Source organism: Columba livia, chromosome 6, assembly GCF_036013475.1.
Source record: "Columba livia isolate bColLiv1 breed racing homer chromosome 6, bColLiv1.pat.W.v2, whole genome shotgun sequence".
Taxonomy (NCBI): domain Eukaryota; kingdom Metazoa; phylum Chordata; class Aves; order Columbiformes; family Columbidae; genus Columba; species Columba livia.
Window position 1 is genome coordinate 21,610,099 of NC_088607.1, and position 141,770 is coordinate 21,751,868.

The window sequence follows — 141,770 nt, forward strand, 5'->3', positions numbered from 1 at the left end:
ACTGAAGAGGAACTAGCCCCAGCTGCAGCCTACCTAGAGTCTTTCATAGCAGCAGGTAAAGTGGCCCTGCTGGGGGGAAACACGCTCAGCTGGAGGGAACAGGGCGGTTATAGGTATCAGGAGCTGTGCAGCTTCACCTGCAATGTGGAAGTGTCAGAGGAAGGCATTGCCCGTGATCTCAGGGGCATGGGCCACCCTGTCCCGTTGAGGGCAGTGGCTGGGGCTGAGCCATGCGCAGGTTCCTGCATCAGCCAAAGAGAAGGGGTTCCTGGCACAGAAGTGCTCTTTGCTTACTGTCATTTAATGGTGGGGTGAGTGAAAATCGTCTTCGTGGAGCCCGTTCTCCTTCAGGCTTTCCTCTCACAGCCGGAGCCCATTTCACAATCGCCTGCAGAGGGAGACAGCTCCCCTTTATTAGCCAAATCCTATTGACACAGTTTGGTACTATCACCTTGCCATGCTGATGTGGCCCTGTTTCAGCCTACGAAGGGTGTCTCTGGTAGGGATGCTGCCAGGGGGACACGTGAGGACCCTCCCACATACAAAAGCGCTGCAGATGAAGCAGCAGTAGCTTATTAGCTGTTTGCGAAGTCCTGCAGGAGAGCAGCATTTGAGGCTGTGCCAGGCCCTCCTGTGTGCTCCAGCAGTGGTTCAGCAACAGATGCTTGGCTAAGAGAGGGGTCGCAACAGGAGCAGCATGTGTGGCTTCACCCCTTCCCTGTCCCCAGCCAGGTCCAGCTCCCAGCAGAGGTGCTGCTTCCAGCCCGGGGTTTGGGCAGAGCTGCATGGCTATCACCTGGAAAATTTACTCATGTGCAAACCCAGGGTGTCTCAAACACCAGGCTGGCTCCTGCTCACAGGGCTGTTGTGCCTCACGTGTAGAGCAGGTTTGCGAGGAGCTGCTGAGGCTGGGTGAACCTGAAAAGCTGGCTCATGTGCACTTCAAATGCCTCCCTGCCTGCAGAGTCTTGCGGGGCCCTCACAGGGAGTTCTGCACACAGTGACAAGGCTGCTGGTGTTTCGGCATCCCACTCAGGCTACCCCTTGCCTTGCCAACAGCAAGACAGAGGGGAGAAGGCAGTTTTGCACTGCACAGGGCTCACCTGGGGTTGCATCTCCTGGGTGAGGCTTCTTCAGCCCTCGGGAAAGTACTGACTCATGTCCTGCTTTTCCTTGGGTGGTGGTGGTGGGGGAAAGGCTTGTTCCCTGCTTGTTGCCTCATAAACGATGGTTTTAATTTCTTAAGTTACACCACAGCCCCGCCTGCCCACCTCGTTGCCTGTGACAGGGGAGGGCACACGGTAACTGAGAGGCACCTTGCCCAGGGATCAGGTACCAAGCTGAAGGCAGAGCTGCCTGAAGGATAAGGTTCTCCTACAGGCGTTCTCCCACCACAGCTTTTAATGTGTGTGACAGGCTACTCGTTATCCATAATTGAACTTAATAACTGGCTTCAGGCTTTGTTATACTTTCCTTCTGTATTCAATACTGAAAGAAAAATGAAGACAAAAGTAAAGAGAGACAGGAATGTGTTTAGTAGGAAGAGAGTAGAGAGGATGGGAATAATGCCGAAAAAGTTAGAGGGGCCCTCATCTTTAAGGAGTATATCCAAATACTTCCAGAAACTGCAACCCCCACCCCCCAACTCAAATAATGGCTCCTGACAGTTTCTAAGCCTATACACACACCTTTTCTTGGGGAAGATCCTTTTCACTTCAGGGATGCTTTTTGAACATCCGCTTCTTACAGGATCCTTGGGCAGGTTTGTGCTTTAGTCCATTAAAAGTAGTTCTCATCAAGTTGTTGGATCATTTTTTAATACACTATGTATAATTTGACTCCCTGGATAAACATGCCTCCTAACTCTGCTCTGTATTTGGAAATGAAGGTAGTTATGAAAAGCTTGAGGAATTGAGGGCATATCTAATAGGAGACAATATGCTAATGCTGCACATGGCTTGAACTTCTTTCTGAAATTGTGAACAGTAAGAAGGCAGCATCCTCAGTAAGTCAGAAAACAGACTTACTTTTTTGTAAGCCCACATAGACTCCTTGGGTCTCATACATTTCTCTTTGCCTTTTTACTTGGAAGAAAAAGAAGCCGCAGGTCTCTGGCCCCATCAGGCCATAGTGCCCCTATTTCCTCTGCGGTGCCAGCACTAGTGATCTGCATCTGGCCTGGAGGATTTTGCTGGGTGAGGCTGATGCTGGCACCCTCTCCTGCAGCTCCTCTGAGGCCAGAGACAGCTGCTGCAGGGAACAAACTGAAGGAGCCCCTCACCTCCAGCATGTTTTGCCACATGGCCGGGCTGTGGGGAAAGAAGACACGCCATGCAGCTGGAGCACCAGTTTGCAGACATGGTGCATTTGTCCTCTTGCTCCTTTTTTGTCTAAGTTCAAAGCAAACTAACTCTGTCAACAAGCCACAAGCTTCCTGACTCTTGCTATTCAACCTAATCTAAGTAACCAACCTCTCACATAGGCAGCAGAGATGATCTCCCTCTTTCACCCCAGCAATGACAAAGAACTGAGCAAAATGCCCCACCTCCACCCCCATACTCACCTTCCAGGAGATGACAATAAAGCTACCATAGGGCAGCTGGCAATAGGCAGACACGCTATAAAACTTGTACTAATACCTTTTCCCAAAAAAACCCCTCAAATTACATCAACCTTTAAATTTTGACTCACGGGCAGTAAAAAGTACCAGGTACCCAGTTTCTACTACTAATCTAAAATCCCTACTTTTCCCTTACTGCTTATTTCTTAGCAGCTCACCTTGCTCTGATCTCTTCCAGCTCCCCATTGGAGACAATTAGACTCCACAACCTCAGCTCAGACGGCACAGAGCCACACGGGACTGCTACAGAGCAAGACTGATAGGTTGCAATGCCCACTGCTGACCACAGCCAGGCTTGGGCATCCCAGGAGAGAAAGCAAGAAACTCCAGGAAAAATAACCTCTGCTGTGGGATCATTACAGGTCCCAGCTTAGGTCTATGGGTTCTTCTCAGCCATCCCATATAGCAAACGGGATTCTCAAACAGCGTCATCTTCACTGCAACCCCTCTGCAAGCCATGAGGGTTGGTGAGGGAAGGAAGCACTGCTGGGACTCAAAAGAGCCACTGAGTCAGAGCTGGATGCTGTCCCAACCCAGAGCATCCCAGGAGCCCAACCAAACTGCAGTTCACTAGGCTGCGCATGGCAATATGCCTTTCATCTGGAAAGACAACCACGTGCAACAGCAAGAAAGAGCAGGGCCTGGAAACACCAGTGAGGGCAGCTGTGGCAATGAGGCCACTCTCCAGCTGGTTCCAGCACTGTGATGGCCCCATCTGAAAGGACAGAGTGGAGCGCCCTTGACCCTCAGTGTGGGGCATTGCCAGTTGGACCATAAGTCAATGCTTCAGGTGGGTTGTGCAATCACACCCAAGCATGAATTTGCCTTAGAACCCAGGGTGAGTAGAAGCATATGGGCATCACTCCACATCATGTCCCCAAAGGGGGCAACAGTATGCCTTTTCACATTGAAATGAGAAGGTGTTTCTGTTTTCTTCAGAAAGAGCCAAGCTTGTTGGTTATATAAATGTGCTGTATGGCCCACTGCCTATAGCCAGCTCTCCAAGCTACTGGCTGCTCTTCCTGTGGTCCTGGCACTTGTACCTGTTACAAATCCTTATTTTATCAGAGGTTTGGACACTCCATGGGCATGGGTGTGTGTCACATGCTGGCAGAGGAGGGAAGGCACAGCTGAAACCCTGTGGGAAGACCAAAATGAGTTGCTGTACATGGAAACCACAAAAGCAGTGACAAGAAAAAGCCCTTTAATCTTGCTTGAAAAACATCATGAGAGAACTGCCACACAGGGGAAAGAATATAACTTTATTTAAAAAAAAAAAAAATAATTTAGCGCAAACACAAACAGGATTGCAGAGGGTTGATGGAAGCACAAAGAACAATGTTTACCCATGGAATTTAAAGACCAATTTCATTCTCTTGTAGATGACAGTTTCAGTGCCTTTCCCTGTCCACAGCTCTATATCAGGTCCTCACCTGCACATAAAGGAATCCTGACTCCCAGGGCTCTTGGTAACAAGGCAGAGGAGAAACCATGTCTGCCACACATGAAAAGCTATTCCTGCCTCCAGAGCCTTCCCAGAGATCCAAAAAGCCAGAAGAACATCAGCATCTAAACCAATGTGCAACAGAAAGGGAACAACTTGCACTCCTCCCTGGAAGTCTACCTACCCATGCCCCATTCCCAGCATCCTGGCCAAATGATTCCACCCATGCCTGAATTCGCATCCCCGCCCACAGGTGCTGTACACAGAGGTGTGCACGCAGGACTTGGCAATACTCCTCCCTCCCCCCTCTTCTCATCCAGACCTGCTGATCTTTCACTTCTCTGCATGCCTGCGTGCTGTACATTTCTTGGCACAGCAGCAGTTCATTTCACAGTGATGGACAGGATGTGCCCTGCAACATGCTGAGCTGCTACTGCAATTTCTTCTCTTCTGTGAAGTGGCCTTTCACGCAATTGCCATTCTGATATACGGGGCTGGCTCCCTTTCTTCTGCACCACACCACAGATTTGTAAAGGACAAATCCAATACCGGTCAGGCACAACACGAGAAGAGCCAAGATGTCCAGGCAGAAGTACTCATACAAGGAGAGGTCATAGACAGCAGGGCGAAGATATGGTGCCCCATCATGACGAAGGATGTACTCCAGCCAATACACTGTCCGGTTGAGCGCATGCATTGGTCTGTCCAGGTGCAGAGCTGAGATAAGCTTGGCCGCTTTTCTGTAGCTGCAAAGGAAGAAGACAAGAAGTTACCCTTTGGACAGGAGCTTCATAGCTGGAAAGTGGTCTGAGGGGTTTAGGAGTGCTTTCAAGTCCCAAATGATACCTTGGGAGAGTGGCAAATTTCTTCCTTAATTCCCCTTCATCTATGCCTCTGAAAGCCACTCTGATGGCAATCTTTGGTCACAGCAGCACAAGGCAGAGCACATTTTACTTTGTGTTTTGTTAACAAGACTAGCAGTTCAGCTCTTGAGTGACTGTTCAGTGGGTTCATGCGGATTTTTGCTTTTTGAGGGGAGGTTGCTCCCAAAGACCTCACCCAGCATCAAGCAGCACATGCACACTTGATGACTGGCCAACTCCTTCAAGGTACTAAGTTGCAACACCTTAACAACTTACATCAAGGTCAGTAGTTGAGAGCTCCTACTAGGAAACAAAAATGTTCAGACAGCATTTCAAACACTAGCAGTTGCACATGTCCTGGTAGAAAGTGGGAGCTTTGTGTCTCTGTGCTGCAGCAAATCTAGGGCAGAGTATCTGGTTGTCAAAAGGAACAGATGGAGCATTACCTGCAGTGCACTCTCTGTGCTATTACTAAAGAAAACTGTTTGGACAAGACCAGGGAGCTCCCAAGGTGAGGTTGTGATTCCACTTTCCCCAATGACAGGGTGGCATTACAAGGAAAAGAGGTTTGTTCTCAGAAAGCTTTCTAAGAAAACTGCAGTCAAACAGATCACACTCCCTAACAGCAAGTGCTAGAGTATCTTCTCCCAGACAGCACCTCAAGATTTCAAGGCACTAACACATCCGGGCAGCTGAGCAATGCTTGCAAGTCTGCTTGGTCCAAAAGCCACCACAGGCCATGTAGGGTCAACACGAAGACACACTGGTCCCTTCATACAGTCTGCACCAAGGAAGAGTTCAATGCTTTCAGGTGCCTCACCTGGGGTCAGAAATAACTGTGACGACAGCCTGGTAAAGATCCTCTTCTTTTACTCTACTCCAGTCCATGAGGATACCCATCCCCTTTGCCTGCACTCTGGTCATGATGTCAAACTGGTCCCCATAGAAAGGAAATCCCACCACTGGCACACCATGATAAATTGCCTCAAATACACCGTTCATCCCACAGTGGCTGACGAAGGCTTTCACGTTGGGATGGCCTGCAGACAAAGAAATGGCAGTGGGTCAGTGCCTTCTACAGTGAAACATGGTTACTGGTGGCTTCCTCAACAGATGGCATAATGTATGTTTAGGGAAAAACAGGCATGCTGAGCAGAGGATGTAACAGGCATGCTGAGCAGAGGATGTTACCCTTTGGGAATGCACCTGGCTTTTGACAGCCCAAAACCTGTCGAGTAGCACCTGGAAGAGGAGGGAGATGGGGGCAAAGATGCAGCTTCAAGCAGGTGTTAGGTGAGGATCGTGTTTTGTACAGATCAAACTCTTAACAAGCAACAGACTTAGACCACACAGGTGCTGTTGTCCTTGAATGCCTTTGCTGTGGTTTGGGCCGAACTCCAGGGATGTTGTTAGCGGCACAAACACACACGCAGAGCCCAGCCTTACCTAGCAGGTCGTTCTGGGGCAGCCACCCCATCATCAGCGTATTCTCACCCAGGTTTTTTGGCTTCTGTCCAAAGTATCTGTGGGAGGAGATAAAGGAGGGAGGAAAAAGGGAAAAGAAACACACAGAAAACAATTATAAATTTGATCAGATCAAGAGATGGAAAACAGATTCTATGTTTTGAGATTAATCACCCCTCAACATTAATTTTCATCTGATTCGAGTCAAAAGGAACCCCATTCCCTTCTCACCTCCACACCACCCTCTGTGGGAGGCGAGCGAATGCACCAGCCATCTTCTCCACCAAGTCACTGGGAAGAGCTCGGATCCCGATGCCAAAGGAGACAACAACAACACCCGCATCTGCTGCTTCGACCCAGAGACGCAGACCCTGTGGGCAAAACACACACAGCTGCCTTGAATTCTTGTTGGAGAAAGGCCCTTCCCACTCTTACCTCTGCCAGTAAAAGGTTGTCTACAGAGAGGATGAATCCAAATCTATCTCCAACACACAGGGGACAAACTCCAACACCACTGTGATTCCTGCACCCAGTCAGGCAGAAATTACTTGAGCACCTGCTGGGCTTGAGAGGTTTCAGGGAGGTGATCAAAACTTGCGTTTCATAGCATCACCTCCTGCTTTGGAGGTAAGATTACTCTTCGGCAAGGAGGGCTCTGAAAACATAGACAGGGGCCACACAGGAGCAGCCAGAGCGGAGAAGGAAATTGGAGTAAAAAGAGAAAGGTTGTTTTCCAGTATTACTGAGGCAGGAGGCCTGCCAGGGTCTCCACCTGATACAACAGACTGATACAACAGACAAAATATTGTGCAGAGCTGGGAACAACATCTTTCTGGAGTTTCCCCAAAAACTCTCCAATGTCAAAGGCTCCTGGAAGTTGCAGAAGGTTTTGCCATCTTGACAGGAGATTTCTACCCATCTGTGATAGCTACTTGCAGGCAGCTGATTTAGGATTTGGTCACCAGGCAGAGAGGTAGCTACAGTTCCAGCAAAAAACACAGATGTTTGTCCTCCGGTTAGAGGCTACCTGTAATGCTGCATAAACAGGTGTGTATCTAGAATAGATTCAGTGCTTTTTTCAACCGGGGCCAGAAGGCTGCTGGGAGAAGAAATCAGCCACCACATGTGCTGTGGAGCAAACACAGACTATTTCCTTTTATGCCAGGCTAGGTTGATCCTATTTCTCATTATGGATTCTGTCCTGCTCCAGTTAGGAGCATTTTAGGGAAGTTTCATAAAATCTGTCTTTGAATATGAATACTTAATTGAAATAAACACTGTAGAGGAATATGAAGGGAAAAAATTGTTCTTCCTATTATTAAAGGAGAAAAATAGGATGATTAATTCAGAATATCTTATTAATAGTAGTCTACAAGTTGGGGGACCATAGTACAGAAGAGTTACAAAGTACATTTTGGTGTTACTCTCAGGGGACATATGTCCTTCGCTGTACGCTTTGGAGACTCAAACTTTTAAAGCAGAAATGCTTAAAAAGCTCTAAAACAACCCAACAACAAAAAAATGCAGTTTTTAACTATGGGATTTTGATTTTGCCATTCTTTCGAGTTTCACATCCTTTGAGAAATACAACCACTAGAACTGATGAAGAGAAAGTGTTAGTTTTACTTTTCTAAATAAAAGTACGATTCATAAAACAGATTATTATCTTCCATTATAATAATGCCTTGACACCTGACTTTAAGAAACAGCATTAAAGTTGCTAGGGAAGCATGGTTGACCACTGAAAGTTCTCACCATCTCTCAAATATGTATCTATATTTCACTGAGTCCTAATTAGAGGAACTCACAATCATAGTGTTTCAAACATGAGGAAATAAAACACCTTAATTACGTAACTCTGCTCCAGTTCAGATGGGAGATTCCTTAAGCTACACGTAAACCTACAGAGGCCCCCTCTTCTGCTGGCATCACATAAGCTGGGCACACACACCTGCAAGCATGATGGTCACCGCCTACTGCAGGGCTCCGCACTTATCTCCATCACTCTTCCCTCAGGCGCCCTGGGATCAGTTCTGGAAGCCGTGAAGCACATGAATAATGCCGCAGAAAACAACTCCCTTCTTTATAAGGCAGGTGTGTACGTGGCCAGATTGGACCAAGCCAGTGTTTTGCAAGACCTGTGAGGCAGCGACTCTCTGACACAGCTTTCGGAGCACCTACGTGCGTTGCATTACCTGCATGCCACGCCACATGGGAAGGGGTGATGTGCAGCCACAGACATCTGGAGAACTTATTTTCTAAAGCACCTCACCTCTCTTTTTCTTTTTACCTGGAAAAAATTGGCACCCCGAAATTTGTCTTTATTAAAGCTGCCATCAGAGATCTTGACAGGCCTCTAATAATTTGAAACTTGAATCTTCTCTCCATTTCAATCCCATAGTTGAGACACCAGGACAACCTGACTGCCTGAGTATCATTATCCAGGTCTATTTCCCTTCAGTGTTTGTAAAAACAATAAGGCAATGGGAGGAATGACAGACAGATCCTGCTCTGTTCCAGTATTGTCTTCAGTTGGAGGCTTTAAGAGCTTGTTCCTCTGAATTTACTAGTGGGGATAGTGAGGTACAGGCCAAAGAAAGCCTCTGGGATGATGGGGGAGTTTTCTCTCTGAGCTGGACCTTGAGAAAAAGATGATGATACACTTCGGTTTTGTACACTTTGGGATTCCACATTTGATGAGGGAACAAGCACGACTGTTCTCTGTGAGTTCTTAAGACTACAAGCTCAAGGCCAGAAACACCCTACAAGAAACAGGATTGAGAAGGAAATTCTGAATTGACATAAATCACTGATGAAGCAAAGATTAATTTTTCTTCCCATTTCCGTTTCAAGTATAGGAACAAACAAAATATTCATGATAAGTCCCAGTGACAATACTGATAATTTAGGACTTACACACACCATTTTACACAGATGGTGAAGTCAAATCCTGCTTCAGGGTGGACAACTTAATTCTATATCCTCCCTGCAACCTTACAGTCCTCAGTGCTCCATACTGCACCCAGGCACCAAAACATAGCAGCTGTCCAGACTCCTGGAATGTCAGAGCATTTACAAGGCTCTTCAGAAGCAGTTCCACACTGAATAATTCCCCAGGTAAATGTGCAATCACAGCTCAAAGCTTCACTGCACTTACCACTGGGAGGGGCTTTGCAGGCTCAGCGAGGATCCCCCCTGTGAAAATGACATGGGGGAGCGTTGGCCGGGGAAAGTCCAGCACCACATCATTACAGAGGAAGAAGAGGCTAGTTCCATGGACAAGGTCCAGCATGGATATCTTTGGCTCTACCCTGTGCTTCTCCATGAGACGTTCAAACTTGGGCAAGATGAACAGCTTTGTGGCCACACGAGTGATCATGTAGACTATGAGATTCCAAGTCCTACCAAAGAAGCCCATCCTGTCTGTCATCAGGGAGTTGAACTCGGGGACATAAGCAATAGGGGAAGTTGCACCAATCTCTGCTGGGAACCAGAACCCAGTAGAGATCACAGCATATTTGACATGGAGAATGTGGGCCAGGATAAAACCGCACATCTCATTGGGGTCCACCAACAGCAGGTCAAAGTGCTCACGCTGGAGTTCCTGCAGAAGGGTAGAGTTTCCCAGCACTAGGTCGCAGTTTTCCAGGTACTTCTCCAAAAAGGAAAACATCTCCAGAGAGGTCATCTTCCCTTGGAAGACACGCTTTATCTTCTCCTGCACCCAGGCATCTGCGCTCTCTGTGCTAAAGATACCCCAGTACCTCTGCACACGGAAGCTGGGCAGGTAGGTTTCCACATCCCGACCTTCATGAAGAAGTAACACAGGGTCATGTCCCCGGTCAGTCAGTGCCTCTGCCACTCGCATGAAGACTCGCAAGTGGCTGTCAAAGACTATGGTGGGCACGACTAGCACCTTGGCACAGTGAGATGGCTCCAGACTGAAAGCAGCCACTAGGAAGAGAAGAGCAGTGGGACATGGTAGCACCTTCATCATCTTCATCGCTGCAAGGAGAGAAACATGTTAATATATTATGAAATGCTTGGTCATGTACTTGGGCAACTAACAACTGGGATTGTAGCTGCAAGCCAGAAGCTCATGACCAGGGAGAGAAGAGCAGTCTGGAGTCCACCACTGGGAAGAAAAAAAAAAACAAACATAAAAACAAAATGGGCACGAACACAAAAACAACCCCCCCTCATAACCCCATAAAAAAAGGCAAAAAACCACACACAACACCTGCCAAAAATGCCACACAAAGTCAGATACCAGGATTTATCAGGAGAGTTTTCCAGAAATTCAGAACCTCTTCTCTGTGCTGATCTGCTCCCAAGGGTCAAAAATTAACAGACTAACTTGCAGAGAGTTAGAGGGGAGAGCAGCTGGAGGAGCTGTGCTGGATCACAGCACCAAGCAGAGACACTCACTGCTCAATCCCCAGTTACCACTACAGAACCAGCACAGCTGGATTTTCTATTTCTGCTCAGCCAGAATGGCTGGTTCCCTCTGAGCCCTTGATGTCTGCGCAAACTCACAGGGAGGCTGCAGAGCCCGGTGGGAATGCCAAGAGGCATAGCCTGGCTTCAGCCCTCACACGGCTGGCAGGTCACCTTGCTCAGTGCCGATGGGGCAGGAGCGAGCCCAGATCACAGCAGGACCCTCCAGGAGGGACCACGATCACAGAGAGCCCAGCAAGAGTCTGAAAGGAGAGTTGCTCTGCTGCAGGTCAGCCGTGGGAGGATGGGGAGGCTCCAGGGAAAGGGCTGGGAGGGGAAAGCAGGCACCAGGATACTGATGCACTGGAAGAAGGCAAACCCAGAAAGCAACCCCAGAGATAATGTGCAATACCCATGGTACAGTGACGCCCCTTAGTCACACTCCTACGGCCCTTGTTCCATTCCCAGTTTGGTGAAACACCCTGCATTTCTGTTGTGTAAGGGGTGTTGCTACATCACTGGAAGCGAACGCGTCTCACCCACACCTTACATTATTTTGGGAGAAGAATTATGTGATAATTATTTGGAAACAGTCAGAAGCAGAGCTGTGTCCTGAGGACCCAGTTCAGACATGCTAGGAAGGATGTGGTGGCAAAAGTTACAAAGGGAACAATTATAAGTGGATTTTGGATGGCCTCACATGCTAAGCCCCAGGAGAGCTGTAGGGATGTGGTAGAGCAGAATTTGATCCAAGATTTTCTGCCAGCCTCTCCACTATTGCTTGATCAATTAAGATGCAGGAAAGGAAGTCCTGTGTTGGTGGTTTAACCTCAGCTAGCAACTTAGAACCATGATAGCTGCTTGCTCATTCTCTTCTCATCCTCCCCCCAAGTAGGGAGAGAACTGAAAGGTAAAGGAGAAACTTGTGGGAGAGATAAAAGCAGTGTAATAACACAAAATAATATTAATATACTACTACTACTAATATAAATAAAATAAAATAAATTTGGTGCGTTTTCTCATGAAACCCCAGCCGCGCTGAAGTGCCAGCCCCAGAGAGGAGAGCACCCTGATCCCAAAGAGCCGATCCCAGTGCAAGAACAGAAAGGCAAAAAGGCCCAAAGGCCACTGCAAAATGGCAAAACAGCAAAAGACCAAACTAAGCAAACTTCCAAACAGAACCAAACTGAAACTGAACTAAAACAGATATAATGAGTCAGAAAAACCACTCCCACTATATATAAAGCATGACAATAGTGGCATGGAATACGTTCATTGATTAGCCTGGATGTCAGTCAAGGTCTGTCCTATCCATGCCCCTTTCATATTTGCCTTGCACCTGCAGACAGAAAGCCCAGAAAGACCTTGGTCTCCCTGACAACGGTTGAAATAACAGTAAGTTCTTACATTCTCTTCATACCAAATCCCACACAACAGAGAACTATTAGAAGAAAACCATCAACTCTATCCCAGAGAAAAGCAATGTTGTCTCATTATTCTTATACCAAATACAAAGACCATACTAGCTAAGAAGAAGAAAAGTTTTTAACTGCATGGAAAAATTTACTCAATTTCAGTCAAACCAGCACACCTGGGTAAGATCCTGCTAAATACAGTCTTCAGACTCCCCTCAGGAGCTGGACATCTCTGGCCAGAGAGCGAGTGGGGATGCAGAAAGGGGAAAACAAAGTGCCATGCTCCCCCGATTGCTTTCCTGTCCTGCACATGTGGGCAGGGACATGGGAAAGAGCAGCCACTGGCCAAGACACCTGCCTGTTTCAAAGACAACTACTACTAGTGCTTGTACTCCCACCCAGGGCCAACTGGGTGGCTGTGCCTGCAGGAGTGAGGAGAGACACAAGAAATGCTAGCAGATATCAAAGGGGTGGTTGGACCCACAGAGGAAGAACTCCAGGAAGATGGAGACAAAGGTGATGGGCTGGAGAGCAGAAGTAAGGATCTGAGAGCAGAGAGAGTAAGGATCTGCCCAACATCCCACCCCCCTGCCAGCAGGAACAGGCTGGCTTGTGCCGGCAGCACTGGCCACCAGGAGCTACAGCCCATGAAGCTGGTCCAGTTCTCAGCTTACTTGACAGACCCAAAGGAGATCTGTCCTGCTCAACACCAGAGAAGACAAAGTATTTGGCTGTGATATTATGCATACAGCTTCCAGGGAAAGAGGGAGGGATAGCAGCCCCTTGCTGCTGCCCTTCTCCAGGACAGCAGGGAGCTCGGGACAGGCTCCATTACAAGGTCAGGTATAGGCTTGTCCTGGGACATCCAGTGGGTCATACACACATGTAGGTGTGTTAAGAGTAGAAAAAATGGTTTTATACATGGAGTGGGGTGTTTTCTCATTGGGCAACAAGTAAAAAGTGAAGAAACAGTGCAGGTGAAAGCAATCGTTATTTAAAGAAAAAAAAACAACGTTGCTCATCTTCAGCAAGGACCATCTGCTGTCATGGACCTATGTGCCAGACATTGCTGAGACCCTCAGCTCTGCCAGGACTCTCTGGGAGCTACCAAAATTCAACTGCAAGAAAGGTGTCAATTTCAGGCCTCAGGTCAGAGACAGATGCTGACACAGGAGACTTGCAGATTGCTCTCAGCTGCTTCATCCCTTCCAACATCAGGAGCAATTCCTAAAGGTGCTGGCTCAGGACCCCCTTCTCCCAGCCCAGGCAACAAGGGAGGCTGTACATCTTCCTAAATGGTGGGAGGATGCCAGGCTGAAGGAAGGGACTTTTTGTCCTGCCCTAGCTCAGTACCACCAGAGCAAATCTCTGCTCTGTCCATGCCAGTAGAGCCCCTGATAAGTGCTGGATGCATCAGGCAGATTTTCAACCAGGCACACCCCTGCTTTTTAGTGCTCCTGGGATATAATGAAGGCATAACTAACAGGTCAAAGGGCAGCACTCTACTGGCTCCATCCCCTGTTCAGCAATTAGTCACTGGTTAGGATCTCAGGTTGACTGCAAAGGGGAAAGGAGAGAAGACCTAAATCTTAAACACACAAGGGCTAGATGAGGAAAGGCTCAAAATCCATCCACCCACCTCCCTGCTTAACCTCTTGCCAACACCAAACACATAGCTACAGCCACTCCATGAGCTTTGCAGCAGGATCTTCCAGCAAGGGCAGGTGCTGTAGCCAGTGCAGCTCGGTCTACGTGGGGCACTCACTGCCCCCCAGCCTCCTGGCTATGGAAGCTCAGCTGCCTGCACCCACTATTGGGCTGCAGAAGGCTGGTCTTCAACAGAAACTTTCAAACTGCTGGCCACAGAAACAGAATTCTGCTGGGAGGTGAATTCACAGCCTGCACCATGGCAGAGATACGAAATCTAAGTAAACTGCAGATCCCACAGCAGATCCAAGAGCAGAGCAGACAGAACCACCTTCTCATTTGTGGTCTGAAGTCCTGGGCTAGGGGCTAAATCAGATAAATATTGCAAGAAATAGCACTACCACTGAAAGGAGAAAGCTTGTAGAGGAAGAACATAGCCTTCCCTTTTGTCATGACAAGCACTCAGCAAAGCCATTGAAACTGGCTGATTTACACAGAGCAATCCCCCTAACACCACAATTAACCCTAACAGTCAGAAGTGAGGGTTCAAGGAAACTCATTTTCAGTGCTGCAGCATGCAGGGCAAAGCAGGCATGTTGGTAAGAGCCAGGCCCAGAGCCTGCTGCAGGACAGGAGGGCAGGGACAAGCTCTTGCACAACTGCCGCTGCAGGCAGCAGCATCCCTGCCTGCCCTGCACACCTGGACACCATCAGCTGCTGGGAGTTTGCTTTCAGAGCCACAGCAAAGCATTGAAATTAAAATGGAAGGCAGCAGACTGGGAGCAGAGAGAAAGCATCCCTCAAACTGCCCTGGGAAACCTCTTACTGGGCTGAAATTTGCCCCTTGATTTTCCTATATTTAACATGCTTGACAGGGTATGATTTTGATACCAATGGAAGATTACATCAATTTAACTTAAGTGGAGTAACTGAATAGCTACATTTCTAAAGATGTTTCTTTAATTCAGGTGTCTTTTATTACATTGAAGTACTAAAACATCTGTCAGCCAGCAGTCTAAGCAGAGTAGCACACAAAGAAAGGGCAGCAATCAGACCCCATTGCAAGGACCCTGCCCCTTTCCAACTCTCCATCTACTCCAGTGCTCTGTACTGCCTAGTTCCTGTCAAGGACAAGGAAACGCACATCCATGGGGATGAATTATTTCCCATTCTGCACCCTGGTCTCTATCCAGCTCTTGCCCACAGTAAGAAGTGGCTTTGTTGTAAACTTCTCAAGAGTTAACAAAGCAGCACAATTCATTTGAAACCAAAAGGAAAAGGTGTCTTCACTTGGATGCTCAAAACTCTTCCTGGATTAAGAAACCAAAGTTTGTCTCATCTATTGGGTATAATCCAGAAAAAGTAGGATGACCTGCTACCATCAAGCCGATGACAGCCAACCCAATTGTGGCTAATTTAGGGAAGGCAAAACTTCATGCAACCAGGAAGGTATGCAGCTCTGGGAGCAATTCTGCCACTGGAGGAAGATGTTGCACTACAAGAAGGAGCTGCCCAGGGGAATCTCTAGTAAAAACCTAGAAGATACAATGCTGTATAAACTTAATAAAGGATATGTTGAAACAGGGAAGTCTAACCATCAATCACATCCAACCTATTGCTTAGTGGGGTTCAGTGTTCTGGTTTTGGATTATCACAGACTCCCGCTCCACCGCAGCCATCTGGGTAAACAACACTAATACTAAAACACTAATATTGGTATTATGGTATACTAATACTGGTATTTTAGTATAGAAAACAATGAGTGAGAAAAAACCCCACAAACAAAAAACAACACGAAACTCCCCTCCAAATATAAGCCTTCCCAGGCAGCCTACAGCTCTGAGTTTTTTTAAACATTGATTGTGCACAGAGCGAATAGCGCACATGTGGTCTGCTCAGAACAGTGTACCTTTCTAGCATTTTTCATTCAACATCTTCATGGAGGCCCACCAGAAACAGAGAACGAACAAAGCCAGATCTCCAAAAGACTAAAGGGAACAACCAAAGCAGTGATCAGGTCAGCATTAGAATAACTCATATTTTCTACCACACATGGTGCTATTGCTTCCCATACAACAGCCTCAGAAGTGCTCTGCTCATCCTCATCCATTTTGGACAAAGATGGATACAGTCCCCAATCAGTTCCAAACTTCTGGGACCTTGAGCCATCTTCAACATCCTTCCTGGACCATCAGAGTTGTACGAAGGAACCTCTACTGGCAAGGTGGGAAATCTGTGGGCCAGCAACAGGTTGGCAGTCCATAGGTCACAACCAGGAACCATGGTACTAAAAAAAATACTGGTCCACAACAACTGGGAAAAAGAAATAAGATCTGTATCTCAGGTTGTCAAGGCATTTGACACTACACACACATTCAAGAACTTGAGCTGGCGGATGGGGCCAAATACAACACAACTGCTTCCCCACCTTGCCTCTCACCATATATTAAATTTGTCTAGGTGGTAAGATTTCCCCTCACTCCATATCCACAGTCTTCCTGGTTGTCTTCTAGAAGGGACAAAGATGGCTTGTGCACTAGGAGCTCTGCAACAGCAAGTTCCTCCGTGTGGCCTTTTCCCCTCACTTGCAACACGGTTGCAAGACAGAGAAGCAGCTGATGTGAGACTGTGCTCCTTGGGAGCGGTCTCAGGTCTGCAGCATGGAAGCACACAAGAACATTATTTATAATTCCTGGATGCAGGAGACAGAAAGGCTTGGGGCCATTTCCAAATACTCACATGAGCTGTAGACCTTCAGGTGAGAGCACACGACAGTTCAGTGCATTCTTTGTTCTTAAGAAGGAGTTGTGTCTGTGTGACAGTCAAGTTGAACAAGTTATCGGGACTACAGAGAATACTGAAGAGCTACAAGTGTACCAAACTTTAAATAAGTGGCTAAGATGGCTGGGGAAGAAAAGTCTTCCATTTACTGCCTGTCATTTCAGCTTCTTTCTGCAGAGAAGCACCACATTGAAAAAAAAGAAGCCATTAAACATCCCAGAAGGTTGTGAAATCTTGTGTAGGAAGCACTGGGGATTGATAAAGTCCTGACAGGCAAGTCTGATCATATTTGACAGAATTACAGCAGTGGAGAAGCTAGAGATGAGCCTTATCCTCAATAAAACCATTGATGCCCTCACACTACAAAAACAAAACAAAACAAAAAACACCACCAAACAAAAACAAAAAAGCAAACCAGCAAACAAAACAAAACCCCAAAGAGCTCTTTGGCTCTAAGTGCACTGGAGGAGTCAGACCTGGCAGAGCTGCCATAAACAAGGGTTGAGGAGGGATGCATAGGAAGAGGAGGCAGAACAGCAGAGGGAAGACACTCCTTAGATCTAATCTAGAGGAAGATGAAGCCAGTTACACAAAAGCACTTTGAGCATTTGTTCAGGTGCCAAGGCTCTGATCTTGCACAGTTAAGCAGATGCTTAACTCGTGCCCTTCAGTAGCCCTGCTGAAGTTACCCAGGCTGTTCACACACACATCCAGGCAGAACCAGGGCCAGGCTGACAGCTGGGAGCGCAAACCACTTCCCTCTCTCCGGCAGCGGAGGAGCAGTCGGGTGCCTCTGCCATTAGCACAAAAAGTTCGGTCCAGCCCTTCAGTGGTCACCCGGAGCGCGACTGGCAGCCGTGCAGCACCCGGGGCTGCGGCCACCGCACGGACCCGCGGTTCACACCGAACTAGCCCGTCCGTGCAGCCCACCGGCCCCGCCGCTGCCGCGACCGCCCAGGGGCAGGCGGAGCCCCTCGCCCGGCAGGACGGCCAGCGGCGGGGCAGACGCCCCAGCCCTTGGCCGCGCTCGCACCGGCGGCGGGGCTCTCCCCGGGGCTGACCGCGGGCGTCCGGACAGGGAGGCAGCGCCGCACCTACGGAGCCGAGAGCCGCCCCAGCGGGACGGGGGATGAGAGGCACCGGCTGCAGCTGCCCCCATGCCGGCTCCCCTCGGACGGACCGCCCGCCCCGGCCCGCTCCGCCACTCCCGCTCCACCGGCAGCGGAGCGGACACCCACCTGCAGCGAGTCTCACTGGGAGCGCGGCCCAAGTCGCGGCGCAGAAACAAAACGAGGCACGGCAGTGGGAGGGGAGGGAAGCAGCCGCCGCCCGCCCGCCTTCCCCTTCAGGCCAGGCGGCGGCGAGCACGGGCGGGGCAGCCCCAGCCCACGGGTCGCACCCACGGGCCGCCCCGCCCGCCCGCCCGAGCCAGGCGCTCGCCCGCAGTGGGGCAGATCGAGAGGGTCGGAAGGGAGAGCCGCCCCCACCGCTCCGGCAGCCCGAGCAGGCAGGCAGGCAGGCAGCGCCTGGCAGCTCCCGCTTGCGTCCCTTGCCAGGCCAGCGTATCAAAGCGTCTCTCCAGTAACCGGGGCTGGACCCTACTCAGACACTCGCAGGGCCAGGACCCCCTCTGCGGGCTCAGGGAAAGGAGGGGAACAGGGGACTGCACACGTATTAGTCAGGACAGCAAAATGGAAAGGATGGCAAACAGAGGAATCAGGAGGCTAAGGATGGTGTGCTGGGGCACCCATACAGGTACAGCACACACCAGAGGGGGAGATCCTGTTAGTCCAGTTCCAGCATTAACCACAGCTGAAAGTGCAGCAGTGAGGCATGGGGAAACTAGGCCTAAGTGTTCCATGGGGTGTTTCCTTTACGCCAGGACAGTAGCAGAGAGCAGAACTGTGCGTTAAGCCTTGCCTAGCTGCAAAAGCTTGTGGAAGAAGCAGTTTTTCCCCTAGGAGTGTCAAGCACATGGAAGAGCATGTAGTTTTGAGTCTCATGAAGCATTTCCTCTCTGCTACTTGCTGCATTTGTTCAGTCAGGTGCTGAAACCTCAGATAGCGTTACACCTTTTCCTACAACATCACATTCAAGGTGGAAGGTTCTGACAGACAGTGTTGGTTACAGAGCAACAGCCAGCGCAGTCTGCCCGGCCACTCTGTTCATCACCACCTTTCCCCAGAGGCATAGCACAGAGGGTAAAAATAAGCACTATGGCACATAAGACGTCCACCAGGCCCTGCCTAATTAGCATGTTTCTTTTTACTGCACACATGGTCACAGAGGAGGAAGAGATCCAAGGGGACACAGAAATTACTTCTTTTAACCAGGTATATACACAGAATTTTTCAGTTATGCTCCTTGTTTCTTATTATCAGAGGCTGGTGCTACTTGAGTTATATTGCCAGCTGCCACACAGCTAATGTGGCAGCAATATTTGAGAAGAGCTAACCACATATTCTGGTGGGAATGGATGCAAGCAACCTCAAGTTGCCTTGGTATAATCAAATATTCTTAGAGTTTTATCCAAATTGCTTGCAGCGTCACTTGACAGCCAGCTGCACAGGCCATCTTTCACTTCTGAAGGCCTGTAACTCGCACACACAACTAAGGAGACATTAAGTGGTTGTTGACAGATGGAAAGAGACAGTGCTACATTACCCCCAGCACCAATCCCTTTTCCCACCTGCTATTCCACACCTTTGACTACAGTATCCACTCAGGTTACAAAGGCAGCAGTCTTTATTTTCTGACACATTAAAACTTTCACTTAAAATACCCCCAAAAGTTTTTAAAAAGTTTTAAAGTTGCAAATGCAAGTTCCTGATAAACAGCAGAAAAAGGACAAGTCACAAGCAAGATGATGTTCAAATCCCCAGGCCAAGAAATACTCTCTTCCTACCTTCCTTTGGCCTCTAACCTTTAATTCCTTGTAATAACCGTGGTCTCCTGGCCCCCCCTGCACTGTAGGCTAGAATCCAGGCACCAGTGTGATTGTGCAAGCCAGAGGGGAAGGCCTGAAAAATGCTCAATGGAACATGTTGCAGCTCATGTATATGGGGGTGGTTCATCAAGTCTCATCCAGCCCTCAATTAGGTGACGCTGCTTTACACAGAAACGTGGCTTCCTTAACAAGGCTCTTCTCATTGTCACCCTTTGGTGAGGGAATGGGCACATGGAAATAAGGGCCTGTATAACCTCTCCTGGTGACTGGCAATTTCACGAGATGGGATGAGCAGTTCTCACAGCCCACTATCCCATCTCCCAAACATGCACTATTGCTGTTGCATTCATACGGGCTATGGGCTCAGCAGACTGCTCCACAAACTAAAATTAACCCAGCTAATGGGAAAAAAAGTAGTTGGGGGAAGCATTTTCTACAAGATGTGAGCTATACCAGAAATAAGGAGGCAGTCATGCAACTGGTGGGAAAGCAAGCCCTCCTTCTCAAAAGTAGTGGGCCATTATTTCAGTTACTCATGAAATCTCAGTTGAGGCTGCAAGCTACTGAACTTCTTTGAGGCTCCCCATACTGAACATGTACTTGTAGCCAACACTTGAAATCTTCCAGCACCAGGGGCAAACTGGCATTTTACTTCTTGAGAGGGATTTAGCAGATGAAAACCAGCTCAAAGAGCAAGAGATCCAACCAAAAAAGAAATTTAAGGCATTAACAATACATTCATCTCAACTCCCAACAACCTGCATGGCACATTGCTGGGAGTAAGCATAAGCTGGTATGCTGTGAGGAATAATGCCACACTGCAGTCAGAGCCTCTGAAACAAAAACACAGCAAAAAGCAGAGCTGGGTAGAAAAGAGAGCTTTATCTCCTCTGCCTCCTTACCCATTCCCACTGAGTCAACTGTCACAACCTCCATGCAGTCAGGTGTATCTGCACATCTGTGCTCCCCAGCTACATTCCCAATGAAGTGTTATCAGGAGTGCTGCAGCACTACTATAGACCTTGGTCTTTCTGACAAGAGGTCCCAACCTGCAAGTGCAAGCAACACAGTTACTCAGCTACTAAGGTGTCTTTAGACTCTGCTTCTCTAAGGTTAGTGGCCTCAACAGGAGTGAAGAGGAAGGTAGGAATTTATTGCAAGGTGAAACCATGAAAGGAGGAAACAGAAAAGAGGAACCCTGTCACACTGCAACTGTGAACTTGAAATGTCAAGTGGGGGTGGGGATTAGAGCCAGAGGGTTCAAATCAATTGCTGCTCTTACAGAACAAGCCAAAGGCAAGTCACAGTCCTTGCCATTTCACAGGTATCCAAGTTAAACTGGCTGAAAAAGAAGAGGGAGGCTAAGATACAGGGGAATGATTTCTTTCTGCTACTAGATGGGCAGGAAACCAAAATGAAAAATCACTGCCAGCCTTTTAAAATGAGACTGTTGAAAATGTAATTATTGGAGGTCACGCTAGTGGTGCCAATAACACCAGCTCAAGGACGGTTCCAGAATAGGGGTCTAAACCAGAATTAGAAATAAAAGAAGGAAACATCCAACCATTCTCACACATTCCTACTCTGGAGCTGCCTGTCTCACAGTGGGCTAGGGAAGGCAGCATTCCAGGCAGGTTTGACATCCAGTGTCCACATGCCCATCCAAGGCATTCTGGTGAGCAGATGGTTTATGAATTCCCAATAAAACATTCTCAGTCACTTTCAAATTTGACAGAATTGATTTGGGTTGATATAGTGCCCCCACGGTAGCTGCCTCGTTTTTTCTTTGTCTTCTCATGACGGAAAGATTTGCCTTTAGTGAATTTCAGGACATCGTTGGCCTTCTCCCCCCAGTCACCAGCTGCTCCTTTCTGTGAGGGATGGAGAGAGAGAGGAAAAGGAAATTCAGGTCAGTACTCAAGAGAGTAAAGGCAATGCTTTGCACTTCATTCTGCCCAGCAAACACCAGTACAGTAATGCTGGAGCCGACACCACTCTCCCATGCACCCCCTACAAGTGCTCACATGCTTCCTAACAGCACCTCCTGGTGGAAAAAGTTCCCACCCACAGACACACCAAGGCTGCTCTGCCGACCTGTGCTGGCAGAGGCCACGTGTTCCCACTCTGGGTGTTACTGAGCCCTACCTTTGCTTCAAATGAGTTATCAGCAACACGGGCATCCACCTCAATCTCTTCTTCCCTTACTCGGCGGAATGGGGAAGCTGGCTGTTTATGAGAAAGAAAACAAGACACAATAAGCACATACATATGCATGTTATTTTCTTAGTGACAACGTCCTTCCCTTCTTGTCCTGCAAATACGGAGTCTGTTCACATTGCCTCAATCTTTTAAGTGTTTCTCAGATTTATAATCCTTTCCCTTCTTCAGATCAGGCAGCACAGGGATGCTCCTGTGCAAGCATATTCAATCAGCCTTTGCCAGAACATTACACACACATGTGCACTGGGTTCAAGTGTAAAAATACAATTTATCCTGTGGGCCCAACCTCCCCCCCCAAAAAACGAAACAAGCCTACTTGTTCAGAAGGCAGAGATGCCTCTGCCACCAGTCACCAACAGTCCACCCTCACTCACCCGTTTCACCTTGGGAACTGTGTGTGGTGTTTTGGCTTTGATCTTTGCCTTTTTACTGTGTGGTGTCTCTGGCTCCTGAGCATCTTCTCTCTTCTGTTTCTTCCTGATCGTGCCTGTTAGATGTACAGCAGTAAAACTTCAAAGAGGGTAACTGCAGTGTTGTGGAAAGTAATGGCACCTCTCCCCCAGAATGCAAACCCAGTGTTGACACAGGTGTGAGAATCAGTCCCTGCATTACCTCACCCAGACTGCTATGACAGACACTAACAGCCATTCTGGGTCAGCAAAGATTTTGCCATCCTATCTCAACAGATACTGATAATTTTGGGAAATTGAGTATCTCTGTATTAATGATTTAATGCACTTAAAAAAGTTCTGTTCATTTAAATTTTCCAGTTCTTTGAATCACACAGCAGGCACTTGCACACACCACTAGCACATTCAAAGTTGTTTCCCTCCTGGAGGGATAAAGGTTCAGGTTGTGCACTGAGGCATCACTTATGGTGTTCAGCTAAACACAGACAAGGTCATCCAGCAGCCTGCCTTGCTGTCACTAAAAATCTTGGGCATACAAACATGGCAACTGGTAACAACTGTACAGAAATGTGCTTTATGTTACCACAAATTCCAATACCAGCAGATACGCAACACAGAGAAAAATGATCACACCAAATTAAAAACTAGCAGTACTGCACCACATGGCATAATCTAATAGCACATACAGATTAGACCGAATATTATTTAGAAAAGGCTCCCACTCATGCTTAGCTCAGTAACACTGCCTGACAGGCCCACTTGCCAGACTGTAGGTAATACCTCCATTGACTTTTCCAGTCTCTTCTTCAGAACTGCTTTCACTGCTGCCACCAGCTGGCTGAGACTTCAGGTTGTTTGCTGCTGGTGTGGATGTTCTTGATTTCTCTGTGGAGGCAGTGATCTTGGAACCGTTCTGTGCCCCTTTCCCTGCCTTTTTGGGCTTCTCATCCTCTTCACTGGAACTATCAGATGAGCTGCTACTACTACTAGAAGCAGCTGCCTTCTTCCCCCCATTTGCTTTTGCTGCCCCTGTAGATTTGCTGGCTGGTTTCACTGCTGGCTTCTTTTCTTCTTCTTCACTGCTAGAGCTATCAGAGTCAGAAGTGCTTGCTTTGGGAGCTGGGGTAGAAGGTTTGGACACTGGCTTACTCGCTTTGCCAGCTAATTTAGCTGGAGTGCCTTTCTTCTTCTTCTTTTCATCCTCAGAGCTGCTGGAGCTGCTATCTGAATCAGAGCTACTTTGTGCTTTCTTTGGGGCAGCTTGTGACTTCTTTGCTGCAGGCGTTGCTGTTTTAGTTGTGGGCTTCACAGGGGCCTTCTTGTCAGAGCTATCAGAATCTAGAATGTAAAGGAAAAGAATAATTAAGGCTAAGCCCTGTTCCTTCAGCATGAAGCTAACAGGCAGATTTAACTGCACCCTCACACCCTGCCTAGAAACACAGAGGTCTGGGCAAGTGCAACATGCATGTGGGAAATACTAATTTTCTCCTATCCCAATACCTGAGCTGTCAGAGGAGGAACTGGAGTCTTTCTTTGCTTGTCCAGGCTTGACAGTTACTTTTGCTGGTTTGGAAGTGTTTTTTATCACAGGTTGTCTGGCTGGGAGCTTACTCCCTGTCTTCTTGTTGTCATCTTCAGAGCTAGAATCTAAACAAAATAAAACAGGATGTTTTAAGTTAATAAGCTTCTGGTGCAAGTTACTTTAGTAATAACATGTATACAAGCCACAGGGAAGTGAAAAGCAAAATAGGTTGTGGCCCAAGAAGAGCCACTACATAACTGGCAATAAACAGCATTTGACAAACACTTGAAGCATCAGGGAACAGCATTAATCTTTCCACATGTCTTCTTTGTTGGAAGGAAGTGGAAACAAGCAATTCAAGTTCTTCACTAATGTATGCACAAGGAAGCAGATATTTGGAGAATAATGTAGCAGAAGAGGTACAGACTGGAGAAACTACAGGTATCACCAAGAACAAACTCAGAGAGAAGAAACATTGAGAAAAGAAGCTATGTGGTAAAGACCAAAGAACAGGTAGGAAATTAGGAGATAAAACTGATAAAACAGCTAAAGTGAGGCATCAACAGAACAATATCTCATTTTAGCTTTCTATTTCCTGTACCAAATGTGTTTAGCAGCAGTTTGAGGATGGATCAGAGACTCCTGCATACAAATATGCCTTTATATTGTATGTCACAGCAAGCTGGAATACTAAGCCTCATCTATTCCAACATTTCTGAGCACTTTAATAACAATAATCGAAGTCTTGTCTGTTTATGAGAAACTAGGCAACAAAACCAAAACACAGAACTCCTGCCACTTCATTAAGTGTCACACAGCCTAGTCCTAGCTGTTTGCAGACAGACAGGCAGCTGCCACCCACAGACCCTGCCATGGCACCAGAAATGTGGAGATACACAACAGAAGCAACCTCAAATTTGGGGAGGAAATGTAGCACATAGGGAACTTACCTGGGAAATACAGCATTGCAAACCTTAAAGCTGATCAATATAAGACACAAGGCACACTGAACCCTATTTCTAGGGTCACATTAGGAGAAGGCATCTTTTGAGGCTCTTTTGAACTTGGTATGGTGATAACATTTTTTATTTTATAAACTTCTTCCAAACACAATGGGATAGCAGAAACAAAAAATCTTAAGACACAGATCCTCAAAAAGTGTAATGATTAACCTTCCTGAAGAAACCTGATATACAAGGCCCCACCCTTTCCACCTAGCAACATACAGACCTTTTTGCACTTGCCAATGGTCTCACTGGTGTCTCATCCTCAAGACTTCACTCTGTGTGGCGAGCGGCTGTTCTTCAATTTCACACCTTGTTAGCTACGAGACTGTGAAGCTTTCAAGCTCACACGCTAAGGATCTTATCAGATACAGCACTATACAGCAACCTGGCCAATAAAAACATTAATGCAAAAAAATAAAAACTTTATTTCTTGAATTACCTGAGTCACTGTCAGAACTGGAATCAGCCTTCTTGGTAGTCACAGCTTTGGTTTTGGGTCCGGGCGTTGTTTTAGCTACTGCTGCTTTGCCTGCAAAAGCAATTCTAAAATTAACAGGTTACATCCACAACAAACCTTTGTCTCAAGATCCACACCTTTCCAGACGTGAAAAAGCTCCTTTCTCAGTGCACCAGCCATTCAGCCAGCACATGGGAGGCCAAGCAAGGACCTGGCCAGCTGCAGTAATGGACCTGCCTTACTCCACATAACCACATCCTGGTGACTTTTCAAACCAACATGTGCAAAGCAATCCAACCTGCACACAGTCTGGATCCACAGGTTGTACACGGTGTTTGGGATTCCTTCAAATCCTTCAAAAAATTCCTTCAAAAGCTTCCAGAGAAGCAAACAGCACCACACACCAAAGTCAAACAGCTTTTTTTCAGGAAACCAAGACACTGCCAAAACATTGACCACACCATGTGGTACTTCCTCTATAGATTCTTCTCCCACAACATACCTGCTCCTCCCTTTGGGGGCACCTGCTCTGCCTCATCACTACTGTCTGAAGAGTCACTGCTCTCAGCCTTTTTTGCAGGAGCCTTGGTAAGGACTTTCTTTGTCTGTGTAGCTTGAGGAGGTGGCACAGCACTGTACTGACCTACAAAGAGACACACAGCATTCATATGCCTGCATGACAACGCAGGCAGCACATGAGATGTTTCTTGTAGTTAGAATACAGCACTTCTGCTATTTGGTTCCATTTACTCCCCTCCTGTAGCTACAATCAAAACTACTAGCTTATAATTTTAAAGGTTACACCCACCCCACTGCTACCTCCTGTTTCTACTGTGAGTTTAACTCTCCTCCTGGGGTTCAGTTGACACAACCATCTCTGCAGAAGTTTTCTCTGCACTTCTAGAAGAATGGGAACTCGTGTCACCGAGCATTTTCAGAAAAACAGACACACAAACCCCAAAACCCAAACTAACAAACAAAAACCAACAACAAAAAAAGAGAGTTAAAAAAAAAGAAAAAAAAACCACAAAACAAATGATGTAAATTGTTGATTGTTTTCATTTACTCTCAAATCTTCTGATCAGAGAATCAGACCGAGTTTCGATGCATGATCCTCCACTCAGATCAGGTCTCTACTGGAATCCTAAAAGCATTAAACTATACTGAACAGAGGCCCATTTAGTCCATCAGCTGGATTGCAACTAAAAAGGCCTGGATACTTCACAAAAAAACTAAAAAGCTGAAACTAGTGCAGTTACAGAATAACCCAACCACTAGCAAATTACTTCCCAAATCCTAGCAGACAACAAACCTGCCAGAAGAATGTATTTAAAGGCTACCTGAACAGAACACATGCAGCAAACTAAGCAGAGTCTGCCGCAGTCTCTCTCACTCCCCAGCCCTTGCTGAGTGAGAAGCTGAGTTTAAGTTTAGCCCCACCAGCACACATGAAAAGGACTGCTCTATTTCTGGTTCATGTTACAACTACCAGCACCACCTCGAACCTTGTGTGCAGCGAGACTTTCCCGTGCCCTGCACACACTTCTCCCAGGACATCAGGAATAGCACAAAGCATCTGCCCACATCGCAGCCATGGCACTTAACACTTACCAGACTTTGGCTTTTGTTTTGCAGGTGGCTTTTCGTCTTCTGAGCTGTCAGATGAGTCCTCACTACTTGAACTTTCCTTGGCACGTTTGGTTTTCCCTGGACATGCTTGAGTGGCTGCAGGTTTCGGCAGAGGTGACTTCTTGGGAACAGCCTTATCACAAGAAGGAAACAAATACACATTAAAAAAGATGTTACAGAAATCTTGTGGGGACAGCTGGATGTGGATCTTGTTTAACTCTACACCTCACTTAACAGAGCAAATACTGAAGACAAAGAGAGAAAGATTAACGAAGATTCTCAAACGCAAATTTTAGGAAACACATGAGCATCAGGCTCTTTGTGGCCACTCTGCTGTTGTTTTCTGCTAAAATCCCTAATGAGGAGCTCCTCTGACTAGGAGGCACAGAACTGATCAAAATTATAGCAACTGCCACTTCATTAATCAGAACTACGATTATTTTCGTGTTGCATAAACTTGTTTAAACACTCTCTAGTGGAAAATTCAAATTTACAAATAACTAAGCACAGAAGAGTCATGCAAAAGTGAACATAAAATGGAGACGACAATATGGTTATGACACAATGAGATGCCTTCCTGTAAAAGGAAGGAGCAGAGGAAGCAGTAAGGAGGTAGCAGGGAAGCAAGCCAGCACATGAAGAGATGCCAGAACATGTCATCCCACTGTATAAAGGAGAAGGAGGTATAAGAGCCATAAATACTGTGCTCAGAATCTGCGCAGTCTGTGACTTTGTCTGTACATTTCAGTCCCTGCGAAACAGATACACTCCATCTTGCTGGACTTCTACAGTGTTCATTAAGTTTTTCATGGTCTAATTTACCTTCTTCGGCGCAGTCTTTTCCTCATCAGAATCTTCACTACTGCTGCTACTGCTTGCTGCTTTTCCATTGACTGCCTTGGGGGCTGCCTGGGAAGGTTTACTTCCTTTTGAGATAAGTAAAAAGGGACATTAGAAGATATGCTGTGATAGCTGAGGGGTAATTACATTCAGCATAAAGTATCAGAGAAAAAAGAACCACAGGAAGCCAGAGAAGACTAAGGCAGTACTGCAAAACTGCTGTTTTATCCTACTGCAAGCTTAGATAAAGTTTTCAGAAAACTGTCTGTTCTAGCTCATTGGAAGTTCCAGGACTAAAGGCTAAGTAAAGATCTTCCCTGGTCTTTGAGTGGAAGACACTGGGAAAAGCACTATTTAAGCAGTTAAGGTTGCCAATTGCAGTTAGTTAGGCAAATGCAGCAGCGTTTGGTACCAGATGTTTTATTTGCCATCAGTTCTACACCTCTTCCCTGTCAGAAGCAGACTGGACTGGAATGCAACTGCTATGTTAATACATATGCCTTTGCTTGTAGGCACAGCCCCCATCTCTCCTCCCTGGCTTCCCCCACAACACCCCACTTTGACTCATGATATAAAATAAGATGTACCTGATTTAGGTGTTACTGGTTTTGGTGGCTGTTTCTTTGGTGCTTCTTCATCAGAGCTGCTCGAGTCAGAGCTGGAACTCTCTGCTTTCTTCTGAGGCTGGATTTTAGTTCCAGCTGGCTTCACCACAGGTTTTGCACCTTTCTAAACAACAGGAGGGAAAACTGATTAGCCCTCGTAGCCATGAAAAGAGACTAACAAGCGGGACACATGCACAGAGAGCATAAACAGCTGTCCTTCACAGAGTGAACCATTTTGACTTGGGAACACCACTCTGCCTAACGGTTACAGCCTGACAATCCCAGGTAAAAATTTTGCGCTGGGGAAACTCCCGGGAGGCCATGGGAGACTTGCTTCATGCCTCAGTCTCCAGTTCTGCCTCCTCAACATGGGGCAGCTCTGAGGCTGACACTGTTGTCTTCCTTCTCCAGACCACACTAGTTTTAAGGCTGAAAATACTGACAGAACAACTCTGTTAAGTCTCCTCTAGTGTATACTGACACAATTCTTCCTCCTCCGCTATTTCTCAAGACCATGACTGTAGGAAGAAAAAGGAAAGAGAAGAATCTCTTTTTATATATACACACATATATATACCAAAAAAGGTCAAATTTATTTTAGTGATAGTAAAATAAATCTTTCTTTGCAAAAAAAGTAAGCCCTGGCAGTCTTTGGAGCAGACCTGGAGAGGAAACAAAGTGGGTGCTGGACATGAAATTAATTTCTCACATGACCAGTCCAAATCACACACTGTCCACTACAAAAATGTCTTCTTACACAGCACCTGCTATGTTAGTCTAGGGACTTTATACATCAGGAAAAGTGAGTCAAATTTCAGAGAGAATTTTGCTATCACCATCAGTTTGCCATCACTGCAAAACTTGCATTAAAGAGGCTGGAAAGAAAAGCTGACCTTTGGTGGTGGCTTCTCCTCCTCTGAGTCGGAATCATCGCTGGAGTCATCGCTGCTGCTCTCTGCCTTCTTGGCTGGAGCAACTGTTTTGGCCTTGGGCACAGTGGCTGCTTTAGCTGTCAATAAGGTACAGCACACATCAATTTTAAGTTAATTCACAACTCTCATGTACCTATATCCTGCACTAGTGTGTATTAGGGCGAAAGGATATACTAAGGTCATTAAACCATGACTAAAGTTCGTAACACCAAATCTGTCTCTTGAGCAGGTGATACAGAAGACTCCAAAATGGGTAGGCAAGAGGATAAAACCAATTCTAGATTTTTATCTTCATTACACACAAAGTACAGATTTCTAACACCGAAAAAGGACACCCCACAGGAAAGTGTCCCCACAAACTGAGATAATGTTAACTGGACCTGCACACTTTCCAGCTTAAAAAAACCCCACTGAATGTGCATAGACTTCCAAAGAGAACCACTGCAACATTGTGTTAAGGTTCCAAAGACTTTGCTAAACAGGCTTTAACCAAATATACTCCTTCCTGGTTACTGATTGCTTTTTAATAACGTGGAGAAAAATAAATAATTTTCCCTCAAATTATATTTGCAACTGTCCCTATCAAATAAATATGAGATCTAAGTTCCAATTCAGGTTTAGGATGTCTTAAGTTGAAGACCAGGTTCCTTCTGTTTCTCTCCCTCTCCATGTCTACTACTTCTCTCGCAGAAGTCTAGTCCTAGATACACACAAACATGCATACGCTGTGATTAAGGCAAGGCAGAAGAACAATTCCAGAATAAAAGGGAAAAACACAAACCACTACATACCGAAGTGCAGTGGAGGGATGCATTTTTTGACAGTACTAGGATACAATTTTGAGAGAAAGGAGAGCAGTAACCTCGCACAAGCAACAGGTGAGTAAGGATGTCTGGTGTTTGGCTGGAACTCAGGGATACCGTGTACAACTGCCCTGCATCAAACAGGTCATGGTGTCCACCAATACAGAGATACCTGATAAATCCTAGCCATGCAGGATTTTAACAAATGTGAAAGCACTTATAAAATCTGAATCAGTTTTCCTACAATAGCAAGATGAGAAATCACTCTTCAAAGCTCTCAATGAAACTATCCCTGTAAAATAGCATGTAACAAAAAATCATCTTGTTTGGAAGAGACCCTCAAGGTCACTGAGTCCATAGGCAGCTGCCTCCCATTAAGAGAATACCAGCCCAATCCACATGCACTCAAAACTCAATTTCACTCAATATTTAAATCAACACATAATTTGAATGTGCTGAAGCAAGTAGTGGTAACCCTGCTGAGATACCCTATCAGTGAGTGTTTGGAAAGCAGAATCTCAATATAAACAAGGTAACGAGGGCAGTAGCTCAACAGCACCTTCAAAACGCAGTGCAGCCCAATACCTTAACCAGTCTCAGCAAAAAGAGACAATCTAAACGGCTAAAGCCTTCTAGCAGACACAAAACCTGCTATGCTCAAACTATAACTGGATAACGAGATCACCCTTAGCTGGGGTGAGCACATCTCACATGCCACAGCCAAAGACGTTCCAGAAGCAAGATCAGGGAGCACACCCCAGTCCTTGATAGCTGCTGATGGAGCCCAAAGGAGCCGCTGAAGCTGCGTTCCACACCCAAGCGAGGAGCCAACGCCGAACACAGTCCGGGCTGGCCCCGGGGCTGCTCACAACCCTACCTGGCTTCTTCGCGGGGGGCGTCTCGTCCTCCTCGCTGGAGCTGTCCCCGCTGCTGGAGGATGGCTTCCTCTTCGCCTGCGGGCCGTTGGGAACCAGCTTTCTCTTCTTGGCCGCCGGAGACCTACGGCGAGAGAGGCTGAGCGGGGAGCAGGTGGCGGCCGGAGAGAGCCCAGCGGCCCCGCAGTGACACCCCCGCCCCGGGCCGCCGCGGAGGCACTTACTTCAGCCAGTAGCTGTAGATGTCCAGGAGCGAGGCAGCGTTGGGGTCCTGCTCCTTCTAAACGGGGAGAGAGGCCGCGTCAGTCGGTCGGTCGGTCGGTCGGTCGGTCCCACAGCCCCGCCCCGCCCCGCCCCCACTCACCGCCGCCGCCTCCCTGGCGAAGGCGCGCGCGGCGCCATCGAAGCGGTTCTCGCGCAGGAACGCGAGCACGAAGGGGAACAGGTCACTGGGCACCGCTCGCCACTCCGCCATGCTGCCCTCCGACACGTGCCGCCTGCGCGCACGCGCACCGCGCCACGTACCCACGTACGTACGTGCGTGCGCGCGCACGCGCACGGCCTCAGCTCCGCCCTCCCCGCTGTGTGGGGCGGGCCCGGTGCTTGGCAGCGGCCGCCCGGAGGGACCCGGCGGGCACAGCCGTCCTACCGGCGTGACGGGGCTGGGAAAGGCTCTGCTCAGTGTGGCGCCCGCGGCTGGGTGAAGGCAACAAGCAGGGCAGCAGGGCCGCTTGTGGTGCAAAGGGAGGGAGAAGGTGGGAACCCGGGTCAGCCTCCGCAAGGAGATTCGGGAGCGCGCATGTGACGTTGGAACACTTTAGTCCACTTGAGCGCCTTCTGTCCCATCAGTCAACTCCTAGCTATAATCTGTTTTAAATATGATCACTGAAAGGAGAATGGTGGGGAGCACAAGGAGCAGCATTGCTCCATGGAGGAAAACAAACTGGGATCTATGGGCACCATCAGTGCTGGTAGCATCCTTGCCGACAGTGTGCAGCCCCACTTAGCTTCAACATGGCAGCCAGACATGGATGCTGACAACAGGAAGATTCATCAGTAGTCCCAGGAAAATGAGCTATGAAATAGGTCCAATATCCACATTAGGAATGTATTCAGGAGCAATAGTAGAAGTAGCAGAAGAACTAGAGTAAAAGTAACACTGTAGGCCTAAAGGGACTGTTTATAACATGGAGCTGGAGAGGGAATTGAGGATAAAGTTACAAGACAGAATTGAAAGGCATGGAGGAGGATAAGGTTAGAGGCAGGACATGAAAAAGATACCACTACAAAGTAGAACAGACAAATGATAAAGACCCAGGCCTGAGCTTGAATGGAGCTTCTGGGCCTATGGGCAAAGGGTGGGTGTGGAAGCCCCACGTGAGGCTGATCAGGACAAGTGTGGTGTGTTAGTGTATTCAGGATCCTGATCAGGAGATTCCATTCAGCTGTTGGATATTGCTGTGGCTTTAAATTAGTCATTTATCCACTGAAGTTTTTTTACTTCTGTGCAACTGAGGGTTTGCTCTGATGAATGCAGTGTTTTATTTTCTCTATGGTGTGCCTTTTGTTCATTCTTTTCAATAAGATGTACTATATAGCATGCTGAGAGTGAAGGAAGGAATGAGTCCTGTGCTGAAGTTTTGAGTTAGGGCTGCTAGGATCAAAGAAGCAGTAGTAGGTAGGTAGTGTTGCACTCTTTATGTTTTATATTTCCTTTATCTAGTCCTCTGCTCTTAAGCGCTGTTGTGCCCTCTTGTGTGCAGTTAGGTAGTGTCAGCTGAACACACGTTTGGGCAGGTTCTGTGCCCAACAGCACACTTGGTTCTGGTGTCTCTGGAATGTGCTGTGTCTGCACTGCTGGGGAATTCAAAGCAGCTCATGCAGTGGCAGATTACACTGTAAGATTTTGTAGTTTTGTACAGGTGCTGTTGTCTGTAGTGTAGAAAAGGGATAGTCAGCTGTGGGCTTGTTAAATATGTGTACTTAGTTTTCAGTTGCCTGTGATCTGGCCCACCCCTGTTATGTATGGAATAATACAGGGCTGTGTTACAGAAAGGAAACTGTTTTCAGGAGCCAATGTTTCTCCCAGTTCTTGTAGCTTCCATCCACAGTAAGGCAGAGCTTCAGGCTTCATCTGCAAAGCTCAGCACAAGGTCGGTGCTTTTGCCAACATCAGAAAGGATGTAGCCATTGCTGGTAAACTTACTTTAAATCCTCCTGTCTGAAGCCACTGCTGGGAGGATCCAGGGAAATGACCAGCTGTATTTGCTTCTTGCCTGGTGAGCAAGCATCACCCTCTCTTGCCAGGCCTTTGCCAGTTAGGTCTATTCCCAGGAGCTATGTGACTGCTGCTTTTCAGAGGTGTGTGCGCGCCTGTCTGGGTGAGTTATGCTGTGTGGCACCTGCAGCTCTCCAGGTGACTCAGCAGGGCAGTAACCGTGGAAGGAAAGCAATTTTGTTCTTCTATTCCCTAAGTCAGTAGTGGGGAAACCTGGGATCTAAAAGGTAAGCAAATTAAACTGATTTATGCTATTGCTTTTGAATTCATTTGCTCCCCTCACCTGCTCCTAACAGGTGTTTTCAGTCCTTCCCCTTGGCTGGTGTATCTCGTCTTTTAAGGCTGCAGGGAGAGCTACTTGCCCCAGAATAGAGTGTTCCTGGGAGAGATCTCTGCTCTTGCCATGGTCTTATTGTGGGAGCAAACACTCTGTTTTTGGAAGACAGGCTGTGGCACACAATTTGTAAGTTTGAAATAGGTTTTGGGTAAAGAAAGGTTTGGAGGTAACAGGAAATTTTGATCAGCTTCTAAGAGTTGCTTAGTAGGAGATAGTCGGTTCTTTACTGTTCCAACATTAATGTTGGTGGCATTAAGTAAGCTGCAAGGAGGATGTCCAGTGACTGTCTTGATATGGAAACAAGATTGTAAAGAACCTGCTTTTGCTTTGCTGAAGCACATCAATGAAAGACTTTGCTGGTTCTCAGCAACAAAATGTTTATGAATGCAAATCAGTGCATGTGGCTTTTCCAAGTTTGTGAATGGGTAGTCTGAAATAATTATTTAGGCAGAATCTGTTGCTTTGTTTTCAGTGACAAAATTAAACTGAATCCTAATCTCTAAACTTCCAACAGCGTCCTTCTGGGAGTTATTTTCTCTGTACTCAAGCATGAGCATAGTCACATGGAATCTCGTAAATCTAAAGGAAAAGACTGCATCATTTAGAGGAAAATACAGAACATCAAGCTGCTTTGTTCTGTATGGAACAACCTGGTTTTCCCCTGGGGAAGGAGCAGAACTCCTTGCTCATAGGAGAGAGAAGTCAAAGCCTGTGTTGGGGGTGTGCATAAAGCAGGTCTCACTTCTCTTCCACAGCCATTACTCAGAGTTTCTTGTGACTCGGGATACGGAATTTCAATACGATGTAACACATAACTTTTCCTTCAATGTAGCGCTGTTTCCTCAGACACCTATGGAATATACGATTTGAGCCAACTGGAAAAGGGAGTTTCCCTCCCACAGCAGGGGAATCCCGCCGTGTACCTGCTGGGCCAGGCGGGGCCGCAGCCGCCCCCTGCCCGGCTCTGCAGGGGGCGCCGCGGGCCGCCCTCCGCTGCCGGGCACCCTCCGGCCGGGCAGCGGGCGGGAGGCGGGGCCGGGCGGCGGGACCGAGCGCCTGGCCGGGGGCGAGGAAGTGGCCACGGGAGGGACGCGCCGCGCGATGTGAGGGACGGGGAGCGGCCCTTTCCCGCCAGCCCCGGACCATGGCGGCCCCTGGTAGGTGCGGCGGCCGCTCGCCCCGGGGGTCGGGGCAGCAGCGGGGTTTCTCCGCCCGGCCGTGCTGCGCGGCGGGGCCGGGCGGGTGCTGACCCCGCTCATCCCCGGTGAGGCGAGGGGTAGCGCAGCCCGGGAACGTCCTGACCCGCGGTTCGGCGCCGGTGAGCGGGGAGGTAGCGGAGCGAGCGATCCCGCCTGCGGGGCGGTGCCGCTGTGCGACTCCGCTCGCTCCGGGCGCTCCTCCGCCGCCGGGAAAAGGGGAGGGGAGGGTCTTTTCCCCGAGTTCAGGGGAGTTTTCCGGGGCAGCGGTGGCTCCTTTCTTCGCAGCCGGGTTGCTGCGCTTTTTCCTTTGCCTTCCTTCACTTGGCTTTGCTCAGGGCAAGTGCTGGCAGAGCTCTCCTTTGACGTGAGTGCGTTTCGGGTTGGCGGCTCAGCTAGCTCTGAGGGAGAGTATTCTGTAGAGAAATCTGTCCCTGATCCACCTTTGCCACCTAGATGTTTTTCTGTTTTGTAGAGAGGTCAGTTCTTCCTTAATCCTATTTTATCCCCCTATATTTGCATACTTCCTTTTTGGGATATGACTTGGTGGCCCATGCCACAGTGGTACAGGACCACAAACTCGGCTAAGTTGTCATCGATGAAAATGTTTTAGTTACCATGTGTGCAGGTAAAACTGGTTAGAACAGAGCTGCGAACTCCAGGGGGAGAGGGGGTTAGACCCCATATTGTGTAAGTCTTGCTAGTGCCCAATTTGCAAGTTCCCCTCCCTGCAGGGAAGTGTAAGTGTTTTATCTAAAAAAGGAAAAACGTGCCATTCTCGGAGTGTGAAGTAAGTTTCAGTGAAGTTAGTGTTTCACTGATGCATATCTCCTTGTGATGTAAAAATAAGCTAAATGGAGCCTCAGGGGACTTGTGGGCAAAACTACTTTTCTCCTTATAAACAGAAGGTGATTTCACAAAGACTCTTAAAAGCGGAACAACTGTAGGTTCGCATATCGTAATGCAAATCTCATGTCCATGTCTCTGAAGTTTGGCTAGCAAAACTTTTATCTAGTTTGATTCTGCTGATTCTTCTTGCTTGTTTGCAGCACTTTATTTAAAGTAGAAGGTTTTCTACTCTGGTCAAAGTGAGAGGTCTTTTTAGGATGTTAATAATTATTTCATGTGATCGCTATTACTTTGTTATGCATTCCAGCTAGGCAAAGAATGCATTGATTTCCTCATACATCACTTAAATACACACACTTCAGACACTGAAATATGAAAGGTGCTGTGGACTTCTGTTACTGCTGTTTCTGCCCACCAGCTTCTAACAGCTCTTGGAAGTGCTCTCTCTCTCAAGAATTTTATTATTAAGACACCTTGAGTTGGGTTTCATTTATATCATAGGAAGTGGATCCCCCTCTATCAAGAATTTATATTTTCTATTGCCTTATTCACGTATCCTCCATACACAAGATTCTCCACGCAGACTGGTAACAGGCTATGTAGCACTTTTTCATACAGTCAGAATTTGAGGTGGATTTGATCTAGCACATGATCATGTGAGTTGGAGTAAAGATTTTGTCTGTCAGTTTTTTACCTTGTCTGTGAACAATGAGAAGTCACAGTCTACTTAGGAGAGGGAAGCGAAAGGTGACACAGGAAAGCTGTATAGTATTAGAGGCCCTGAATTTGCTTTGTGGGACCCACAAGCACAATGGAAAGCTGTTTATGATCTGTAAATTGAAAAAGGTCAAACCTTTTGGCTTGTAGAGTGAACTAATAGGTAATAACAGTTGATGACACCTGATTAAAGTTTGGGAAGCATTAAAAGGGCAAGATGTAGTCTTACCCTGTGTTGATATGCTAGCTTCCTGCAGTATTCTTTAGCTACTTCTGTGGTAATCAGAACCTTATAATATGGCCAAAACCCGCTGTCCCGTGTTTGCTCTAAACTCAAAGATTGCCACCTCACGACTCGCAAACATGGTCCAAAGATAAACCTGGTTTGTTTGCTTCTCAGAGGAGTACTGTGAAGGCATGATATGGTCTATCATTATAGGATACTTTTATTCTCTTGCCATGGGCCTTCTGTGATTTTGACTGAATTGCTTCATCCCCTTCCATTCTGTGAGCAGTTTATAAGCTAGGGAAGACTTTGTATTGTGTTCTGTGTCTGTGATATTTAGTCTGGGCACCTTCCACTTCAATTAGAGGTCTTAGGCTTTTCTGCAGTACTGGTTTGTAATCTCATTGGTCTTTTATCATTGCTGTATAACGAAGTGTGCAACTAGGCACTGAAGAGGCAGTTACAGCAGGAGAGGAGTCCAAAGGTTATGTTTTTATCATTACAAACTTACACAGAACAGCACCTGGATTATTTTCTATGAAATAAATAGTTACACATGCCCTGCAGTAGTATTAATAGTGCTGGCATTTTGTAACCAGAAGCAAAAGTCACTTTTATACCATAAGTTTAGGAATGGAGAAACAAGGTGATGTTAAAATTTAAACTAGATTACACGTGAGAGAATCTGACCATTTTGAAATGGTTGGCTGGCACAAATCTTTCTTCATCTTGCTATTGCATATATTGTTCATATCTTTCTTACTTGAATCAAAGGCTTCCTTGTGTTTGTTTTTCCAAAACCAGACTGTCCCACGCATTGTGAAAGCATCTATCTAAGGTCAAGGTTTAAAGAAATAAAATGCTTGCTGTTCACCTAGGGATTTCTGTGTATGTGTATGATAGGCAGAGTTTACATTGTGCTTTGAAGTGTGCTCTGTGAGCTTTTCTGTAACTGATGTGTGAATAGTTGTGGGAAAAACTCCCCAAAATATTCTGTATCCTCCATTTATTACACTTTTCCCTGAGGAGTGAACAGTAGTTGGTGCTGCAAAGAGAGGTATTTGGTTAAACAAATAATAACATGGTTTAGGAAAGTGAGTCTGTGTCATCCTTTAAAAAAAAAAAATGTGTTGCAATTGAAACTATTTCTAGATTTTTGTTTTCTTTGCAACAGTTCTGTTGCTGACTTAAGCTTATTTAGCCCTTCAAGACCCACTTCCAGTGTTTTTGGTTATGAACATAAAGAGCTTCCTTGGCTCTCAAAATGGAATCAGTAATTTTATATCTCAGTTCTCCTTTTAAAAGCGTTGTTCTTCAGTTTATCCTAAAAGTGTAAGAGGCTATAGCAATTAAGAGGGCCTGGGGAGGGCTGGCACAGCTCTGTTAAGGGGAATTATGTACTGATAGAGCAAGTGCTGTCTAGGGAATCAATACCTTTCCTAAAACACTGCGTGAAGTGTCTTCCTACTGACTGCAGAGACTACACTGCTCTGGGTGATGTTGTCTCTGGGGATATAAATGCTGGTAGGGAACTTGCAGAGCATCTGTCAAGTTTGCATCTTTTGCCTATGTATCTGAGAAGGGAGGCTTCTTGGGTACTTAGTGCCCCCATAGTGCAGTGCATGTTTAAAATCAGTGGCTCCCTCACCCTGTGTCCTCTCCAAGCACAGCTGCTTATTTCACAGAAGGACTGGACAAGAGGTTGTTTTCTAACAGGTTTAGTTGTGGAAGCTGTGCTCTTTCTAAAAATACATGGTTGGTTTAGGTGTTCCATTTTATAGAACTTTAAAATGCCGTGGAAGTCACTGCTGCTTTCCCCAGCAGGCTGGACCTCTCCCAGAGAGCACCATGGTGGGACTTCAGGAGCCCTGGGCAGATCTCAAAGTCACTGCATCATCTCCTGTCTGACAAGGTCTGGCTCAGGGGCCATGCTGCAGTGTGTGGGCTCTGTTCTCCGCAGATAGTTGTGCTGCAAGTAAATCAACACATGGCTCTGGAAGCAGAAGTCTCTGGCACTCCTCCCTTTCTAGAATAAAACAACTGACCTCTTGAGTTCTGCTTGGTTTTCCTGTTTCTGCTCATGTGATTCTGTCATCTTTTTCAGGTGGTGTTCAGCCAGAAGTAGTATTTTGGGGTTAGTCGTGTTCTCACTGGTGTGAAAGCCACACATTTTCACAGCAGTTTTGCACTCACAGTGTAAAGTCCCACGGCTTTTGGTCTGTTTGTCTGCTGTATGAGTTTGCTGGATCCCCTCCACTGAGAATGCAGTCTCCTACAAGGCTCCATATGGGGTTTAGAAGCTCTATTCACACAGAAACACGGAGCCACCCTAGTGAATACTGCTGAATTGCAGTGTCTGTGTTCTCCATGGCTAGGACATCATCCTTTCAATGCTAGAGACTTTCCATTTATGCAGGTAAACATAACACTGTTGGTTGAGAACGGAGCACATCTCCATGCTTTACTTCTCAACTGTACCACTTCTGCTCAACTACAGGTTGAAGTTGGTAATTGTATGGTTTAGAGCTAGGGTGCCATATGTAGCCTAGACATCAGTTCAGCCTTCATTTCTTAATGCAGGTTCTGGGGAAGGTGGCAGAACACAGTCTTTGGAGGCTGTCCATTTTTGGTTGAATTTTAATAAGGTGGCTGCAAAACTGTCATCTTCAATTCTGGCAAATTCACTCTCTGCAGATGTTCTTTTTGGCATGCTGAATTTTAGACATTGCCTTCTACTTTAATTAGAAAAATCTGCCATTGTTTACTTGATTCTGGTTGGAGATGGGTTGGAAATGTTAACACTTTTTAAAAGCCAAAATAGGATTAGAAGACAATTTACTAATAAAATTTGAATGCTCAGCACTGAAATGTACCATGGGACCAGAGCTGTAATCCTAAAATTTGGGTGAACTTCTTTTGCAGGTGAATGGTAAAATTAAATTTAGACTTTAAAGTTTTCTTGAGATTGGTGGGAGACCACTGCATCATGTCATGTTGGTTCAATCTACATGTGGTCTTCTTAGCAAGCTGGAAATAGCTTTAAAAGTACTTTCATTCCAGAGCACAGAAATGCAGGAGTGTGTATGTAGGAGCTGTCTCTAGAGAATTATAGAACAAGTCAGCTTTGAGTTTATTTTGTCCTGTGTTATGGCCACCACTATTGTATTAGTTCTTTCACTCTGAAGAGAGGGTTTGTCATGTCAAAATAGTTGGGAAAGGGGGGAAGGACTCTAACACAAGCTGGCAAAGTGTCTGGTGACTGAGTGATGGAATTACTGTGCCGTGAGCACCGGGACTGGTTCATACCCTTCAGTTGCACATATACTTTGCAGGCAGTTTGCATTCTGCTGCAATGACAGCAAATGTCTAACACTATGGAAGCCATAGTGGCTTCCTGTGAGCGTTATGGGACCTCATTTCAATAAAGACCTTTCTTATTTTAGGTGTACTATGTTTAGTATATACTTTGCTTGAACGTGCAATGGTCTGCAATTGTGTTGCAGAGACCCTCTAGTTGTCTAAAATGATTTCACTTCACACCCAAGGGTGAACTCCCCTTTTCAACCTAGTTTGTTTTGGAGATAGGGTTTTTGTGGGTTTTTTCCTATCAACATGCTTTAAATCTGTAGATCTCCACATGTGGTTTGTTTCACTTGAAACTACATAGGAAATCCCCTTCTTCATAGGAAGCTTTTTGAGAATGAAAAATATACTTAAATTTTAGTGGGGTAAATGCAATTATGAGTTCAACAACCCTTAGACTTGCTCTGTGGCTGTCAACACCTCACTTTGGATATACCCACTGTTCTTTTGAAGTGCTTTGGAGCTTCTGACATTAATTATAGGGACAGCCCTGTAGGTTTTTGTTTTTCTGCAAAGCTGTGGGTCAGTCCGTTCTTGCTTTGAATTTAATCCTTCTCCCTGAGATAATCTTGCTCTCGTACAGGAGCCTCTGGAGGATATGATGTGCTGATTGTGTATGCAAGTGACGCCACTGAATGGTGTCAATACCTCCAAAATCTCTTCCTCTTTACTCGGCACGTTCGAAAGCATCGAATTCTGACCTACCAGCTGGAAGGCAGGTCTGCCATCTGCCACCAGGATCTGGACCTGTTCAACAAAAGTCGGAGCATCATCCTTTTGCTGTCGTCTGAGCTGGTGCAGAGTTTTTATCTCCCCCCTGTCCTGAAGAGCCTTCAGGAAGCTTTATGGCCCCCGTACAAAGTAGTCAAGCTGTTCTGCGGTGTTACAGACTGTGATGACTATTTGACCTTTTTCAAGGACTGGTCTCAGTGGCAAGAACTCACAAATGAAGATGAGCCTGATGCTTACCTTGCAGCTGTCAAGAAGGCTATTTCAGAAGGTAAGGTGGCACCTGTGGGGTTGTGCATCCTGGTCATGGGGTGGAGGAGGGAGATATGTGATATTGTTTATCCTTATTTTAATGCTGATAATGTGTTTTACTGAAATAGAAAGCTAAAGCAAATTGCACAACTTTTGTAAACTAGGAAGTTTTGCAAGCCAGTTTTTCTATGCCTGGTCAGTTGGTCCCTAATTCAGAAGAGATTACCAGTGACTCACAGAGAACTTGTGAATTTGGAGGTTATTTTAGGTGTCTGGTTTTGAATGCAAATTGAAAATAAAAATCTAGTCTCTTTAAAGTTCTACTTGTAGATATTGTACTCTGCAGTTTATTGACCCCAATTAATGGAAAAATCTTCTTTTCCTTCAGACTTACATTTCTGTCATACCAGAACAAAAATAAGCTTGTCTAATATGTATTCTCTAGTGCTGGGCCTGAAGTCAGAGATGTAACCATACTGGCAACATACCAGCTTGCTACATGTGATGGAATGGCAGAGATGAATTGGAGAATTGTGCTGATAGCCTTAAAAATAACCCAGCCTGTCTGAAAGTGATCACCTTGTAACAAGCACAGGGACTTACTAGGGCAGAAGTATTAACAGCTGGAGACTATAGAAGCCCAATGCACTGAGTTTTAATTGAGTCTGAACTTTCCTAAACTCCAGAGGAGTGTGTGGTACTCCTTTCTCATAGTTTTTGTTGAAATGAAGGTGAAGAGCTGTGGGGAGTCTTGCTGGTCAGGATGTTTTTATGATACTGCCATACTTAGGGTTATAGTGTTCTTTGTCAGCCTTAGCAGGATTGGAGTCCTGTGATCACGTCTTGAATTAATATTTAGCTGTATTTAGTGGCATAAATGAGGCAGTGCAGTCTTACTGTGTCTGGTGTTGTGTGCATAAAGGTGCTTTGTGCAAGGATAACAACAACAATAATCATGACAAATTTATCACAGTAAAAATAAATTTTGAAAGGCATGATCTTGGCCAAAACAGTCCTCTTGAAAAAAAGGTGACTGAGGGATTGTGCTGAAGATGGCATTCTCATGTAAGAAGGTCACAACAGATGTTTTAGTACCTTTCAAAAACCTGCATAAATTAAAGTTTGCATCTCTCTTACAAACACCCCTAAAATGTCTTGATCCCAGCAGATAACCTAGGGCTAAAGTAGTCTGGCTCCTTTGCTTCCAGCAAGGAAGAGGACAGAAAACAGTGGCTGAGCTTTTGTACTCTGAAAAATAATACTTACCAGAGATTAAATTAGCTTTTCTGATGCTTTCTGGCAAAAGTAAAAGCTTAGATACTGTTTTCCTCCAAATGTGGGTTTAGAGCACGGCACCAGTATTTTATTCGTTTTAAATACGCTATTCAAAGTTAGGGAGGTTTAAACATCATCTCTCTAGATTACTGGTAAAATTAACGGTTTTACTTAACATGTCTGAGGACCATCAGAGTTTTTAGGCCAGAGTAGGAATAAGTTCTAGTGTAGCTGAAGGGCGTGTGAGAGTAAAAAGGGATGTTGGTCCTGAAATCTCTTCCTGGAGCCAGCTCTCGCCACTCTGTTCTGGCTTGCTGCGCTCTGACTGCACAAAGCACAATGCTGGGCAGAAGAAAGACTCTTGCGTCCTGGGCTGCGAGTGGAGTGGGAAGCACAAGTGTCTCCATCCTTCATTAGATGGACTGGCTGTAGTGGGGGGTTTCACGTAGCCAGGTGGTTCCCTACTAGCGAGAGGTTTTCACTCATTTTGCTTGTTTTGAGCACAATAAAAATCAAAGAGAATTTGAGTGAAGGGCACGGGTGTCAGAATGGACCAGCTAGAAACCGCTCTGGATCATAGTTGTCAAAGGGAAGCACCCAAAATCTGACTTATGTGCTGGGAAAGCATATCTGTTGGCAGTGCTGTACTGAATGCAGGGCCTTATCAGCTAAAGAGCAGCCTCTGCTCTCTTTGATGTCAGATGCAGTCAATGAATTGTACTGAGCTGACCTGACTGATCTGTGAGATCTACTCTAGGTGAACCTGCTTTAGCAGGTGGGTTGGACTAGATGATCTCCAGAGGTCCCTTCCAACCCCAACCATTCTGTGATTCTGTGACCTGGCTCTCTTCTTCCACTTCAACAAGGGGTTCTCCAAAAGTGAGCTAGTTCTCCCTGTGTACAGCTGCTGCCCCTTGGCACACTGGGGACTGTGCCTGTGGGACCTGGGTGCTGGATCTTCCCAGCACTCCTCAGAGATAAAACCAAAATAATTTGCAGAGGGGTCTGCTGTGGCATTTTCCAAACAGCTTGGTACACAAAGATTCAGAATTTCTGAACTGCTGTTGGGAGGCCCACCTGATGTGAGCTGTCAGCTGCACACAAGAGTTGGGTAACGTCAGGCTCGCTCTTTGTGCATATCAGAGAGTTTGCCAAGGCAAACCATCCACTGTCACTCTGACTCTTGTGGAAGGAAGAACCTCTGTAAGCTAGGCTGGTTTCATAGCAAATGTATTTGGATGAATGTATGAGATCTTGCCTCTCTGTGGGGAAAAGTGACTAGGTGACCTCTTCCATCGTGTGATTCTACAGACAAGATTTTGTGAATGGCCTCAAATGAAAATGTTTTGATGCTTCCTCTGAAGAGAGGACAACCCCAGGTGTACATAGTTCCCTTTTTGGGTGAAACTGTGAAAACTTTCTTCTTGGTTGGTAATAAAAAAATAGCATCTGTGTTACAGTTTGGTTGCAGCCAACCCCAGCATGAGTGATTTAAAGTAAGAGTGTTTGTGACAACAGACCTCTCCTGTAGAGGAGCACAGCCTGTACTCTGCTTGCAGGACTTCACTGTTAGGATTTTAGATGAAGGCTTTGAAGTCAGGAGCTCTTAGAAGGTGTCAGCGAAGTCCATTCTCTGCAGTGGACTGTGAACTACTCCTGAGCAAGGCAGCCCTCAATTCCCACACCACTTAGCAGAGGAAGTTTATGGCCGTGTTTGAAAAGGTTTGTCTGGGTGTCTTCTTCTGGGTAGTGCTTCTCTTCACATGCATTCACTGGTACTTCTAATAACAGTGTCAGCACAATTAAAAAACAAAATCTGATGCAAAATAACCAAATTTCAGCTTCCTATTAGCTGAATTCCAAGTGAGTGGAGCATATGACACAGGACACTGCGAGGGCAAATTCTGCTCCAGAGCCTGCACACTGGCCCAGCTCAGGCTATGCTCTGGCCTCTAGCACAGCTGTTAGGCTGTGGTTTGTTTAGTGCATCATGGGGACGTGACACCCCCAGACATCACATGCTGAAAGTTATTTTAATTTTTATTAGTTTGGTACAAATTCAGAAAAGAGGAAGTATTTATCTAGCCTTATTGAGAACTAACTGTGCTGACACTGACTCTTGCTCTCCTGTAGATGTGCCATTTTTACTTTAACAATTTTTCAGTCCTGGCAAACTACAGAGACCATGAATGTTTCTGTTTGCAGGTGCTCCTGTTACTGATGGGGAAGTTTTTCCAGCTGTGTAATAACTGTACTAAGGACATGGAAATGCTCAGGATGGCACTGTACAAGCCTGCTGCTTAAGCTCTCTTGTCTGGCTTGTGATACCACACCATGCTGTGCTCTGTGTGTTGGTCAGCTGGGAGTCACTGACCTTTCTCTTCCTCCTGTGTTCTCAAAGCTCAGTTGACATCTGCTTTGTATTATGAACATTTCAACTTCTCCAATTTATTTCATCCCCTACCTGTGTTGTCTTGAAAAATTTCAAATTTCCTGCTTTAAAGGTTGGTGTTTCCAAAGCATTTACTAATTAATCAGTGGCTTTGAACTTCCTGTTCCCAAGCAAACTCTTTCAGGGAAAAAACTCAGGGAAGCTGATATTGCTAAGGTGATAACTGGATGTAATGGCAGCTGTGAATCGTGCCGCTGAACACAGAGTGTGGACTTGGCTGAGCTGAGTTCTCATGCGATGAAATGGACAAGAAAGAAAGAAAGATTGGTACCAGCAAACTTCTTGCAAAATAGGAAGGTAAGGAATGGATGTAAGGAAGCATGTGAATATGGAGGAGAGCAGGCAGTTAGACAGAGGACGAGAATTTTGCTGGAGCCCTGTAGGTGAGGAAGAGCTGGAATGTTACTCCACTTAGTGAGGGGCTCATTGAGAAATGCCAAAGACCAAGGCAGCGAGCCTTTGGGAGGAAAATGGTATAACAGAAACAGCAGAAGCTGTTATTGTTCTCCCTCCTGTACATGTTAAGGAATTGAATTAACTTTTTGGCTTTCTTCGGTTGCGCTGGTGAAACCATGAGTGAAACCTGAGAGCGCATCACAGAATTGTTCAGGTTGTAAGGGACCTCTTGACATAATCTAGTCCAACCTCCTTACTGAGACGTGGTCAGATAAATCAGATTGCCGAAGACCATATCCAGTCAGGTTTTGAATGTCTCTGCAGGTGGAGACTTTGCAATCTACCTGAACAACCTGACAAAGTGTTTTCTTCTGTTCAGATGGGATTTTATGTGTTTCACTTTGTGTCTATTGCCTCCTGTCTTGTCAGTGGGCACTATAGAGGAACATCTGGCTCCCTCCTTTTCATTCCCTCCCATCAGGTAAAAATTGAAGGTTCCCCTCAGTCTTCTCCAGGCTGAAGAGTTCTGTATGAAATATGCTGTGGTCCCTTAATTGTATTTGTGGTCCTGTGCTGGACTTAAGCTGTGAAGATAAAGTAACCTTGGAATAGGCTACTTGGAGTTTGAGGTCAGGTTGGACAGATGTGTAAGATATTATCAAGTGTGTCTCAACCCAGGGGGATGAAGTGGTAAAATGCAAGAGATTCAGTTCAGCCTGACACTTCTGTAATTATTTGATTGCTAACTTTTGCTTGTAACTGCCATTTAGGGGTAGAGCTCTAAATTCACAATGAATTTGTAAGTTGGGCAGGAGCTGCTCTCCCATTACTTTGGAGTTAATGATAAATGATCTGTTCATTGATGATAAATGAATTCCTATTATGTATCTCAAGATTTCTACCAAAAGGCAGGTTTTTTTTCCTGGTGTAGCTCATTGGCCAGTAATGTTTCTGTGGAAGGGTATCAGAGTTTGTTCATTTGATTGCTCAAACAAGCTCCATGTTAGGCCTTGATGAACTTACGACCTTCTGATTTACTGTGTAACTATTTCGGGACATGAGCACAGTGAAATCCAGTGTTATCTGGTATGTGAGATGTCCTGAGAAATGACAAAGCAAGTGCCATAACTTAGAATAATAGTCTGTGGCTTTTGTGGATAAATTTGAACACTCTTTCCTTTCTTTTCTCCCATTAAAAATAAGCTAACTCACATTGCATACTTTTAATGGCAACTTTTCAGTAGAAACCACAAAAGCCACCAGACAGTGACAGATCTGCACACTTTAGTATAGGACAGTGGTGATATTATCTCAGGTGGCTACTACAACAATTCATTGAGGTGCGGGTGCTTTGTACTGGGCATTGGTAACTATTGCCCTGACAATAGCAGCTACTGTATCTGTTGTGCTGTGTCTGTTTCTGGTAGGTAGCACTTCAGTCAGGACTGCTGTGTCAGACTAATACTGAGACTTGCAGATGGGGCAGTAGTGAAGGGGGTGCTGTGAACTGCAGCCTCCTTCCCCACAGGTCCATTCTGCCCTGCACAGGAACATGTTCCTGTGAGAGGGAGTGTTTTAGTATGATTTCCAGTGCCTGTGGAGTTTGCTCTTGCATGTGGAGGCAGAACAAGCTCTGAATGGTGTAGCAGCTCTTTCCTGTGCTGCTTGTTAAGTTTCATAAAGCATGGCCACTGAGAAATATTGGATGCAGAAAGAAATCTTGTTAGAAAGAGGCATGACATGGCCAAGTACTTTATGGGAATGTTAAGCCACTCCCTTAAAAGATATATCCTGGAAATAATGCAGCAAAAAAGACTTCTGAGAGTTAATTTGACATCCCTGGTCATCTTTTTAGAAAAGGATCATGAAGCTATGTCAGATCAATACCTTTATGAAACCACCTCCTTAATCTTTTGCCTTACAGAAGATGGTTCTTTGGGACCTGTTCTGTTGCTAGAGAGATAATGCTGTATCTCTGAGGCTCCAGCTTGTGAGCAGGCCCAGGTTCATGCAGCTCTCACTATAGTGTTACTCTAGCCCTGCTGGAGTCTCTTGTCTGTATGAGATCCTAGTATTGCATTTGCCTCGCCAGTTGATCTCTTCAAGCTCTCATGTGGTGGTCCCACATCCTCACAATGTTCCCAAAGAGTTTCCAGTCCCGTGCATACAATTGCCATTTTCTGCAAGAACCATTTTGGCCCTTAGGTTCTAGAAACCGAAGACTGGATGTGGATGCCTGTGCCAAGTTTGTGATCCCTGCTTGCATCTTCAGAGTCTGTTTGGATATCAGAAGCGTAGTAAAGGAAGCAAGTTAGAGGTAGGAAGGAACGGGAATTGATGTACAGAGAAATGTGAAGCTAGGGACCGTTTGGTGTTTACTTCTGGCTCTTGGTGCTCTGTGAAGGAATATGTTCTGAGTACCCCTGTCTCTGAGAATTATGTCTAGCATTTATTTCTATCAGTTTATTGGAGTGGCTTTGAACAAATGAGGTAGCATGATTATCTGCTGTACTGCAGTCTTCCCTCCCTCCCTTGCTCTTTTTTTTTTCCCCTTTTTTGGAGGGGCAAGGTTAAGTGAATTCTTAAAACTGTATTTTTCTCTGTTATATTGTGTTGAAACAGAAGATATGCTTCTTTAACCCTGCTCTTTGAAGAGGAACGGGTGAGGTATTAGTCAGCCCTCTGGGTGCAACGGGAGTCCGCTTTGTTACATGGGAGCTCTGCAGCCGGGCTGTTCTCACTGCCTGTCAAAGAGAGGAAATTGTGACGCTCTTGGACCAGGAATTAAGGTCTGGTAGCATGTCCTTCCTTACAGATACTAGTATTGTTATAAAAATGACTGGCGTTGGAAGCACAGAGACTTCAGAGAGCTAGTTAAAGCAATCAGAGAAACTTTAACTAAGCCCCTGAGTGACACTGAGAGAAATGCATGAACGTCCTTATCCATCTGTAGCAAAAGGGATCGAACAGTTGAAATAGTCTTCCCAGCTGCAGTATGGGTGTGTTGTTTGTCATCTAGGTGCTTCTTAAAGTCCTGGTTTATGCACATTGAAAGCAATACTTCATGGCAGTATGAGATTCAAGCAGTGCTAACGTAGGTGCATACTAGCTTTCTAGACAGACACAAAGAAATGATAGCCCAGAACTAGTAAAGTACAGGACCTGATGTGGTTAGGAAGGGTCAGGCTATAACAGACTTCACGCATGTCACAAACACTGATAATATTTCTCTGTAGCTTTTAGTTCTAATAATTTTCCCAAGTGATTAAGCCAAATTCTAAATATCTGCCAATGTGAATGGCAAGGCTTTAAAACACCTGCTTAATATAAGAGCCCAGTAACCATCACTGATGGCTTCTTCCAAGTTTGGAACAGCTGAAGTAATTTCTGCAAAATCTTTGCAGGAGTGTGTGGTCAAACCAAAGATGTTTTACAAAGTAGGTCTGAAGAGATGTGTGTAGCAGATTTCAGGTTGTTTCAAAGACCTGTGTTGTGCACTTGGAGAGTTGTTTTGCTTCTAGGATTGTATTTTCTAGGATTTTCACGGCTGTTTGATAGTACCATAGAAAACTGCCTAGGCTTTTTTCAAAAGCGACTTGAGATTAACAGTGGATCTTGAGCTTCCCAGGGGGAAGTTTCATCAGTGGCATAGGCTGGCCTTAGCATGGACTGCTGCAGAAGAGAGTGGTCTACCTCATTTGCCACCCTTCATCTGGCTGGGTGATCTGGTGGGGCATTGGACTGCAAGGTGATGTTCCAAGGAGATTAACTGAAGGAGGGGCAGGGCGCGGGATTGCCTTTTCAGTAATGATGTGACCTTAGATCTACTGAAGCAACTTGTAGAGCCATACTTTCAGGCGAACAGTGATCTTCTGGTGGGATGTTTCCAAAGCAGCTACCCTGCTCTCTTGGTTGAATTCCAGCTATGTGGACACTCTTTTCTGTTGTGTCAAGTGTTATGCATTGTGCTTAAATTGAAGATTAAATCTTGAGATTTTGGTCATACACAGTGTCTGTTGTCTGGGTGGCCAGAGCACTGCATCTTACTTATAAGCTCTTCCTTGTCTCTGTTCTTGTCCCATGCACACCAGCTAGCTCTTTAGATTTATACACTTAATCCTATCACAAATTGACCGCTAGGCTTGGTGAGACCCTTGGGCTGAGAGTTCAGAGAACTGTAATGAGTTGGCTTGCAGTTTCTCAACCACAATAGCCAGGCATGCTTTTAGCTTGAGGCAGGCATAGTGTGGTATATGATTGCTTGAACCTTAGTGAAAGAGCTACAGGCTAAATACTTTGCGTTTGTAGCACACTATAGACATGGTCAGATAAACTGGGTTATCTCTGTGTTATAAGGGGGACTCTGCGTTTTACCCCTGAGTTTACAGCTACTCTATTTGCAGTAGATATGAGTGAAATGTGTAAATGTTCCTCCTCATCCTGGAGTTCAGGGACCGGCAGCTCAGATTACACCCCCGCTGTCAGCTGCTGAAGCAGAGATCCTGAGTCTCACTGATACAGCCGAACGTGTTCTTTTTTTTGCTGGTTCTGCTGCATGTGCCATAGCCTCTGGTGAAAATAAAGACAGGAAGGGGAAAGAGGGCTGTGATGGGTGTAGTTGTGTTTTAAACTGCTATAGCTCTTTCTGTTGTATATGCTCCCATGAATGCGCAGATATGATTTTTTGCAGCTCAGCAGACTCACTAAGCAGGATAACCCTCTGGAGTGAGGTGTGCATTTGAGCTGGAACAAAGTCTTTTCTGGAGAAGTAATAGCACTCTAAGGGCCGTATTGGTACCCATGTGCTTTATTAGGTAATGGAAGATGACATTTCTTCTCTAGGACTGTGCTAGTTCATCTGATCAGGTTTCTAAGAGCAGAATTTGGCATAATCTCAGAACGGTATTTGAAGGGGTCTGCATTTAGGGAACATGTGTCTGTTACTGGGTCTGGAGGGAAAACCATGCTGGATTCAGACTGCCTGCTTTCCTTGAGATCTTGCATGTTACAGCTCTAAGAGTCACTGTTTTTTCAGGTGCATCCTATTCTTTACATTAAAAGTGCTGTTCTCAGCTCAGGGCTGCTAGTGAATGAGCAAGAGCTGTATATTTGAAATAGTTTTTCAGGATGTCACGAATTGTAATTTCCTCTTCAGTCTGTGATAGGATTACTGAGTGTTGCCTTGTCATTCTGGGGAAACTGCTGAGGTTCTCTGAAACTATCCTGTGCATAGACCTTTGTGGATGATGTTTTTTGCAACCTGTAGCACTACAGACCAAGAGTGCACCTTCTGCAGCTACTGAGGAGGAGGGGCTGCAGACCAGTGACCACAGACTGAACTATGAGAGCTCTCATCCAGTCATCATCTGCAGTCAAGGTGCAGGAGGCTGAGGAACGTGGCTGGGGCCGATGATGTGTGGCAGGCTGTTTCCCAGCTGTTACCTCTGTGGCACTGTATCAATGACAAGAATTGCAGAGGTGTGTTAATCTATTTCCCATTTCCATCTGTTCCTAATGCAGGAAGGAATTCTATCTGGGATTCCTACCTGTGCTTTTGTGCATCGGGAAATGTCATGTGAGGTGGAGTGGTTATGTGCATCAGTGTGATCACAGTTGCTTTGCAGATGACCTTGCCTCCTCAGTCCCATTTTTAATTTCACATTAGTAAGGAGTGCCAGGAGTAATTCAAAACTGAGCCTAGCCTAAGCAGGCAACTGAAAGTTACTGGTGACGTTTGTCCCTAAACTGGAATATTCCCACAGAAGTATCTTTGATCCTGTGAGTTACCTTCCTGTTCTCTGTCAATTCCCCACCTGCTTGAGGTGTTTATTTTATCACTATTTTCTAGCGCCTGGTATTTTTCATATTTTTTCTCTTTGCTTTCTCTTCTATGTCCTTTCCACTCCTGTGGCTTTTCAGACTTTGTTATTTACCTCATGTTCTCAAAACTGTGTGCTGAGTTTCCTGTTCCTGAAACCCAAGTAGGGTATTTTTTGGCCACTTTCTCCTCCCTACCTTCCAGTATTTACAGGAGTGACATGAAGTTGCCCTTGGCATTGTAAACAACTTTTGGTGACTCAGCTTTCTCCAAATACTTTGTGTTTCGAAGACGGAGTTAAAAAATTACTTGGAAGCAGAATTTGGGAACATTGATCCAAGAAAGTGAACAGATTCATTCACTTGAGTTAGATTTTAATGAAGATCATGAAAACCTGCTGCAAAGACATTTTTCTTCTTTCAGTTACATGTCTGTAGATATAAAACATAACAAAAAAAATGGTCCTAAAGTTTGGATGAGATGCTCTTTATAGAGGAACTGTGGAGTTAGGTATGTTTCTGAGTATGAGAGATAGATATTGTCTTATTAGGTTACAAAGGTCAATGCAGCTTGCCTTCTGGCTTCTTACAATTTGCTGAAACAGTGGTCCTGTCAACAGGTCTCTTAATAACCCACTTGTGTTCTTTGTAAGTATACAACGTCCTTAAGAGAGGCACAAGTGTGTGTATGCACACCAGCTCAAGCGAAACTTGTCATAGTGAAATACAGCTTGTTTCCTTGATGGAGAATGAGAACTAGTTTATTGTAACTTCCAAGGACAAATGAAATGTGACCACTTTCTTTGCAGAACTGAAAATCTGGTTTTAGGTGCTATGCTTGTAGATGAGCTGTTTGAGTAAGAGGTTTGAAGGGGAGATGTCCCATACTTTATTTATTCTTTATGGACAATTTCACAAAATCTTACTTTTTCCTGTATTTTTTCCTCTGTTTACCTGATGCTTTTCTGCTTGGTTCTCTCCGCTTGGTTGAAAGGGGAAATGTTGCTACAGCATAACCCAGTATTGAGGGATTATTACAAGATGTTTCGCTGCTGAGCCTGTATCTCCTTGGTAAAGCAGGGCTTGGACGTTGGCATGACAAAAGGTAACTTGCTCTGCTTTGTTAGTACTCTGCCTGCTTCTCACAAATGCAACTGGAGTTGCTCTGGAAGACTTAATGTCCTTGTTTGCACTTGGAAAAGGAGGCTGGCCAGTTGCAAGCTTCAGGTGACAGCAGAAGCTCTCTTTGAGGGCATTGCCTCTTGCTCTGGGTGTCTGCCACCTCGTGAAAGCTAGTTTTCTTGATTGATGAACTGATCAATGGATGGAGTGTTCACAAGATGGCAGTGAGGGGGTAATATACACATGCAGGAACTATATGTTCAAGCTGTGGCCCAGTTCTTGCCATTTGCATTAATATCTGGATGACAGAGTGGTCTGGACAGGCTGCTGACTCCTTCCGAGCACTCGTGTGTCCTGTGGTGCAAGGGCTGACTTCCGAGAAACCACAGCTGCCGGCTCCGTGCCGATAGCCCATGGGCTTTGCCAGGAGGAAATGGATGACAGAGCAAGCTGTGTGTGCTGTACAGCCACAGGTCAAAATAACCGGTTGCTTCACGTTGGTTTCTAAAGCTGCTAAATGGCTTGTGAAGCACGAGGCCATGCCTGTGTTTTCCCTGGGTTTTTCCCCGGGGTGAGTTTCTGCAGGGCAGCTGTGCAGGGAGCCTGGCAGGGCAGGCGGGAAGGAGCTGGCATGAGGCTGCTCTCTGCGGCACAGCTGCTGACGCTTCGTGGAGGGGGCATGTTCTTCAAGGGGAAATGTGGTTGCGTTTCTTGGACCGCATCTCCTCCCCTTGCTGCTGTTCTCACAAGTATTTCACAGACTCAAGTGTGGCCCGAGGTAGCCTTAACTTAAAGGGGAACAGAAAGGCCCTGCAGTCAAGACAGAGCCCTTTATACCACAAGCTGTTGACTACAGCAGCTGCTCATGGAGAAGCTCAATTCAGGTATTCACTTAGTTTTCTAATGATTCTATTCATCTCCTCAGTGGTGGACTCTCTAGCCTGGGTATCAGAGAATCATAAAATCATAGTATCATTACGATGATATAATTCTGGAATCTGTATATGCAAGTGAGTTGCCATTACTCAAGTATCTTTAGAGCATGGATATATAGAATGTAATGGGATGCTTTCCTCTTCTAGTACTTGCATGTTCACAAGTCAGAAGCCCATCACTAGAACTTGCAAGATGACTGTAGCATTACTTCACTGCTTATGTGAGAAGCTGGTAATTTGGAATTTCAGAATTTTCTGAATGAAAAAACAGATGAATAATTCATACCCGAAACTCTGAGTGCCTGTTGCGTCAGCTGTTAATCCAGTTACTGATTAACATTGCTTGCTTCTTTCCCATATTACCTAACAGCTCTGTTCTTACATATCACCTCCGGGCAGTCAACTCTGTTATGAGAATGCGGAAGTGCAAAACAGGATCAGGCAATGTCCGAACTTCTTAAAAAGTCTTATCTGTTAATTTGTCTCTAATATCAAATAACATCAGTAAAGCAGAAAGACCAGGGGGCTTGTTCTGTCTTTGTTTGCCTATTATCCTTGCTTACTGTAGATGTTGTAGCTGAGATCCATAGCTTTAGGTTTCATTTTCTTCTGAAACAGACCATGTGGTGGGCAAGTGAGATACAAATTACCACACTAATGGTTCCATATTGGGGTGGGAATGATGCCCTCAGTGTCAGGATGCTGGCCACTGTCAGCTTGTGCATGTGTTACAGGAACATTAATGCTTTGCTGCAATTTGGTCATCATTTGCTCTCGTCTGCAATGAGCGTAGTCTTTCTGATGTAGTCATGTTGGGAAAAAACCAACAGAGATTAGAGACACTTCTGGTCACAGTTGACTCTTCTCCTCCTCCCCAAAAGACCCGGTGCCTTGCTCTGCATGTGCCAAACGCCTGACGTGGCAGCTGTCACGTAAGTGAAGGACGTGGGACCAGTGCTTTATTTTCTACTGTGCAGCTGGGCAGTGTCACACTCCCGGGTGGGAGTAGCCACCTTTCTGTAAGAGAAGGGTTCCCAAAACTGGAGTCTGCCTCTTGCAGCTGATGACTTTGGAGAGTATCAATTAAAATATTGAGTTAAGGAATTTAAAACCTCAGTCCGTTTTCTGTAATACTTAGTACCACTGTCTAAAAATCCAAAAAGACCACCTTCAGTTTATAGGCTTGTGTCAAAGTAGTTTCTTAGTAAAATCTGTATGTTTATGTTGGTGCAGTTTTAAAATCTATTTGCTAAATTACATGTACTGTACTAGGTTTCTTTCAAGAAATGTTGATGTTGGTGGTGATGCCTTATTTGAATTTTATAGAGCTGAGCTGCAGATTTTTTGCTTTACTCTTTCTGCAGCAAACGTCAAAGCAGCAATCTACTTGTACTCATGTGAGTAGGTTTCCTTGCCATGTGGAGTGATTCACATACTTAAAGTTAAGCATATATACACCACTGTTTGTGGAAAAAAAATGTCAGCTGAATGATTTGCTAAAATTTTGTGGCTTAAAGCCTGTCTCCTGAAAGCAAAGTTGCATTTGTATAATTCATAAAATCCCATTTAAATGTATAGAAAAAAATTTAGAAGTACATGACAAAGAATTTCAAATGGCCTAAGTTTAAGTCTTTGGTAATTATAATAATGAAGTAGTCTAGATTTAAATTCCTACCTGGCTTCTAGCTTCACTGTTTGAAACTAGCAGGCCATGAACTCCAAATAGAAGCCTGCTTTAATATAAGCCTGCTTTAATAACTTTGACTCTCTTGTTTTGTGGAAACTTAATGTACCCTGAGCTTGGGGGATTCTGAGTAAAACCTGGACTGTTGGCAACTTTGCTGTATGGATGCCACAGATTAGACAGTGTGGTTGATCGTTTAGGTCTTATCAGGACTGAGTATTTTAAATACAGCATTTTTTACTGATGTAAAACCTCTGCCAGTCCAAATTTGAGCTTTCATCTAGTAAATAATTTGTACTGCTCTTCACAGATGTGTTTTACAGTAAGTAGTCAATAACAAATAACTTTCAAAATGTTGTCTGAAGTCCTTGACTGCTCCACATTTTTGCAGGGTTTAAAAATTTTGGCCATGGCAGGTAGAGTTTCAAGATTTCATGCTGGTCTTCTGGCAAGGGGAAATCAGTGACTTTCACCAGATGTTTTGGGAGGTGGGAGAAACGGTGTGAATCATGTGAATCAAGAGGTAGAAACTAGATAAGAAAGTGCTCTCTACTAAGTAGATACAAAATTGTCTGTTTCCTTTCTCTATCCAGGAAAAGTGTTTCCTAGCAGGGGTAGGAGGCCTGTAATCTATTTTAATTCTTGCTAGGCTTTTTTTTGCAGCCAGTGATATAATTTCAGTTTGCTCTTCCATCAATATCCATGCTATTACTGGGAAACAAGAATGAGAACATTGTTTTGTACACACAGATTGTATTGTTACATGCATTTACTTCTACTCTTGGGTCTGTTTGGGTAGAGTACTGTTATTCTTCAACACAAAGGCTCTGGGTTTCAGTTTCACTGTTGTATGGGCGCAGGAGCTTATCTTTCTTGCTTGAAGAACAGGATCCCTTCAAACTAGTGCTTCATGGTGTATTTTGGTGACACAGTAATGAACTTGGGAGTTGGGGTGAGCAACATAAGCAGGATCCAGAAAACTAAAGATGCTACTGAAATGAAATAAAAGTTGGTTTTCTTCATTTGCTTTCAGAGAGGAAGGCTAAAGGCTGCTGCCCATCCTACAATGTACTCAAAGTTCAGCTGGAGTCAGATGAGTCCAGTTGCCAATCATTCTTCTATTAGATATTGACATACTAGTTTCCCTATCTAATGTGAGAAGGAACTATCCATCTCAGCAACTAGTGGCATTGTTTTTTGTTTTGTAAGCATGTTCAGTGCTACTCCAGCACTTTTGTGTCTTTGTGGGTGTTCTCCACATAAGGAAATAAAAGAAGAAGCTCTGTAGTTTCCCTTTCTTTGACTAGGTCCCCTTTTCTAAGCATTACTTTGAGAAGAATAGCAAGTTTCACCCCACCACTTCCCTGGCTGTTTTTCAGAATGGATGCACATGATATGCATTTTCAGCAAAGGGGAGTGATGTAACAGAACTCTGTATGCTTTCTTTTAGACTCAGGCTGTGACTCTGTGACTGATACAGAAGCGGAAGACGAGAAGAACCCAGTTTACCCCCACAGACTTGCCATGAGTGAAGGACACGGGTCATCCAAGAGCACTGGGGACCATCCGATGGTGCAGCCTGACCGCATACGTTGTGGGGTACTGTATGTCACCTCCTTGGGCTACGTTGTTACTGTGGGCTTGTGCAACCCATTATACTGCTCAGTAATGGACAGCTTTACAGGCCTGGGAATTAGTCCCTAATTCCTTTTCTGTCACCTTCCCTCTCAGCCTGCTGTCCTCAATGTCTCTGTTTCATGAGCTCAGTGCCCTGGGCCCAGAAATAGCCTGGCACCATGCAGTGCCCACTGTTGTCTAGGCTGCAATGTCAATTATTGACAGAAAGTCTCATTAACATTGCTGTTTGCCTTGTGTGCTGTGAGGCAGGTTCACACTCTTGACTTCCCATCTTACATTCTAGTGAGATTTAGGGGTGGCAAGTGGAGTAAAGTGATCGTAATGAGCCAATTAGACTGCATCCAGGCTGTAGAGTTAATACGACAATTCTGGTGCATGTCCTGCAAGTGACTCCAAAGAGCTTGGATCATGGCTTTCCATCTGAAAACCAGCATTTTTTAGTATAGCATCCCCTCATACTGAAAGTTTCTTCCTTTTTTTCTGTTTAGAAGGGGGCTGTGCTGCTTGAGGGAAGAGTGATAGAGTTGAAACTAAACAGTATTATAAATCCGGCTTTACTCAGTTTATAAATCTAGTTGATAAGTCTGGAGTTTTATCACCTTAATGCATGTATCTATGCTGGTGCAAACTGTAACAGAAGCCAGCTGCCCAGTTACTTCATGACTGGAAGATGCTCATGAAAAATATTCAGGACTATGAAAATGGCAGATGAAAATTTGTTAGTTGCAATGACAACAAAATCCCTAGAAAAGGAACTTAAAGTGTTCTTATGTTATGAATGTGCATGTTGTAATGCCTTTTCTCTTAGGTGCAGACAACAGTTTATATTATCATGAAATGTAAACTAGACGGTGAAGTGAAAACTGAAGTTGAATTCTCTCCAGAGAATGCATCGTCTGTGCGTGTGCTGGCTGAGATGGAGAATGAGTACACAATCTCTGTGGAGGCTCCAAGTAAGCTGGGCTGAGATTTCCCTCCTCTCTTCACCCCATTGCTTCTTCCTATCTCAGCCTGCTTGTCCTGAAAAGTTCCAGAGGGATAAGGGTAAAGGTTGCAGCACAGGAGAATTTGGGGCTGGGAAATATTGAACTCACATTCTCATTTGTGATGCTTTTGTGATAAGGAATTGAGATAGACTTTTGCTTGGGGGCTCTGTTTTCCCCTCAGCAGCGGCAGGGTTGCAGTGTAGAAACACCTTACTGGGAGTTCTGAGAGCAGTTTGCAGCTTGTAAAGCACTTTGAACTTAGCTGCATGTTATAATCACCACCACATTACTACTGGCAGGGCACCAAGAGAAAGGTAAGTGTCGGTAAATAATTGCATGACTGTAACAGCATGTGTTTAATGTTGATCTCTCTGTGATCAGAACTGAAACTATTTATCCTGGCTTACCTTTCAATTTACATATGTTCTGTCACTCTAGATATTTATATTTACAAAACTGTAGGTTGTCTAAATGTCAGGTTCACTAAACTTTAGGGGCAAGATTTCTGAGCCTTACAGATTGCTAGTAATTTCCTGGCATGATTTTATTCTATCTACTTTGGTCTGTCCTCTTTGAAGAGTCATTGTGGCAGATCTGAGAACAGAGATTAATAGTCATTATAGCGACTCCTATTAATTCAGTGAGGTGGACTGATTTAAAGAAGGTGACCTCACCCACATAAAAATGTTCAACTTAATCTGTCTTAAATTGAGATTTATAATTTAAACATGGACCTGGAAACTAACTTGCACTTTGAATTATAAACATGACCTTCATATTGATGAAGTGTACAACTATGTAAGTTTTGCAGTTTCTAACAGTAAGAAATATATTTTTAATTCTCTTCATCAGTTCCTGAGTTGTTGACAGCCAAGCACATATACAGAGAAAGATTAATTTCACTGGGATTCAAAATATTTGGTTTTGAAAGAGCAAGTTCAGACCTATGAATGCACACTGAATAAAACATCAAGAAGCTCCCAAGATGCAAGCAGGAGATAAATCCTAGGCATGGGTCAAGTTGCAAAGCTGGAATTCTTTTAAGTTGATTTCATTCAGAGACTAGTACAGGGGTTGCAGGGGTAGACAGGGGTTGCAAACCCCCTAGTGAATTTCTGTTTTTTCTCCCCTCCTTCCCCAGCTCTCATATTTTATGGCATGTTTTAGAGACTGTGCCAGAGGAAGTCAGGTGTGGAGAGATGGGAGGCTTTCTAGTTTGGGATGGTGTAATGTTAACGTTAGTGGTCCAGTCTGCTGTTAGCAGAAGACCTAGCAGGTCACAGGTGATGTGCATTGATATAACTATGAAGAAGGAAGTTCCAAAGTACTTTCCTACCTAGTGTTCAGACCAACATAATCTCCTTTTTCCTTACTCTTCATTAATTCAATAAAACAGAAACTGTTTTGGTATCTAGCTGGCAGTATCTCCAAACTCAAGGTATGTGATGTAGACCTATTCCCATTGTTTCTTTTGACAGTTATTTCTTCTCTTTCTTTTCAGATTTAACCTCTGGGACAGTGCCTCTGCAGATATATTCAGGGGATTTGATGGTGGGAGCAGCAAGTGTCACCTATCACACCGACATGGAGGAAATCAGCAGTCTGTTGACTAATGCAGCCAACCCAGTACAGTTCATGTGCCAGGTAATGACTCCAGCAAACAGCTGCTTTGGAAATTGGCTCTTTCAGAGCCTACACAAGTAGACATAAGCAAAACTGCTTGCCATGAAATAGCTCTTCTGAAATGAAGGATTGCAAGGTTATTTAGGGATTTTCACTTAACCTTAATATCCCCTTTTAGCGAAAGCATTGGGTGCTTTTTCTGTCTCTGCAGCAAATAGCTGGTTAACATGACTCAGGCTATCGAACTAACAAAAACTGCAGTCAGTCAACACTCACATTTAGACCCTGATGACTTGAAAAGACTGGGATGACAGAACCTGATATAACGGAAAATACAGTAAAGAAATAAATTGTTTGGAAATTTGTATCTAAGTGTTCTTGGAGAAGATGTGAAAAGGCAGCAAAGATTCATGCTAGCCGAATGAAGGAGAGTAACATAAAATTATTTGTTTATTCTTAGCATTTATTTCTTTAAAGCCACTCCTCAGTTCTCATGTTTTGCTGGGGTACCTGAACCCTATTAGAGGGGTAAAACTTGCACAAGCAAGTTCTCCAGATGTGTCATCATTGCTGCCTGCCTGCGTGTCCCTGATCAACCGTGTAGCGGAAGCCTACAGAGTAGTTTTGTTAGTCACCAGTGTACCTGGGGCTGGAGAGACTGACTTCCCCTTTCTTTTTAGTTCAAGTTGTGGAGCAGTTGGTACTGGGCTGTGCCTCTATTTGGGGAACAGACATGCTTCTCAGTCTTTGGTTAAGAACCAGTCCAAAAACCAAACCCAGAGTGTACACCAGAGCAATTAAAAATGAGCTAGTTCATGCTTAAAGCAGGAGTGACACTTCATTGGAACAGCATCAAAAGTAAGATTATACCTGTCAAGAAGTAGGAAATAAAAGTTTTCTGTGCTTCCAGTTGCATGAGTGACTTTCTCATTGTACTCTGTCTTGTGGAGTGTATGGTTCTCATCTGCGCAGATTAGTGACACTCTATTTCTGGACTAGGAAGCTATTAATGTCCTTTGCTTGACCTGAACATTTCTACCTTCAGTCTACCATTTTCTGATATGCTCTACATAACAAAACACTTTATAAATATCACCTTAACTGAATCTCCAGTCTCCCCCAAACAAAATAATTTTTCATTTATCTCCAGGCCTTTAAAATTGTGCCATACAGCATAGAAGAACTGGACAAACTGTTGACTGAGTCACTGAAGAAGAACATTCCTGCCAGTGGCTTACACCTGTTTGGAATAAACCAGCTGGAAGAAGAAGATATGACAACAAGTAAGTTGAAAGATTTTTGTTTTCTTTTCAAACTTCATCTGGATCAGTTGTTTTACCTTGGAGTGCATTAACACTGGAGTGTCTGATACCTGAACAGGCTGTCTCAAAAATCTTGGATCTCAGTCAAGAAGCTCAGTTTCTCATGATGCCTGTAGATTGGGGATTGCTGTTTGGATCAGGTGACCCTTTTTTATTACATGCACCAGTCTCACTTCCTTGCACTGTGACAGATGCAGCTATGTAGACACCTTCAAACACAACCAAAGTGAAAAGATGATGCTCCCTAAAATGTGTCTCATATTTTCTTCACTTGTTCTTCTCCCAGTCCCACATGGCATTTCTTCCCAGCCAAGTCCTTTTCCCTCAACCCTGTGACTCTGCTCTAAGGTGCACAGTGGGCACCAAGCAGTTTGATTGGTGAGGCACTGTGACATGGTTGCCTTACAGCAGCTTTATCCTACTGGAATAATGATCTAAGAGGTCCTTGCAAACCTGTGATCCTAGATATGTTTCACTGGTACAGTGCCAGATTCCCCACTAGAGGTCATAGGACTTAAGCCTTGAGATGCACTAGGTACTTCAGTTGATTTCTGCAAGGTTAGTTCCATTTTGAAAATGTATTTATACTTTTCAGGGCTTTCACATCTGCTTTGGTCTGAGTATTTGCTAGGAACTTGGTTTCTCACCTACTGGCTCTGTTGCTGTTAGAGAGAAACTTGGATTCTAACAGGCTCCTTTTCTCACAGATCAGAGGGATGAGGAGTTGCCAACACTGCTTCACTTTTCTGCAAGATATGGGCTGAAGAACCTCACTGCCTTGCTGCTGACATGCCCTGGAGCACTGCAGGCCTACAGTGTAGCCAACAAGTATGGCCACTATCCAAACACTATTGCAGAAAAGCATGGCTTTAAGGACCTCCGCCAGTTCATCGATGAATATGTGGTAAGAGGAGGCAGCAGTCCTGCGCTGTCCCACAGCAAGTGTGGGCAGTGGCACCAAGCTTGGCACTTGATGTTGTGGGAGCAGAAGTTATGAGCTAATAACGGTTGCAGTGTGGTATGGTAGGGTGTAGAAGACAGACATCTAACCATGCTGAAAGATTCCAGGCTGGAGGGTTGGGTGCATCTCTGGAGCTGAGGAAGTTCTTGGGGCTTTTGCACAGCAGATGAGATGGAAGCAGAGACTACCATGCTGGGTTCCTTTATCATCCATCCTTCTAATGAAGTTTCTGCAGGGATGTGGTTGGTGCCTGGTGTACTCTTCTAACCTCTGATCTTGGGAAAACTACAGCCCCTTCATCCTGCTTACTTTAGGGACTAATATGGGAAGAGAATATGTTTGGGAAGGTACAATCTGGGGTGCTCTCTGATTAGTCATAGTGCAGTCTGGATTGCTTATTAGCTCATTCACAGCTCATCTGTGTAGTCTGCCTGCTCCAAATCTATTTCTTCCATTTCTGCATTAGGATAGCTTTCTGTTTCCTACTTGTTCTGTCTGGGAGCCCAATTCACTTCTCTTTGAGCTAGCCCCATTCCCAGAAAATGGTACTTTGACATGTCGGGATGGACCTGACTCCAGCTGCACCAGGCAACTTGGGGCTTGCTTCTTGAAATAAGCATGAACCTAGCATTATATGCTAGAGCTAAATAAATGCCATTCCCTGTTCTGAGATCGGGAGGGATGCAGAAACTGTAAATTGTGTAATTAAAATCTTTGCATTAGGTAAGCGAGAGATGCTTAGGAAGCCTTTCCAACATCTTAGGGCAGTACTCTGCTTCTCCCATGTTCTCCTCTCCACCAGCACAGTGACAGACCTGTGTTGAGAGTAGATCCTGCTACTGACCATCTGGCTAGTGCAGCTTAGTACCAGAGCACACAAATGATCTGCACCTGTGTGTCCACTGCAAGGTAGTGGCTAGAAGTACTACTAGTATGGGTATCTGAAAATTCCAGTAAACCTCTTTACTCACCTAATTTTCTCTCTGTCAAAAGTTCCCCTGCACCTCTCTAACACATCAAATGAGCTACCTGCCTGACCTGCTTTGACTGTGGAGGGAAGATGTGTAGGCAGTTTTGACACACATGTCGTGTGTGGCCCGTGAAGGTAGCTGTTGTGGATGGAAGAATATCTTGCAGTTCTGCAACAGGTTAAGGTGGTTGTGCTTGTGACATAGTTGGAGCTTGGGGAGGGGGCTGGGACGAAGCTTTATATTTTGCTCCCTTGCATGGTTTGGTGAAGATCTGCTCACCGCCCCCCCTGCCCCATGTTGCAAATATGTGAGAAAAGGGTTCTGCTGTCCTGTGAATTGAAAGTTGCCTGTATTACATGAACAGCTGCGTGCTGTGAGGTTTCCTGTTAATCTCACAGAAGGGGGTCTGTGTACTCCCACTTTGGGTGTGAACGTGCTTCTGGTAATGGCAAGAAACTGAAACTGAATCTACATCAAAGCTAAAACTTTGCTTTCTTGTAACTGTTGCACATGCGGCAAGCTTTCCCCCTTCTGGTCAGTTATGCTTACCCCAAAATAGCATTTGACAAGCCTTTGTATTTTTAGAATGAGCTTTGCTTGTGTTCTAGGAGTTTACAGACATGAGGTAGGACATGAAAACAAGGGGAGGAGAGGCTGTAATCAGTAGTCAGAGTGTGTCAGCACCAATTTGTTTCTCACCTTCATTACCTATTAATACAACATAGATCTTGAAGGCAGGGCCCAGACAGCTGTAGTGGGGATTTAATTCCTCTGAGAAGTCTTAGTCATTGGGAATGGCTACTTTTAGAAGGTTTTTTCCATCAGTCATGGGAGAGTGAGATATCTTTAGCTTGCTTTGATTCTCCAGTTTCTTTATTTAAATGAGACTTGAATGTGTTGGATTTTTTTTCTTGCCCTCCTTTCTCTGCAGGAAACTGCAGATATGCTGAAGAGTCACATTAAGGAAGAGCTCATGCAAGGCGAGGAGGATGAATCTGTTTATGAGTCTATGGCTCATCTGTCCACTGATCTGTTAATGAAATGCTCCTTGAATCCTGGATCTGATGAAGAGCTTTATGAATCCATGGCTGGATTTGTCCCTGGTGCCCCGGAAGATCTTTGTATGTATATTTATAGAATTACAGAATCGTAGGATGGTTTGGGTTGGAAGGGACCTCTAAAGGTCACTAAGTCCAACACCCCTACAATGAGCAAAGATATCTTCAACTAGATCAGGTTGTTCAGAGCCCCCATCCAAGAGGCCTAAGCTGACTTGTCTCTCTTACACACAGTAGCACCTCAGTTGAGTTTCAGAGCAAGGGCTGGTTATAGCTTTTCTGCTCTTACCATGAGGAAACCATCCTCCGGTTCTGATGTTGCATGGCTGATAAAATTGCTCTAAACCTTTCTTTGATTGCCAGTCTACAAGATCAAGAGCTGTTTACACAGTGCTTTGAGAGCTCTCTGAACCCTGAACAAGAGAATTAATATTTTGAAGAGACAAAATTTTCTACCATGTCCTGATTCTTCCTCCTGAGATCCAGGGAGGTAGGGGCACTCTGCCTTACAGATCCTAGTGGAAAAGAACATGCTATGATTTTATGGAGAACTGGGAAAGTGAAAAACAAGAGCTGAGATTCTACCTCAACAAAAGAAAACCAACATCTAGAAATATATGTACTGAAGAGATTATAATTGAAAAATCATTAATCCACTTGGTTTATTGCTAAAAATATAGAACTAATTCTGATAAATATGCAGATGTTTAACTTTTTTACTATTCCATTAATATTCAGTGAGGCTGCAAGTATTCAGTCACTGCAAATATCAAGTTAAGTATCTATATTAAGAAATTGTAAATTTGCTGTTCTTATCTGCCTATTTGGTCAGGCTTCATCCCACTGATATATTTTATGATTCCCACAATGAGCAGAGGATCTAGCTGATAACAGTTTAAGTACCTGCATAAGAACTTCTAGTGTTTCTGCAGTTTTAGGTGTGCTGCATCGGGGATAATGTTTTCTTACCGAAATACGTTTACTTATAGGTTATGTCTGTCCTGGGCTGGTTTTCTCCTCTTTTAGATTAAATGATGTTATAGAACATGTTGTTGATTATGGAGTCCAGAAGACTTTCTTGGTTCTCTGCCTGAAATCAAACTCTTCTTTGTTTTGTTTGGCTACTGCAGGGATAATTTTGCTACCAAAGCTGGGATTATTCTGCCTTCAGGTAGAGATAAGCAGTAAGGCTGGTTTCATTTATAAGGAACAAAGCTGCTACTGTTTGCAGTAGGGAGAGAGAGAGTTTCTAGATGTTTGGAAGCTCTGCCTGCAATCAGTGCACCTCTGAATGGGGTTGATTGATTAAGTCTGTGAAGGGGGAAATAATGTGCTTAAAACCACTAACCCAAACTTGTTTTCTTCTACCCCCAAAATGTCCGGATCTCCCAGAAACTATGCAGGGGATATTCCTTTCTTTTGTGCGTGCAAATCAAGCTCCCTGTAATCAACCACTTTGAACTGGACTCTGAAAAGCATCTCTGAAAATATTCTTGTATTGGTGCAGATGTAGATCAGAATAGCTTCCTGACAAGAAAACCATTTGCCAGCCCTGCAGAGGAGGAACTAATTGTTTTAAGGTGCTTGTTTCTTCTTCCCTGCTGAAGATCACCACCTCCCTCAGTCTGCTCTCTCAGTGGCTTGTGTGCCTGTCCCCTTGCCTGTTTCTGTCAAACAAGCCACATTAAGTTAAACACGTCAAGTACACAGGTTTTCCTGCCTTACTCTGACAGATCTCAGGAGGGATTTTGGCTGGGGTTTTGGATGAATTCAGGAAACAGAGCCTGCTTGGCTGACAGGCATGGGGACTGAGAGCTAGGAAAGGTTGTGCATTTGAAGCCTAAGCCAGGCTGCTTTCTTTAAGCCTCCCCAGCAGGCATATGTCTTTTAGGTGAAGCTTCTGCAAGCACAGCCACATCAGCAGGGTGGCAGAGGTCTCTGGGATCCACACCTGGAAGTTCTCCTGGTGTGCGAGTGCGCTGCAGGCTCTGCAGGGATAGTAGGACTGGAAAGGTAAAAACTCAAGCTGTCACTAAAGTAGGTACTTAGGATTCCTTTGCTGAAAAGCAGAGCTGAATGAGCCTGTGTTTTAAAATGTTTTCTTCATTGGTGAGATGCTGTATATGGCTTATGTGTAATACTTTAGCTGGGAATATGAGCACTTTTCCTGCTTCTTCTAGAGTTCTCCTAGTGTATTGCTCTGTATGTCAATCTTCCATGCAGGAGTCTTTTACTGAAAATCTCTGGGTTTTTATGTAGTCTGTTAGTCTTTGCCTAAAGAATATTTACAGCTTGTCTGAACTATCCTTAAAATCTACCTGTATTGTAACAGGTAATTTTAAATTGGCACAATGCTCAACACTTAGATTTGTTCTCTCAAAGCGAAGGTGTTTGAATATTGTTTACAATACCAGCACGTAGGCAAGCCCTCACTGAAATTAGTGGGAGTGCTGGCTGGTTTAGAACTGCCATCACAAATAAAGGGTTTCAGCTTTTGTAATGGCTTAAAGGTTTGTGAGGATAAAAAGCTCCCTAGGAAATGACAATCAATTTCTACGGAGGTACTTTCTCTAGGTCAGAGTAGCCCTTATGTGAGTAGTTATGGCTGTGGTGTAGAGGACAATACCTGGGTTATTTGAAGTGTAGCCATACTGTGGCAGCATGCCCATTTACTGTGATCAAGATGTGCTTCCATCACAGTTTTTCAGACACTGATCAAAGGAAGGTCAGATATCACAAGGTCATTTGTCTGTCAGGAACTGGTTTGAGAAAGAGGTAACACAGGACTGGAGCCCTTGTAGTGCGTTAAAAGTAGTAGCAAATACTTGAACACCAGAGTGTTCTGTTAGATCTTGTATTCTTATCTGACTTGTGATTTTTCAATGCATTTTTCTCTCTGCATTTGGTCCTGGGGAAACATTTAGAGAAAGTTCAGAAGCTATGCAAGGACCCAGTTTTACTTAAACTGATGCTGCATGAGAGTTACACACACCTGTATTGAGTTACTACTTGTCCCTTTAAGTTTTGAGATAATGATGAAATTAAAAAAAAAAAAGTAAAAGGTTTTGTTCATATACAGAACAGTGCCCCCCCTTCTGCTGGAGGGGAGCATTCCTTCCCAGGTAGGTCTTAATGCCCTGAGCAGCATAGATCATAAAGTACTCCTAACCAAATCAGTGGGAATTTACTAGCTCCTGCTGTTACCTTGTTTGCTGTTCTCTAATAATGAGATTGAATTGCCTTATTTAATTTATTGTTAATCGTTGCATCAGGTAGTGCTTTGCTTTTTCTGCTTTCCTTTCACCAGCACCTCCTGCTGATTTTGGCTGGAGTTGTGCGCAAGAGGGACTCTGAGAGCAAGGACTCTTGAAAGTGCTGAAAACCGGTTTGATTTGTGTGAAGGTTAAACGTCTGGATTTGTGTGTGTGTGCGCTATTATGCTGTTTTACCTGGGGAAAGAGTGAGGCTGTATTTCCTCTGTCCAAGCTCAGACACTGGCAGTGGCCAAGGGGTGGTGGAAAAAAGTCCAGACCCTTAGCACTGTTTGTGTAATCTATAAACTGCGTGGACACTCAGACCCTAGATAGTGTGAGTTTCATGCAGAGCTTTAATCCTTTCTCCTAGAGAGTTTCAGCTGACTAAAACCTATTGGCCTGTAATTTGCAGACTTCCAACACCTAAAGAGTAGATGTTAGGTCACATATAAGTTGCAATGCAATAAGTTCTACTCTCTTGCATGTTGTTTCCCTCCTCCACCATTTTTATTCTCTTGAGATCAAGCTCTCAACACTGTCCTTATTGATTTTAATTTTTTCCTTAGTTAATGCGAGAAACAGCAGCCTCCTTATCATCCTTGAGCAAACGGAGAGAATTGTGCACAAAAATGTAACTGCTTATAAAGTTACAAGTTGCAACTTATGCCAACACGTTGAAGCTTTTGTCATGCATAATAAAGGATTGGTCTCTGTAAAGAGGTGGCTTGCTTCGTGTGCAGGCATCTAGTGTTCGCAAATGTTTAAAGGGAGAAGGGTGCAATAGCACTTTCTAAAGGGTGCCCACACATGGATATTTTGGCTGTTGTGAGGGGTCTGTAGGACATAACTTACTTTCTGTATGTCTGTCTGTTCCCAAGTTGGTTGAGCTCTCTTCTAAAGCTTTAAACCTTGTAAGGGAAAACTGAAGCTCTTTGAATAAATACCTTTTAGCTACTAAATTCTGATATCTAGGAATTAGTTAAGTCTTTTCCTGCTAACCCTTCAGACCAACTTTCTCCAATAGTCTCAGGAAAATCTGGGAACCTTTCCTGTGATATATAGAGTTTGTGTGTGCCACCTTCTTGTCACTTCTGTCTCACAAGCCTGTTTTTGCAGCAAGTGGAACAGAAGGTGTTATTGACGAAGCTGAGAACTTCTTTTCCATTTTGGTATGTGGGTGAGATGTTAGGTCTCATCTGTATGCAAGACAGGCCCATGTGCAAGAGGGTAGCAAGGTGGCAATTGTGTCTTTTATCAGCTTATTAGTTCTCCTTAGATTTAACAACATTTACTATGTGACAGAAAACAAATCCTGCAGTATCCTGCTGCACTGCTGGTTTGGTGATCCTGCAGAGTACAGCGAACATGGGGAAGACACCATTCCCTCCACAGAGAATGGAAGAAACTTTGCACACTTGTCACTTTCCATTCTGCTCCCAAGTCCATAAAGTAATGGCTTTCCTCTGGGCTTAAATTTGCTACGGATTCATTTCTAAAAGCTATGTTTAAAATATTCAAGGTCGCTGCAAGGTGGAAAAAATTGCTCCACCAAAAAAAGTACAGGTCTGTAGTGCTGATTCTTTAGGATTCTCAAATGTCAAATCTGTGCTTTCGTGTAGTGCAGTGATACTGAAGTGAACTTCATATTAGGTTGGTGGTGGGCAGATTAGCTCCAGCAGCACGCAGCTTGGCACAGACTGCAGAGCTCTCGAGAAGCTGCCGGGGTGGTTGGTCCACGCAGCATGCGGTGTTGCTGCCACTGTGCTGGAGCTACTCCTGGGAGGTTAAAGCCAGGTCGAGTGCATTCACATGATTGTCAGTGGGTCCTTTGACAATTATAATCTAAAAGAAACCCACAACATTCTAACAAAGAAAAATCTTGCTAGCATTTTCTTATCCCTTTTTCATAATCTCCTCAGCTTTGCAGGAAAAAATAAGATAGGTCAGCAAATATTTAAAAGACATTTACAGAGAAATATTTCTTATTCTGTCACATAACTCAAACCATCTAATTTACACAGTAATAGTTATTTCACAACATTTCATTTATATCACTCTTGGTTTTGATATCATTAGAAGCAAGGTTACCTAATATTTTATTTTAGTTTTAGGGTTACAGTGAGGTTAACACTTTTTTTTTGTCAGAATCCTTTATGTCAAAACAATGACTTAAAGTATCTTATTGTTTGCTGTCACTCCTTTTTCAATACTAAATTATCATCTGACCCCTTAAACACCTTCCAGTCCAACTAATTAACTCAGCCAGCTGTTTTGACTTTTACCCAATAAACAAAACAAATACTATCTTCTGTGTCATGGGCACATTGTCTGTAATGTCTTGTTTTGCCAAGTCAGAGTTTCAACACAGTTTGGCCGCTCACGAGCACGATGCAGAGGCCAAAATCTTCACCTGGCCAACAGACTCTCGGTAGTAGCTAATCCTCAGTGCCTGCTTGGAGCCTTGTCAGAACTTCTCAATAGGCAATGTTAGTCATGCTCAAGTGTAACCATCAGGCAGCTGGCAAATATTTGTGAAGAGTGAACACAGGAACTTAGGAGCCTTTTTTGACGCAAATGTCTGGTCATGCCTGGCTTCCTTTTTGATTTTCACCATAAACCAAAGGTCTAGTCAGAAATTTCACATCATTTTCTTATATTACAGTATTCCACATGTTTAAGGGCATAATCAACAGATTAATCTTCCTGTTTTGTTTTTTTTGTTTGTATTTTTTTTTTTTTCCAGATGTAGAGATGCTTCAATCCAAACCAGACACTCCAGTTGCTGGAGATGAAGTTTCTCTAACTACGAAAGACTCAATGCTCCGCAAGTTTTTAGAAGGTGAGACCTGTTTGGAGAGAGGGGTGGCACTAGCACAGTTAAAAGCAACTAAATGGAACTTGAGATTTCTCCTTGATCTGTTAAAGATAGGAGCTAGTCCACACTGTTTGTGGGAAGCTGTGCTTTATTGGGTACAAATGAGGCACAACAGAAAAAGCAGCTTGTGAGGTGATTTCACAAATGCAGTTAGTTTCTTAACAAAGAGGAAGAGTGATTTCTAGTTCCAGTCCCTGTATACTGACAAGTGCAAGCACACAGCTAGTGCCAATTCAGGAAAGGCTCTCTTTTGTGATGGGAATTAATTCTGGTGTCCTGATGTGGGTGCAGGCTCCCCTTATGGGCAGAGGCTGAGTATAAAGGAGAGCAGCACAAGCTAGTGGTGAATTTTAATGTAGATGCTTTAGTAAAAACTCCATTAATTGAAAACAGCAGACTAGAAAGAGGAAGAGGAACTACTGGCTCCAAAACCTGATCTATGCTCTGCCTCTTCAGTGTTCCCTTCTGCCTTCTCTGACCAAAGCTAGACCTTAGCTCCATGCTGTCACCACTGAGCATGATCTGGTTGTCCAAGCCTTTTCCTGACTTACCAGGTTCCATGGGATACTGGTTCACTTTTTGCGGGTGACCCAGCTGAACTCAGAGTGAGATTAAATCTAGGGCTTTTAACATCTTCTTCTGTTTTCCATGCTGACACTGATGCTCTGGCAGTCCCATTGCATTGCCTCATATAGGTGTTACAACATCACTGTCAGAAAGTTAATCCATTGGTTAGGGTATTTGCTTGTGACTTGGTAACAGAGTAGGAAGTTAGTCTCAGGGCTCTTAATTCCTTTTGCTAGCATGCAAACAGGGAAGCTAGCTTTTAAATCAGATATGACAGCATTTGATGATTTTGCAGTCATGTTAGGAGTGAGAACAGAATGGATATGATGAGGTGGTATAATGGTAGCAGGGCTTGTTAAATATGGATGTGTGTACTCAGCTCCCTCTGGGACACATTGTTCTGAGACCAAACATATTGTCAGCTGATGGTGATTGCTCATTTCAGACAAAGGAAAAATTCTCTGTAGTACTTTGTAGACCATCACAAGTAGCTTTTGGAAACCAGCACTCTGTTTGATTTGTTAACTGATATATTAATTTACTGGAATTAATTGAACTGTTCATTGAATACTTAAATACAGTTATGAGATTTTCCATTATGGTTTCTTTGCCAAACCAGACGGTAAAGGCTTAGTGGCAAACACTTACACGCTACTAGATGTTAGTGACTTTATCAAGTCCTGACCTGAAGGGCTTTGGCACTTTAAGTCATTGCAAAACTGAATGTTTTTGCTTGTGAAATGGCCAGCTTGGTAAGAATGTGGTACATAGTGCACCAGGAAGGATCCAGTGTCCAGTGAAGTGGCCAGGTTTATTTTTTACAAACTCTGCTCTGTTGTAGGCAGTAGTGTGGATGTGCCAGATTCAGAAGAAGGAGTTTGCCAGCAGCATGGTGAAGATGTATACTACTCAGTGGAACAAGATACTTTCCCACAGGAAATGGCGAGCAGACCTCCAGTTCCTGTTCCAAGACCAGAATCCAGCTCTCCACAGCCAGACAATGAGCTGTACATCTCCAAAAGTGAGTTGGGTACCAGGACCTAAACTATAGACTACTCAGCTGTAGAATGGCCTTGACATGGGCTCCAGTTGCCAAATAAATGCCAAGAAAATGTACATGTTTTTGAGATCCCTGGATCATTTGGCTCTGGAGCTGGATTACCTTTGGGATCCAATTTCAGATGTGTTTTTCATCTTCTGCCCACTCTGAAAGTGTGGGGATGTTGCATCCTGAGGTTTTGGTCTGAGATTTCGCTTAATGAAAGCAGTAGGAGAGCAGGTTACTCCCAAATGGTATAAACAAATCCAACTAGGTAGGAAAGATCTTGATATTATAAGATAGTAAATTGAGACATTGCTGCTCTGTAATGATATCATTGATATAATAGCATTTGTATAGGACATAATTCTATACCTCCCCTCTGAGGTGGGGTTTAATTGAAATTAAAGAAAATGGTGCCTCTTAGTTGGCTAGGCAGTTTTGGAAATCTTGGTCATATGCTGTAATGCAGTACAATATTGTCTATGCTTCCCATGTTCGTCCTTGCTATTTCTGTCTTCATGAGATGCATTTTGATATCTAAAGAGTGCTTGTTTTACAGTTTTTGCACAGAAAGCTCAAAGACCTGAGAATCTCTATGTCCCTAGAGGAAGGGTTAAGAAAGGTAAGTCAGAAGTTCAACCTGAAAATCTTTCCAGTAATCCAAAGGCTAACCTGCTGAGGTAGCTTCATTTGTGTGAAATGTGACAGAACAGTCTGTTTTACAAGGCTCATGGGATAATGGTCCTGTATGAATGACTGAACCTTACTGACCTTATATGACATTGAAACTTTTTATAACAGCAGAGTGTGAGAGGGGTACTCTTATCACATACTCTACATATCTGCTGTCTTGGAGTTTATCCTCAGTCAGGATCATAATGATCATCAAAGTCCTTTTATTTTATTGCGACCCATATTACTTCATGGAGTCAATGTTGCACTTTTGATCTTCTGGATGTAGCCACTGCCTGTTGACCAAAATTTCCTGGCGTTTAACGTGTAGTGAACTGCTTGCCATTGATCTCTGCACTTCCAAAACCGTGCTCTTGTTCTTTCACCTCTTATCCTGTGCACTATCAGAGTGCCAGGAACCACACCTGAGCTTTTATTTCATGTTGGGAACTCCTCTTTGTTGCAAATGAGTTAGAGAGAGCTAGCATCAGCAGGATGGGTTTTCAGCTTTCTGTTCCTGGAGTTGCACTGCACAGATTACCTAGGAAGAGTCTGGTTTTGTGGCTGCCGAGGTGAAAGCTCTGTTCTGTGTATTGCTGAGGAGAGAGAGATTTTTGAAGTGTGGAAGAAGAGCACTTTAAGGAGTACATTTTGTGCTGTTCACTTAAGTTATGTTTTTAAGAACAGATATTATCCCTGGGACATATTTGCATACAAGGCTACCTCTCAACTGGGCATTTAGCTCTGACAAATAATTGGATGGCATAAGGACAAAATACTCTTCTGGCTAAGGAAACATTCAGTCTGTAATACTGATTTTTTTTTTTTAATTTTTTTTTTTATTATTTTTTAATCTCTGCTAGATCAAGGGTGCTTGTGTTTCTTTTCATTCAGTGAGGAGGGCAGATGCCACAAGTTCAATAACATTTTTTGTGCTCTTCTCTCTTCAGAGACAATAGTCAGGCCTGTAAGGGACCTGTCTCAATCAAGCATCTATGATCCATTTGCTGGAATGAAAACACCAGGTCAACGGCAGCTGATTACGTTACAGGAGCAAGTGAAAATGGGCATACTCACTGTTGATGAAGCAGTACTTCATTTTAAGGAATGGCAACTAAACCAGAAAAAGAGATCAGAATCATTCCGGTTCCAGCAGGTACAGGCTTATTCCACGGTTTAAGAAATACAGTTCTCTCTCTGAGTGTATATCACAAGCTGTTCAGTGTGGGTACATTTCTTTCCTGGTTGGAGCAGGAAGGTTGCTAACCCAGTCTCCCTGCTAGCGGAGTTCTCTCCTGACATGGTGGGGTTGTTTCCATGTGGCAGCAAGCAGGTTGCTGTTTTACAGGTGTTTGTCTTGCAGTGGTTTTGTTAGTTTCTGGAGATCTGTACACTAGGAATTGAGTCAAATCCAGTTGGCTAAATTACCTTTCTAGAGGTCACCTAGCACCTACCTGCTGGCAGGGGGCTTCTGTGATGAACATTTAGCTTGTCAGTTCTCATCCATTTCAAATCAGTGAAGGCTCAGTCCCAGATGGTATATTGGCTCTTAAGTCCTGTCTTGTAGATGGTCTGATTCCTCCCTGGGTGTTTGATGGCTCTGGGACTACCTGTTCCTTGCAGCTGGGCAAAGTCTAGCAACAGTCATTAGTGAAAACACAGTGTCTGGGCAGCTTAGCTGAATGGAGTCGTTATGTTGGCAGCAGCAGCGTAACGACTGGTGGAACTACCAGTCATAGTGTAAAATTTCTATTCTCAAATTAGAGTGGGGCTCCCTCTTTAAAACTGCTGCCTGCTTCTTTTGGAGACTTTTGTTCATGCTGCAGCAGTCTGCTCTCACACTTGAGGTGCTGATCTCTGGAGTGTGATGCTGTTTTGGGAACTGTCAGAGAAAACCAAGATTTTTTCCTCCTGGTTCTCACTTGGAAGGGTCCTCTCTACCCAGAAACTGTCAGAGGAATCCCTTCTTCTGTCAGTGAAGAACATAGAACCACTTTAGTAGAAGTCTGTAGCAGAGATGAAGTCGCATGCTCTGTGCCTCATCCTGTGAGCAGATTTCAAAGTTTCTGCTCCAGATCTTGCCTCATGCTACAGCAGTTGCTTCATCTACTTTTCCACCTATACAAAGGTTTTGTCCTCTAACATATGTACATATTTCCATGCTGGAAAAGTTGTCTGTTTGTTTTCCCCCACCTTTCTTTACTGTAAGGTGCAATATACAGCCATATGATAGTGAAGAGACTTTGCACGCAATTACATTTCCAGGTGTACCTTCTTGCTTCAATGGGGACATTCTGAATTCTTTCTGAATTGTTCCTCACACTTCGGAATGTGTGGCAGCCTCTTCCATTCCTGCAGTCAGAATTATCTGTTCATTAGTACAGATAGGACTGTGTAGTTACTTGATCATGGCTCTTGTTTCTGTGCTGGTGTCACAGTGGAAACAGAAAATAGAGGGAGTTCTAAACCTTATGCTGCTTATCTGCAACTGCTAGTGGGTCTGTGAACTTGATCTTAACATACACAATGAATGTCTGAAAAAAACTTGGCTTCTGAAAGGCACACATGGATTTCTGAAGGGAATAGGTTACAACCTGTTGACATTGTTTGGACTTCAGCCAGGTCTAGCAGGCCTTGTTACAGCTTGGTTGCAAAGTTAGCTGAAATATAATATTGGTGTTGTCAGAAAGCTGCTCATCCTACTTTATCCAAAGCCCTGAAACTAATATCTTGTGATGTTTGTAGGAAAATCTGAAACGGCTACGAGACAGCATAACCAGGAGGCAAATGGAGAAGCAAAAGAAAGACAAAAGTGCAGGTAATAGTCTCTGACATGAAGCAGCTAACAATGCTAATAGGCTCTTCAAGGCAGAAATTTCTCTATGTGTATTGTAGTTACATGGTATTTTAATATTCACATCCATGTGCCTGTTGGCTCAAACATATGGAAGTTGCATTACTTCTCAGTTTCCCAGACTGAGGAAAGGATGCCCACATCTGGGGAGTGAATCTGGATTCATTCATGTACAGTTATGATTGCCCTTATGTGATTGTTTTTAACTTTATTCTCTGGTGCAAAGCTGTCTCTCAGAGGCTATGCTTGCATAGATCCTTCTGAGCTGTTCATTTTCCCTTACAGATTTGGAAATTACAGTACCCATTCGACATTCTCATAATACTTTGAGGAAACCAGAATGTGGAATCTATGAATATGCTCCCCGGAAAAACGTTTTCCCACCAAAAAAGGAGTTAAAGCGAGGAGACTGGAAAACAGAAAGCACATCCAGCACAACAAGTAAGCAAACCCTGAGTGTTATCCTCTCTACGGAAGGAAAACACTTCCCCAGCCTGACTCTGCAGTCAGGTCAGGGGACAGGACTTCTCCTCCTGAATCCCAGTACCAATGCAGCCACCCCAAACCCTGCATGCCTCAGGCTGCCTGTTCTCAAAACTGTAAAAGCAATTCTAGGTACATCAAGCGGTCTGGGCACCTATGTCTGCATCTCTGCAGGAGGAGAACTTGAAAGCTGAGTAAAAGATTCCCTTGAGCCTTCTCAGAGAAGGCCTATCACCCATCTTCAGTTCTTAAAAGTACATGGCAGCTGCTGTCTTACAAAAAAAAAAAAAAGGACGCTCCCTTGCTGTGACTCTCAGCAGACAGCATGCTCTTCTGGTCTGAAGAATGTAGTTATATTGCAGGCTGGGAACCAGTCTCTACATGTTGTAGGTAAAGAGCAGTGTTTTTCATCGGTAGCTATGGGACCTCTTTAGTGACTTGGGCAGTCTGCACATTTTTATCTTTGGTTCTTATTAGGTTTAATTTGTGCAAATTAATTCCCTGCATTCTTGCTCTTACTGAAGACTGAGAAATTATTGCAGAAATGATTAAGATCATTTTGGTCTTCTGAAAGGAAAACTGAGTCCTAGTGAGGTTACTACCTTTGTGGCTCTTGACAAGATGCAGCTGATACATCCAGAGCAGGTGCCAGAGCTTGCTGATTTGGATATAAGCAGTTGTGAGAGAAATGCTACCAAGCCTGCAGAGTTCACTGTGTGCAGCCTGGCTCTCTTAGCCAAGACATGATTGTGAGAACAGACCATAACACCATATTTAGCACTCTCAAGTGCTGCTGTTTGTACCAGCTGATAATGAGAGTTACCTCACCAAGCTGAGGGAGGGACTGCATCTTATGAGAAAACCTCTCTAACCTCCATTTCAGTGTATAATTTCCTGAACATTAGCGTCCCAGTATTGCACAGCCTTACAAAACATTATGTATTTATGACTGAAACCACCCGTAACAGTGTAGGATGTGTTTGTGAGTTAGTATCCCCTTCAGAGATGGCGTGACTGATTAAGAAAATATTCCCTACTCTGAGTCCTTGCAAGTTAAGTGGGTTTGCATAAATGGTTGCTGAAGGTTGTTTGAGCCAACTTGTCATTTTTTAGTTCTGAAGTAGACCAGGAAACTTTTCTGTGATGAATAAGGATTATTGTGAGAGGAGGTGGCGAACAGCGATTGGGAACAACAGCCTCTGAAGCAGTCACTTATTCCAGGAAGGAATGTGTGGCCATGCTCGGAGCCATCTACCTCCATGCAGCTGTTAAGGACATAGGGTTTGATAATTTAACTATACGTAAATGTTGGGTGTGTAACACTGGTGAAAATATTTACCTTACTTGCCCATTGATATTGACACTGGATCCTTTCAGTTGGATTATGGTTGTGAGTATTTAATCAGAAGCCTTGACCTAGATAGGGAAGAAATCTGCTAGGCAGCAAGCAGAACTGAATGGTTTAGCCCTGTGGTCTGTGTTGCATGACATGCCATTGTTTGGATCCTGAACATGTGAAAAATAACCATAGAAACAAATCTAAAGAAGCGCTAAATGATGTATGCAAGAGGTAAGCATGAGGTTAGAAGTAATCCTGAGTTAGTGAACTGCAGTTAAATTGCCAAGATTTAATAACCACTTTGTTTTCATTTGCTCACTCACTCCAGGTAGCGCAAGTAACCGCTCCAGCACTCGGAGCATCTTGAGTGTCAGCAGCGGGATGGAAGGGGACAGCGAGGTAAGCTCTCACCTCTGCTATGTGCTGGTCCACTGTTCTTAAGCACGTGGCTTTGTTTTCATGCAGAAGAAAATGAGTTCAGGGGTAGCACTGCGTTTGCAGAAGTGGCAAAATGTAGCTACTTCTATTGTGAGGCTAACAAACCAAATTCTGCTGATCTGTAACCTCTTCTTCATTTTGTAGGACAATGAAGTCGCAGAAACAATTAGAAGCCGCAGCCCAGTTGCCCAACAAGCAGAGAGGCTGCCTTTCTCAGAAAGGCCTCCCAGGGTGCCTCCTCGAGGTGCAAGCAGGTAAAGCCAAAATGCAGTCTAAATATGGGCTTTCAGTGAATCAATATGGAAGCCTTTGGCAGAAAGCAAGGCAGGAAGCAAACGTGTCTGTCAACAAAATTACCAGAATGTTATCTATAAGCACACTCTGTTAGGAATGGTAAGATCCTTGCTTCTCATCTGTAATAATTGGTGGAATTGGTTTCCTAGTTGGTGACACACCTATTGCAATGCTCCTACTGCGGGTCACGCACTGCAAGGTCAGCACTGTTGAAGTACACGACACTTGACGTAAGACTGATGCTGGTGGAGTAGCATCCTGCCTTTGGTGGAGATGTAGTACCCAGTCCTCCTGAGAAGATCCTCTTGCAACATACAAAGTGTAGGGCAGACAGAATTCCCTTTTGGCATTCCCTTGGACTTCTTTTTCTTTTTACAAGTTTCACATCTCTCCAGATCGGACTAGTTTACATATTTGGTGAGCCTCAAAGAAAGAACTGCACTGGTTTTATAAAAGGTGCTGAGGGGTTTTGCCTTGATTTGATCAGACCACCACAAACTTAAATAACTTATAAACATTCCTTTAGTCCAACTAGTGCAAATCTATGAAGTCCAGGCCCCAGATGCTTATCTAATTAGAGATGCTCATAAAATTCTCTAGCTGTTAAAATAGTAATTACTGATGTGTGGTGCAGTTAAGTTCTGTATGTTGGATTTGCTCTGGCAAGAATATTGCTGGAATATCTGTAGTTAGTTTAAAAAAATATTTTTAATCTTTTGATCTCTTCCTGTTGCTCTTCATCTAATTTTCAAGAGAAAGCTACTAAACTATCAAAATTTCACTCCAAGTATTAGAGTGTGTCTGTCTAGTAATAGTAGAATTACTGCAGCTGGAGAGCAGACGAATGAACTTGGTTGGGAACAGGGCTCTGGCACCTTGGCACCTGCTCTGTTGCTGAATCACTGATAGCCTGTTTTAGTTCTTGTATGACTATTGCTTGCACAGTATTCTTACATATGATGTTACTGCATGCAACATATTACTCCAGAACCCTATTCTCTACTGTTTTTTAAAATGCATTGTATTCTGTCTTTTTACAGGCCTGTAAGTTCTGAAGGTTTTTATCCTCCACCTGTGCCACCAAGAGGCCGCTGAATCTCTTAACATCTGTGGAATATGAGATTTTTCTGTTTGTATGTGTGTTTGTACAGATTTTTTGGGTTGTCTTAAATTATTTATAAGTGGAAGCCAGGTGTTTTCTTCCGTTTCTTCCTCCAAAAAGCTCTAGTCACTTTTCCCCATGATTTTCACTGAAACTTCTTGGCCTTCTATAATTTTTTTGCTTGGAAGGTGCTTGGGACTTCAAGAAAAAGTATCATGATTAGGAAGGAGAACGCTGACATGTGTCTTTGGAGCCCTGCACCAACATGAAGTTTCCTTCTGACCAAGGAAGAACATATGTCCTTTCAGAAACTAAATTCTGATAAGCATTGTTACCAAAACCCTTGATACAATGTGCAAGGGCTTGGAAAAAAGTAAAGAAAATAAGTTGTTCAAAGATTTTGTTTCAAGAACACTCATTACAGCAGGAGCAGGTGAATGTACTGCTGTTTGGTGACATTTTGGGTACAGACATACTGGCTTTTCAGAAGGTATAGAATCTCCTTCCAGCAATCATTAAACCATGGGAGGATAAGAAGTTGTCTTTATTCAAGAATGTATTTTGCATACAGCCTTGAAAATGCCTTTCCCTTTCAACTTCCCTCCCTGAAGAGGACAGACTTTAACAAGGTGTTGTGTGTGCTGCATTCACCATGGAAATTCCCAAGGCAGCTGGTAAGGGACCTGCTGTATCACAAAACAACTATACTTAAAACCCTTTTTTGGGAGGGTATAGGTATGTTGTTACTTGAAATCTCTTGACTGACTTCTCAAATTAGAGAAAGGAATTGGTGGCAATGCTGTGTTCTCTATCTCTTACGTTCATTGTAGAAGCAATATGAAGGTGTTGCACTTCAAGCTCTGGGATAGTATAGCGAGTCACCAATTATAAATGCACACACCTCAAATGCCACCCATGTAGTTAATTAGCCCACTGCAGTAGAGACAGGGGGCTGGACCCTGCTTGCTCTCCTCTTCCTTCCTAGCGATGTGAATCTGCAACAGCTGTGTCCAGCCTTTTTTCTGCCTGAGGGCTTACAAACTTAAGGAGAGATTCCTGATTTGGCTCTCTGTGTTCCAAACGTAGAAAGCATGCAAAGCAGGAATTAACTTTGATTACTTATCTCAAGGGACTTGAAAGATGGAAGTGAGGTGTTTTGTTTGTTTGTTGTGGGGGTTGTGGGTGGGTTTTTGGGGGGTTGGTTTGGTTTTTTTTGCAGGTCTTGCAAACTTTTGCTCATATCCTTACCCTTGGGAGACAAGTATAAGGCTCTGGTTTTCCATTAGTGATACAGATGAGAATTCTGCAAGATAATATTAAGGACACAAAATTAAGCATCATTACCTACTAGGTTTCCAAGCCATTCCCCCTCTTCCAGCCCTGAGAGAAACACAGATGCATCTGCATTAAATGGTCCCTCAGGTACAGGTAGGACATGTAAACCTTCTATCTGGTCATATAAACTCCCCTTAATCTGTCAGGGAGCAGGCAACAGAGTTGTAGCTCCTCCCTCTTGCAGGGTGTCAAAGCCAATGTGCAGAGCTGCAGGAGTGACAGATGGCAGCTGTGACTCAGCCAGCGCTGAATGAAAGTGGAGTAGCCCCTGCTGCTCTCAGGCTTAGAGGCCTATGCTAAATACCATGTACACATTAAGCTCAGGGTATATATCCAAGTGCAGTTCATATAGCTGCTCCTTTTGATGACAGGGGGATGGATGCAGTGTGCTTGCAGCTACAGAGGTGACTGGTAGTTGTGCTGGTTGATTGGGGTTTTTTTTGTTTGTTTTTAAAGGACCTCAGTGCCTTCTCCAATAACTGATCCTACAGGCTCTCACTGACAGTTTGCTCTTTGTTCACAGTAGCCAGGGGAATGGTGAGGTGGGAGCTGCCTTCCTGTGCTCTTCTTGAAACAGAACAGTTCCCAGCATTGTTCGGTCAAACTGGAAGCAGGGAAGGAGGTTTTGGTGCTGAAATGAGTAAAATGGTAGCATGTATAAGTGAAGGAAACAGGGATAAAAGAAATAAACTAAAAGAGGAAATTCAACAGCTTGATTGTCTTCAGCTGCTACACATGCTTTGGTTTGCACACAGCTCCCTGGTTTTGCTCTAGAATTCCCTGTCTCCTTAGTGTTGGCTGCAGCTGTGCTCCAGAGCTTGGAGCTCTGATGTGATAAGAGGAATGCATCTGCTTCCACAGCTGCTAGGCACAACATGATGTAGAAATGTAGAATGGGGGAAAAACTGTAACAAGACAAGAAAGGAAGAGTAAAATATGAAAGTGTGTGATGCAGATTTCCTTTCAAAGCTGTGGGACTGAAGCAGCCCAGGGATTCATCTTCCCCAGATAATTTTTATTCTGCACCCCCTGTGTTCAATAGCCAAATGTCTTCTATGAGAGGTGTTTTATCTGAACTGTATCTGAGCATTTGCCGTTGCACAATCCTAACAGCATGGCTGTGAACTGGATTTTTATTGCTAGTACTGCAGTGAGATGGTTTATAACTGAATTGCTGAAAAGTAGCTTATAAGTAACCTTTCAGTTCCTCTCCCGTTTGAAGCTTAGGCCCTTCCTTAGTCTGATCTGACCTATCATACAAGAAAAAACATGCTGATGGTTCTCTGGTTTAGAGGAGAGGTGAGCTGGGACAGATAGGGCTGAGTCCTATTATAAATGCCACTTCAGGGCACTTCTGCACTGCATAAGGGGGGAAATCAAAGATGTACCTGCAGTCTCGGCACTTCCTTCTCTCTCTTTGTAACTTCTGGATTACTTTTGGATCTCACTAGTCAGCGATCACAGCAAAACTGTCACCCTATCAAGGAGAAAAGGAGCAGCACTAAAGTGGCTTCACTGTTAAATGCAGGTAAACAGTTGGGGGTGCAGACAGGCCTTTCTCTTAGCTGCCAAAACATGTGTTCCACCTTGGTTTAGTTTTGTGTAGTTGCTTTAATCCTCTTATGGCTCAGTGTATGTGCAAGCTCCAGTTGTGCTGGTGAGCCTGAGGTACGTATTGCTTCTACCAAACATGAGAAGTGAGCTGAAACTGAAACTCTGAAGAGACCGGAGAAGAAAACTGCCTGTGACTGGATTGTTGGTGGCTTAAGAATATGCTTGGGTGGGAGAGTGGGAATGAAGTGTGTTTCTGTTGAATATTAGAGCTCTTGAACTGAACAGATAATAAAATTGTTGGTAAAAAGTGAAGGGCCTGGCTCCCTCCAGGAGCATCGGCCACTCCACCAAGCCCAGGTGGCAGCTGGCTGGCCTGGGGACAGTGTTTGCTCTTTGCACAGTGTGTGGCACAGAACTTGCAGCAGATGGCTCTTGCTGGCCCTGGTGTTGACTGAGAGCCTTAAGCACTGAATAAACTGAAGATGCTGAAGCCTCTGTCTCCCAAGGGCAAGCTCCTCTCTTCTGGACTGAGATGCAACAACTAGAAAGAAACGTGCTGTTATCAAAGTGGTCTAGTGTTGTTTTAGATATAAACAGGGGCTTTGAATGAGTTTTGACACATCTCTACAGTGACCTCCCTTCTACTGAAATACTTGTGAGATTGTGGACATACTACCTGGAAAAAGCTTCACATAAAGGTAGCTTGCTAAAATATGTTCAAGGAAGGTAGATTGAATGTGTGAGACCACAATGGGAAAAGCTTGTAGGATAGGCATGGTAGGCAGTGGTAATCTGGGAGATCTGTTTTTGCTTCATTCCTACAAAGCACGGATGGCCCACAACAGCCTGGAGCAGCTCCTGCGTTCAGCTCCTCTCCTTCCCTGTCTACTTACTTGTTGGCTGGTGTGATATTTGTGAAGATTGTGTGGTTACTTCATCTCCCCTACTGTTTTTAATGTTATACCCAATAGCCTCTGAAAATTATTTGTTTGGTTTAAAAATTATCTGATGAACAAATGCTTAACACCGTGTGCTCTTTGCTTTGGGGTTCTGTTAGGTTTGGGGTTTTTTTTTACTTTGGACGTGGGCCTTGCGGCAGCTCCGAGCTCACCCGCCGGTGTCGGACAGCACCGGCAGGAACGGACCCGTGTCGGGACCGGCGCCGCTGCCGCTGCCGCTCGGGCCGGTCCCGCAGCGCCTGTCAGTTTGCTCTGCTCCTGCGAGCGCTCCGGGACACAGGGCCGCCGGTTTCTGGGGGCACTGCACGCAGCCCCGCGCCGCGTCGTTCTCAGATAATTTGTGCTTATTTCATTGATCGATGTGTTATGACTTGCTATCAATCACAAAGCAATTCCGTTAATTAAACAATAACTGCGCTTCAACGCGCTCATGCTGAAGGCGGCAGTGTCTTCGGCGCCCCTGGTGTGCGGGCGTTTCGGGTCCCGCGGTTCGCGGCGGGCGGGGCAGGAACCGGGGCCGAGTTCCCGCTCCCGGGGTGGCTGCCGGGGCCCGCGCGGCGCCCGGCTTGGCTTCTGCCGGCCGCCGTAGGCGCCGCGCTTCCGGCGTGCGACCGGGTGACGTGGCTGGGCGGAGCGGACGTGGCGTCGCAGGTCGGCGTTGGCGGCGGGGCGCGGGCCGGCTCCGCGGCGGGGCCTGCTGCGAGCGCGGGGACGCCGAGGCCCGAGATGGCGGCGCCCGGGCGGCAGCTCTGCGGGGCCGCCGCGCTGCTGCTCCTGCTGTGCCTGCCGCTGCGCGCCCGCGCCGACGAGCACGAGCACACGGTGAGGCGGGTCGCGGCCTCCCCTGGGGGCGCCGCGGCGCTCGGGCCGCAGCCCCGGCCTCCCCCCCGCCGCGGGACCCGCTGCCTCCGAGGGGCGGCGGCGGCCGTAGCAGCCCGGAGAGCGCGACCCGGCGGGCTGGCGTGGGCGTGGCGGGGAGCGACGGGCCGCGGCCTTGGCGGGGAGCGGGTGCGGCGGGCGGTGGCTCCCGCCCGGGGGGCTCCTCTGCTCTCTGCCGTTGCTGTGACCGCGCGGGCCGAGTTTGCGCGGGGTCGGTCTCACTCTCCGACTCTGTACGGGCGGGATGCCCGGGGAAGCGCTGCCGGAGCTGTCTGGTGCGGTTCGGGCGTCCGTGTCTCAGCCCCGGTGCTGCAGCGCTGAGGCCCCCGCCGCGGCTCCCGGCGTTTCGCGGTGCGGATAAACCCGGCAGCTGCGCGGGCCGCGCTCGGAGCCGCTTCCGCGCTGCGGGCCGGGCGCGCCGCCGGAGCGGATACCGCTTCCGGGAGGGGGTTGCTTTGATTCCCGGCGAAAGTCCGAGCCGGAGCGCGGGGCTGCGCGTCCTGCGCAGTGACAGCCCTGCGGGGCTGCGCGCCGTGTGGCAGCTGCCCTGGCGGGGGTGTAGGCGAGTAGTGTGGGGCCGGGATGAGGTGTGGGAGCAGCGGGGGCTCTCGGGCTTGGAACGCTGACGTGGACCCCGAAGGAAAATGGATGTGTAAAATACTGCTGGCTTGAGTACTCACCTATTGTTGTGAGGACAGTTTTGCTAAAGTTCTTGCTGTATCACCCAAAAAGAATCTCTGGGAATTAAGTACTGCTTCTCTGTCAGTTTCTGCTCTTGCTTTGGAATGTTGTCTCCGTAGTTTTTGGTGCGGGAGGGTGGGAGTCTGTGCCATGAACCAGGACGTGGTTTTTGGAATGAGACTTTGCTGAAAACCATCCGTTTTCTCACAAACTGAGTGGATTGGAGTGTGGCTGTGATTAAACACAGTGTCTGTCTGTCAGAACTTTGGTGCTCTTGAGCAGCCTGGCTGGTGAACACTTGTTCAGTTTTTTAACATAGCTCGCTCTAGGTGTGGTATGGTTAGCTCAATACGTGATTTTAATAAAACAGATAAATAGCGTTAATAGCTTTTGTTTAAGCAACACTTTAGTTGCCTGATTCTATGTGTTTATGAGACCTGAAAACTGTTTAGAATTGTGTTCATGTTTTAAAAGCTAATGGGATTTCTCAGTGATGCAGTTAATGACAGAAGAGTTAAGCTAACATTGAGTACTTTCAACTAGCTTAGGTTTCCCGTTTTGTTGCTGAACCTGTATTTTATAGTTAGGTTTCTGCTGAGGTGAGATGGCTGTCAGCATAGCAGTGTGTTTATTTTAAAGGCTGTTTGACTTGAGTGATTCCAAATTATTAATTCAATATTGTTAGTCTTCTAGGGGAAAAAAGATTACATAAAGCTGCTATTGAATCTTTTATTTTTGAGCTCTCCCTTCAAAAGTGAATTCTGATGGGATTTAGGTCTTCTGAATGATTATTTTAACAAATATCAGTGGAAATCACAAATGCCTTTTGAAGGCTTGTCATTTTTTTCCATCTAAATTGCTCAGCTGTTCGAGATTATGTTATAACTCTGTCTCTTTGCTTAGTATTCTTGTTCATGTGGTGTCCAGTTTAGTAACATCATGTGATAAGTTAGGAATAGTTGATGTAGGAGGACAGCTACCTTTTTTTGGAAGGCTGTGTCTGTGCTTGGATATTTTGATACTTTAATACAGGAGACTGGAGTGAAAGCATTAATATCATGAATGAAACATGAACACGATTTTGTAGTAGTGCACTTATTTTGAGATTAAGAACCTGAAGGAAATGTTCCTTAAATACTGCGTTTTAATGAATTTCAGTTTTGAATTTGACTGCAGTTGGAAGATTAATCTTTCTATAACCAAAGTGCTTTATTACACTTATTTTAGAGGCTCTGCTCTCTTTTGGGGAAGTGGAGGGAAAACAGTAGGGCATGATGGCTTCAAAATCTAAATTTCAGTAACTTTAAGATTTGAGTCCTATTGGTAGGAATACACAGCAGTATGTGCTGCTGTTTCCTCGTTAATGCTTTAGTGTGCAACTTCTTGTGTATGAGCGCTTGGTGGTATCTGGGCGGAGGTGTGTTGTTATACTGCGCACAGTTTACTTTTAACTGCCGATGTACAGGGCCTTATCTGTGTTGAGCATGCCAAACATTTGGAGGTACTGACTTAAGTGTTTAATGCTCTGTTAGCAGGTTAATTTCCTGTACTGCTATAGTACATAGTAGTATACAATATTTGTAAAATAATACATGTGTGCTATAATATGTATTTTTGTATTACTATAAACTGGCTTTTCATGTTTCATATATACGTCCTTTATTTTATAATGGTAGGACAGCATAACCGAATATTATAAAAGGTAATTGTCAAAGGACTCTGCATGAAGTTCTAGGACTATAAGTACTAGTGTTTTTGGAGATTTTTAGGTATGGATAACTTCACTGTATCAACAGCTAAGTGAATTAATCTTTAAAAATGCTGTCTGCATTTCTTTAGGGGAAGAATAGTATAAATACAAGATAAAGACTAGAGTATTTAAAATCAATAGTAAGTGAAGCTAATCTAGGATTTGACACAGCATTTAAAATCTCCATTATCAAAAAACAGTGCAGCAGCATAACTTCAGAGCACAACAGAACAATTTATCAGAAACTAACTGAAAACTTGTCTGCTGATTCTTTAACGTATGTTCATGCTTTGGGGTGTGTAATGTACCTGCTTTTTGGTTGTATTCTCATGCTAACATTACTTCAATTTAATTATCAGTGCTCTGTAAGCATGGAAATACATGACAAACATTGAAAAATAAACAAAACCCAGCCTGTGCTGTGTAGTAAAGTTTCTTAATTTATAATGATTGAGAAAAGCGTTTTTCTTTGACTTTTAGCCTGATAAAGTATGTTAAAGCCCTGAGCTTGTAAAGCTTGTTTAAAGTTGATACATAAAATCTTGAAATTTGTATTGTACATGTAAATTGTCAGTTAGAGAAATGCTGCAGAAAACATTTTGGCGCATGCAAAATACTGCTTTGAATGCAAAGTTGTGTGCAGACGAGCACTGATTCCTTTTTGCAGTTTGCATGGTTCCGTTTCAGAGAGGTGAAATAAATGTCACAGAAGCAGGACGTGGTGTACCTGAGCAACCTTGTGCATCTGGGAAGTGTAACAGTAAAAGAACTGCTTGTGCAGGAGTTCAGACTGTGCCGCTGGGACAGTTCTAGCCACGTTTTCGTGAGGCCTGCAATTCAGAGAGGAATGAAGAGATGTTACTGGAAATAAACCACTTTATCTGAAACAGAGCATGAGGCTGAAATCCATGGTTTAATAGACTGTGGATGTGAGCTGCGAACATTGAGAATTATCACAGTGCTTGATAGGCAGAATATCTGTAAGACGCTGGGGACTGAAGTCTGGGATATCACTCGCTGGTTGAGTCTCACTTCCTGCCTCTTATTTCCCATCCTGCCTCTGCAGTTTTGCTCTGCCAGTGACAGGTTATGTTGGTCCTTTTTCCCCCAAAAGACGTGCTGGTGTTGGAGGAACTGTGTTGTGGAAAACCTCATTCCAGACTTTAACTTGAGAAAGGGAGTAAAATTGAATATTTTCTGAAAGAACAATTTTGATTTGAATTAATTTTGCTGAATCATCACATAATATTTGGTAGTTGTAATCCTCTCAGTGCCTCCATCATTTTCTGCAAAATGTTTTCATGGTTTGAAAAAGAATATCAACAACCTGACAGTCTCATATTCGTTTCTGCAGCCTTTCCTATACTGACTTTATCTAGCCTTAATTGTTTTATAGAATAAATAGTTTAAGGTTACCATGCTAATTTCTGTGATTGTGCAAGGATGGCTTAAGTTGCTTTGCACATCACAAGTGCCCTAAGGGGTACCACCTCACTACCTGATCGTCCTAACCACACTTCTTCAGTTTAGCACCAAGGATGCTGTGGGAGACTGTGTCAAATGCTTTACTGAAGTCAAGGTGGACCACATCCACCGCTCTGCCATCATCTATCCACCTTGTTATGTCTTCATAAAAGGCTATGAGGCTGGTCAAGTACGACTTACCCTTGGTGAAGCCACATTGACTGCCCCTAATGACCGTCTTGTCCTTGATATGCCTTGAGATGGCACCAAGAATAAGTTGCTCCATCAGTTTCCCAGGGATGGAGGTGAGGCTGACCGGGCTGTAGTTACCCAGATCCTCCTTCTTGACCTTTTTGAAGACTGGAGTGATATTTGCTTTCCTCCAGTCCTCAGGCGCCTCTCCCATTTCCCAAGATTTGGCAAAGATGATGGAGAGTGGTCCAGCAATGACCTCAGCCAGCTCCGTCCGCACCCGTGAGTGCATCCCATCCGGACCCATGGATTTATGGATGTCCAGACTGCTTAATTGCTCCCTAACCCAGTCCTCATCAACCGAGGCAAACCTCTCCATTGTCCTGACTTCCTCTGGTGCCTCAGCACTACGGGGCTCCTCAAGACAGCCTCCGGCAGAGTAGACAAAGAAGGCATTCAGTACCTCTGCCTTTTCTGTATCTTCTGTCACCAGGGCACCCACCCCATTCATCAGTGGGCCTACATTGCCTCTGGTGTTGGTTTTATCTGCCATGTATTTGAAAAACCTCTTTCTGTTGTCCTTGACCCCTCTCACCAGGTTTAATTCTGAGGATGCCTTAGCTTTCCTAGTTGCCTCCCTACATCCTCTGACAACAGCCGTATATTCTTCCCAAGTGGCCAGCCCCTCCTTCCATGATCTATAAACTCTCCTCTTCCACTTGAGCTTACCCAGCAGTTCCCTGTTTAACCACGCAGGTCTCCTGGCTCCCTTCCTTGACTTCCTATGTGTCGGGATGCTCTGATCTTGAGCTTGGTAGAAGCAGTCCTTGAATGCCACCCAGCTATCTTGGGCCCCTTTACCTTCAAGCAGTCTTGCTCATGGGATTTCCCCATGCAATTGTTTGAAAAGGCCAAAGTTTGCCCTTCTGAAGTCCAGGGTTTTAATTCTGCTTGCTATTCTGTTCCTGCCACACGAGCTCCTGAACTCCACCATTTCATGGTCTCTGCGACCAGGGCAGCCCTCAACCTTTACCGCTTCAACCAGACTCTCCTTGTTAGTGAGGATGAGGTCCAGCAGTGCTGTTCTCCTAGTTGGCTCCTCCACCATTTGCAACAGAAGGTTATTGTCAATGCACTAGAGGAACCTCCTGGACTGTGGCTGGCTGGCTGAGCAGTCCTTCCAGCAAACATCAGGGTAGTTAAAATCCCCTATGGTAACCAGGGCCTGTGACTGTGAGGCTGCTCTTGGCTGCCTGTAGAAGGCCTCATCAATTTCCTCACGCTGATCTGGTGGCCTGTAATAGACACCCACCACAGTATCACCCCTGCCAGCCTGCCCCTTAATCCTCACCCATAGACACTCAACTCCCTCCTCATCCGTGCCTGGACAATACTCAATACATTGTAGTTGCTCTCTCACGTAAAGAGCAACTCCACCACCACGCCTGGCTGGCCTGTCTTTCCTGAAAAGGAGGAAGTAATAAACGTAGACTTTGCTTACGTTTGGTTTGGTCCCTTTTCTCTCCAGACCAGACTAATGGCATCTTGGAGTCATTGTGGGAACAAACTTGTAGGCGCTGAAGGAGGGCTAAGCATCATGTGGATAAAAGACAAGCAAAGACCAAATTTGTTATTTTAGATGTCGCAATTACAATGTAGTTATATTATTATATCAGAAAATGTAACAAGGTTTTGATATGTTCTTGGAAGTTGGTTTGTCACTTGCAGGTGATCTGGTATAGTTCCAAAAAGGCAGAAGTCCCAACTCAGTATGAAGCTGGTCAGAAACAAGAAGCTAAGTGAAGTGGTGGTCAGTTCTTTATTCAGGCACTGTCAGAGGTGAATTCACAGACCTTAGGGTGCTGTCATATTCTATTACTGAAGGTTGAACAGAGGCACAACTCGATTCATGCGCAAGCTGTTGCATTATAAGAGATAATGCTAAAGTGGGCTCTTGACAAGTTAAGACCTTTTTGAGAAAGGGCTGAAAATATGTTCTGCAGCTGCTAGAGGAAGAAACAGATGATGTGCCAGGCATAACAGACTCGAAAGAGATACAAATGAACTTGTCCCTTGCTGTATTGGCAAGAGCTGGAGGTGATACCGTAGTGCAGATTCCACAATCTGCTTCTGCTGCTGAGGGGACTGGAACTGTGGGGTTTTTTTTTCTATTTCCTTCTTTCCCAACTTTCTTTGAACAACTGCGCTGCACTGGTATAACCTTTTTGGTTGCTGGCAGAGAGGAGCAATGTCTTTCTCTTGTTGTGTTGTTTAGTCTTTCTTTGCTCCTTCATTGACATTTTTTACCCGTCAGAAATGTTTTGAAGTGTGTGCTCTGCAAATGGGCAGGTTTGTGAAACTGGTGCTTGGTCTCTATTGCAGCTCAGAATGAAATTAGTAAGATATTTAAAGTTTCTTCTTGGAGGTTGCTCCAATAAGAGGCTGGAAAGACCCTTGTGCATCTTTGTAAACAAAAAAAGATGAGGCTTGTAATTGAGATGACGTTAGTATAAAGGGATTAAATTATTTCCCAAAGCATGTTTGTTTAAATCCTTGAGTTTAACTTTTAAACACCTCGTATGAAGAGTTTATTGCATTCCATGTGTAGCTAATTATTTCTGAGTTAACCTGTTGGTATGACTGTAGTTATTCAGAATAAATGGAGCTGAAGAGCCTTTGTTCTTTTGTTAAAAAGAGAGATGCAGAAGTATATTCAGTATTTCAACTGGGCGCCATGAAAGTTGTGGCTATTTAACATTTGACTTTCTTTTCCTCTCCACTGTGTCCTGTGTTTGTGTATTTGTCTTAAGATAGTACCTTATTCTTCTGTACTTAAAAAAAAAAAATCAGGCTCTGAATGGTGATTGTGCTTGCAGGTGCATACAGTTACAAGTAGGTGTTGGGGGTTTTTTTGCTTTGTAAGTTAGATCACTGTCCCTCCCAATCTGTTGAAATTATAGTAGGTGAAGAAGTTGTGTTGGGTGGGAGGCTTTGTAGTAACCAACAAACCTGATACCTCATCCAGATGCATTCAGATATACTGCAACTTATGGTGTCAAATCACTTAATTATCCTGAATTAATGCAGTATTTGAATACTGGTAGATGGATGGTTTTAAGGACATTTTTGTTGTTGAACTGTTACAAGGACTTGAAAAGAAATCACTGGCTCCTGGAATAAGTTTTCCTTGTTAACAGTAGCTGTGGAAAGTGAAGGGTGGATGTTCCCAGAAAGAATTTCATGGCAACCACCAGACTCCTTGCTGTTTTGTTTTGTCACTGTGAGAATGTTAGAAATGCATCAAAATACAGTCCTTCTGTCTGACTTCCTTTGTCTCTTGGCTGCTGAGGGTATACCACAATTTAGTTTTGGTGCTTCCTGTGAGGTGTTGCACTCTTCTGGGAATTTTGAATGTAATTTATATAATTGCAAAAATGAAAAGAAGTTGCATTTTAGGAAAATACAGTATACCTGTCACCATGGGTAGCTTGCCTGATTTATTTGCTAAGATCATGTTTAACAAGACATTAGTCTGATATTTCCTTTCAGTGGAGATAAGTAGAGTTTTGCTTTTAACTGGTGCATGTTTCCACAACATTTGTAAAAGCTTCTTTATTTGGGGAACTTCTGCTTTTCTTCTGTTCTCTGTATCTTCTGCTCCTGTACTAAATTTGTATAAATGCCCCTCTTCCGATACTTCAGTGATAGGCTCTACTAATTTTATGATTAACTAAGCAGGCTGAAAATCTTGTCCTAGAATCCCTGCCACCCAAGATACAAAAATACTCTAATGTCTTAAATGTTGCCTGTGATTGAACAATCCTGCCTTGCTAGTTGATATGAATAAGAGAGTTCCTTGAGTATTTTTATTCTGCTGGGCTGCTCATCCAACTCAATTACTTTATCTTTCAGTACCAAGATAAAGAGGAAGTTGTTTTATGGATGAATACAGTAGGACCCTACCACAATCGCCAAGAAACATACAAATACTTCTCTCTTCCTTTTTGTGTGGGATCAAAAAAAAGCATCAGCCATTACCATGAAACCCTAGGAGAAGCACTTCAAGGAGTTGAATTGGAATTTAGTGGTCTTGACATCAAATTTAAAGGTAAGTGATTGAAAGTGCGTTTAGTCTCTTAAAAATCTCACGAACCCTTAGAACTAGGAGAACTGAAAGTTTCCTGCTGCTAGCAACTGAGTGTATTTTATATTGTTGCTTGAAACACCCTTGAAGGTTGTGTACTGCTGTTGCCTTTTCAGGTTACAATAAAGGTTTCATCTATGTGCCTTCTAAGGAAGATTCTTACAGGAGAAACATGCTTCTGAACTAACTGATTGAATTTTGTAAAATAAAACTAAGCTTTCTGCATATGAACGATTTAAAGTATATTTACTGGAATTAATGTTTTGGAATTATGAATTCTGAAGATTTATTTTTTCCCATGATGTTGGGTACTTGTAGACTCTCTGGAGTTGGAAAGGAGTAGCAAAGGCTCAACATCTCGAAGTTCTACAAAGTTAATTATTGTATCCTTCTGGTTACTGTCTATTTTAAAATACATTTGACAAATACCTTTATATTATTGGCTGTAAATTATCATAAGCCAGTCAGGATGGAACTGGTCTCGGTTATTTTTTCTGTTGTTTCCAGCCCTCTCCTTCTTTCCATACTGTTCCAGAGATGATATTTGACTTCCTTTACAAATAGGGCCCCAGTCTTCTATTGCACAATTTCTTTTTATGTGTTCTTTGGTACCCAGAGCCCTTTCAGATACCTGTAACTGGTAGTTGCAAAGCTTCAGAGAGTAACAGATTCTTTTTGTCTGTATTGAATTTTAACATTGATAAATTTAATCCAATTTGGGTTTCTGTGTATATGTATTTGTTTTTCCTAGAAAGCTACACTTCATTGTATCACCAGTGCTTAGCTGGATGGAGAACTTAAGCATAGTATCTGTTGTCTCAGCATTTGCAATCAGATGGGATTTAGTTTCTGAAAAGTGTTCTCTCTAGATGCAGCACCAAGTTTTAAAGACTGGAAGGTTTGTGACGTAATGTTTGCTGTTATGAAGTGTGCTGTTCCCAGATCTGGTTTCTGAAGATTATTCGTAGTTAATATATTCCACTATCATATCAAATTTTTGTTGGATCAAGTCTTTCATTTTGTGACTGGGTGTACTGAGCAGATTGTGCTGTTCTGTAGCTCACTTTTCAGCATATCTGTCCTGGGCCTGCCCTGTTCCTTATTGACCTGGAGGTCGTAATTTTGTAATCTGATTTTATAGAAGTGCTGAGATGGTATCAAGGGAAGGAAATGGACTAGCTCAACATCAGGAACTAGCTGAAATGCTTGAAAAATTTTCTGTGTGAGGGGCCCAAAAGAGCCAGAGCCTCTGTTGTACCAGATGTACATGTAGTAGTTAGACTGGTTTAGATTTGTAAAGCATTTCCATCTATTTTTTTCCTGAAATAACAGATGAGAGAGATGAAACTTTCAGTTTATCTTTTGTCTCCTCCTGTGACTGTTTTACAGTCTGTAGTCAGGCGTAATTTAGCTTTCCAGAATATTTGCTGTCATTTCTGAGGGAAATGTGCAGAAGCAGAGCACTGGACAAATCCATTCTTCTGTGATACACTCTCAAATAGTTCTGTAAAATACTTTAATAACAAAGAAATTAATGAGTTTCTATTTCAGTAATTCTTTAACACTTAGGAAAAAAAAAAGATAATTATGTCTGTTTTCTTAAAAATAAGGGCAAGCTGGGTAACACTGAATCTCCAGCTCCTTGATAACATAAAAATGGATACCATTCTTATTTGGTTAAGATAAGTCTTTTGGAATTCAGAACTACAGGGAGTCAGAGTCACCCCTGACTAACACAGATTCAGAATGGTGGAAAAGTGCTGTAGGTTTTGTGTCTTGTGATTGTTTTGGTTTTCATTGTGTCCCTGCCAGATTAGTAATTCTTTACAACAGGTAAGCCTGTTTTCCTTAAGTCTGATTTTGTTTCATTTTCCTTTGACAAATATAATTTAGATGCTTGAATATGCATGTAGACACCTAAGTGTAGGGAACTGCTTTTCAGAATGTTGGCATGACCATCTGAAATGTTACAGTTTTTCTTCATGAGAGTCAGATCTAAGTTCTGAGTTAGCAGATAATGATGCTTTTCCTCTTGTTTGTTTGGGCTTATGGCAAGACTAACAGTTACAGGTATTTTTCCTCTTTAAATGGTGTCACAAAAGTTTACAAAATTAGATTTGGATTTTAGACTTGTAGTTTTTTATCCTATGGAGTGAGTAAAGGGGAATTAGAATTGTTCTAATAAATTAGCCTCTGTGATAAAAAAACAGTTCCCTTTTTCTCAACAAAGTTTGGCTGGACAGCAGTGGCAGGTAAGTGTGAAATTGCATGTTGTTCGTCATATTTGAAGAATTATTTAGGCTGCAGCTGTCAGTAACTGAAGTACTGTAGACTGCATAAGTAAAACTGCCTGTTGAATTAGTGGACCTTGCCTGTGTTTTTGAAATAGAGTAAGAATATTATTGCTCTGCAGGAATGTATTCTGCTGAGAATGGAGGTTTGCACTTGAATGTGCTTGGTGGTGACTGGTGGGACAAATCTACAGCGTATTCAAGAATCCATGAAGTAGCATTTTATTTTTGTATTTAAAAATGTGTCATGTGAATGTCATGTCATACCTGTGACCATACGGGATAGCTGGACTTCCCTTCTGTTACAAATATGAAAAATGCTCTTGTATCCCAGGTCTCAAATCTGTACAAGTATCTTTGTGAATAAAGTAATGAATTATTAACATACACTTATATTGTAATATAGCTTTTAAGTTTTCAGTTGGCTTAATTCTCTTGTCAAGCTAAATCTAGAATAATAATCCTTTTTATGTAATATGTCAAGTTCTTTATTCAAGCATTTGAATTGACATCCTCTATATTTCACCTGAGACCTATTGAATTATTAAATGTATTGAACATTGGGATCATAGCAACTTCAATGAGAAAATTAGTTTTTGACATTGCTGTACAATACCAATTAGAAAATATGAATTTAAAGGGGAAAAGTATTTTTTAACGTACTTGAATTTTGTGCTTATTTAGAAATGTTATGAAATTACCATACTTCTAAGTGATAACTCCTTGCCCAAGAATTCCTTCTGCAACACCTCTAGAAAATACATCAGCCATTCACGATGATGTTCAGTGTTGTACTGGGAGATGGGCAGATGTAATGAGGTTTTATATGGTTTATATGTTTGAATAAAACCCAGTTGATCTGACTGTTCATAGGAAATTTGAGATCTGGCATAAGTGCACCTGCTTTTGTAATGGGTCTTGCTTTTAAATCCGCTTAATGTGCTTCTGACATGACTGAAGCTGTGTTATATAGCAGATGTTACCGCTTTGATATCCCTGATAGAGACACAATTCAAAACATACCTGTAACTTCACATTCCTCCTGGATACACACACAGCCATAACTTGGATAAGAACTAGCTCACATATGCAAAACTGCAGATTTGGTAAAGCTGTAATGAAGTAGACTACAGCTTCCTAGCCACTGGACACTGTTCTAAACTACTCTCATTTGATCATTTAATGCAGTGGGTTTAAGCTTAACCATCTAATCCTGTCCTGTAAGAAAGGGCAGCTTCACCGTTCTCAGTGGCTGGTGAAAGGAATGTTTGTCTTTGTTCCTCTGGCCTTCATTCAGATGTTTTATGGGGAGGTAAGAAGAACTGTAGCATGTATGTAGCATGGCTGAGGGTGAAATCAGATACCATATGTGATGTCAGGCCTATATTTTGCAAGAGTTGTTTCTAAAGGTTCTGCTGGGGTTTTGTGTGTGTGCACGGGAGTAACTTGTAACATAGTTGACCCACACTTTTTGTAATATCACTGTGATGTCTTTCGGTGTTCTGAATACCAGGAGTAAAATCCATAAAAATGGATGAAAACAGTATTTTGGTTGCATGCTCCTATCTGCAGCCTGGTCGGATGTCAGTGCAGTCACTTCACTTCAAATGATATTTGAAAGTGGGTTTGTTGTTGTTTTGGCTTAGGCGTTTTTTTTAGCAGCAAAAGCCAGTGTTTACATCCTGGACTATTAGGTGCAGGATGGCTTATTTCAGTTAGTTAAAAACCAACCAACCAAAACTAAACTAAATACCAAAAAAAAAAAGTTATGAATTCCAGGGATCTGAAAGCCCATGGAGTAACTTGGTATTAGATTACAGTCTAATACCAAATTTGGTTTGGTTAATAACTGCAAACAAAGGGTGCTGTATTCAGACTATGGGATGGGAAAGGTCTCTGAAAAGGACACTTATAGTTCATGTGATTTTTTTTGTTTGTTTGTTTTAATTTCAGTAGTAGCACTTGCTCCCCTCCCCGTGTTCCTCAGTTGTGCTAGTATCGCTGTGTGTGGGTGAACAAGTCAGCAAGGAGCCACCTAAAACCAGCCTGGCCCCATGGCATTTCCCCACATCAGGCTTCCCTGCCCTGGCGATAGGTAAATGTGTCATTTAGCAGCCGCTACCAGTTTCTCTTTGTCCTGGTTTGGGCTGGGATAGAGTTAATTTTCTTCCTGGCAGCTGGTACAGAGCTGTGGTTTGGAGTACAAGAACAATGTTGATAACACACTGATGTTTGACCTGTTGTTAAGCAGTCAAGGACTTTTCAGTTTCTCGTGCCCTGCCAGGTGTATAGGCAAGACAGCTGACCCACCTGGCCAAAGGGACATTCCATACCATGCGAGGTCATGCTCACTATAGGTTTTAGGGGAAGCTGACCCAGGGACCCACTAGTCAGGAACTGGCTGGCTGTCAGCTGATGGGTGGTGAGCAGTTGCATTGTGCATCACTTGTTTTATGTATTCTGTTACTATTGTTGTTTTTATTATTATAATTATCCCTTTCTGTCCTATTCAACTGTCTTTATCTTAACCCATGAGGTTTATATTTTTTCTGATTCTCTCCCCCATCCCGGTTATGTAGGGAAGCGTGGTGTTTAGCTGCTTATTGGATTTAACCACAACATTCTTTTATCCTTATTTTCCCAGCAAAAGTTTCATTGTCTAATAAGTCAATCTGAAAAATGGGTTTTCTTCAGTTAGAAAATGAGCTTTGAGTGCATTCGTTAGGTCTTGGAAGAAACAAAAATAGAAAATACTAAAGTTTTCGTAAGAAATAGGAGGAAGAGATGCATCCATTCCAAAATAGCCAGGGGCACTATTTTCTCCAGGGCTACAGGAAAGCAGTGTAGTGCTGCAGGGCTGCTGTTGGCAGGTTTCTTGCTGTCTTGCTTCACCAGGCTTTGCTTCACTTTTGCTTGACCGGACATCGTGTGCATATTTTAAAATTGTCATTGTCAGAGAAATAATGTTTTGTGTTGGCAATATTCTATTTGCTGGTGCTTTTTCTGTGCAGGTGATTTGATTTTAAGCTTTATATGGCAGTTCTCCTATATGAGAAAGCAAACTGAATTTTGGTACAGATTAGAGATGTTCTTTAAATTAATTTTATCTGCTGAAAATGAGGCCTCTATTCCAGTGATGACAAAAAGGGGAGGGAGGGGCAGCTGGGATTATTTATGTTCACTTTGTTTCACTATTTGCAGAGTGAAAACATTCACTAAGAAGCAGATGGGGTTTTTCTGGTGTCTAAATCTATTGCTGCCTGAACTCTTGTAAATATGAGCCTTTTAGTCTTGTTTCACTTGAAAGAAAACATTAGGAAAGGAAATTAGGATGTGAAAAAAAAGGCTGCTAACTGCATTACTTAGGAACTGTAGTTGGGGAAAACTAGCTTTCTGGCTCGAAGAGGTCGATTTATTTTATTGACAAATGCAGCCTCTTGTGCATTCTTCGTGTTATTCCTATCTTTGTCTTCTTTTTTCTCTACCTTTACCATGATTGCTTTGTTTCTTTCTTTATGGTAGTTTCTTGAAAATTGCTGAGAACTTTAAAAGTTTTATTTTTTTTACGGACTGTAAAAAGCTCCTAGTCAGGGAGCCTGATTATACTAAAATGGAGAGATAATATAACACACAGTTTTAGGTATCTATTAATAATGTCGTACTTCTCATGGTCTTTCCTGGTAAAGCAAATAAATCTTAGTTTAGTGTGGGTGAAATAGCAAAAGGATACTTGGAGACCTTTCCTTTCCAGTCTGTGGGAAGCTTCTGCATGTGGAAGGGTGGAATTACAAGAACAATCACATAATTGCTGTAATGGTTCCTTTTCAAATGTCGTTTTTTGTTACCTACTTGAGGACAACAGAGAGGGGTTAAAGACTCCAGCAATGTCCTTTCCTCCATTTGCTTGGTTTGCCTTTGCTTTGAGCCAGCTCATTAATAAATCATTAATTGTGCTTTATATTTTTGCAGACGATGTCATGCAGACTACGTACTGTGAAATTGACTTGGACAAAGGCAGAAGAGATGCATTTGTGTATGCTATTAAAAATCACTATTGGTACCAGATGTATATTGATGACTTGCCAATATGGGGTGAGTGATATTGTGCATAAACAACTTGATTACAACTACAGGAGGCCTGTCCTAGGGGGTTTTCCAGAGTCATTTAATGACTAAGCTTTATTACAATAATCTCATAAGTATGTAGAACTCGTGTAACCAAACAGTACAACTAAGTTAGGGGATTGTTGCATTGAAAGAACAGTTGGATGGCTTGTACTAGTGAAATACAAAAAAAAAATAACAAGGTCTTTTGTTTCCCAGGCACTGATGTAATAATACCAGGTTTTTAGGGTTAAATTATATTAAATATTCAAGTGGTAATTAGATAGGTCAAATATAAGGTCCATGTTATTGTGTTCTTGAATAACAGTTTTTGTAAAACTCAGTGTTTTAACTTTATTTTGCTAGTTCTCAGGTTTATTAATAATGCAAGAGTTGTTTGATTTACTTTTGTGGTAAATTAGTGGCTTTTAAACAGTTTTGCATGTGCACTCTGCGGTTATACGAAGTAGCTTTATTTTATTTGTTCTTATACGGTTTTTAAAATTGCTTTTGCTGAGTATTAATTTTGGCTTGTGTCACAAACCAAGATTTGTGTGTCCTTATTGCCATTGTCTCCTAAGGTCTGTGTTTTTTGTCACTCCCTTGTAACCTGTGATCACATACCTTGTAAAGACTGCTCTGCAGATTGCGTTTTTCACTGATAGCAATCAGCCAAACTTCCCAAGCCCTAATCTCCTTTTTGTAGATGTAAACTGAGGGGAAAGGAAAAGCACCACAAAATGCTCTGTTAAGGTAAGGTCTTTGTTGCCTGTCTCTGCCTGTGTTCTGAGAAGGATGCAAAAAAAAAATCCTGAAATAAAGAAAACCCTACAACACCTACAAAAATAAAGTTCACGACAGAAGTTCTTTGATAGATAGTGCGCTGTATGATGTTACTCATCATTCATTCATTCTGACAATGGCTGTTTTGTAGCTCTTTCTTTTAATTGTTTTTAGAAAGCAGCTAGCTGTTGAAATATGAGCCACAGCCAGAAGCTGCAGTGTTTTATTTGTTTATCTGTTATTTAGGAAGTCTCTTGCTTTTTTTAATGTATCTGTTTTGAAGAGATAACATTATAATGCCTGACAGGAGAAGTACTTGTATTTCGTATTCTTTTCAGCTGACTTGCTCAGTGTGTGTAACAGGTCTGTGGCAGGGCTTGGAATAGACCTGAATTAATCTGTGTGGCCTTTACTGTACTTCTTGTGCAATTGCTGCTAGGCTTTCTAAAGCATCCACGAGTGACAGTTGCTACAATATTTTTTATGTTTCTGGCCTTTCAGCAAAAGATCAATGAATGATTTAACTAGACTAGTGGCAGCTCTGTAGGCTTCAGACTGCCCAAGGGTGATGGATGCTAACCTGACTTCTTTGGACTCTTGTGTGACTAGCAAGTTTTCAGGACTGATTTTTCTCATCTTATTTTGGAACATTTTTTTTCTCACCTCAAATACTGAAGAACAAATATACTTACTAAATCTTCTATACACTGACTAAATTTTATGCTCTCTGCTGAAAAATCTGGTTTACTGTGATCCTAGTGTTTTTAATGTTCTTCAGTAGTACGCTTTGTATGCACACGAAGCCACTCCTAGTGCTACAGCTAACAAACATGCAGAATCTAGATACCATCTTTGTATGACATTAGGAAGCTGGGTTTGATTTTTGTTTGGGACCAAGAACTCAAGTTGTGACGCTTAAAAGATGACTGCAACATTGTAAGCAGTGGCAGTTTTATGCAAGGATATAATCTGACATCAGGTGTGAATGCAAGCAGCGCTGACGATTTGGGGCTGTATCTCCTGAGGGCTGTGTAAAACCAGCAGGTCTGCAGATTGGTCTGTTGATATTAGTCTGGCTTTTATTCCAAAAAAATTAACTGGTTCTTGATGGATGACTGACAAAGGAGCGGATGCACCCGAACTGATCAGAAGGGTTCATCTGCAAGCCTGAACAAGTCTTCACAGTATCACAGTATGTTTGGGATTGGAAGGGACCTCAAAAGATCATCTAGTCCAATCCCCCTGCTGGAGCAGGAACGCCCAGGTGAGGTCACACAGGAACATGTCCAGGCTGGTTTTGAATGTCTCCAGAGAAGGAGACTCCACAACCTCCCTGGGCAGCCTGTTCCAGTGCTCTGTCACCCTCACTGAGAAGAAGTTTTTTCTCAAATTTAAGCGGAACCTCTTGTGCTCCAGCTTGATCCCATTACCCCTTGTCCTATCATTGTTTGCCACCAAGAAGAGCCTGGCTCCGTCCTCATGGCACTCACCCTTTATATATTTATAAACATTAATGAGGTCCCCCCTTAGTCTCCTGTTCTCCAAACTAAAGAGCCCCAGCTCCCTCAGCCTTTCTTCATAAGGGAGGTGCTCCACTCCCTTAATCATCTTCGTTGCCCTACGCTGGACCCTCTCCAGCAGTTCCCTGTCTTTCTGAACTTTGCGTTCCAAGTGCAGTTTAGAAACTATGGATATGGCTTATCTGCATTAATTATGGTTTTGCTGAGTTTCTTTCAACAATAGGAGTATTTCAGGTTCTGACTGCTGCCTAAAACTCAGAACCTGAAATATTCCTATTGTTGCTGCTCACTGAATAGTTTTTATTATAAATAACTTCTGTTATGAATATGGCGTGAGTGATGTTGTACACATGGCTCCTCCAGCTTGTCAGTGTCTTTGACTGTATTATATAGACTTGCCTAGTACCATGTAATGTGACGGCAGAGGTACTAAGGAAAACTCATCTCTTTTCCTTGATTGTCATTGCATAGCTCTTAATTTCAGTAACTGTAATGAAAAACATCAGGACTGCTTAAAATATGTGGGAGTAAGAACTTTAGTTATTATGATGGCATCTCTGAAATACTCTGAATACTGAGAAGGTTTGGTGTGGTTGGTTTTTGTTTGTTTTAAGATAGTGTTCAGAACAGGTTCCCCTAAGCTTGCATTAAAAATATCTTGTGCTGAAATGGCTTTTTTTTAAATTTTTTAATTTAAATTTAAATTTAATTTAATTTTTTTTTTTTTTTTCATTTTTTAATATGTGTAGGCTATCATGTTGATCTACTTCATTCAGATTACCTTTCCTGAGAACCCTACTAGCCAGCATGTATTGTATGTACTGTATCACCCAGTCCACTGTTATTTTCCCGTGTTGATTTGTGTCATGTAGCTGGATTAAACCAAAATGTTGTTTCCTAAATGTAAATGCCTAGAGTCCATTTTTTGTGCTACCAGAAGAAAGTAAGTATTCTCTGGAGAGCTTAACAGAAAAGGATTCAGAGAGTGTTCATGTTTGCTGAGAATTCTAGGCAACTTCTATTTAATTCAGTTCTTAAAGCAGACCACTCACTTCTCTGGGTTCATCCAGGTGGATTTGTGTCACTCCTGTCTCCTGGGGAACTTTAGTTGTGTTCTTCATGGTTTTTCACCTTCGTAAGGCTAACTGCTGTAAAAGTCATAATGCACAACCATTAATATTTGAAATTTTCCTTAGGAAGTCCTCAAAATACTCAGTAAAGAGGACTCTCTTTTCAGTAAAGACTGGGCATAAAATAACTGCTGATAACTAGAGGTAATGACTTCAAACTGCTGTTTGAGGGCTTTGGAAGGTTTACACTTTACTTTCTGACCTTAAAAATGCAACCAGATCTTTTAAAGTGTATTCAGATAAAACTATTCAATTTTCCATTTTTTCCTGAATTGCTGTTCTACAGTGGAGTGGGTAGGCTTGACTATCTTTGTTTCAGGACATCTCCCTAAGTATATGGAGCACTGTGTTAGTTCTGTCCTTCACGCAGTGATTGATCAGAATGTCCTTTAAGCTGTGTAGAGATCTGTATTGTCATGGTTTTGGATTCTGCCCTGGGAACAGATGGTGTGCCAGGTGCTGGGCTGTATGGTATAGGCACAAACTGGTGTGTGTTTCACGGGGATGGCAAGTACAAGGCAATCCTGACAAATGAGCGTGAGTAGAAAACAGGACACAAAAATACCACCTTGAATATGAAAAAGCACAGGTAATCCACAGGTGCCATTCCTTCATATACCTACTGCTTCGTGATAAACTGTTCCATATCCTTCACTTGTTCTCCCACTTCCCCCCACCTCTGTATCTCTGGAGTGCTGCTTTTGTTGCAGCTTTCCATCTTGTATGTGATCTTTGGTATGATGTTGTTGATGTTAAAGATGATGCATGTTGCCTGTGAACTTGGTGACTCCTAGACTTGACTTTTTTTTTGTTTTCAGCATAGTACATTCTCTGGGATTTTTCTGTAGTACATTAAACATTTTGCAGTAAGTTATTGAGAAGTCGGAATTTAATGATGGCTAATATCAAGTTCACTGGAGTTCTGATGCTCCAGAAGCATCTGAGAAGCTTTCCATGTTACTGGTGATCAAAATCTTCAAGTAAATGATAATTTTCTGAATTTTTTAGTGCAAGTAACAGAGGGGAGTAGTCAAAAACTGCGATTCTTGGCGAGCATTGGAAATGTGTGCAAATGAGAGCGAAAAGTATGTTGGAGAGTCAACTAATGAGGAATACAGGCAAAGTAAAATTTTTAAGAGGAAGAAAAATGCGTGAAGGGGTGGATGTGAGATGGGAAAATAGAGAGGTTGGGGCTAAGCTGTGCTCATCAAAATTAAATCTGTATTCAGCTAGTTGTTTACCTGGTAAGAATTCCAAATAAAACTAGAGGAACTGTTGTTGTGTCTTCTGTTTCTTCTGCAATGTTTGGAGCTCCATGCTTTTTCCTTTCAATGTCATTACAAAATGCTTCTTGCAGATACCTGTATTACAGTTAAAAAGCAGAGCATAAGGTCTGCCATGTTCTCTTTACTGTAGTTACGTTGCTTTTATTAGCTCGCAAAATGATTGTAATGCATATTTAAAAAAATAATTACAGAATATTTGAAAAGCAAACCTGTAATAGATGCTTACACTTGTTTCCTGTGCAGGTATTGTTGGAGAAGCCGATGAAAATGGAGAAGATTATTACCTTTGGACTTATAAAAAACTTGAAATTGGTTACAATGGAAATAGAATTGTAGATGTCAATCTGACCAGTGAAGGAAAGGTGAAATTGGTACCAAACACAAAAATCCAGATGTCATATTCAGTAAGTAATTTGGTGATGCATCTGTAATAAGAAACTCTACATGGTGAAATAGCTCAAAAATACCTACTTGTACACCTGCTACTATGTATTAATATGTGAGGCTATATTAGAGGAACATGCACCTTCACTCCTTCAAATATTTTTTTTTTTCATTACTGAAAAACCTTGATAGGTTTATTAAGAAGAAATGTAAACTGTTGATTTTTGAAACACGTCAAACAAACTAAAGCTGGTGTGATCTACAGAGAAGTGTTCTGGTTGGAAAGGAAGATATCCTGAGAGGTATGGAGACTAGGATCCCCCAGTAGGTAGACGTTTTCGTAATGTTTGGAGCTCTGACATTTGCATCATAGATTTGCACTGGATTCTGAGCTAGGACCAAAATCCACAGTAAGCCTTTGTACGTTGCAGGCAGTTAGTACCAAAGCTTATTTTGCTTTTGTGATTCCAGTAGAAATTTGTCTTATTTATATAACCTTATTAGTAAGTTTTTTTTCTGAAGCTCTCTGCTATTATATTGAATTGCTATGTTAAAAGGTAATGAATAAACAGTGTTTGCTGATCTGAGATAATGAATTCAATTTTTCAGTTTTTGTCCATATTTATTTGATGTTACTTAAATCTGTAATGGTTCATTTCTCGTGCTCACCACATTTGTATACTGAAACTAGTTCTTAATGCATTGCTTTTCTACAGTGTTTTAGCAGTAGGTGTCAGCATAAGACTTTATTTCAAAGGATATTCTTGCCACTATTACATTTATCTCGAGCTGAATAAGTTGTATAGGTTGAAGTGCAGATAACTGGTTTTTATCTGTGCTTTCTAGAATTACTTTTACAGAAATCCCCTATTTCTACTCCAAAATTGATCTTAGAAACCTTGGGTTTTTTTATTTCAAATTCCACCAGCTTTATGAAGTCCATTTGCTCTGTGAATTTTGAGGTGGACAGCACTAAGTAGCTGCCAGTAATGGAAATAACATTAGCCGTTCCCTTAAAATACTTTTAGCATATGGTGCTTAAGATTTACATTTCCAATTCTGTTGGCACCAGTGGGCAATCGTTGGGCTGGCACGTGTGGGGTGTTTAATTCACAGATTGTCTCTGGTTGGCCTGTTCTCTGCAGCACTTCTTAGTGGCAGATCCTCTAAAAAGAAATGTATCTGCTTTCACCATTGTTTTAAGCTATTAATGTTTTGAGGTACTAATCTTGAACAAGACTAATTTGAATTGAGGAACAGGAATATTACCTCAAAGTTAGTAATACTTGAGTCTTGGGGTTTTTAATCTGTCTCAAGACTGATGAGTGATAGGGGTATTCCATCTACATTTATGCACTTCTATACTGAATAAGAGTACATCTGCTGGAAAGGATAATTCCTTGTCATGTATTTTAAAAAAATACGTGCAAGGGACTGCATTTTTTTTCAAGATCGCTAAAAATGTTAATATTTCCTAATCTTTGCATGCCTTTGAAGAAATTTTAGTGTAGATTTGTGTTTAATTTCTGAAACTGCATTTAAAAATGAAAACAAACACAGCCTTGCAAATATTGTGAAAAATACTTTGTGCTCTTGTATTAGCACTGTATAGTTCATTAATATGATTAAATCTTCAAAAACCAAAGCAAATCCTCTGTGCAGCTAGTGGAGTAACCAACAGCAGCAATATGCTGCTAATCTCTGATAGTATGGCCATAAATGTGTACTTTTCCAGCTGGTTTCGGAGTTACTTGTTGGCAATTGGAAGTGTCTAGATTGCACAATCTCATGGTGTTGCTGATTTTAGACTGCACCTTTTAGAAGTTTGGTGTCTGGCTTTTAGGGTCCAGCTTGATTCCTTTTACCCAGTTCCCTTCCAGGCAGCTTGTATCTCAGTCTATGCCCATTTCTTTCCTGTTGGCATCTGGTTTAAATCTGCTTTCATATCTTCAAATTCCTCTCACTTCTGCTAGACTGCATCTTTTTTCTTGGGCATAGTACTCAGCGATTTTACGTAAAGGTGATTTCACTGAACACCAGTCTCAGTGCATGGCAGCAAACCAGATCTCAGCTGCCATTGCAAGGGCAGATGAAGCGGGTCTTGTCATCGCTCAGTGAACACCAGTATTGTTCTCCACAAGCCTCTTTTTATACAACACAACACATGGAAATGTTGAGAAAAAGGAGTGTGCTGTCAGAAAAATAAAAAAAAGTAGAAAAATTCCACTGCTTTCTAGCATGTCATTCTTGAACATATTTAAACATGCCTTCTTTCTCTAACCTCTGTTCTGAAATCTTGGGCAAATTTGGGAGGATCTTTTTACAGTTTTGCCTAACAGTGAAGAAAACTAATTATTTTACAGGTGTCTACTGTGGGGAGAAAAAAAACACATTTAAATAAAACACATTTGAACTGTTCATTTGACAAAACTGAAAAATAAGGTCATTTGATGGATTTTGGTTTTGACATCTTTAGTATGAGTATCTTAATGAACTCCTTCTATAATCATCGACAGGGTTTGTTGTATTTGACAACTAGAAGTTTGCTTCTTTGGTTGGTCTCACAGAGACAGAGCTGGAGCAGCACAAGGCTGATTTGTCCTTGTTCTTAAGCATAAATAAGATTAGATCTGTGAGACAAGGTGACCGATGTCCATTCTGTGTCAGTCTTGATGAACATCAGTCCATTTTTTTTTGCCAAAACCTCAATTCATATTGAAGAAAACATCTGAAGTGGCAGATTTTTAAAATGTTTGGGGTTTCTGCATGTGAGTATAGCTGGACATATTATTATGAGCTTTTCAAGTGCAAATTTTTCTGTGTTCAGGTGAAATGGAAGAAATCGGATGTGAAGTTTGAAGACCGATTTGACAAGTATCTTGACCCGTCTTTCTTTCAGCACAGAGTATGTATTCTTCTAAGACAACCTTATAAAAGACAAATTCAAAATGGTTGCTTTAGTTCAGAAGATGTCTTGGAATTTTTGGATGATATCTTTGAATTTGTGGATGTCCCAGGTGTTCTGGGACAATAAAGCAGGCAGGTCTAGGACTGTAGGTTTTAAGTGATAGTTTTCTTGTTCAAATAGGATGGCTCCAGTTTTTAGAGTGCTTCAGTAAGTGTCTGCAGGCAAGCTTCAAGCCTGCAGCAAATACAAGGCAGTTCAAGTAAATATATTGACGCGATTGGAAGCAATCAAGTTTCAGGGACACAACTGTGCAGCAGTTGGTCATATGTATACTTTTTACCGCCGTAAATGCAAAGCAAAAGGCATAAGCCTAAACCAATTGGTGATATCAATTGTGATGGTTTAAACCTGAGGTTGTAATCTCTTTAGTAGTACACTGAGCTATACTTCTTTCTGAAATTAGAGGTTCTGGGTTCTGTTTGGAGCTCCATGAAAGCCAGAAGTTTACTTATCAGAGGCAAAATAATGCTGTGCACATGGTGCTGCCTTTGGCTTTTTGACTGTGGGCATCTCTTTTACCACTTAAAGCTCTCTGCTGGGAAGGCAGCAGTGCATGTGTCTCCTTGCCTTTACCCAGGCAGCATGCACAGCCAGTCCTTCAAACTTTGCTGGCACTTACCTAAGCTGGGAGAACTTTGTAATGAGCAAGCTTGGCTGTTGAAAAGCTTTGTGTATGCTGTTTCACAAGCCAGTTTTAGTGGGGCTTTCTACAAATGAACTGTTACTTAGCAGGACAGCTTGTCAGCACTAGCTAGGCAATGATTTATCCTTATTGGAACAAATCTGAAACACATTTACAGTTCTAAACCTTAGGGATGTGTTTTCTTTTTATAGATTCACTGGTTTTCAATTTTCAATTCTTTTATGATGGTGATCTTTCTGGTTGGCCTAGTGTCTATGATATTAATGAGAACTTTGCGAAAAGATTATGCAAGATACAGCAAGGAGGAAGAAATGGATGATATGGTAAGATCTGCATTCACACTTTAAGTCTCTTTTTTAAGGCTTATTGCTTTTTTATATTTATTGTGTTAGCAGCTCTGAATGGCCTTTTTCAATAGGACAGAAAAGTGCACTGTGTGTGTCTTGAAAGCTTTACTGGTTTTCATGCTCCTAGGTTGCAACGCAGAATTCTGTCTGTAGTCACTGTGTTGATATTCATATCCACACTTAGGTTAAACGAGGTCCATCTGGGTGTGTAATAGAAGCCTGTGTATACTCTTAAACACTTCAGGGATGGGGGGAATCTGATTCATGCATTCAGGTAGTCATTTCTGTTGTCCTCATAAGCATCTGAAAAGTAAACTTTTGTCCTAGATTTGATGCATTCACGAGGGAAGACATATTTGCAGTTTAAGTTGTTTTAATAAATCAAACCTTTAATTTATGCCTAGCATGTGTGTTTGTCATTAGTTGTCATGACTAGACTTAAAATTTTTTGTTGTTGTTCCTAGGACAGAGATCTAGGTGATGAGTACGGGTGGAAGCAGGTCCATGGAGATGTTTTTAGACCATCCAGTCATCCTCTAATATTTTCATCGCTTATTGGTTCTGGTTGTCAAATTTTTGCTGTGTCTCTTATAGTCATTGTTGTTGCAATGATAGAAGATTTATACACAGAGTAAGTGTAATTGTGCCATGCCTTCCACAAATGAATGTCTAAAGCAACAAAATTGTTACAAAAATGAATGTTCTAACTGGCCTGGAAAAAAGTGTTTGAGAGTCTTTAGCAAATGATCAGATGTAGTATTTGGAAGGGTTCTTTTAAGTTGTGATGAAACTTTGTCCTACTCTTGTCATGTGAGTTGGTTTCCTTTAATTTTACTGTTTCAGTGCTTGCTTTTTTCATAATTTATTATGAAACTGTAGTTTGTTCTGCAGCATCATGGGTAGATTATGTGGGAAATAAATGTGAAAAGGTACATATTTCACTTATTTCACTTCTGGTTTCATCTGGAGTGATAAGATACTGCTGTATTTCTTACCTTCTTTTCCTCCCTTTGCCTTGCAAAGACTGAAGTATCTGTTTCTGTAGAGATGATATTTTGGATACCGGGGAGATACGTACATATTTTTTTACAAGTTCTTTGTTTTAAACAATGGCCTAAATGTCGAATCTCTGTTCTATTTTCCCTTGCGTATCACCTGTAACTATTGATTTTAACGAGTTGTAGTACTTCTCCTGTGCCACTAGAGAGAACTCTTGAGATTGAATCTGGTTGCATTTTAATGGTGTGTTTAAAAAGCCACTGTGTAGTACCAGTATCTTGGCATATTTCCATTTTTCATATGGTATTATTCCCCCTTTATGCCCCATGGTTACATTTCTGGAGAGACTTACATACACATTTTAATTGTATAGCATGTCAGCCCTTGAAGGGAGGGAATGAAACCATTTCAGCATGCTTGTGCACCGTAGGGAAGCTGTAAGTTAGTAATAGCAAATGTAAAACGTGTCAGAACAGTAATTTTACAAAAATATATGTGCATTTAGTCTTTTATTGTAATAGGCCTTTATATCACTTTCAAAGTGAATTTAATTCTGGGTGTATAAGGAACAGTTCACTACATCTGGTGCAGAGAATTCTTATGTTTAGGAAAATAGTGATGTGAGTGATAAAGGCTGTGAATCAACATTACAAGATAGATGTCCTGTCAGTGTTCTTCAAGTCTGTTAAAAGTCTTGGGGATCATGTAGACGATGCCAACTAAAAGTGTCTCGGTCATGTCAGCAATTTATTATTAATACCAGTTTGTGTTTTGAGATCTCTTCCATTAGAATATTTTAAACATAAGTGAGCAAGTTCAAATATAAGAAATCTTTATAGTTTTAGATTGACTTTGGCTGGTCACTTTATAGGCAATCTGGATTTGCATGGGTCACTGCGGACTGTGCATGGTTTTCTGGTTTTTTTTTGTGTTTCTAAATTGGCTTTAGTTAGGGCAACTGTTAAAATTGATTTTCCTCTAACAAGTAACTTTCTAAAATGTAACTGTTGCTTATTATTTTTAAGAAGCAGATGTTAGTGTAACGCTCCTTCAGTGTATGTGACCAGCAGGTATATTTGCTTAGTTCAGTCCATCCAGTCATGGAAGCTGGTTGTACTAAGGATCACTTTTGTGAGTAGAGCAGGCATCCAGGAATGGTACATCAAAGGCCAAACCACCAAAAGTCTAGAACCTTTCGGAAGAACTAATTTGAAGATAGTACAGCAAACTGGCTGAAAACCTTCCGCTGTTTTTTTTCTATTGAAGAGTAGCAGAGGGACATGGGGAAACAGCTGTATCGTTAATAACATTTATATCTGGCTATTCTTAGCTATGATTTTTTAAAATGTATTTGGAGATGGCTTTTGTGATTTAAAATTATTAGCTTTGCCAGTAACATTTCAGAAAAATTATGCCAAAATGAGTGCTCTCAACATTTAATGAGATGATAACTTTAAAATCAGTAAACTCTTCTGGCTGGACTACTCCATGCTGGTTTGTGGCTTCATTATAGTATTTATAATTTCTAAATCAGTTTTCTAATTTTCTGTAAGATTAACACTTTCGATTTTAAAAGTTTCATTTCTGAGGGATGGCAGAAACATAATTCACAATCTTAGAATATTTTTGTTAATACTGGCCTTTTTGTTAAGCAAAGAGTACCTTTTATCTGCAGCAGTTAAATCTTACACTTAACGTATGTGACGTAAATAGTGCAGTTCTTTATACACTAGGTACACACATAGAAATGTTAGAGGATTTTGATCAGAGGTGAGATTTTTGTACTGCAGTGAAAATAAATGCATGTTAGCAAAAAGGTAGTATGTTGCAACTCCTTTTCCCAGATTGAATTAGACTTGGCCAGAAGCTTTGAATACAAACAGTTCTCATTCTTATGCAGATTTTACAATTTAAGCACTGTAAAATTTTTACTTACCTAAAAATATTAAATAACTGCTTCTGCTAAATGTACATATTATACTGTAATCTTTTGCTCTAATACTGTGGGGTTTTTTTTCATTTATCAAAAAATCACTTCCTGTAGGAGAGGATCAATGCTTAGTACAGCTATATTCGTTTATGCTGCAACATCGCCAGTGAATGGATATTTTGGAGGAAGCCTTTATGCTAGACAAGGAGGTAAATTGTTTTCGTTCTTTAGCATTTCCATTACATTGTTAAATGGAGAAATTATTATTTACTGACTTTCACCAATACAGAAGTATCCTCGTGGAGTTAGGTCATTCAGATGGAATCCATTCAATTCTTAATAAACAGAAAATACTTTGAGCATATTTAACTTTCCTATTATTTTCTATTTAGTATGGGCTGCATATTCTAAAGAAAGATACCCGAAGTCTTTGGTTAATTTGAAAGTAATGAGAGCTAAAAGAATGTTAACAGTGGTATCTTATGAATTACTTGTTGTACTCTTGTATATAATTGTTTGGCTCATGACATCCAGAGAGTTTAATAGTCTCTTCCTCGTCTGTAACATGCTGTCAAGCAGCTCATGTCGTCTTGTCGAGATGACTCCTACATAGCCCTGCTCTATAGGTACCAGGAGGAATACGTTTACTAGCACAGAAAGGATGAGTATGCAGTACTTACTAGACCATTAAATGTGGATGGGGAAAACTGTTTATAACATGTTTTAAAGAAGGTTATTCTGCTTTTCAGTATGTGATCTGCTTTACACTTGGCAGATTAAAAATTAGTATCAGCAGAGAGCAGAAGCCCAGTAAAATTGACATAACAGATTTGGACAGGCTGTCTTCAAGTGCTCCGCACTATGCCTCTGAGTTATGACCAGTTACATCCTGGCAGACTGCTAGATTTATCCATTCCCTATGCTGCAATAAAAGAGTAATCGATATCTATTATCCTCTACAGTGCTTTATGAAAAATAGTTTTGTTAAGTTTGCCAAAGAAAATTTGTATCTTTTGAGCACAGCATACTTGCTAGTATTTAGTCTCAACTGCACTCTGATCTACTCTGAGTTTGGAGGTGAGATGTTTCTTTTCATGTGTTTTGTGTATAAACCTAGTGATTCGTAGAAAAACAGGCCTAGGTATGTTAGGTTTGCTGTTCTAAAATGTACTGTGCTCTATAGTTGAGACAGATTTGCCTTTTTTTTTTCTTTTTCCTGCAGATCCAATACACATAAAACTGTGAAATGCTGATTATGTTGTCTCATGATGAAAATACATATGACTGTCTTGAAAAGCATGTGCTAGTTTTCTGACTTTTTTATTTAGTGCATATTACAGATGCATCTATGGTGTATTAAATTTAAATACAGAATCACAGAATTGTTTTGGTAGGAATAGGCAGTGTGTAAGAATATAGAAAGTAAAAAGAATACAGACAGTGAAAATTCTTGAAGTATTGACCAAGAGAATTTTTTTGAGCTCCTCAGGGAGCTCTCCTAACAGGTGTTGCTGTTCCCTTTATGTCTGAGGTTTAGCATTCACTTTCTTTCTACCTTTTCTGCTCTTGAAGATATCCGAGTTCAGTTCTGCTGTACATTAAATGCTGTGGCATTTTGCTTTATGCCAGGGATAGCTGATTCCTTACTGCATCTTGAATGTCTGGAGCCAGCTTACTTGGGTCAGGACAGCCTGGAGCAGGTGCTGCCTTAGGGCAGCTGCGGTGCTGAGTTGTCCCAGGAGCAGCGCTGGGCTCCCGAGTACTCTCGGGGTTTGGGCAGGCTCGGCACAGGCCCAGCTCTGCTATCTCGGTCTCTGCTGAGCTGCGGCTCACATACACACTCATGTTTCAAATCCCGGTTTCTTTGGCCAGCTTAGTCAGCATATGCTGCTCTGCAGCCAAAATGTTCTCACGCTATATCCCTTTTCCTGTCTTTTCACCTGGCCTTGTAAATTGATTAATGTGCCGCATATTGTGAACTGCCAGGAGTCAAATGAAACTGTAGTTAACTTTTGGCTCTTGTATTGATGTATTATATGGTTACCAATTTTTCACCTTTTTGTGGAAAAAGTAGTCAAAACCTAAATTCTGGAGAGCTTGTTGGTACAATGTATTTTGTGTAAAGAGTTATCTGACCAGTCCCATTGGAATGTCGCTTTTTACAGGAAGACGATGGATAAAGCAGATGTTCATTGGGGCCTTCCTTATTCCAGCAATGGTGTGTGGAACTGCCTTCTTCATTAACTTCATTGCCATCTATTATCATGCTTCAAGAGCTATACCCTTTGGAACCATGGTGAGTCATTTTACTGGAGAGTTTAAACACCACTATAGACACAGGAAAACTACCTTTTAGTCTAAATACAATTGTGAGTCATAGCTTTAGCTGCCTAGTTAGACATATATTCTGGAGGGTTTTAAGGTGCTTCAAGTATAAATCATTTTAGTCACAATAGCAACAGCTGCTGGATGCAAAGAGGCTTCTCTCTGCTTAAAATGGTGCTGCTGCTTTGTATTCAATCTTATAGCAACATGGGAAGTTAGCAACTTGAATTAGCTTCTGGATGGCCAATGCAAACTGGTTATAAGCTCAAATGCAACACAAAAGGATTCCAAGTGAAAGCTACTTCCAAATCATTGCAGTCAAGCAGAAAAAATAAAAGATCAGCCAACAAGGTGAGATGAGAAATCCTGAGGAGAGCTGACTTTATGAAAACAAATCTCTGTTTTCACTTTGTGAAGTGGTATTTAGTATCCAGTTATGTTCTTGTGTCTGTGTATTAACTGTATCACTTGAAAAAGAATGCTGGTTGGATTACTTTCTCATTTAATCATGATGACTTTTCTTGTGGCTTCTCTGAGGATTTCGTTTGTTGTCATGGCCCTTTCACGTAACCCCAAATAACCCTGTGAATACAATGTAGGAAATAATCACTTAGCACTTCAACAGAATTTTTCTTTGAGCTTGCAAGGGGTAGTACTTGAGAGCAGATTTTTTTAAAAAAATGCACCATAGAATTGCTTTTTCTATTTTTATGCAGTAGCACTGTTAACTTTAAATGTCTTGAAACAGGAAGGCTTGTTTTCTTTTCTAGAGCTGTAGCAAATCTTAGAATTTAACCACTTTATAGCTCCCTTGCATATCAGTTTTCGTGATACGTTAAACTGTTCTTAGTTTAAATCTACAACATAGTGAAGCTTAATATCACAAGTTCTGTCTTAAAAATTGTATTATTTGGGATATTATCAAAATAATTATGTGGCTGAAAATACTTCTTAAGAAGACATTGTTAATGAATGAATGTGGTAGAAATCACAAATGGTAATAAAAAGAGAGACCATTCTCAGTTTCAGGCAAGGGTTTTCAATAATTTTCTCCTGAGGGAGGAGCCATTATTTGACATGTACATTGCTGGTTCTAGTCACCTCCTTTTCAGTATTTTCAATTAATGCCTAAATACCAACTCTTTGCATTAAATTTGTTGCTATAATGCCACTAAATATAACACCGAGTTAAATATGTTTATAAACTGTTCATTTTTCTGGTTTTCTTCTTCCAGAAAATAACTTTAAATCTTTGGATATATTTGTATTAGTTAGTCAGTGCCCCAAAAGAATATTGTATTGTTTGTTTGTTTGTTTTTCCTAAGCTAGTAGCCAAATACAATACTGTCAGAAAAGTATACAATATTGATCTTTGATATGTGCAAATAGGCTTCACTGCTGAGCAAGCATTTCTAAAATCACATTTCTCACTTGTATTGCCATTTGGAAGTCAGGGAATTCCAACTGTGCTGAAGTTTGTCTTGTAAATCTGTTCAGCTGGTTTATATTTTAAGATCATGGAAATCTGCAAAAGCAAAAGGGAATATAAATCTTCAGGGGTCACTTAATCAGGATGTTAGGACTCTTTATACACAGTGATTTTAATGATCTCAAGGTTTTATGAATGTGTTCAAATCATTGACTGTGGCAATAAACCTTCACGGGAGTTAGCAGACTTTTAGTAGGAGCAGGTTATGAATCGGAAACTTCATCAGAATAAGCAACGCTCTAATGATTTCAAATCAACTAATGAAGCTGGTTTGTAGAAGGAAATGAAATTGTTTGAAATTACTGTGATATGCTTCAGGTTGACGTCCCTGGGAAGCCCTCTGGTTTTACAGATAAGGTACCTTTATGTCTTTCCACCCCTTTTTTCGGCATAAAGAAGCTTCCAGAATTCTCTAGTGCAAACTTGCTGCTGCTGCCTTCTTGGGAAAATAAAACCTCTGCCATCTAAGTGTATTAGAACACAGAAAGTACTTCCTTCACACTGCTGTGTCTTGAAACCACCCTCCTTGATTTAAATTGCTGGCAAGAATTACCACTTCTTCTTGACTATTGTAAATCTGGAAAAAGCAGAACCCAAGTTGCTGAAGAAAGTCTCTGAGCTAAAAGGTTGCTGAGAGACTGTGGTTAAATATGACATCCTGTACTTTGTCCATTTCGTGTTGCCACTGCCCCATGAACCGCTAGGTTGTCTCCTCTCACTGTCTTCATTTGTCCCTCCAGGCAGATTTTTTTCTCTGCAGTGTGGGCAATGGCAGCTGATGGTGCCAAAGCCAAGACATCCAAGCTAACGCACAGTAGCTGCATTTTTGATCTGCCTGGTGTCTGGTCATCCACACTTTGTCTTGAAATGCTCACATTGGTTGGGCTCTTCAGGACCTTCTTACACCTCACAATCTTTGCAGTCTGTGTTGAAATTAAAAGCTTCGCTCACCTTGTATAATTCATTCCTGATGTCTGGAATCTCGAAGATGTGGCAGGGACTGAGAAAATCTGAAGCTTGCTTCTCAAATCATTCTTCAGTCTTGGGACTCTGCCTTTAGCCCTTTTGGACATACATGCAAACCATCTTACCTAAACTGTGACAAACCTTCTCTAGTGAAATACGCCATGAGCCTGAACAAAGGCTCAATCTCTTCCTGGGATATCTTTCAGCTGCCCTTTCCTTCAAACTGCAATGTGGAATGTGAAAGATTTTATTCAAAATGAGAGCTTTTTAAAACTTAATGGTTTAAAGCTTTCAACTCCCTAAGCATGTGGAGGAGTCATAAAAGTCTGGGATTTTTCTCTCATCTCTTCCCCTGTATAGAAATGTAGTGGGTGCTGTTCAAATCTTCTGTTCTTTTGGAGCCCAGGTTTGATTTTGGGAGGTATTTTGTTTATTATATCGTCTTACTGGTGAACACTGAAAGGTCCTGAAGGTGTACACCATGGCTTACCTTCTGTTGGTGTTTGTCAGTCTTTTCGCTGTATGTATCAACCATCATTCTATTTTGTTGGTTTTTAATTATATGCAAAAAAAGGAGCATGGAACAATTAAAAAGAATTCTAAATAATGGCAAGTGAGGTGGCCTCTCCATATATATTTGTGAGTGCAGTGGTAGTTCTGTGCAGAAATACTTACGAAGTAATGCAGAATTTCTGCAGAGTAGAGCATGATTGAATTTGAAGGGACCATCTTAATTCTGGCATTTCATAAGTTGTGACTGCTTACCTTGTTCTGTGTGTGATACATAATTTAAAGATTTCCATTAAGGCTACCATGACTGATGTCATATTCTGACTGTAGAATCCATGCAGCTTCTATTAAACTGTTTAACATGTACCATTTTTGTTTTGTTTGAGCAGTAGGTTCCTGTGTGGCTAATGTTTCCAGTATGCATTTTTAATGATTTAATTAATTAAGGTTATGCACACTGAATTTCTCTTGGGATCAAGGCCCTGGTGTTTGCATCTTTTATACCTTGTTTAAACTAGAAAAAAGTGTTTCCTCCCACAGACAGCTTAATCTAGGCTGCAGCCATCCCTGACAGCTTTAACTTGATGTGAATGTTTGCTGCCACTGAAAAAGGAGGACCTGGTAGCACCAGAGATTTTTCATGCCTTGAGCCAGATAAGGAAATACACCTGGCTAAGAATATAAAAAAATGTAGTTATATACATTCAGCAGGGTGCTTTCTCAGATTACTTGAAAGTGACTGTGGAATCCTTGGTCAAAACCCTCATTTTTGCTGAAAATAGACCTAGATGAATGCTTCTGTGTAAGTTTTCAGCAATTCAATTTATTACCCAAAGCAGCACCCTAGATTAATTACTTAGTTGTAATAAAATCAGTAGCACTTTATTTTGAAGCCTTGTGTTCATGTCTTATTTTGTATAGTGTTTGGCCAGGTGATGTGCGGGAAACTTGTTTCATTGTATAGGTTCCGTAACCTCTGTGTGGGGGGACAGTCATGACCGAGGGTGCAGTTTTGGTAGCTGACAGGAAAGATCAAGCTGCTGCTTTGACAGTTAATTTTTATTGCTTTTCTCCCTTGTGCATTTAGCAGTCAAGGCACTGTAGCCTGCCAGTAGCTGTTTAATATTAGATATGCTCATAAAAATTTTAATTATCACCTTTGAATGAAGTTTAATCTACAGTTGTCAGAAAATATGAAACACATGGTGCTAGAACATAAATTATGTCCCTCTTGACAATGTTCCCTTTCAAATATGGAAAACCGAATTCTGCGCATTCAGTCAAGGGCGGTAGAATATTCTTTCCCCCTCCAAACAAAAAGGGTTAGAAAGAATGCAGGCTTGGTGGGGTTGACAGTCTCTTCTGTGGCAGCTAAAACCTGCAAACTAAACCAGTTGCTTGTGTATAAATAAGATATTTTGTACAACAAAAGCGCAACAGTCAAAATGAAGTAGGTGTGTTTTAATGTACTGGCTTGGCAGAAAAACTCATAAAATTTGTCATCAGTAATACGGATTATGGAGAATGTGTGCTTGTTTGCTTGACGGAAGACTGGGTTTATAGACATAGTAGATTTGCTTGTTTGCATAATTTTTTTTATGAAGTGGTAGTTAACACTGTTTTGAATTTTTTTTTGGCCAATGTTACAGTAATTCTTCTCTTAAAAGGCTCACGAAGGCCTAGCTTTCTTATCTCTGCCTGTCATGCAACAGCTATTATTGAGGTTTTGGATTTTGTTTTCAGTATGTTACCAGTGATGTCTGTAGGAAGATGCTTCTGTGGGAGGGCAGAGCACGTATGGGTCTTGATCGTGCCTTTGTTTCCTCTCGCCATTGGTGATGGTGAAATGGAGGCCAGTAAGTGCCTGAGCTGCTTTCACCGTTGTAATCTCATTCTCTGAAATCTATGAGGCAGTTAAGTCTTCTCAGTTAAGACTCTTGTGTATCCCGGTGCTCTGTGTTTGCTTCAGTTTGGATTTAAGCTCTCTTCGTTTAGACATTGCCCAGCCTGCATCATTGCTGCTCTTGCCATGTGTGGTGACAAGCACTACCTCTTCACTTTTTGGGGAAGGCAGTGTCTTCACCTCAGATCTGAAATTAAGAGGAACGTGCCTAAAAAGGCAGAAGCTGGCTATGCCCAGCCACCTCTCACATCCAGAGAAGACTGTTACTGCCAAGAATGAAGAAAGTGATTTTCAGCAAGCATCAGTCTGAGCAGGTAGACTACCCTGAGTCAGACAGCAAGTTCAAAGCAAGAAAGAAAATGCTACTGAGGTCAGCACAGTGTGTGCTGATTCTAACCAGTACTGGTTGTGTTGGTCAACCTACTAAGACCCACAGGATGCCGTCACTGGGGTGGAGTTATCTCCAAAGACAGAACATTCACAGCTTAGACAGCATATCAGCAGCAGGTGGAAGTGGGAGCCATACCTGAACCTGCACTATGGGCCATCCTTGCTTGCTTAGTTGGGCCTCCTGTGCTCTGCAAAATTATCTCAGATAATTTTTATGCTCCTGAATGGCACCAGGAAAAATTGTACTTCAGTTCCAGCTATCGTCAGAACATGAAGACAGGCATTTCATTGTGTAACAAAACATTGACTTTACCTAATGCTGATTGCTAGATTTCACTGAAGATGATAGCTGTTCTGTCTGAAATCAGTTCTTTTTTTCAGCCAAATTGTTAATAGAAGGGAAGATGTTACAACATTATCAGTCATGATTTGACTGATCTGATAACAAAACCACAAGCACTTGTAATTGGCATCTTTCAGAAAATCTGAGTGTACTGGGGACAGGTGAACAGTACTTCCTGAAGCCATTATTCAAGGAACTTTGGTCTGTCTCAGCTTGTTTTATGCAGATAAATATTTTAGATTTCAAAGCTGCTGCTGAGTCAGTCTCTTGGACAACACAATAGCCCAGCCCTGCTGGAACAAGTTGGGTTTTCTCCTTGCCCACCTGATTTGAAGCCATTCAGCTCTGCAGTTGGCATCACTAGAATGAGATGCTACTGACTGCCTTTTTTCATCTAGGAGTTTGACAGCTATTTACTAATTAGGCCTGGATGTTTCTTGCTTGGTTCCTTATCCAAGGTTATATTCTTTTCCTGTGGATTCCCTATGATAGATGTGTTTTGCAAGATGGTCAATTACAACCTACTAAGTTTTGTTCCAGGTGAGCTTGGAACCCAAGGCTCTTCCTGAACAGTTTTTCTGCAGTGAAGCAGTGGATTCACTTTCTGCCACTGTCTCTAGTCAGGGGTAGTTTCTGAGATCGAGAAATAAAGACATATTGATAACTGCACTATAAAAGCCAGTTGTGGCTGGATGAGCAGTACAGCTGCCCTCTCATGCTGCCTGTGTGTGAGCTTTCTGCCTCAGCCAGGTTTGAAAACTGCCGAGCTCCAATAACAGCGGCTGCCCCACACACCTGGGGGTCTTGCCAGGCAGGAGCAGAGCAAGCTCTTCTTGCGAATGGAAATGGTTTCATTATGGTCAGCTTGGAAATTTTTTTATTCCTGCCCAGGCCTTAATTCTTGGATGTCCCTTCCACCCACTGGACCACAAACAAGCTGGGACTTTTTGCTCAGAATTTTAGTAAACATAGCGCTCGAGATATTCTTTGATGTTTCTAATACTTTTGGACATTTTTCTCTGAAAATACTCATCTGCTCATTCTTTCAGACTGAGCAGTTTTCAGGGGCAAAACTTGCATCCATTAAAGTGAGTTAGTTGTATACTTCTGCTGTAATTTATTTTTAGGCCGCCTCAGTGCCCTACCTAAGACACTGCTTGCTTACCTGTGTTTCTTCAAGTAATGGAAGAAGATAAACAGCAGACACTAAATATGTATAAAATGTGCAAAATCTGCTTTATTATTGGCAAGCATAAATACTCTAGTTTTTCCTTATTTATTGCTGAAGCTTCATATTTTGGTGATGATGTAATTCTTTAATAACGGCTCCTCAAAGATATGCAGAGCAGTCTGGACAGTGCTTCAGCTTGTTCACCTCCTGTTTGGTGAACCCCTTCTGTAAAGCATGAAGGCTTGCTCCATACAACCCCAGGCAACATTTTCCATTCACATCTGGCCTGGCCTAGTGATCATAACAACTGAGGAATAGAGGGATAACCCACTGACTTTTGTCAGATGTTGCCTTAAATGGTGTGATTGACTTAATGCTAAGTTTGTGTTGTGTTAATGTAGTGCAGCTCCTCATCTCATGAAGCCTGGCAGCAGTTCTTGTTTTTCATCTGCTCACAGCAGATTTCTGTAGATATAACATGTGAACAGGCTTTTTTAATCCTGGAGTAGCTGCTTCATAAGTCAGTGTGTGGCTCTTAGATGTGGTCCTTTGTCCATTGTTTTGGACTAATCTGCTGCCATGGGCTTTGCATCCTGATGGAATCAGAGAGGAATATAACTTCTTTGCTCAGGAGGCACTGTGGTGTACACAGAGCCTCAGGCAACAGCGCTTTGAGAAGGCAGTATTTTCATATATTTGCATAGAGAAGGTCACAGGGTCAATATTCAGAACCGTGGTTATGGCATTACAAGCAACTATTGTATCAAAAAGATAACAAACTGCCTAATGCTAATTCATTTAGTGCTAAACAGTTATAAGTAGAGAACATCTTGCTAAATGCTTGAAATTTTCACGTTTTGGAAGATAAAAATATGTTGCCTTCAAAGAATAGCAAAAGTAAAGCTACATACATATATTGGAAAAAAGATGATTTGTGGTAAAATTTTAAGGAAGTTGTTCAATTGGAAAGAGGGAGAACCTTGCTTGACTTTGCTTTATATTTAGCAGGACCACTGTGCTTCTGAATTGTGTATCTGTCCATGCCAGTGGTCACTTGTGTCTCTGGCAGTCTGTGTCCTTAATTAGTTAGTTGGTGGATGGTGGAGAAAATGGAACCCAGAGTTTTAGTTGGTAGCATTCCGACATGGCTTTGCAGTTCTTTTTTGGGTTTCATTTTTGGATTGGAATAAAAATTTTGCAGCCGGTAGTTGTAGATTTGTATGCAGCTGTGTAGCTGCTGGATGTTGACTCCCAGGGACAGCATACTCTGCAAAAGTTTTAGAGAAGCTGACAAAATTTTCTGTGATGAAGTATCGTGAAGATTTCCATTTCTTTCCTGTTCACTGTATTGAGTATAATGATTAGATGAAAACAGTAAAAAAATCTGTAACGGTTTTGTTCTCTCAGTTGATGCAAGAAAATATACTTAATAATGTTTATGAGGAAGTTTCTTGGGAAGTAAATACTTCCATTTGATAAAACAGATGTATATTGACTGGTGCTTCATAAGTAGCAGTATGATTCTAAAGCAAAAACTACTAAGGACTGATGTATACAGAGTGAGCTTGTTATCTTCTTTTGTCATCTTTTAAATTTAAATTTTTTTTTGTTTGCTTCTAGGTGGCAGTGTGCTGTATTTGCTTCTTTGTCATTCTTCCATTGAACCTCGTTGGTACAATTCTTGGCCGGAATCTGTCAGGACAGCCTAATTTTCCATGTCGTGTCAATGCAGTGCCTCGTCCCATACCAGAGAAAAAATGGTAAAGACAAGCATACACGTTAACTAGATGTGTTCACTTCAGTACATTAAAAATGACTTTTCAGATGTGATTGTTGAAAGCGTTTCTAGAATAACTTTTTAAATTTAAATTGAGTTGTATCTAGAAGAACACATCAACTGACACTTCCTTAGTATGATTTGTCTGTTGAATAGAAACACCAAGTGCAGTTAATTGTTAATAGTTGTAGCAGACTTACCATCCTGGGTCACTGATTCACTTTTGGCCTGAAATGCTCTTCAGTGTTTTATGTAAAAGGGATGGTCCCAACCCATTCTTGTATGGGTATCTCAAAACCAAACCTTTCCTCTTTAGTTAATGCCTTTTGCACATTTAGGATTTAATGTGCCTTGGAGGCAGAACTGTTCTGGTTAATGGTCTCCATGTACAAGCTGAGACATATTGACAGGGTGAGGGTGGGGAGAAGTTCGCAATGCTGCTCCCAATTCTGCACTTTTGTTGATGGCACAGAGCCTAAAAGACTCCAGGTATACAGTTTGAGTTGCAAATAAGCCTTTATTATTTTTGAAGGGAATATAAAGAGGTGGGTGCCTAGTCTCAAAAAGTAGACTTGGGTTTTTGGAAAATCATCAATGCAGTCACTTTTTCCTATGAATTTAATTCTGAGATGGAGGCAGCAAGCTATGGAAATGAAAATATCCTCAGAGGATATTTTAATAGATTTTTCTTGCTTTCCCTGTTCCGAGGAATGGAACAGACAAAATGAAGGGGGCACTGAAACGTGTACGCCCACGATATCCAGGAAGGGCGGCATACTTAGTTTCTCGTTAACGGCGGGTTGTGCAGCTCAGATGCTAGGATTTGATTTATATTGTGACCTGTATCTTGGCAATCTGATGGATTTTTCTGGATCAGTGTGACAAATAAAAAGAAATAAGATACTTCTCTTGAAGATGATGAAATTGCACACCGTCAGCTTAGACAAGTCTCCCTATAAATAATAAAAGAAGCTGCAAATTAAATCACTGGTTACTAGCTAGATTCAGCATCGTTACAAGTACTACACAGAGGTCACCTTTCATAAGTGACAGTATCATCTACAGGTAGATGAGTATTCATTTTTGTCCGTAGGCCTGTGACTTAGTATAGCATTAAAATAAGCACTGGTTCTTAATTATATAACCATTACCCTTCAAAATTTTCTTTGTGCTTTTTGCTGTATTTATAGCCATCAACAACTCTGAGTTTTCATTGCCTGCATTCAAGGCTAGTGGATGTTACGGGGCTTGATTGCTTAGGCACTTTTTGGGCAAGAAAGGTTCTTTCTGTAGCCTTTAAGGTTGTTGTTAGATGCCCAACCTTGTGCCTGCAGGTGGTAGGTGTGAGACTTATGTTTTGTTTCAGCTTTCCCCAGGAATAACTCCTTCTATCCATACACATGACATCTTTGGAGGAATCTTCTTTCTAATATGCTGATATGAGACAGATATGGTTTTGTTAGCGTGCCATTAAAATTCTCTGTGCTATATTAATTACCTGGTGTTGTCTTAATGTGTTTATAAATGAAAGGTTAAAATTATCCCTAAACTAATCTTAATGTCTTTCAGGTTCATGGAACCAGCTGTTATTGTTTGTCTAGGTGGAATACTCCCTTTTGGTTCAATTTTTATTGAAATGTGAGTATGTCAGCTACTTGCCAATTTGATTAAAGAGTATAATAATTTAAGCTCAATTACAATATCATCTGCATATTTTGTTTACTCTCTTCAGGTATTTCATTTTTACTTCATTCTGGGCTTACAAGATCTACTATGTTTATGGCTTTATGATGTTGGTTCTGGTTATCCTCTGTATTGTGACAGTTTGTGTGACTATCGTTTGTACGTATTTCCTGCTAAACGCAGAGGATTACAGGTGGTAAGTATTGCATTATTTGCATAGTTAACCAGATTGTGAGAGTTTTATAGAAAAGTAATCTTCTTCAGCCTAGATGAGTCTTTTCAAAGGGTCCCATGTCCACAGTGTAGCTGTAGGGAATAAAAGCAGATCTTGGATCCTTTCTGTGTAGGAGTTTCTGTATGTGTGTGCATCTGTGTGTGCATGTATGTATGTATTAAAAAAATATGTATGTCAAGGCACACAGGAATGTGAAGAAGGATCATCACTTGATATCAGTGGTAACTGTTGCCATAGAAGCTTTTGTCACTTACAGCAGACAACATGTAGATTTTGTTAAATAAGCCTGTAGAACCAGAATACTTTATTTTCAGGATAAAGATTTAGCGCATTGTGCATCTTCTTGGGAGGCCTTTTGGTTAGATATATGATGGACATGTGTGTTTATTTTCAGGCAATGGACAAGCTTTCTTTCTGCGGCATCAACTGCAATTTATGTTTACATGTACTCCTTTTACTACTACTTTTTCAAGACGAAGTAAGTGGTAGTTTTCTTGTTTGAATATCAGATTACCATATTGCTAAATAAGTTTCTTGAGAAAAACTGGGGAAAATAACTGGCATAAATTCCTGTCTTTCTTTTTCAGGATGTATGGCTTGTTTCAAACGTCATTTTACTTTGGCTATATGGCAGTATTTAGCACAGCTTTGGGAATAATGTGTGGTAAGTTTCAAATACACTGAAGGTTTTCTGTCAGAAATTTTCATACTGTCATGTTTCTAATTTTTAGATCTGTGGTTTTATCGGTGGAGTGTGTATGTCTGCAAGTTGTGCTCAAAAAAGCTTACAATCTTTAAAAATAATCTTAAGAATTCTCTGCTTATACTCTGTTTCTACCTAATATAGGAGATTTATGTGGATTGTGTCTTCTGATAGGAGGGTAATTTATGTACTGTGCAGTGAATTTCAGCCTCAATGCAAGTTTGAAAGACTCAATATTTGGCAAGAAATTGTGGAAAATAAACTCCATTAAGTTGAGTCCATGCTAGCAATTTGTTTTAGAGGTTTTACTGTTGCTGGAAGACAGGGAGGTTGGTGCACCTATTGAGGCATCCGTGGTGTTGCAATACTGGTGATGCTACCACGTGTATCTTGTGGTATGTGTGTATGAGAATGACCAGAACAGAAAGGACTGACACTTCAAGATAGCATTTGAGAAATAAGTATTGGAATATTCACAGGTGAGGAGAATGGTTAGTGCTCCTGTGTACAGCTGGATTTCATTGCTTTTTAAGATACTGTTTTGACAAATGTCTAGAAAAAACCTCTGCATGGAGCTCATCTGGTAAAGTCAAATATACTTGTTCGCCTGTTAGCTTTATTTTTATCCTTTGCTCTCTGACTTTCAGAAAGTGCTACTTGGTTCTTTTGTACTTTTCTATGATGTTATTTGCTTTTTATGCATGAAACTTATTTAATACTTCTTAGCAGGGAATGAGTAGTCTATCGACTCTACTGAAAGGATTTCTTTGAGTTAGATATTTGAGACACATGATGTCTTACAGGAACTTACTTTCTACAAAGTATACATTTCATGATACTGCAAGAGCGTGGGTAGTTTCACAGTGCTTGATAAAAAGGGCAGGAAAATCATCTCTTAATTGCTGAGTACCTGTTCCCCTTTTCTGTCATACAATCTAATCTTGCTTCATCAGGTTCTTGGCACATTACAAGACTTCCCTGCTGTTCTGGTAGTCTTGCAGCCATTTTTTTTCTTTAATAGGCTTATACTTTTCAGCTCTAATCTTTTCTTTTTAAAGTGCTCAGGCTGGTATTGATTAAAATGTCTATGATGCAGAAGCCAAGCTTGCCCACCAGTTTCTGTAATTAAAATGGTTTTTAAAATATGGAAAAGGAAGACTGTCAAATGCTTTCTTGTCATGGTAGGACACTACTTGATGGAACATTAGAGTAAAATTGTAATTTGTTCTAAATCAAAAAATACTGTGACATGAAACTTTATTTCCATAGCTCTATTGAGATTTCTTTTTGTCTTTTTAAGTGGGTTGGAAGAGAAGCTGTGAGATTCCTTTTTACTGAGCACTCCCATTTCCAGCATGTGGAGGGAAGAAAAAAAATCCCCTGTCAAAAAGCATTTGTCTAGGGAACTTGCTGCCATTGAGGTCTAACAAAGACATTTGTGTTAAAGAATTGTGCAATGTGCATGCTACTGACTGTATGTCTCCTGTGAACAGTGTGTGGAGCTGTGCTTTGGGGGGCTCACACGAATGGGCCTGTTCAGTATCACACAGTTTGGTAGGAGACGAACTAGTTACAGGGTCCAAAGCAGCCACAGGGAAACTCTGTAGGCTTGTGTCGTCCAACTCTGGTTTTAGTGCCCCTGACGATGCCCAGTGAACTCGGATCCCACATGCGGTGGAACGCTTTGATCCACAAAGTCTGCTGTGCTCTGCAGAGCATCTCAGCTCTGGGACTGGACAGTGGGGAGCCCATGAGAACTTCCAAACCTTTTGAGCTCCTCATGTTTCCCTCTTAGTGACAGAAAAGAATAAAACGTATTCCCCAATTCAGTGGATGGCTTAGGAGCCAGGTAGTATACAAAGGCCCCTTGCAATACTACACTTCAGCATCCAGATGAATACTGTAAGTATGATCGAAGGGCTTTTTGAAAAAATCCTGTGCGTACAAAGTCACAACTCTAATTAGTGTTAATTGGTTTGAAGTAATAGATGGGAAATAATATTTTTTCTGGTTTGTGGTTGCTCTTCCTCGCTGTTTGCATTTTGCTCTATTTAAAAGCTTGTTGTTCTGCTGAAATATGCTTGCAGTCTATTTCTGCCGAACCTATGTAGGCCATAACCAAGTTATAAATATCATCTGATAAGGTATTTAATAAACAAAATCATTCCCTTTGCTATTGATTTTTTAATTCAAATGAGCCAACTGTCCTGCATTTGCTTCAGGAGGACATTCTTTAGTAGTCATTGTGTAGGGTTTCCCCCTCCCCGCCCCATGTTTTATTCAATGCCTGTGAAGTAGCCCCAAGGTTTAACCCCTGCCTTGGGTATTGGCCATTAGTGGTCTTCATGGCTAAGGCTCCCGTCATTCAGAATGGGTTATGATTTGTTTATGGGGTTGAGAGCTTGTGGTCTCATGTGACTGCTACTCTCTACTCCTCCCCCTTGCTTCCATCTCATGCACACATTCTCTAGATCCCAAACAAAACACAATTAATGTGTTGTTCTCCCAAATCTCTCTGATATCTGGCATCACATCACTAGATGAACCCGCAAAGAGCAAGTTCTGGAATATGTCTGAGTTTAGCAACTAAAATGGACATTGGATCTGTTGCCAGTGTCTGCTTTAACAGGCAAAACATGAATGAGTCTTAAAACAGGACTCCAGTGCCATTATTTTGTCCATTTACTGGATAAGACAGAGAGTGAGCTCCTTGACAGGCTACAGAAGAATTTGCGTGTGCTCCTGTATGACTCCAGGTTCACGTCGCCTCTGCACAGCCCGTGCTTGGGTCTGTCTGAGTGCTGTACTGGTCTCCCCTGGAACTGCCAGCCCTTCCCTCTGCTGCGTCCTCAGCACAGCAAGCAGCCTCATCTTGTGTGTGCTGTATTTGTTTTGATTGAACTCTGATTTGTCCAAGTTAGTAATACAAATCCCTAATTTGTGGGCCAGTGGAATAGTTGTCAAGATATTTTTACAGCTTGAAATGCTGTGCAGTACAGAGGCTGACACCACAGGCTCTTTACCGCTCCAATAGCAATGGAAGGATGCATTGGATTTGCCTTGTGCAGATTTCCTGATTAGGTATGAATGTTGGGCTTTTAGCCTTCTAAACATTAAATTTTGTGAGAGCTCAAGGGCTGACTCATGAATGATCCAATCATTTCCCAGGATTTAAAGAACTCTCCAGGTTCTGAAAACTCTGTGGTCAGCACTGCTATCTGCAGGTCTGCATGGTGTTAATTTCTAAAGGCAAACTTCTCTATTTTTATTGAAATATGAAGTTTTAGCAAAAAACTTTTAGTGTTGGTTAGGCTTTTGTGTTTAACACGTCTCATGCAAGACTGGTGCATCCCAGATCACCAAAAATGTCAATTTATGCTTTGATCTGGGCTTTTCTATATTGCTTCAGGCAAGCAAAAATATCTCTTCTGTTTAGAGTCTGTTCTGTACTGAGCATCCGAACATTTGATGTTAGGAGTTCTCTGTAGTGAGTTACAGCCCTGACTTCTCTATCCTTTTCTTCCCATATTTTATGACGTGTTATTCTGGCAATCTGACAGCAGTTGTCTTTAATTCTTGCTTGATTGTCAACTTCTAACTTGAGACTTTGCCAAGCTGACTTCCACGAGGCTGATTTACTCTTAGTTTTGCTTGAAAGAGATGAAGATATTCTCTGCGGATATTGCAAGATAACAGTATTTACTGAGGCTGGCAGACCTGAGGTTCTGGGTTTGACTGAGCAGGTTGCTGAAGCTCTTTCTGAGAAGAGGCCTTGGTCCAGTGCATTTCTCTCATTTTTCTAGGCATCCTTAGTCTTGCAGTATTTTGAGTTCAGTATAAACTGTTGCCCCTATCAGAAACTCGGTGACCTGTTCTTTTATTACTGCTGTGACGATGCATACTCTGCTCGTGACTCTTACTAATTTGAAAACCACAGGTTGCAATTTCCTTTAACTACTAACTGCTACTAGTTTAATCTCTTTGTACAGACCTCCTTGGAGTTCAAGACTCCTGGGATGGGGGTATATTATTATTTGTGCCTTGTGGGAAGGAAAAAGCCATCTGCCAACAAAGCACTCGTCCAGAAGGCATGTAACTTCTAATAAAAACCCTCCCTCCCATCCACCTTCCCTGCAGAGTGGGTGATTGTATGTTTTTTACCCTCTGTTCAGAAAAGGGGACCCAGTTATTGGCAGCAGTAGGGGGGCTGCTATATTTATCAAGGCCAAGTGAGCATGGCCTCTTGGTAAGATGGCTTAATGGATTTAGATTGCTGGACTAGGGGAGTTCTTGCCAGACATTGACTGGGAGCACGGATAATTAGAGTTTGAGAACAAGTATTGCAGGTAAATAATTTTCTGTGTGTAGAGTGCATGCTTTATGTTTAAGTATGTGTTTTATGTATCTGGCTTATTGTGATGGTCTGCTCTCTAACATATTCAACACTTTTGGTTTATTTTGCAGGAGCAATTGGTTACATGGGAACAAGTGCCTTTGTTCGTAAAATCTACACTAATGTGAAAATTGACTAAGGAAATAAGAAAATTGAACTATGGATCAGTTCCTGTTATCATGGGGACGAACTTGCACAACAAAAAGCGCAAGAAGATATCTGGGTTTTAACACTGGGCACTATATGGGTCTCCATTTTGTGGATGGCTTAAAGTAACATCTATTTCATTGATCCTAGGTTCTTACTGACTGCTTTCTCCAACTGTTCACAGCAAATGCTTGGATTATATGCAGTAGGCATTACTACAGTATGTGGCTAATCTTCCCAAAAACAAAACCAACAACAAAACAAAAAACCTAGCTCATTACAGATGAATAGACTAGCTCTCTTCAGTGAAGAGGACAAACGGTTTATTTAAAGCATTTGTTCCATTCAATAGAAAGAGGGAAACTTGGCTGCTAAAACTACTTGATTAGTAGTCTTCCTGGTACTTAAAAATTCTAAATTATGTAAAAATGCTGTTCCAGAAAGATTACTCTTCTGATTTTTACTGCCATTGCCAGGATAGGAGGTATGTTTTATATTTTGACTCCAGGTGCTTTTTGGTTTATTTGCGATATCAACTATACCCTACATTCATTTGTTTAAAAAATAATTTTAAAATATATAAAAAACCCATATGCATGTAATATATCAGCTATTATTCTAGTTGGACCAACTTCCCTTTATTTATCTTTAAAGTAATATCCAACTACATCTTAAATCCATCCAAAGAAAATACAGTCTGAAGACGGGATGTGTTCTCTGCAATGCAATTTACTGTACAGTTAGAAAGCAAAATGTTAAATGAAGAGGATTGTTTGTTTTTTAATAAACACTTTGAGGTCTAGATTAAAACGAAACCAACATTTTAACTGAATGTCTAAAGTGATTCTCCTTTTTTCCAAGTTAGTCTTGCTTATTTTTTTTGTTTGGGTTTGAATGAAGATTTTCCTTTAGACATTATACAAGGGGTAATAAGTGTATATAACAAACATTAAATAATGTAACTTAGGTGTAGATCCCAAATGTATTTGGATGTACAGATTTACTACAGAGTACTTTTCTGATGATTCGGTGTAAAAATGTGTGAATTTGGGTGGCTTTTTACATCTTGCCTGCCATTGCATGAAAAGTTGGGGTTTCTTCACAATGTGTGTATGTCATGCTTTTCTGTTCTGTTTCCTTCCTCAAGCTCTTACAGAAAATTAAATTTGTAATTTAGAACATTTTAATTTTTGTTAAACCTATCTGGACACTTGTGTAACATCAGAAGCAGAGTTGCTTTAGAGTGTTCAGAAAACTAAAATAAACTTTTCAGACAAAAGTGTTCTGATTGTGAAAGTAGATGAGTTTGCAACTGAAAGTGTTTGAAAAGGCAATGCTGCTGAACACCAGTTTCTGCACACAATGTTAGTGTGGTTTTCAAATAGCAAAACCCCATGCTTTAATTCAGAATCTTCTTACAACTGTATTGTGCAATACAGCTCCAAAGCGGATGACCAGCCCAAAAGGTTCTTCTTGGCTGAACTGTTTGTGGAGAAATCTGTTGTGTGATCCAGCTAGTGTACCGAGAAAAGCAGGGGTAAGCGTGAACTGAAATAAACGGGCAAATAAAGGTTAAGTCCTTCTAAGATGACTGTTAAATATGCATTGTATTTAGCTAGAAATATCCTGGATGTGTTTGTGACAGATTTGAGAGCCAGTCGGCTTGATTATTGTCATTTTTTTATTTAGGCATCTGTCACATAGGGATGTTTTCATCAGCGTGGCTGTCTGAAATAGAGCACCCGCCATGGAGGAGGCAACTTCCTGAATTTAAGAAATGAGCGAAGTATTTGTATTGATTAGCACTGTATTGTCTCTGTATAAAAAGTACTGATAATGCAGTAGCCGCAAAGAGAAGCAGCCGTGTGTCGGCAGGGTCGCGCTGGGGCTGGGGGAGCGGAACTGGCAGGCCACAGTGAGCAGCAATGCGTCCTGCTGGATATGGCTTCAGAAAAGTGTCTGAGCTTTCAGCTCTCATCTCCCTGGCCAAGTTTAACCAATCTGTCAGAAAATAATTAAGTTTTGCTTCGAGTGAATGGTTGGTGTCTGTAGCTGAACACACTGCTCTGAGGAAACAGAGCAAGTAAATCTTAACAGATTTTTTTTTTGAAGTACAGGCTGATTTTAAGATGAGGTTATAAACTGGGTCAATGGTTAGTTTTCCGTTGTTCCAAAACGTGGAGACTTAAAGAATGGGTGTTATGCTAGTTCTTGCTAGTGCATACAGCTGTGGGAAGCCCTCTTTTCATCCATGTTCTTGTAAATCTGAAGTGAGAAGCCATTATCTCCACACAATAAATGCATTAAGTACTAGTACTCTGCTGAGATACAAGTTTCTTAAAGGGACTATTTTGATAATAGGTCTGTTTCTCTATTTAGAGCACTGCTGTGTGATTAGTCTATCAGACATGTCACTAAACCGTTTGTGAATTTCATTTAATCACTTTATAATGCCACAGAATGGTGGGCTGCCTACTTGCTTTCTCTATCCTCTGGCATTATTAGCTTTTGCATATCCAGATAGGGCTGTATAGCTTTTAAAGTGACATTGAAAAGATACTTACAGCACAGGCATCGCTTTTGTTTTCTGCAAGCACGTTCCTCTGGAGTACTGTGTTTAAATAATGGACATTTTTATACTTTGACCCTAGCACGTCAGGAGGTTGGGGGGTTGCTTTGTTTTCCCCCTTCCTTTTGGTTTCTGAAGGAGTGCAAAATGTGACCAGTTTTCAACAGCTTGTCTTTATGGTTGCTGTTTGGGGCAAGGTTGTTTATTTGCCCCCCTAGCACTGTGGATATCGCTTGAACCATCTTGCTTAATAGAATTCGGAGGCTCTCTGCTTAGATGATGTAGTCCTTCCTCTTTTATGGAAGAAATAAAGATCTTACAGCCAACGCTCCTCTTTCCATGGTTGTTTCTTAGGAGTTTCTGGTTCTTCAGTTGCAGCTTTTGATAACTCTTCAGTTGGCCACTCGTTGCTTCTCTTCCCAACCCTGGATCAGAGGCCAGAAAAATGGGTCAATAGTTATGTAGCAATAGCCAGTCTTGATCAAATGCTTTAGATAAATAAGATTGTGAATCTTTTCAATTGAGACAGGGTGCACGCAGAAAGCACCTCTGGTACTTCATGTATGAAAAGCGGTGAACGCTGGATTGGAGATAATGGAGACTGCAAATAAACATTACATTATGCTCCTTTTTTTTCATGTCTGAATGTTTTGGTGCAAGTGTCTATTAATTCCTCTCCAGAATTACATTCCAAAGTGTGTAAAGGGCACACAATTAAATTGTTTTCTGTATGATAGTCTAGGAGTATTTCTTTAACAGGTTTCAGGTTAAGCAAAAGAAAGAACAAACAAAATACACACACAAAACCCACCACCACCAAACAATCAACTCCAAACAAAACTATAACTTTGACTTCTATGCTTTTGGTGCTAAAACTGGGTAAAAATGATAGCACATCATTGCTGCGGAGGTGACGCAACTGAGAAAGTTACATTTTGCTCTGGCTTCATCACCAGCATCCAGCTAAATTTGCCCAATGAAGCATATATGCACAGTTTCACTGAAGACAGCAAAACTGCATAACTGTGACTCCATCAGCAATTTCTCCACTGGAATGTACCCAAAAAGCATAAGCTTAAGAAAAGACTCCGCTTCAGTCTGTGGACAACTGAATAGTTGGAGCTGGAGTGGAGGGGTCCTGTTATCTTGAATTAATTCTTTACTGTGCAGCTTGTGATTCATTTTGAAGGAGCCGTTTGGGACCGTGGGCTGGAGAAGGGTTGCATTTTTGGATCCCTTGGATCTTTCTAGCTAAATGCACTATGGTAGCAGGGGCCTTGTAACGGCTGTTAGCACCGCCGCTGTCTGAAACGAGCGTCTCGTCCCCGGGTCAGCACTGAAGTCAGGGAAGCCGCCGCTGTTGCTGGACCTCTGTTGGGACAAAGCCCCATGGCAAAGTTTTGAAGCAGCGCAGTTCTGGCTTGAATTCTTCAGGAGAGTCTTTTCTCAAAAAAAAAAAAAAGTTTTGATGCCATTTGTTTTCCAAAGGCAGGAGTATGAAACGAGCCTTGCAAAGGAACATTTGTTTCTGCTAAATAAGCCTCACTGAGGAAAGTCTCCTAATTTTCTGTGGAGAGTTCTGCGAGTAGTTCTTGGCATCTCAGTTTTATGCAGAAGGTGCTTTTTCAGTGGTGGGAAGGGGCTGTTACAGTATTTACTTTTATGACTAGTTATATGGTTCTGAAAATTTTCTTCAATTTTTAGGTTATGGCATGTGGAAAAAAATAAAGATTAAAACAAACAAACAAAAAACCCCAAAAAACAACAACAAAAAAGGAGAACCCCTGAATCTGTAAGACTTTATGCAGTTCTAGTAAATTCAAGCAGTCCTGGGAGAGAGTTGCTTTAAAGGGCAGAAACTCAATTGAGCAAACACTAAGAAGAAGTTGTTTTATCTGGTGGACTGGCCTGTTTCAAAGGCTCTGGAGACACATCTGCAGTCAGAGTGTCGTTTGCCTCAACCCTGTACCAGTTATGGGCTTTTCACCAGTGTGTTTGCCATGGTGCAAGGTTTTCGCAATAAACCAAAGGGTTCGTCTGTCATGAACAAAGTGGATGTTGTTTGTTGTTACAAGTGGTTTTGTCTCGTCGATAGGTACACTTTCTCACCAGCTTCTAGTAATGTAATACAGAGCAAGATGTCAAATACCTCTGAAGGTTCTACCATTCTGAGGCTTCATTTCTTATGGAAAACAAACCCATAGGAACTTTCCTTACATTCTTGATGGAAGATCTCTTCAAGACCTGGGGCTTGGAGCATTCCAAAACACGACTATACAAATTCATACTTACCCTTCAGCTGGTGTTGCATGACTACAGCATTCTATAATAGAAAATAAATGCATTATTAGAATTGAGTGTTTATGTGCAATAAAATACTTAATTTTATGGAACTTTTATTTTAGAGGGGGTGTCTTAAACATATTCCTGATTTAAAGATAAACCCTTCTAATATTACGCGTCATGCTTACCCATATGATGCTGTAGGTACCTTGATAGACTCCAGTTCACCAAAGCATAGACTTAGGCCCTATAAACTTTAAATGCTTGTGCTGGGTCTGGGCCAGAAAGTCCTGTCTCTAGTAGTTCTGTCTAACAACCCGACCAACCTGGAAAAACATGCTGCAGTTCGGCACCACGCTGTGATTTTGTTTCCCTGAAGGCTGTGTCGCAAGATTTTACTTGGTTTCTGAAAAGTTTTGAGAGCTGTAGTAACTTTCTGAGGCACTTCCAAACGTGGCTGAGAACTTAATGCAATACTGAACTCAAGGAAACTTCTGGGGATGCTCATTCTCATTTCCCTAAAGGTTTGTCTCGGAAATATCAGAGCTGTGTGATATGCTAAAGCATTAGACAAGGCACAGTGGTTTTCTGGGCTACTGGAGATGTAATGCTGCTTCTGAGTTCATTTTATGCTGTTTTTTCATTCCGAAATGCCACAGTCTTGGTTTAGCTGTATCACTTTATTGGGCTGGGAAAAGTGGTAAGTCCTACCTGTGGGATTATGTTATTAGCTTAGCGTGAGGCTTTTCTTGCTTTGCTACAGAGGAGTAGCTACAAGAATGGGATGGAAATTTTCTCATTTCCCTTCTAACGCCTGGCCAGAAGTTGGCAGGTGAATTAGTGAGCGTTACCTACTGTTTGCTTTAAGAAGAGATCTGACAGTTTTAGAGACAGACACCCATTTACCTGCAAGATTGGAGGCTTTTATAATAAGATGTTGAAGAGATGCTATTAGGCTACTTAAGTTCTGCATTTGGACTCTGCAGAAGCAATGTTAGTAATTTGAATTGCTTAGATGAAAGCTGACTTTTGTTGAGAATATTTTTCTTGTTTTATCTCACTACCAGGAAGTGATAAAAAACCACCTCTGTCTGGATCTGAAACGTGCAACTTTTTTGTATGATATGTATAGTGAAATAAAAAATGAAAAAGGAAGTCACTATTCCTTGTTTTAGCAAACTAAAGAGTGACATGTAAGATTAACCTAATTTAAAGTATTGCTTGCCTAACGAATGAAATATCTGCATGATCTCTGCACGAGCCAGGTGTGTAATTTGGGTGCGGTTTGGGTTACTACAGATAAACCTATGTACAGAAATCCTGTGCAGAAACCGTAATTGGGAAACTTCTCTAAGGTAATTCTCCAAGAAGCAGCATCTCCACTGTTTCGACAGATTAATTAAATTCTACCCACTGTTGTGAAACAGCCTGAATTCAGGCAGTGTGTGCTGCCAGCCCCGGTAGTGGATGAGCAGGTGAGCAGGTACTGCAGCTGTCCCGGCTTTGCCTCATAGCAGAGGCTCGCAGAAATGTTCTTACTTTCCCAGATCCATCCCTTTTGGGTAAAGAGAAAAAAAAAATACAGATTTTTCCTACAACGGAAAATTCTCTGGAAAGACCAAATGATTCGTCTTTCAGAATTTTGAACCCTAGATGCTTTTCCAAAGGTGTTCTCCTGCCTCCCTGCTTAATGATGCAGCAGAGATCACCAAGCTTTGCTCGATGCTTTCCAGCCGACTCCTGTGTGAACCCTGAAAATGGAGCTGAAGTGAATTAACATCAGTTCCACATGCCTCGGTTTGGGAACCAGTGGTCAAGCCAAAATTCGTAATTCCAGATAAGACAGATTTCTCCCCCTCCCTCCCATAGCTTTTCTCTGACTACAGCTCAAAAATACCATGGAAGTACCTTGTTTTCCCTCACACAGTTCAAGGATTAGAGTAATGATGGGAAAACATGGTGCTTTTTGAGATGGGATGACTTAAAATCCTGTCTGCTGCTGCTGTGGTGAACAAAAAGGAATTTTCCAACCATCAGTTACTGCTCGCTTCCTGAAGCGTCACTGCTCATGTATAACAGGGCTACATTGTGAAAAGTATGTTGAGTTGTTAATGCACAGGTGAATGTGCCTGTGACTGCAGTGAGCTCTGCACAGCAGATTTCAGAACCCCTGGAACACGTTTAAGCACATACATGTCAACAACTTTAAAAATGCGCTTTGTGTACTGGGTCATTTACCCTGAAGTGAGGTAGTCCTGAGTGGCAGTGCAATAAACTTGATAAAAAAGACCAACCCACCCCCAGTCTACTGCAGGAGAGACTAAAATGGGTGATGGGAGAGCAGGGATCGATATTCATTTTATTACCTGGATTTGTCAAAGGCAGCAGTTAAGCTGGTGAAGGTGTCCTAAGAGGGGTCGACTCCAGGAGTGATGAGAGGAGTCAAGAGCAATTGGCAGCAAACGGAGGCAGAAAATGGGCAAAAGGGGCTGAGGAGAGTGACCAGGCTTTATCTGTGTGGAAGCCCATAGTGGCACTGACAGAGTAAAGAGCTTTTGTCAGTGTCAGGGAGCAGGGGCAGGCTCTGCGGAGCCCCAGCGCTGCCCGTGGGAAGGGATGCACGGCACATCAGGTTATGCCAGGTTATGGCAGGATTTGTGTCCTACCAAAAAATGAAGCAACGAAATAAGCAGAAGCGGGTGGTAGTGGAAATACAGAGGGAAGAGGAAAGACAATACTTTGGATCAAGAGATGGGCTTCAGCTCTCCAGGGCTCCATCTGCCCTTGGAGTGGGGATGTACATGGAGGAAGAAATATCTTTATGTGCTCGGGGAGCTGAGACTGGAAACGGAAATCTCTGTAAACCTGGAGACAGCTGAGGAATCTGCAGTGGGACAGGCTCCAAAGGAGCCGTGCCTCAGTCACTTTGTTAGAAGATTTGATGGACCCAAGTGTTAGCAAAAGGGAAGAAGCAGGTCTTGTGGGAAAACTAACAAACTTGTGTGTCCTCGGGACATGTTGTGTGCAGGGACATTCCATCAGTGCTAAGTAGCTCCCACACAGCTTTGCTCATGGATGCTCTTCAGAAGGATCTGCGTGCATTTGTGCTCAGGGAGGCTTGAGAGGACAGTGCATTTTGTTTGCATGTGTCGGGCAGGAGGGGATTCTGCAAACGAAAAGGCTGCCTTTGGCAGTGGTGGATATAGATGATTTTGTTTTCAGATAGTTAACTGTCGGTGTAACTGGTTGCACTGCTGGTATGAAACTTCACTGACTGTTTTACCAGCTCAGATGAAAAAGATTTTCAGGGATTTTTATGTTCCTTATTTTCACTGAGGTGGCACCTGCCAATCAAGATGACATCAGCTGATCTTTTAAGCACTGAGAAGCAGTCATTACTCTGCGTGAGCTGCTTTGGCTTCTGGTTGCAAAATGCTGTGATTGTTACTGAGAGCCATTTGTAGAAGGATCAAGCAGCTCTCCATGTTAGTGAATGGACATCCAGAGTCTGCTGTAATGTGATAACTTTTCTGTTTGCATGTGGATGACAGTAACAGACTCCTCTGAACTCCCTCGCAGGCTCATCTAATTGCACAATTAAGGATCCACATTTTATTTTACTCCGTTCCTCTTTCTCCTTCAAAGCTGTGGGATGTCCTCTTGTATATCCATCCATATCCATAATAGAGCTTCTATGTGCGGAAGAGGTTGGGCTCCCCAGCACATGTTGCCATCCTGGAAGAGGTCAGCAAACGGTTGCCATGTGGTCAAAAGACCTTGTTCTCAGTGGTGACAGCCCCGATCTGCACTCTGCTGCCAAGGGCTGCACTCGCCCTGCTGATCCGTGGTGCTGACCAGGGAGCTCTTGACCCATCCTTGTAAGTGTTCCAGCTTTTGTTTTACAGCTTCACACACCCTCGGAAAGTAGCACTGCCAGGACCTTCTCTACAGAGAAGAGAGAAAGGAGCATCTGGTACCCTTATAGGTACTGGGGGTTCTTCTGAAGCACAGAAGGGGATCAGCCTTTCCATTTAAAATAACCATGAGGCTCTGATCTTTGTCTGAAAAAGTAATACAAAGTAGCATCCTATGCAGAAAAAGTTATTAATGTTACTGGATATTTCGTGTATATTCCTCTTAAAAAAACTCCAGTGATAGAAATGCCCTTGGTTCTACATAGCAGTCTGCTTTAGGGCTTTGCTGTTTTGCAGCTAGAAAGCTTGCCTGAAACCTAAGTCTTCTTTGGTGCAGCTGATGCTTCATATACTTTTACACATTTGAAGACGGTTCCTGTCTTTTCCTCTGTGCAGGTCTCAGCTCAAGTCTTCCAGAGTTGTACCTAAAGCTCCTGGTAATCTCCTGTTAAGATGGTGAGAGCAAGAGCAGCAGCAAGATGCTTCTACGCAGATGCGGCCTCGAGTGCTAGAGTGGCTTCCAAAATTACCATTCCTTTCCTTGTTTCTGTTCAAGACACTCATCAAGGGATTGGTCAGCTGCATGTCAAATCTTCTCAAGTTGGGTGAGAATATGTATTCATTTAGGGCTTTTGTTCAAAGTGCCTGTATTCTCCAATCTTGATCTCAACAGGTAGATTTGGTGTTACAGCCCCAGTTTGGTAGGCATCAGTGAGGAGTGAAATGCAGAGAATGGAATGAGCATCCTCAGGGACAGCAAATGGCTAGGCAGCTGTTTTGTTATCCAGCACCAGCAGCAAGTCCTAGTCACAGCCTTGACTCATCCATTGAACTGTGCTCCTATTATTCCTGTTTTCGCCTCATTTTGCCAAGATTGATACAGCAAAGGGATGTTTCACTCTTTCAGTGAAAATCCAAGACCTTCCCCATGAATGGTTTCTCTGCCTACCCTGTGAGAGACTGGGCCTCTGGAGCAGCCTGGGAATTCCCTCATGGGTGGCTCAGACACTCCCACATACTGATTCTGTCCTTCAGGTTTCTTCTCTGACCTTCTGGGACCTGCTTTGAAGCACAAGGTGGAGTAAATACGGTGTGTCTTCTGCCCAGCTATTGCCAGAACTGCTGTTAAAGGCTGAGTGCAGGTCTTCGGAGTCAGCATAGACCAGCTGCTGTGTTTATTTGGCCCACAGCCATAAATGGGCATTTTGCTCCATCTCATATCACTGTTCAAAAAACAACAAGAAAGATTTTGAGGTGTTGGTGAATACTTGACTGCCATCACCTTGATTACGGCCCCTATAAAATGCAGATTAGACAGAAAAACATTTATGTTAGAGGCTTTCCTCGGGGTGATTCTTGTGCAGAGGGTTAGGGTCACATCCATCAAGTACACAAAAACCTCCCATGCCATAAAGATTTTTAGAGTGCCCTTACTGTAATGTGCCTTCTTGGTAGTTGTTTACGTAATGTCTAGATTTCATTAACATTTTTCTTGACTTGCCCCCTGAGTAGCTATGCACATAGTGTTTTGTTCTGGTAGCAGACTATGTCTCCTGTGTGCTGTGTGTTACAGAAATCAGGTGGAGAACCTGATGCTTGGGGTGGAAAGTGGGCAACTCGTGCCAGTCTCCCCTTCCCGTGGGAGGGAGTCTCCTCCATGCTCCCCAGCCAGCTGTTTGTCTTTACCAGATGGGCTTTTCAGCAGTTGTAGAAAACTCTAGTGCCTTCGATCAGCAGAGTTTTTGACCATGGTCTTCATGCCAGGGTTTGATGCAGCCTTTTTGGCCTCTGTGAAGGTTTGGAGAGGATGTTAATTTCCTGACTTTATCTTTTCTGGGAAGCCAATATTAAATGGGGGGTGGAGGGGAGAGGCAAGAGCAGTTTGCAGTAGCCTGTGTTGCTGCTGAGGAGGTGTCTGAATCAGGTTGTGCTTTTCATGCCCAAGAATCATTCACTGCTGTGGACTAGAAGTGACAAATGTATGGACAGCTGATGGCAAGCCATCATGTGCCTGGGTGAAGGGAGGGTATGGAGCTGATGCTGTAATGGGAAGGGCTGCTTGAGGATCCTGCGGTGGGAGCTTGGAAGTATGCAGCTGAAGGCGCAAAGAGTAATGGCACAGGCAGACTGCGGTATGCACGTTCACCCCAGGAACCCCCGACTGAGCTCGTACTCTTGTCAGCCCTCCTCTCCTCACCAGTATAGCACCTGTACTGTCTTTGCCTAATGCTGTGTCTGTTGAGCAGGTGGGTGACCCATAACTATTGCTGCAGCCTCAGACCATAACATCTTGTCCAAGCAGCAGCTGCCTGTGTGGTGTTAAATTCAGACTGAAGCACCTGGCCCTTGTGAGATGACTCTGAAGACTCTTCAGCATCCAGTGAGGTGGCTGGGCTTTGGGCATCTGCCGTTTCCCTACAGAGTCACTGTTCAAATAGCAGAGACATCCCGCCTCTGTGGACTGACTGCACCACAACCCAGCAGCCCTGGGCTACGATGCTTTCCAGTGTGCTCTGCTGTTAAAGGTGCCTGAGATACCACACAACCTCAGGCAGCTGCAGTCCCCCAGTTCAGGTACCACAGGGCAGATTTTGACGCAGCTGAGCAACTCACACACAATCCATCATCCCAGTTTCCCAAGTCTCACTGCATATGGATCATCCCAAAGCCCAGACTTCCAGTAAATCAGCCCAGTTGCCCCTGAAAGCTGCTGTAATGTGCTCAAAAAGAGTGGGAGAGGGATAGATGCACATCCTCATGTTTTGCCCCATTTTTCTCCATTTCTCCTATTCTTTAGTTGGTCTTATTGTTTTTTCTTACCCCATCTTTCCCCATTCACCATCTCGCAACTCCCCTTATGCATGGATTTAAAGGCCGCGATGCGAAATATTGTATTTTTCCTGGCAGCGGACGAGCTATTTCTCTTCAGCTGCCCCTGAAGTGACGGTTATTTTGAGGGGAAAAAAATAAAAATAATAATAGTAACAGTTAAAAAATTAAAACAGTAATAATAATAGTTATTATATCTGAGCACTCGCCACCCAAGTGCTGCAACCGGGAGAGGGAAGGGGTTCCCCGCCCCCGACGGACCCCCCTAGCCCCGCCCGGCCCGGGGCGCGGGTCCCCCGCGCCCCGGGCCGGGCGGGGCTAGGGGGGTCCGTCGAGGGCGGGGCAGAGGCGCGGGCGTGGACGCGATTGGCTGGCCTTGCCTTGAGTGACAGCGGCAGCACCCCCCGGCCGCCTCCCGCGGCGGGGGCTGCTGGCGCCGCGCAGTGCCCGCAGCCCGGGCAGCCGTGCCGCCCTCTCCGCCGCTATGGGCCGCGGGGCCGCCCCGCTCCGCCGCCTGCTGCTGTCGCTGCTACTTCTACCGACCGCGGGGACGGGCGGAGGGGCAGCTGCCTTAACGGTGGGGCAACCGGAGGCGGCGGAGGAGCTGATGGAGTACCGCGACCCTTGCAAAGCCGGTAGGGGAGCGGGCGGGATGCAACTCCGGGAGAAGTTTGCAAGCACGGAGGTGGCGGTGGGCAGGTGGCCCTGCGAAGCGCTTCTCGGTACCCTGGTGTCGCCTGGTACCGCGCGGCGTGACCGGCGCTGGGCTCACCTGGCCGCGGCGGGAGCCCCCCGGCCGGGAGCCGCCTCGGCATCCCCCTGCCCTCCCAAACCCCAGCGGGCACCTGGCGAGCTCCCCCGCTGCTGCCCGTCCCGCCGGCGCGGGGGGGTTCAAGGTGCCCCCCAGCCGGTGCCCCCGCCGCCCCCGTTACTTGCGGGTTGCAGCCCCGAGTCGGAGGCTATGCCTTGGGTTTTTTGAAAAAATTATTCCCCGCTTCCCCCATCTCTTCGCTCACTCACCTGTTATCCACCCCCTCCCCTACGCGAGATCTCTGCAAAGCCAGGGAAATGCCCGCCGGTGCTTTGCGGTTTGGTGGTGGTGGTGTTTTGGTTTGTTTGGTTTTTTTTTTCTCCCCCATATAAGCTTTTTCTGCGCATTTTTTGCAGCCTGTTGGCAGCTGTTTCAACTTGTCCCGGGGTCTGTCCGGCCCGCAGTGGCGGTGCGTGCCCCGGAGAGGCAGGAGCACCCGGCACACGGTGGGGGCCGGCGCGGGGGCTCTCCCGGGGCTCCCCGGCGGGCAGGGGCCGGTGCGACCAGCCCCGCGCTCCAGCCGAGCCGCCGGTGTCTCCACATACTTTCTAGTTGCCTGTGTGGGAGTTACTGCATCCCCTTCAGGAAGCCTCCAGCTGCTCCTTCCATCCCTTTTTCAGAGTTTTTCGTTCGCGTGTTAAATTACACTCAGTTGTTTCTGAGCTCGTTGTGAGCCTTTTAACCGTTTGATTTCTCCAAGAGCTTCTGTCACCTCTAAAATGTTAATTCGAAGGGAATATGAACCCAGGTTTTCTCTTTGGAAAGCTAGGTGGTACTCTTGATATGACTGTTGCTGCTTTTGGTTCCATCCATCAGTGAATGTTGTGGTCTTGTGAATTGCTTCTCTGCTGGGAAACTGGCAATCAATACATTGTAAGTCTCATTCCATTTACCGATAACTTTGTGCAAAGCTCTATTTTCCTAATACTGTGGGAATCGAAAAAAGAAAGGACTTTCTTTGTGTGTGGTGTAGTTAATCTTTTGAGTTGGGGCTTTGCCCCCCAAATGCTCTCCTAGCTGTTCCTCAGTGTCCCTTGATGACAGCTTCCCTTGTTATCAGCTCTCTCCTGACTGCTTTTAGGGGACTTGTAGCCGTATCTGTTCACATAGACGAGCTCTGTCACAGCAATGTCTATTGGAGCTTTTCTGTCTTGTATAGCAAGTTGTTTAACTGGCCGTTTATGCCAGCTGTGTTGTGAGTGGTAGATTTTATTCCAAAATTCAACTTGGTCCTCTTCTCTCCACAGAGCATCTTTTGCACAAAGCATTCCATCGATCACTAAGTCATCTGTGATTTCGCATGTGGTTTGGTGGGGTTTTTTAAGTGCAGAATCAATATGGGACCCAGCGCGCCGAAACATGCATTATTGTATTTGTGCCTACTTCTAAATGGCAAAGAATTCATCTCTCTCTTTCCAGTGAGACTAGGTGTTAGTGATACAGCTATGGTTCAGACCTGGAGAGCTGCAGGTACAGTGCTTTCCTATATGAAAATGTATTATCCTTGTATTTCCTGCAGAATTATGGCATCGTCTCCAGTGTGTCTCACTTATATTTGGGACTGTTAGGTACTACTGTCAGGTCAAGTATGCGGAGGATGAGGAATGCTCCTTTAAGGGCCACATGGACAACATTTACTTTAATTGACCTACCTTCGTCAGACAGTGAACCTGTGACAGAAGAGGAAAAAAAATCCCAGCCTGTCATTTACCTGCCTTTGCTGTAAGACCCTTTCTTTCTCCTGCAGTCCCCCCATCTTCCAGGCTCTCTATCTCTCACTTCTGCATGTATGCAGAGAACAACCTGGATTACAAATGGCAGTCTCCCTTTATTGTACATCCTCACCTCCTCTCCTAGTGGGCAGAAAAACCTTACCTGTGTTACTCCTTTCAATTTCATTCAGTCAGGATCACAAATGATCTTTATATACTGACTTCTCAGGGTTTGCATCTAATACTTTT

The 141,770-nt window shown here is 43.1% G+C and overlaps 5 protein-coding genes across 17 annotated transcripts in view; 3 read left to right on the top strand and 2 right to left on the bottom strand.

Moving 5' to 3' along the window:
* Positions 1–3,863: 3,863 nt before the first annotated feature.
* LOC102097199 (2-hydroxyacylsphingosine 1-beta-galactosyltransferase) lies at positions 3,864–18,048 on the bottom strand. Of its 2 annotated transcripts, none has more exons than XM_065067509.1 (6): positions 17,910–18,048; positions 9,549–10,396; positions 6,623–6,762; positions 6,374–6,450; positions 5,748–5,967; positions 3,864–4,810 (listed from the first exon to the last, which is right to left on the bottom strand). In XM_065067509.1, exons 2-6 carry the CDS (start codon positions 10,392–10,394, stop codon positions 4,495–4,497), a joined length of 1,599 nt encoding a protein of 532 aa, XP_064923581.1. In that variant the 5' UTR covers positions 10,395–10,396; positions 17,910–18,048; the 3' UTR covers positions 3,864–4,494. The 2 variants fall into 2 exon arrangements, with proteins under 2 accessions (XP_064923581.1, XP_064923582.1); XM_065067510.1 differs by lacking the exon at positions 17,910–18,048 and adding an exon at positions 10,662–10,843.
* Positions 18,049–19,398: 1,350 nt separating this feature from the next.
* Positions 19,399–31,493, bottom strand: NOLC1 (nucleolar and coiled-body phosphoprotein 1). Of its 2 annotated transcripts, XM_065067505.1 has the most exons (14): positions 31,283–31,493; positions 31,143–31,198; positions 30,921–31,042; positions 29,202–29,317; positions 28,291–28,432; positions 27,686–27,789; positions 26,846–26,996; positions 25,737–25,877; positions 25,217–25,306; positions 23,749–23,895; positions 23,029–23,586; positions 22,213–22,325; positions 21,764–21,844; positions 19,399–21,489 (listed from the first exon to the last, which is right to left on the bottom strand). In XM_065067505.1, exons 1-14 carry the CDS (start codon positions 31,391–31,393, stop codon positions 21,331–21,333), a joined length of 2,091 nt encoding a protein of 696 aa, XP_064923577.1. In that variant the 5' UTR covers positions 31,394–31,493; the 3' UTR covers positions 19,399–21,330. The 2 variants fall into 2 exon arrangements, with proteins under 2 accessions (XP_064923577.1, XP_064923579.1); XM_065067507.1 differs by lacking the exon at positions 25,737–25,877 and having other exon boundaries at positions 31,283–31,479.
* A 22-nt stretch (positions 31,494–31,515) lies between these two features.
* On the top strand, positions 31,516–78,562 carry PIK3AP1 (phosphoinositide-3-kinase adaptor protein 1). 4 transcript variants are annotated; one of them, XM_021284282.2, is made up of 17 exons: positions 31,516–31,673; positions 40,468–40,884; positions 55,997–56,145; positions 56,993–57,137; positions 58,672–58,814; positions 59,944–60,076; positions 60,823–61,019; positions 62,979–63,168; positions 69,103–69,198; positions 70,643–70,822; positions 71,403–71,465; positions 72,466–72,671; positions 74,261–74,333; positions 74,655–74,810; positions 76,520–76,590; positions 76,774–76,883; positions 77,964–78,562. In XM_021284282.2, exons 3-17 carry the CDS (start codon positions 56,071–56,073, stop codon positions 78,016–78,018), a joined length of 1,893 nt encoding a protein of 630 aa, XP_021139957.2. In that variant the 5' UTR covers positions 31,516–31,673; positions 40,468–40,884; positions 55,997–56,070; the 3' UTR covers positions 78,019–78,562. The 4 variants fall into 4 exon arrangements, with proteins under 4 accessions (XP_021139957.2, XP_064923575.1, XP_064923576.1 ...); XM_065067503.1 differs by lacking the exon at positions 31,516–31,673 and adding an exon at positions 34,540–34,690; XM_065067504.1 differs by lacking the exons at positions 31,516–31,673; positions 40,468–40,884 and adding an exon at positions 34,565–34,690.
* A 3,884-nt stretch (positions 78,563–82,446) lies between these two features.
* TM9SF3 (transmembrane 9 superfamily member 3) lies at positions 82,447–128,682 on the top strand. The gene is made up of 15 exons (XM_065067508.1): positions 82,447–82,695; positions 90,752–90,947; positions 97,244–97,366; positions 102,341–102,501; positions 105,309–105,386; positions 106,284–106,415; positions 106,904–107,070; positions 109,483–109,577; positions 111,534–111,664; positions 120,086–120,225; positions 121,812–121,880; positions 121,975–122,121; positions 122,555–122,638; positions 122,748–122,824; positions 127,328–128,682. The coding sequence occupies exons 1-15, from the start codon at positions 82,600–82,602 to the stop codon at positions 127,393–127,395; spliced, it is 1,764 nt and encodes a 587-aa protein (XP_064923580.1). The 5' UTR covers positions 82,447–82,599; the 3' UTR covers positions 127,396–128,682.
* A 10,753-nt stretch (positions 128,683–139,435) lies between these two features.
* TLL2 (tolloid like 2) overlaps positions 139,436–141,770 on the top strand; it is a 100,713-nt gene continuing 98,378 nt past the window's right edge. For 6 of the 8 annotated variants that reach the window (XM_065067511.1, XM_065067513.1, XM_065067512.1 and 3 more), the window contains exon 1: positions 139,436–139,633. In XM_065067511.1, coding sequence (XP_064923583.1) covers positions 139,483–139,633 — 151 coding nt within the window. In that variant the 5' untranslated portion in view covers positions 139,436–139,482. The remainder of the gene's footprint in view (positions 139,634–141,770) is intronic. The other 2 variants (XM_065067516.1, XM_065067518.1) reach the window with 1 other exon arrangement.

Bases quoted from the DNA above. Each gene is read 5' to 3' on its own strand.
- LOC102097199 (XM_065067509.1), bottom strand. From the start codon at position 10,394: ATGAAGATGATGAAGGTGCTACCATGTCCCACTGCTCTTCTCTTCCTA. The intron at 6,451-6,622 runs GTGAGAAGGGAA...CTCCTCCCACAG, and splicing joins CCACAGAGGGTGGTGTGGAG to ATACTTTGGACAGAAGCCAA. The intron at 5,968-6,373 runs GTAAGGCTGGGC...CTTTGTCTGCAG, and splicing joins GCCCCAGAACGACCTGCTAG to GCCATCCCAACGTGAAAGCC.
- TM9SF3 (XM_065067508.1), top strand. From the start codon at position 82,600: ATGGCGGCGCCCGGGCGGCAGCTCTGCGGGGCCGCCGCGCTGCTGCTC. The intron at 105,387-106,283 runs GTATGTATTCTT...TTCTTTTTATAG, and splicing joins CGTCTTTCTTTCAGCACAGA to ATTCACTGGTTTTCAATTTT. The intron at 122,639-122,747 runs GTAAGTGGTAGT...TTTCTTTTTCAG, and splicing joins TACTACTTTTTCAAGACGAA to GATGTATGGCTTGTTTCAAA.
- NOLC1 (XM_065067505.1), bottom strand. From the start codon at position 31,393: ATGGCGGAGTGGCGAGCGGTGCCCAGTGACCTGTTCCCCTTCGTGCTC. The intron at 31,043-31,142 runs GTAAGTGCCTCC...CTCTCGCCGTAG, and splicing joins ATCTACAGCTACTGGCTGAA to GTCTCCGGCGGCCAAGAAGA. The intron at 21,845-22,212 runs GTGAGTGAGGGT...TCTCATAAACAG, and splicing joins CAGTTCCCAAGGTGAAACGG to CCAGCTTCCCCATTCCGCCG.
- PIK3AP1 (XM_065067503.1), top strand. The intron at 70,823-71,402 runs GTGAGTTGGGTA...CTTGTTTTACAG, and splicing joins TGAGCTGTACATCTCCAAAA to TTTTTGCACAGAAAGCTCAA. The intron at 74,334-74,654 runs GTAATAGTCTCT...TTTCCCTTACAG, and splicing joins AAAGAAAGACAAAAGTGCAG to ATTTGGAAATTACAGTACCC.